Here is a 144,179-nt window from a genome sequence, read left to right on the forward strand (position 1 = left end):
TTACATAGGAGTATATCTAATTTTCCTATTCATTTTTCTTTAAATCCCCACCCCATTAGCTTGATCCCCTATCCCTCTTGAAATTCCCATGTCCTCCTATAAATTACTTGGCATCACAATATCTTCTATTTTAAAGTGAGATATTCATGTTAGAAATATCCCCCCCTCCAAAAAAAAACTCATACCCAAACTCCTTCCAAATCCAGCTGTTTCTCAACCTATTCTTACCTTGTCTTCTGTTCACTACTGTACCTCCAGATATCAAGACTTCATCATGTCTCCTACATCAAGTTTTCACATCTCCTCACAAATAGAAAGCAATAAACTAAGTATTAGGACAAATTTTCTGATAGCTTACATATTAACTGTGGTGTGCTTCATGGCCCCTTTTTGGGCTATTTTTTTTTTCTTGTTAGGGTAAACAAACTGAGCCTAAGATATCCAGATTTGTGGAAATATGTAAAATATCTGTCCTTGTGAGGGAAATGTTCTTAACTAAGTATCCTAAGCAAAGCAGGGGACATAGATAATAGCATTTGTGAGGAAGCTAATATGGTACAAATGTCGGTTAATGCAGACAATACTGTTAAGGTAAGCTTCTCCCTTCTAAATGACAGCATTAATATTAGTCTACCTATCTCAAAGGGTTGGTGGAATAAAGCTATTTAGCTTCGTTTCACTTCTGACCTTCAGTGTGGAAAACAAGTCAATACTAGTGTTAAATCAGAAATTTTGGGAATTCAAAATATGGAGTCCACACCTCATAAATATTCAGAATATTCTTGTCCACCCCTCTCTAAAGCATTGTTGTCCTGCATGGCACTTTAGTCTGACATCTTGGAAGGGTGACTTGTTAGAGAAGATTTAGCTTAGTCTTAGTGATTGCATCTAGGGAGCCCAAAGTTCCCTATATGGGGTTGCTTAGGTCTTTAAGGTCTTTAAGCTTAAAACCTTATTTGGCTACCATCTAAATCCCTGCAAAAAGTTTTGGTCATCTCTTCTCAATTCCCTATTCACTAAAAGGTCCTTTCCCCCTTTTATCATTCCCTCAGACCTAGATTCCCTTACCAAGAGTCAGCATCTGTTCCCAAACAACAGCCCAAACTGCAACATGTGAGTGTAATTGTGTCATTTAATTTTTTAAGTTGTGTTGTTGTGTAAATTTTTTAAGTTGTGTAAGTTTTAAGTTGTAATTTTTGTATTTTCCCCCTGAAGGGATACATTTTTTATGTTTTATTATCATTTTTTTTTTCCAGGATTGATTGTATTTATCTAGTTGTCACTTTAAAAAGAATTAATTTTTTACACTTCTAAAGTATGAAGGTGTCAAATATATTGGTTTTTGGTATTCTAAAAATGTTGAATTAAATTTTTTTATTGGATTTTCTTCATTTTATTTTAATGTTTTACTTTCAACAAACTACTTTGATAACGCACTACTTTTTATAAGCAATTAAGTCTAAAGGCATTAAATATTTTGGTGTTTGATAACCAAGTTCAAAACTGTCAATATTGTTAAAAAATATCCATCCAACGCTTCAGTATTGCTCAACAGAACTGAATGCTGGGAGTTTATATATTAGTTTTTGTGAGTAGGCTACTGATTTATGTATTTTTCTGTAATTAATTACTTTTTTTCTTTTTCATATACTTATACTTTAAATGACGTACTTTTTCCATTGCCTTTAGAAAAATCTTTGTCTCCAAGCTTCATTAAAAGAAGGAAAAAAACAAGTTTTTTCAACTGAAAGTAAGGAGCAACATTAAAACCTAAAACAAACAGAAATTATTACGTATATTAGGGGGGTTGCCCCCTTCCTCAACACCTCACTCTTCACGCTGCAGTTTTTCAGCCCTTTAAAAAAAGCTACCTATTGTTCTAATCAAACTACCCTTGTGTTTCAGTTGTTTTAAAGAATCAGGACAAAATTTAAGTGTAAAGAACGAGGTGCTGAGGAGGGGGCAACTCCCCTCATGTACATAATAATTTCTGTTTATTTAAGTTTTAATGTTGCTCCTTACTTCCAGTTGAAAAAAAAGTTTTTTTTATTTAATTTCTGATCGTTTGTTTAATAACGCCAGGATACTTGGCTTCTCCTCCAAAGAAAAATCCCCTTTCCCACAGAAATATCATCTGGGCAATTCAATTCTGGCGAAAATTCGCCCTGGACAATTACCCTTAACATCTCCATGGCTAAAATTGAATTGGTAAAGAAAAAGCAAGACATAAAGACATTTCGTATAGGAATTCTGGCAAATTCACCCGGTGCAAAATTTCCCCTGAAAATTTCACCCCCTGTGAATTTCCCACTCCATGGTAAATTCTCCCCGTGCTAAATCCTTCCAGCAGAAAATTTTTCCTCCCCTCCCCACTTGAAAATGTATGCATACTTCCCCATAACAAATAAAACAATAGGTACATTTTATAACTTAAAAACGTTTCCCCAGGGGCTGTAGGGGGTCATTTCATCTCTAAAGACTTAGCTATTAGGCCTTTCAACTATGCTGAAGAAAAAAGCTATCTCAAAATTTTCATCAGACAATTTCGGGGGGAAAAGTGGCGATGGAGGGGGCCTAGTTGCCCTCTAATTTTTCGGGTTACTTAAAAAGGCTACTTGAACTTTTCATTTCCGTCAGAACCAGCCTTCTCTCTACGTTTTAGGCCAACTGGATCAATATTATCACCCATGGAAAAACAAAAGAAACAAATAAACATGCATCTGTGATCTTTCTTCTGGCAAAAATTACAAAATTCCACATTTTTGCTGATATGCGCTTAAAACCTCTAAAGTAGGGTTCTTTGATATGCTGAATCTGTGTGATTTTCATAAAATTATATGACTTCGAGGGTTTTTCTCCCTTTTTCCAAAAATTAGACAAATTTTCTCAGGCTTGTAACTTTTGACCGGTAAAACTAAATTTAATGAAACTTATATATTTGGAATCACCATAATAAGCCAATTTTTTTATGTGTCTACTGATATCAAAATTCCGTTTTCCAGAGTTTTGATTACTATTGAGCCAGGTTGCTCCTTACATACAGTTCATTACATGAACTGTTTGATTACAGCTCAAAATCCAAACCGAGATCATTGAAATTTTGATCGTTTTTTTCTGTGTTACCAAAAGTATTGGATTCATTAAACTTTACAGGTTCATGAAATGTAATTAAACGAATAGAAAAGGTTTTTCAACTAAAGTAAGGTACTTTAAAGTACTTTGTATACATACAAAAAGAAAATAACACCATTTAAAATTGCTGAAAACTAAGTTCCAAGCAGTATTTGCTATCCCAAAGAAATTTCCTGGCGGGGCTTATGATGACCTTCCTTACATTTTCCAACTTTCTGCTGGTAGATATAGGAATGTAAAATTTGAGCTGAATATAGAAACAATTAAATTAATTCCTATTCCCCCTTACCTCTTTCAACATTTACCTGAAACTACATAGAGAGGACGCATTGTTTATTCTAAAATGTACTATTTCATTACTCAACTCTCCCCTCACAGAAAAAATGACTCACCCCCCCCTCATTATAGCTGATACGCAAATACAGAACACCAAACGTAGCCAATTTTCATTACAAAGAAAGCAAATCAACTTGGTTGAATCCAGTACTACCACCTTGTGGCAATACTTCTTTTGGAACTGGAAAGCCTAAAATATAGTTATTGATACTTTTAAATCAAACAAGACTTTCCCCTGGACCAATCTGTATGGTCACTTAAAAAAGAGCTTTAAATTCACATTTGAATGAGCTCCCTCCCAATTATCTTGGACCTTTAGTTTGATACAATCCCCCCCCCCCCCTGTGAAAAACAAAACAAATAAACATGCATCAATGATGTTTCTTCTGAAAAAAAAATGTAAAATTTGAGCTTGAAATCTCTATGGTAGGGTTCTCTAATATGATGTATCTAATAAAAAGATTTTCAATAAGATCGCTTGCTTTTTTTAGGGTGTTTCTCCTTTTTTCAAAAATCTGGCAAATTTTACCCAATATTTGGTTTTGGGTGGGTAACAATAAACTGAAAGAATTTTATATATTAGAAACATCATAAAAAGCCAATACTGCCAGCATAGCAATTGTCTTGAGAATTTCATTTCAGTTTTGATGAATATTGGTCCAAGTCACTTTTTACTTCCAGTTTTTTTATTACAAACTATTTGATAAGATTCTTTTTTGACCTTTTCATTTTATTTAGTTGAATAGGACAATAAAAAGAAAGAGGGTTAATTTGGCAGCTAGATAGTAAGTTTAAATTTAATTTTTCTTTTGCTATTATGTTTTTTTTTTAATGTTTGAATATATAAGGGATTTAAGTTCAAGAGAGGAAGAATTATCCTGTTATGAAAGAGTACATTTTACATGGCTGTTATAAAATCAAAACATGGTATCTATGCAGGCAGGATGATTTTTGAGCATATCTACTCCTTCTGTAAATTATTCCAAGGCATATGAAATAGCATAAAGACAAGTCTACATCTGTTATAATCTATGGAAGCAATAAATCTTTCTGTAATTTTGGTTTGAGTTTGATCAAACAGTTCATGGTAACAAAATATAGGTAAGAAACAACCCAACTCAATAATAACCAAAAATCTAAAAAACAGGATTTTGATACCAATAGATGCATCAAAAGAATCAGATTTTAATGCTAATTTCAAATAAGTTTCATCAAGTTTAGTCCTACCCATCAAAAGTTACGCACCTGAGAAAATTTGGCTGATTTTTGAAAAAAGGGAGAAAGACCCCTAAAATTTATAGAACCTTAATGAAAATCACACCATCAGATTCAGCGTAAATGAGAGCCATAATCACTTGGGTACAATCCCCTACCTGCAAAAATGTGGAATTTTGTATTTTTTGCAGGAAGAAAGATCACAGATGTGTGTTTATTTGTTTTTTTCCCTTGGGGTGATTGTATTGACTCAGTTGTCCTAGAATATCGTGGGAGGGCTTATTCGAATCGAAATTTAAAGTCCTAGTGCCCTTTTTAAGTGACCAAAAAAAATGGAGGGCAACTAGGCCCCCTCCCATGCTCATTTTTCTCCGTAAGTCACTTGATCAAAATTTTGAGATAGCCATTTTGTTCAGTATGGTCGAAAATATGATAACTATGTCTTTTAGGATGACTTAATCCCCCAAAGTTCCTGGGGGGGGGGGGAGGGCTGAAAGTTATGAACTTTACCTGATGTTAACATATAGTATTGGTTATTGGGAAGTATACAGACATTTCAGGGGGATTTTTTCTGGTAGTGTGGGGGGGATGGGTCAGGGGTTATGTGAGAGAATCTTTACATGGAGGAAATTGTCATGTGGGAAGGGACGTTGCTATGAAGGGGGCGCTGGATTTCCCAGCATTATTAAAAAAAAAGAGCAGAAATCAAATTGAAAAAAACAAGTTTTTCAACTGAAAGTAAGGAGCAACATCAAAACTTAAAACAAACAGAAAATATTACATATATAATTGAGTTCACCCACCAGTCAATACCTTGCTCTTTAAGCCAAAGATTTTTTAGTACTTACATAAGAGCTATTTATTCTAATTAATAGCCTTTGTGATTAAGGGGTCATTTTTAAAGAATTAGAACAATATTTTAACTTTATTGTAAAGAGCAAGGTATTGACTAGGGGGCAAACCCCCTAATATACATATTAAAAATATATGAATATAGAAATTCATTATGTAAGTTAATTTGTAAGTTACATATATTTATTACTAATAAAAACGTTTGTAAATAAAATTAAACAATGTTTGAGAAAGCTGTTTAACCAAATAAAAGTAAAATTAATATGCAAATTTGGTGTTGATTATTCATGTATGGTGAACCAAAATCAAAACCTGCATTTATTCAAAAATTAAATAAAAAAAATAAAAGTTTTTTTAACTGAAAGTAATGAGCAATGTTAAAACTTAAAATGAACAGAAATTATTCTATATATGAATAGGGCTGTCTGCTCCTCAATGCCTTGCTCTTTACACTAAAGTTTGACTTTCCCAAAACTCTATTTTTTAAAGAATAAAAAACTTTGGCATAAAGAGCAAGGCATTGAGGAGGGGACAGCCCCTTTCATATGTGGAATAATTTCTATTTGTTTTAAGTTTTCACATTGCTCCTTACCTTCAGTTATAAAACTTGTTTTTTTTAAATTTAATTTTCTTTTAAGATTAAATACATAACAATTAAATATATTATTGATTAAATAAATTGATCCCTTTGCCAAGATTCCTTGTTGTTTAAAATTCACTGTATTTTTGTTTCATTTTGCATGATTTTATTGCTCTTTTTATTTGAGTTTTTTTCCTAAAAGTATTTAAAAATAAACTTATTTCTACAAAAAAATTTCCTAAAATATATTCCGTCATCCAACCACCACTGATATTTTTGTATTTGCCCTCCTCCCTGAAAAATGTTCTGCCAGCACCCTTGTAAGCAAGAATAGCTTGGATTTAGGTAAGACAAGGAAATTTTTGGGAAAGTTTAGGCTGGCAGCTGGTCCCTACTTTTCCCCTATGTGGGAATGGGTGAATGAGAATTTATTTAAATTTTTGTATTGAAGTGTGAAGAGCTGTCTGAGTTGAGGAATGAATGTTTTTGGATGAGTTAATGGGAGTGAATGCTGATTAATTTAGCAGATAGCTGAGAGGAATGTATGTGCTATTAAACAGTCATGTAAGTTTTTTAATTTATGGATTAAGCATAGTCTAGGGAATCATGTTTGAAGGGATAGCTTGTTATGGTTTTTGGAATTGAATTTTATTATGGTTGGTATTTGTTGGTTAAAATGTTGGACCTTGGTGTGTTTCTTTACCAATACTATTTAAAGTTGTAATTTGTTCCTGAAATATGTCTATAGGCTTTATTTTGTGTTGCTGTGGCCTATAGGCTTTTTGCAATAAATCTTATATAATTTGGCCTTTATATTTGTAAATTAAAGGAGGGGTTGTGGGTAAAGTATAGTGGAAGTACTTTTGAAATGTGTTAACTGCTATTTTTCTGTGTATCATAAATTACAACTGATTTTCTTTACATGTCATTTCTTGATAGCCCCAATTCTAGGCTTATACTCTCTTTTCTGAAGCAGAGAAAATCAGTCATTGGTTAAATTCTACTTTAGCTACTTTTGGCCGTGGAAATTATTTCCCAGAAAACAAAACGCACAGAAAAAAGCCTCCGGAACATCTCCAAATAAAAAATTTGGCAAAGAGAATGTAAAACAATTAAACAGAATTTAATATAGTAATTCTGTCAATACCCCCCAGTGTAACATTTCCCCCAGGCTATTCACTCATTTGAAATTTCCCTCCCAAAGGAAGATTCTCCCCTTAGAAATCCACCCCAAGCACAACTCCCCCCCTGGCTAAGGTGCATCTTTGCACTTTTAAATGTTTTATGGAGAGTCCGTAACTACACAAAGTCCGTGCTTGTGTTTCAATAAACTCAACAGAAACTTTATGAGCGCATGGACCTATAAAAATAAAAACATCTTCTCATAACATAATTTGTCCTCTAAAAACAATTTTGATTTTTTTACTGGTCTATCTCTTGTCAAATCCTTTCCCTAATTAATAAAGTTTGAATGGCTTATCAACACAGAGCTGTCTTTACCCCATGGTACCTGCATGCTACCCTTAAAGGGGTTATGATAAGCAAAGTTGTGACATCATAAACAGGTTCCATAAGCAGGTCAGCTAGATAGTAAATAAGTTGAAAGGGATGAATGTTAAATGAAAGTAGGATTTTGGAATATATTTTAATGAACAAGGTTAAAAGCTGAAGTTGTGTAAGGTAAGCAATGATTTATAATTATGACAGTAATATAGGATGAAATGTGAGCTAAAACAACTAATAATATGCAGTAATTTACCATTATATAGAGGGGGGAGGAGTGAAGGTATGTACTTCAAAATACCTTCCCGGGACATACCTTAGCATGTAGATCCATCCCTGAAAGTTTCATTTTCCTAACCCAACCCATTTCCAAGATAGCCAAAAGTAACTAGGCCTAAAGTAGAATTTTACAGAATTTATCTTTAAAACCTTAGGCTATAGATTGGGATTGATCAGAGTTGTGAAGCTGAAAACAATTTTTTTGTGCTTTGTTTAAGCAGAAGATCTATTTTGCAAAGTTCCAATTTTATAACACACAGATTTTAAAAGGTCAGGATCCTCTAGAGGCAGAATGAGTGGAGGAAGGTAATTCAAAAAACCTTCCTGGGACATACTTTAGCCTGTAGACCCATCCCTGGAAGTTTCATTTTCCTGACCTAACATCTTTCGAAGACAGCCAAAGTTAGAAATCTACCCAACCTTTTCCTTTCAATGCTTTTTTACCAAGTACAGCAGTAAGCTAGTAAAATGAATTACCAGGACTCTCCATATCAAAATCCTTGATTTAACTAATTTGAAATTTCCGCTACACTTAGACAGTGTTGCCAGGTTTTTGGCATAACGTATAGCCCAAAGAGGAGCAATCATTAGCCCAAAGTAGCCCAAAAATAGCGAACGCTATTATAACCCTATTATAGCGCTGTTATGGGTAAAACGAGGAGAGATACAATTGGCATATCAGATAACCTAAACTTAAGGATAGGTCAAAAGCAAAAAAGAGCTCTGTGAGCGAACAAAAATAACAAATCTTCTACGTATGACGTCGTAAAATTGACAAGTGCTTCCCTGACAACAAAAAGGCAATGTATTCTTTAGACACTTGGTTTATTTTATACATACCATGATATCATTGAAAAACAATGTTATGTGAGCTTAAAAGAATACCTAGTAACAAACAGAAAATTCACATCTGTACTATTTTGTCCCAAGTTTTTAGCATATAACTGGCAAATTTACCGGATATATATGCTCAACACAAGTTTTGCAATGTCCATTTTGCTATTATGAATCTTAAAAAATTCTGTAGAAACTCAATACTGGTACATTAGTGTCTAGCTGAGCCTTTCCTCTGTTTACTGATTTACTCTGAATATTTTCTGGTTCCTTCTCTAAGCAAATGCTGAAAAACTAAGGTCAGGTAGCCTATATGGTTTTCAGTCGAACGATGCTCTGCTCACAGTCCAGATAAACATGTCCTTCTGTGTGTACAATATAGTATGGTATAGGAAGAAGAGAGATACCGTGAATCTTATCTGCTCCATATCTCCTTCATGCTTGACCAGAAATTAATAATTTTCACACAGCAGGTAAAGCAGACCAGATATTTTCAGCTGTGTAAAAATTTTACACTTCTGGTCCAGCCTTGGGAAGATATAGTGCAAATAAGATTCACGGTATCTGTCCTCGGTTAATTTGGAATATAGGACCATAATGAGATAGCTAAAAAATAAACATACCATTCGACTCAAAATTCAATGCTGTGTCCAAATATAGCAATCATTTCCGGCGGAAACTCATCCCTTAGATTCTACGAATCAAGCTTTTCGGGGATACGAAGGGATTCGGGGGCGGGCCATGGGGTTGTAGGTGGGGTGGCCTAGACCTCGAATACCGAGTGAGCCGAAAACTAAACCGAAACTAGGTTTTTCCAATCCCAGAATCTGGAAATTCCAGAATTTTCAAAATTTCTAGAATCAATTTCCGCCGGAATTTATTGTTATATTCGGATCGAGGATTGAATTCTGAATCGAATGGTATGTTTATTTCCTAGCTATCTCATTATGGTCCTATATTCCAAATTTACCCTGTCCTCTTCCTGTACCAACAAAATTTAGTGGCCCCGACTGGTGTCAGACGGGCTGGACAATGGCAGAGGTTACGTTTGAGTACTCTCTTTGGAGAATGGTTGGAATTAACTATGGTTATCTTATCTAAGCTAAGTTACTTCAGATTCTTCAGAATCTTGGCTCATAACAGACACAACAACTCGGACAGCAGGTCAGTACAATTTACCTATCAATAAAGGAAAAAAAAAGTTTTTCTACCTCTCCCCTTGTTCCAAGATTTATCACTTTCTTGGCTAGAGAATGAGTCACACACTACTCACTGGTCTTTTCTTTCCGTTCTTCTTTGAAAGTTGTTTGAGCGTTGGAGCTCGGCAGTTCCGCCACAGACAATCTACATGACAACTACAGACATGACATGATGACCGCTGGCTTTTGCATCGTGTCTCGGTCGATTTCGAAATTAAAAAACATGTTTTGTAAATATAGCCCAAAAATAGCAAAATGAAAGGTTTTTAGCCCAAAAACCCGCGTTGCGGGTTTTTGGGAATCTTACCCGCAAAAATGAAATTTTACTAGCCCAATTGGCGGAAACTAGCCCAATCTGGCAACACTGCACTTAGATACTAGTGTTGGGCGATATTCAATATCGATATTGATATATCAATATATCAGAGCAAATATCGATATTGAATATCGAAACGAAAATATCGATATCGAAAACGATATTTGAACATATTCACTATTTTCGGCCTTTTCTGCTACTGGTAAACGTCATGCAGAAAAGATCCAACATAGAAAATTGTTTGGGAAATGGGCGAGAAAGAAGAACAATGATGTATTTAATCCAATGACTCATACATGCTGATACACAGCATACTTACCTGTATCCATTAGTTGGCATAGCCTGTTCTCAAACTCAAAATACGTTTAGTCAGAAGGACTTCCAAATGTTGCTGAGAACCCCCAAAAGGCCTTGGCTGTATTAATGCCTTCTAAGCTGATAGACCTTGCTCACATAAAAGAGAGTTGGCTTTCTATGCTGAACCCAAATATATAGGATTCATTCAGTTTAGTGTTCCCATCAAAAGATACGAGCCTGAGAAAATTTGCGTGATTTTGTGAAAGGGGAGAAACCCCCCCAAAAAGTCAAAGGATCTTAAAGAAAAGCGTACCATCAGATTCAGCATATCATGGAACCCTACTTGTAAAGATTTTAACCTCCCGTCAGCGTAAATGTAGAATTTTGTACTTTTTGTCAGAATAAAAATCACGGAGGCATGTTTATTTATTCCTCTTTCTTTCGCCAGTGTGATCGCTTCAATTCAAAGGCCCAAGAATGTTGGGAAAGTGCTCGTTCGAAAGAAAATAACAGTTCTAGTTCCCTTTTAAAGTGACCCGAGATATTGGGGAGCCAATAGCCCCCCTCCCACGCCCTTTTTCCCTGAAAACACCCGATCCCAATTTTGAGATATTTATTTTGTTCACCATAGTTGAAAGATCGAAAAAGTGTTCCTCCGGAGATAACCTGACTCCCCGCAACCTGAGGAAAGGGCTTTAAGTTCTGAATTTGCCTATTGTTTACGTATAGTATTTTTCTTTGTAAGTAAACAGGCCTGTTTAGGGGAGGGGGAATTTTCTGTGGGGGGATTTACCACAGGTAGAATTTCCCATGTGCAGGGAAGTTTCCGGGGCTGAACTAACAAGGGGGAATTTTACACCGGAGAATTTGTCATAACTCCTATACGAAATTCGTCATAATGTTTCTCTGCCGATTCAATTTTTGATCTAGAGATGTTCCGAGGAAATTGCCATGATCCCCCCATGGTACCCGGGAGAAGGGCTATAAGTTATGAATTTTGTCTGTTGTTTACATATAGTTTCTGTTATTTGAAAGTAAACAGACGTTTTTAGGGAGGGAAATTTTGCGCAAGGGGATTTTCCACGGGGAGAATTTTCCATGGGCAGGGAAGTTTCCGAAGATGAACTTATAAGGAGAAATATTACACAGGAGAATTTGCCAGAACTCTTTCATCAAATTTATTTTACTTTCTCTTTGCCGATTCAATTTAACATCTGGAGATGTTTCGGGAATATTGTCTAGGGTAAATTTTGAGAGAGGTTAAAATTGCCTGGGAGATATTTTTGTGGGAGGGAGGGAGTTTCCAAGGGGGAAATTTTCCATGGGAAAATTTTCAGTGGGAGCAATTCTTCGTGGCGGAATTTTTCGCAGGAGATATTCTCCATGTGGAAATTTTTCGCGGGAGAAATTCTTCATCAGAGGATTTTCTGTGGAAGAAACTTTCCATTCGGAGGATGAGATTTCAATGAAAAATTTCCTGTTGAAGGAGTTTTCCGGCATGATTTGAAAAAGATCAAAAATTAAATGAAAGACAAGTCTTTTTTTTCAAATGAAAATAGGCGTAAGAGAAATTTCTAGGCAAAATTGTCCACAAGAAAATATCTGGGGGGAATTTTCAGAAGGGACGGATTTGTAGTGATGATTTCCTTGTATTAAATTAAAACAAACAAAAATTAAATAATTTTTTTTTTTTCAACTGAAACTAGGGAGACATATTGAAACTTGAAACAAAAGGAAATACTTCTGTATGTGAGGGGAGTGATCCAATAATTTGAAAAGTTAACATTGTTTCAAAACAAATTATGAAGCCCAAGGGATACTCAATTAGACTAGGGAGCTTTTTTTTAAAAATACTAGAAAAAACATGTATAAAGGGCACTATTCTCATATACGGAATAATTTCTGTTCGTTTTAAGTTTTAATGCTGAACCTTACTTTCAGTTGAAAAAACCTGTTTTCTTTTTTTTTTATTTAATCACTGAAAGGTAGAACAAATGCTCAGGGAAAAAACATTGACATGTCGCTGAGTTTGAATAGCCAAAGGTAGTCAGTAGGTCATATTTCTTTACCCTGAGCCCGAGTAATTTCACGTCTAGATTTCTATGATATTCACTCTTGTAATCGAAGTTTGTTTTTATTGCTTGATTTTCTATTATTCAAAGTTTATAAAAATTGTGCAAAATACACTTTTATTATAATTGTTGGTACTTTTCTATCAGCCAGTACACATTCGAGAATTTGGATCTACAGGTACGGGGTAGAAACAACCGCTATGCTTGGGAAATAGATAGGATATAATAATAATAATATAATAATATATATTGAATCTATAATATGCGTACCATTCAGAATGAGGGATAGCAGATGCGGATAAAGACTCATCGCTTTTAGAGGGCAGAAAACGCCAAAGGAGAGAAGGATTAATTTTGGCCCGTGTAGATTCGATATCAATCATTTTTTTTCATATGTAAATAAAATCTTCATACAAAATCATCAATCATATATATAATTTGTACTGTATATTTGCACACTAGGGGGATGGTGGGGTGGGGGGTTAAGTATAGCGGGGCTGCATGCAATAAGTAACCTAACCTAAATAAACCAAAATACCAACTAAATATTTATTAAAACATAGCTACAATGTAGTTTTCCACTGAATCGAAGGTAATTGTCTCCGTATACAAACAGCAATAAACCGGTTGTTGTATGATTTTATAAATTCAGATTCTCGAGTGTGTAGTGGCTAACAGATAAGTACCCAACTTTTTTTTAACTTTGCAAAGCCAAGAGTTAATCTGAATAAAAACTGATCAGAAATATCGAAATCGATATATCGATTATCGAATATCGAAAGTAAAAATATCGATATTTCGATATATCGTTTGATCAAATTATCGCCCAACACTATTAGATACTATTGCTGCCACTTGCCTCATAAAAAAGCAATACCGGTCGATGAAAAAAGCGGTGTTTTTGCGGTATCCTTTCTACCGAAACACGGTATTTTTATTTTTTTCCTTTTTTAATTTTAGACCCTTTGCGCTACAGAAGCAGTTTTTACACAACTTACTTCCTTAAATTATATTTCAAAAAATTAATGAAAAGAATAATACATTTTGTAGTGATGCCTTTCTACAACTTTTCGAGAGAGCATATTCTTTACTTGCTTAAAAAATCCCCGGCAAGGTTCGGTTTTTGATTTGTCTGCATGTTTTTATTCCTTCCCTCGCCCCAAAGCAAAGAGGGTAGTGACACCCTTATCTATATAAGTGCTCAAGACATAATAGTTTGAAACTTTATTTCTTCAACCCCCCTCCCCCTTTCTGTACCGAAGCTCGACTCCATAACCGGGACAAACCCAAGTTCAAATGACTGATCGAAACCAAATTATGAAGGTATTTGGAGACATGAGAACTAGGCTCGAAAATATTGCATCCAGCTTCATGTGCACTTACAGGGCTTGTGGTTTGTTTAAGGACATTTTTTATGCCAAAAGTAGCTCTTGCAGCTTTTATGGGAGAAATAATGTATAATGACCCTGAGATGTGGCATTGTCTAAAAAAAATAGATGGAAAAATAGAAAACGAAATGGCTAGTAAAAGAGCGTTACTTTGGTTAGGACTAGATTTTAATGACAATTATTTTATTAAAGATACTAAAACGTAAAAAGGAATCATTCATACAGGCAGAGATGGGTCACTTGGTATCAGATAGCGTGGTCATGCTCGTTAAGACCTACATTGGCCGCACTATACAAAACATTTTGATTCACAGCAGTGCTGTCACTTGAGGCTACTTTACCGTTCACTTCAAGTACACGCTTAACAAAAGTCAGTTCTAGCCCCCTCCCCTGTCATGGCTTGACCTACCTTTTTGCTGACGGTTCAGACTACACTCCGCTTTTAATTTCAACGAAAGAGTTAGCAAATTAATCTGCTGATGTTTTAATGAACTAAGATGATTTTGCTGACGAATTATTGAACTAAGATGATTCTGCATATCAGTTTTGACTTCCTCTAAAAAACAAAAAAAGGCGCTCAGCAATGACATTTGATATTGGCAATGAAAAAAGTATTGTATCAATTTAGAAACGTTTAGAAACATTACTTTTCCAGTTGCAGATTTTAGTGTAAGGATATGACACCAATACACTACTATGTCATAGTCGTCTAAATTTTTAAGAATCAAACCTTCAGATAAAGTTACACTCGATAGGAACTGCCATTCCTGGTCCATCTTTTCTTTATTCCAAATGCTAGAGGTATAGTACTAAAAGAAATACTGATGACTAGGAACTCTTACCTCGTAACTAGAGGGGTCAGAAAATAGAGGAAGTCATTTATCTTTTCAGAGAAGCGAAAACGATCTAGAAATGATTTGATGTTCACATGTGAGGGATCTTTAATAACAAGAGTCCTAACACAACGTGTGAGTATCCCACAACTCGAGAATACGACTTGTCGAGCTTTTAAATGAAAGCCAACAGGTGGAAGCCAAAACAAGGAATAATGTGTTGTTCCACCTGAGTGAAGACTCAGATATATTTATTCCTATATGCATCTTCTCATTTTGCACTGTGTTAAAAGTGATTGCAAAAATTTTTGCATAAATATTCCAGACTCTTAGATTTTTTATTTATAATTATGACTTGCAAACAGGGCATATTAATGATAGATAAATTTCACAACTGTAGCCCATGGTTATTTTTCTTCAACAAACCTCTTGACTAAGTGATTTATTTCCATTAGTGGTGCCATCTCCAATCTAGTTCTGTATGGGAACGCCCGTCTTCTTGACATAGCCCGTCCCTTCAACCAACTCCATTATGAAATTACAGAAACTGACACAAACAGAGTTGTTTGGCTACAGACTGATCTATTGTCTAGTCAATATCCACTAAGAAAAGGTTAGTTTTTAGGTTGACAAGAAGATTTTCATAAAATGAAATGCCAGAGCCTGTTAGCAATGTTGGTTGCTTTTATCCTAATCAAACTAGCATGGCTCAGCAAATTCGGCCAAGGCTTACCTTTCACGAACTTCAACAAGTTGACAGTTACCGAATAGGATATATGATGTTCAACAAGAAATGAGACAAGCCTTGTTTCAATAGTGGTCTCCTTTTCGTTTTTGGAAAAAGTGATGAACAAGTGGCAGAAAAAGTGGAAAAAGTGGCAGAGTCTAAGAAGACGAAGCAATCCTTGTTTTTTCATTAACCCCTGACAGTAAACGTTACAGATAGGCTGCCCAACGGAACCATGAAACAGCCTAGGCTACAAGAAGGAATAGGTGGCTTATAACTTGCTTCCTCTGAACAGCAACTTTGCATTTACATTTGATTTGAAGGAATGATATGCCATAAGAAACCAAGTAAAAATAAAAAAATAGATAAATTTCTAAATTTTTGGAATGAATGTTAGCCTATGTTTGAATACAGTATTAAGTTCTAAATGAAATAGTATTTTCATTTCTTAACCATTGTTCTGCACTCTGAATTTCACACATACTTACATGAACTTCTTTTACTGTATACTGTTTACTGTATACTGTTTACTATATGTATACTATTGGGCTGTAAAAGTGGAAAGGTAATGCCCAAAAGAAGAAAGATAGGACAGCCAGGGACTACTTATTTACTCAATTCTAGTATAGTATTCACTCTGCTTTGCAGTGTCTGTACACCTTTGCCATATTAATGGATGAAAATTACTTTCATTCAGGCACCTGACTGATATGTAAAATATTTGCTCTTGGAAGCACGTTAATTACTAGTTGGAATTTTCGCGAGTACCGCAATAATCTATCCAGCCATATGTCATTAGAAGTAGAGAGCAAAAATTTGTCATTTTTACCGTACGGTGACATTACTTGGCATAAATTCAGTGAGAAAAGTTATTTCTCGGTATAAATACACTGATCAAAGTCATTTCGCGGTATAATTCCGATAGGCAGTACAATCAGAAAAAAGTGGGGCATTTCTCTCCAAATTGCGGTATTATATCACAAAATGTTGTATAAGTGGCAACACAGGTTCATGCTGTATTTTGAAAACGAAAGCAGAAAACTCTTTAAAACAGCATCGATAGTCAGGAATGAATTGGAGTTTTGGTTCATTTGAAATTACGAGTATTTTTAAATTTGGCTAGCCAAAGGAAGAGAGTTTACCATCGTTACGTAGACAGTATTGGGGTTAAGGTTTCCAAAACCATGCTGGACATCAGCGGTGGTGCAAAAAAAATATCGGAAATTCACGACACAAAATGTTCAGACGTGCCGGTGTGTCACCACAAAGGTAGAATGTTATGACTTACTGAAATGATTACCGTAAATTGCACTCGCTAGCGATAGGACAAATCCTGTAATCTACCGGCTTCAGTGATAGTAGTGAGCCGACTCTGTGGCGTCTCAAATGGTGTGTCACGGTCTTTACTATACATGAAAAGATTTTTTATGTAGATCGATATTTTAGCTTCAATAGACATATGGTTATTGCATGAACTTTGCAATCGAAAAGAAAGAAAATAATTTCGATTTGATTAAAATTTTGCGTTATAATGCTGCCTAGGTTAAAAGCAATATTCCTGCAAATGACAATTCCCCCCCCCCCGACCATTTCATATGGAAGGTTTGTTCGTAAAAACCCTAGAGGTGGCTCATTTAATTCGAAATCGAAAATTCTAGTGCCCTTTTTAAGAGTCAAATGAGTTATATATTCCTCCCCCCGCTGTCGTTCCGTTTTTGGTTACTCAGCCCCTCCCTAGCCCCAAAAACGGCGGATCGCAATTATAAAATGGCCAATATGCTCAAAGTAGTTAAAACGTCTAATAGATACACCTCCAAACATAGATAGACCGCAACAACCTCGAGGCCAAGGACCGTAAATGACGCAAAGTGCTAATGGCTTAAACTTAGGTTTCATAATGGATAGAGGGGCTTGCTTACTCTGGAATGCTTGTTTGGTAGAAAATTTATAAGATTGGGCTCTAGGTCAAAAGGATGAAACAGTTTGTATCGGGAGGGGGGGAGGGGGGGCTAAAAGGCATGAATACAGGCAGAAAACCAGTATTAGTTACAATTTACAACTAGAATCAATTGGATCAAGAAGATCCTAATAAACAAAAATTATTCCAGGACACAGTTCTCACCAAATTAAACTAAAAAAGAGGTCAAAAACTTGTTTTCCTGATTTGCTCAAAACTTATATATTTCAGTCTTCGGGCTAAGAGACCTCCAATATAGACGAAAAAAAAAGAAAGAAGAAGAAGAAAAACAAAATTAGGTTTCCTAAAATGGGGCCAACAAATGGCGAAAATATTATCTATCCGCTTTGTACGGTAGGGATTTTGGTGAAACGGAAATTATAATAAATAAACAAGTTAAAATAGAAACAAAAAAAAATACAACAAACAAAAATTGGACTTCCGTCCTTTCAGAACCTTTAAAAGACAGTTCATTTGCGCTTCACTGAAAACAATATGGACCTTGAACAGTGTAGTTTTATACACCACACTTTCAGCAACAACAACAAAAAGATCACAATACAGTCTAGTCTACAAGAAATAACCAAATTAACTATTTCCAAAAGTAAACATCTTTGCGACTTTTGATTCAGTTTTATTATTCTCAAAGGATACTGCCATTTCGGTCTAAATTCAAAAAAACTGAAACCTGAATAAAACTTCTAAAACATTCGTAAATTCTTTTTGAGCGCTGGGGACGGCTTAAGGGAAGTCTTTGCCTGAATATTTGCTTTGTCTTTTCATTTTTTTTTCACTAGTTGAAAATCATCCTTATTTTAGTTTTTTATTTATTTATATACGTTTTATTTCGTACTCTTCGTTTCTGTCGAAGGATAGTGGTTTACCTTATTGGCAACAATGTAATTAGGTATAAAATATTCATGCTTCCAGATTTGAAGATAATTGATGAGGGAAGAAAAGATTAAACCGGTTGGATAAAAGATCTTTTTCTTCAAGTTACAATTTTCTTGTGAGTATTGGTGATTGTTTGGATTTTCTTAAAAAATTTTTGACTATTTAAAACAAAAACTGACATTTGTGATTTTAGCTGAATGTTTCAGCTACCTGACCAGGTTTTACCTGGTCCCACCCAAAATTTCCACCCCCCTTACACTTAACCTATAATTGGTATCCTCCCCAACGGACAAAGTGTAACAATTTTTACTCCAGCTGATATTCAAAGGAGCTCAACTCAAACATGTGTAACTACGAGTCATATCCCTAGCTCTGTCCCTCATAGTTATGTTTTACCTCCCACTTATCCTAACTACACCATCCCAACAACAAACAAATATTCTGTGCTCAATGAAGAGTGCTATCCAGCTTTACCCTCTTATGACAGTGATGAAGAGCACAGAATAGCTGGAAATCCATTGGAAATATAAGGAATTATTGTGCATGAAAATAGATTAGTTTTATCATGACTAGGGCAGAATCCTAACATTTGCACAAAAAGGAAAGACCTGTTCCACCGAAAGTGAAATCGGTCCAGCTGCAAAGTGTAAGCAAAGGAAATCTGCAACACCTGAAGCAAATTACATCAACAAAGATACACAGAGCATCATCCCAGAACAAGAACATTATAAAGTGTTATTAGAAATTATCATAGAGGAAAGTGGAAAAAACTTCCCTCCTGATTATGAAATTGCAAAATCAATCCAAACAATATTGAAGAATTCCAAATTTGAGCTTGAAGTTAAGAAAGAAAGAAGGAACATGCTTTTATATCTACAAAGTGAAGATGAGGCTGAAAAGATTTTATCTACCAGCACACTCTGCAACATCACCATAAAGACAAAAAGAATTCAACCTATAGTAAGAGGAATAATTAAAGGTATCGCTCTTAACTTATCCATAGAGGAAATCAAAGAGAGCTTACAAACCCCAACAACTGTGAAAGATGCTATAAGACAGAAAAGATACAATAAGGAATCTAAAAAACTTGAAAATAGCCTTGCAGTATTAATTATTTTTGAGGGTAGGACCCTACCACCAAATATCTGGTGCTTTGGAAGAAAAAAGGAGGTATACCAATACTATCGCGGAGTCCTCCAGTGTCGCAAGGGCCAGAAATATGGACACACTCATAAAGAATGTAGAACTAAAGAGTCAATATGTTTGAGGTGCTCAGAGAAACACCTGTCAAACCAGTGCCCACTTAAAACAATAGACCCTGAAATCAGACCAAAAGCATACATGTGTGCCAATTGTAATGGAAGTCACTCATCAAAATCCAATTGGTGCCCAGTAAGGCAGCAAAACCAAGGAATCCTCCATGTAGCTGAAAAATATCAAATTGGGTTCCATATGGCACAGGTAGCTTATAAAAGCTATGCTGATGTGCTAAACAAGAGGAGGCTACATCACAATTAGATCAATCAGACCCCAGAAAGCCAAATAACTGACAGATTTGTAAAATCATCCAAAACAGACGGAGCTGAAAAGTTAGTAATTAGCCTATTATGCAGCCCAGATCTTATGAATTTATCAAGCCTAAGCCTACCAGTTCGTATTGAAAAGCTCTGTAAGTTGGTAGAAGAATTAAATTTAGGCTCTCTTAATCAACAAAAGATTTCGAGTGTTTTTCTGCTTAATAATGCTACATTAGATATGCATCATGGTCCTTAAAATAATGTCTTGGAATGCTCAATCTATAAGAAAAGAAAAAAAGGATATTATTCTTGACCCCTGCTAGGAAAACACTATAGATATGATCTGTATCCAGGAAACTTGGCTGCAACCACATATAAGAATGAATTTTAGAAACTATAACGTTATCAGGAGAGATAGAACTAATGGAACCAAAGGAGGAGTTATAATTTGCTTACAAAATAACATTTACTTTACTAGTATTGAGGTTGATATAGAAGAAAACTGTCAATGGAGCATGGAACTTGTTGACTGTAAAATAACACTAGATGATGGCAGGTTTTTAAATTTATTCAATGTCTACAATTCCAATGGGAACTATCCCATTGTTGGTGATTTAATAAAAAATCTATACAATCTAGTACCAAGCAATGAGGATCTGATTATATTGGGTGACTTTAATGCCCGTAGTAAAGTATGGTGCAAGTGTGACTTAGTTAATCCATCTGGAAGAAGCTTGGAAAAGTTGCTGCTGGAAATAAACATCTGCCTCATAACACCCAAAGGGCTCCCCACCAGACGTGATCCTCTATCCCAAGTTGAAATTACAATTGACCTGATTATGGCCAGCCCAAGTATGGCAAGCATTATATCCATTTGTATCCCACCTCAAACATTACTGTTTAGCGACCATTCTCCTATCCATTTAGCAATAGTCAAATAGACAATCTGATTGCAGATCACCTTCAACAAATCATGGCAATGGATACAGGTTTCAGATAAAAAGGGCTAATTTGTCATTTTTTAAAGATAATCTGAATCAAGTTCATATTAAAAACATTTTGACCACAGTTACGTCTATTGATACTAGAATTCTCCTATGTCAGGATAAATTATTAGACGCTGCAAAGATGTCTATGTTTTTTATTGGAACGGTTGATAAGAAGGTAAAAAGCAGCATTTGGTGGAATAGAGAGTGTGAAGAGTAAAAAAAGAATTATAAGAAAAAAGCCAGAATATACAGTGCTGCAACTACCTTACCCAATCTTATTGAATTGAAAAAATCATACGCAAAATTTAAAAAATCAGTTTCAGCAGCAAAAAACAAAAATATCAGAGAATTTATGGAGCATCTTGATTTCAAGACTCCAGCAAACAAAGTTTATTCATTCCTTAGACACATGATGAACAAACAAACCCTATCCAAAAACCAATAACCCACCTATGATATACAATAGCAATCCTCTTCTCACTGAAGCAGAAAAGGCTAAGGCAAGTTTAGAGCTGCTCAGCAGAACAGTAGGTAAAACTGATAAAGATATAACTGCTGTCATTCGCCAAACCTCCAAGATCAACAGAATTTCCAAAAGAGAAATACATGAGCCATACAATAAGCCATTTACTTTAGCAGAAATACAAAATGTTACATCCAACCTTCCAAAAACTGCTCCTGGATCAGACGTGGTTTTCCCTCAATTTGTTTCCAATCTAAGTGACGTGTGGATATCATGCCTCCTTGACTTAATTAATCAGGCATGGGATACTGGTTATTTCCCAAAAATCTGGAAATCAGCAACATCAATAATGATTCCTAAAGCTAATAAAGACTGCTCAATGATTGAAAACCATCGCTTTATTACACTCTTGCCTGTTTTAGGCAAAGTGTATGAAAGGCTTGTAAAAAGGAGGTTGAACTGGGAAATTGAAAAAAGAAAATTCCTCAAAGATGTTCAGTTTGGTTTTAGGAAGAATAGAAGCACCATTGACAACCTGGTATGTTTTCAACGTGATGCCACATACGCGATTCAGAATCAGCTCATTATGATTGCCGTGTTCCTGGATGTTAGAGAGTGCCTTTGACTCCTTGACGCATAGACAAATTTTAATGGCATTATTGAAAGTAGTATACGTGGAAAACTATTAAAATTTGTGAAAAGTTACCTTGAAGACCATGAAATCTGTATTAAAGTAGGCAGCACCATCTCTACTGACACCTTGAAAGTAAATAGGGGTGTACCATAGGGATCTGCATTGGGAACTGATTTCTATAATATCGAAGTTTAGTATATACCACTTAATGATGGAACATCCAGAGCAAGCATATCTATAGATGATAAAGTTTTCTGGGTTACAGGAAGAAACATCAGTGAAGTCACAAAAAACATAAAGGCTGTATTGCAACAAGTAGAGAATTGGCCAGCCAGTGTTGACATCAACTTCCCCTTGCATAAAACCAATGGAATGCTTATAACCATAAAAACTTCCATCATTGCTCTAACATTAACTTTAGGTGGCAGAAAAATTGAATATGTTAATCAAATGAAGTTTCTAGGCTGTATTATTGATAGGAATCTAAATTGGAATCCCCACATAGATTACACTAAAGCAGCATGTATCAGAAGACTAAATGTCATGAAATCACTAACAAGGATCTCTTGGGGCAGCAGAGCCAAATTCCAGATAGAGTTTTTCAAAAAATACATTAGACCAAAGCTTGAATATGCTGCAACAATATACCAATCAGCTCCACAATCAACCCTTAAAAGACTCGATACCATACAGAATTCAGCTCTGAGGATTTCCTTTGGAGCAAGAAATACCACACCAATACCATTACTGTTATCAGAGAGTGGCCTCGAGGATTTGGCAACAAGAAGAAGTACTGCCGTATTGAAATATATCAAGAAACTGTGGACTGCTGAGAAAAGACACCCAGTAAAATCAAGAATAGTAAAACCAGGCGCCTTTGTCACAGCCAACAGTCAAAATAAACATAATCAAATAAATATCTTTGAACGAGCTATTCAACTGTGCTCTCAATTTGACCACAGTTTAAAAATAACTGATATGCTAAAGGTCCCAGATAACCCGCCATTACCGCCTTGGGAACAAAGCCATTTTGAGTGTGTAAATAATATTGGTGAAATGTTTCAGTATAATCTTGCAATCTGCTTTAAGTTACACATGGCAATTTTCTACCATGACTTCCTAAATATACATACAGATGGATCAAAAACTGGACAAGACACACCAGTTGGGGCTGCATTTGTAATCCCACAGCTGCAAATTACAAACCAATTCAAGTTACCAAGTGAAACATCAGTATTCCAAACAGAAATTATTGCTGTAAAGAAGGCTTTTGAATATATAGGAACCAATCTGCAGAGCTATCCTAATATTGTTATATGTTCAGATTCTAAAGCCTCCATAGATGCCATCAACAATGTAATTAGAGACAGGATGTCATTTAGGGAAGTAACTGCCTGTTATTCTGCGTTTACATCCGCATGTAAAAAACCATAAATTTATTCTACAATAGGTGCCAGCTCATGTTGGGATTGACGGTAATGAAACAGCAGACAGAGCTGCAAAGCAGACCACCAAAATGGCAGGCCCCTTTAGTAAGTGTGACTCCCCTAAGGAAGTTAAGAGGATTGAAAAAGTGATACGGAGCCTAGATAAGTTCTCTTTTGAAGAAAATAGGAACTTGTCAGGTAATTACTTTGTCACTTGCAAAACCACAAGAAGCCACGAACTAAAAATATATGAGAAACTAACAAGAAATGAAGGGGTTATCATCTTTCGCCTAAGATCTCAACATGCAGGGGTTCAATCCTATCGTGCAAGATTCTTAGGAGAAGACGAACCTTGCAAACATTGCAACAATGAAGAGACAATTATGCATGTTCTACTAGATTGTGATAATTACCAACATCAGAGACAATATTTAGCAAAGTTATTTGCAGAGAATTCTATGTGCCCCAATTTAGATCTACTTTTGGGAGGCATGGCTGATGACAAAATTAATATGCAAATTTGTCGACTTGTAGTGCAGTTTTTACAAGACATAGGAGCAGATAAGAAGATATAGTCCAGTTTGCTACTTAAATTTGGTGCATCTTGAATATAAGTGCAGTGTAAAATTATAGTGACAATTTACCCCTTACTTACTTTTTCAACTTTCTAATGTGATATTTTGAGAAACCATTGAATGGGGACCTAAGTGACATCTACTGTCAAGAAAGGTCCGAAATCCTGCTGCTGCTGCTGCTGCTGAAGATAATTGATCTTGGCTAAGTTTATACAAAGATAAACACTTTAAGTAAAACATTATTTAGTAATATAAATACAAAATAGGTATAAAATAGAGGAACAGTTATCCTTTTCTGTAAGTTTTTCCAAGCAGTGCGAGAAACGCAACTAACCTAAAGGCAGCAATTAGCACAAAAAGCATTCCAATGTCAAACCATAGATTTTCCTAGAAAAAAAAAAATGTAATTGTATAAAAACAATTAATAGTAGAAATAGATAGACGGTTTTAGGAAAATAAACATGGTAACCCTAAAATAATACTTATTATTATAAAAAAATTGAAGGTGTGATGGAGATTATTTATAGTACCATACTAGATACAACAAGGAATTGTTGAAAATTTATATTTATATGAGTGAATACCTTTATTTTATGTTTACAAATAGGTGCACTCGAAAATGTTCCAAAGACCCGACTAATTGAGTCAATAATTTATGCACAGCTCACCATCCCAAAAATTGCCAACACACAGCTCCCTGCTTAGAGCTCCCCACCCCTCAATTTTACAAGTTTTTTCCCCAAAGATCCTAATTAAAGAGGCAAGGCTAAGACTGCAACATAAGTGTTCTTAACCTTTTTACAAGTATGAAACTAAATAGCTCCTCACCCAAAGCTCCCCACTCGAAAACCCAACCCGTACAGTTTTCTGCTTGGCAAACTTCCTACGCCACTGCCTCTATTTCCCAGGGGATGATCGTCTGGTCTAAGCTTAAAATATTTATTAAAACCATTGATATTTAGAAGATCAATGTTTTGGCGGTGGACTTCTGTTACCATCAGTACAGTTGACTTAAGGATGCGTGCTAGGGTTTCTACTTCAACTACCTTATCGGGTTTGAGACTTTCAGGGTTAGCGTAGAAAAACTTTAGTAGTGAAAATCAGATGAAAGGTATTCTTTAATCTTTGTCCTTTTTGTGAGGCTGGTGTTATTAGGCTTCTGGCAGTTTGAGAAAATTTGAAGAGAAGAACAGTGAAGTGGGTTTCCCAGATCACAACCGCATGATCCATTATGCAAACAAAGCACATCGCCTGCTCTAAACAACAGTTCCTAGATAGTTACTGGGGGGAGGGGGTGAGCTCGGATCCGTTCATTCCAGATGGTGGGTAAAACAGGGCCTACGGGGGCGGAGTAAAGGGAGGAGAATGAACCAGCTGGGATTGGAAATAGAAGGGGGAGGCACCTGGAGCTAAAACAGTACCAGAACGGAGGGAGGAGGGAGTGGGGTTTGTGGGGTGTTTTCAGTGTCCTCCTAAAAATGTTGGATCGTAAGCCTATCCTCCACTGTAACCGATACATGAGCAAAATTACACGATAAAATATTATGCTTCTAGAGAGTTACCAGTAGATTGGAGATTAGTTGACCTAGTTGAATTACTGTTGCTGGATCAAGATAAGGCCTCCATCAAACTACTCCACTGGTGATTACACTCCAAACTATCTGATGGGGGTTTAATCCAGCTATGATAGACTGGCTAATTAACTTCCTCACTAAGCAGAAAGGCTGCTCTTTCGAGACGGGAAACCAGCCAATCTCTTCATATGAAGCAACATTATTAAGTGGGGTACTGAAGGGAGCAGTACTAAGTCCAACCCTTGTCCTGGTCTACATCAACAATATTTTCAAGTATACGGATAATAATATGCATTTTTTCACTTATGATGCTAAGGTTTTGGTATTGCGAACCCACAGAACATCCAACGTAACAACGACAGGCTACTGTTTTGTGCTCAAGACTGGCACCTGCAATTCATTAAATCAAATGCTTTACATTTTACCTTGGACCCAACAATCAATGACTACCCGTTTGTTTTACAATATCATCACTTAAACAAGGGGGAATTTAGTAAGCAGAGAAGAAGAAAGGGGCATTGAAAAAATCATCAATTACTTGAATTTCCACAGGCATGCTGATCAGGTAGTTTCTAGTGTAGATGTAAGCCAGGGTCTGATAAAATGGACCATCAATAGCCAAAAGGCAAAAATATTTATAAAATTAAAGAAAGCTCTTGTCGGACCCCATTTTGATTTTGGCATGTGCCTTACTGGCCCTTCTACCAGGAAAGACGTAAGATTCACCAAAACGTTCAGAGGCGAGAAACTAAGCATGTGAGAAGCCAAAAGACAAATTCACATGGAACCGCCCCAAACAATCAAAGCTACCTCATGGTCTACAGATGCATGCGAAGCAACATGGTGCTAGCTTACAAAATTTGAGAAGAAAACTGTGCCATCTTCAGTGACAGTCATAGCACAATCTATTATTAGACAAGAGGACATTCCAAGAAGATGCCGAAGCTTAACTCCCGAACAAAAACACATCAACTCTATTTCTCAAGAAGAGTCCCAAACCACTTGAGATGAAGAGCTTAACTCTCAGGGTCACGTCCATCCAGTTTATTTAATACAATCTCGACTAGGAGTAGGAGAAAAGGCAATGGAGGTCTACCTGGGAGTCAGCAAAACAAGAGCACTTTAGGTCTGGCGAACTCTAAAGCTCTAAAAGGAATTAAGTGTAAGGCAAGGTGATATGTCCCTTAGCATATCATACTTCACCCACACTTCAGAGCCATACTTGAATAATGTTATTACTATGGCTTTGAATATTCTAATCTTAATTTGGTGGCTTATCGACAAATACGGCTCGCACTACCCTGCCCCTGACAGTATGTTTCATTACGGGGGAGTGGAAATAACCTTTTATTGTATTGATTTACTTTTTCCAGGTAAACCAGAGAAAGATGGGCCAGCGTTGCCTGGAATTTCCAGCCTGTTCTCAAACTCAAAATACGTTTAGTCAGGAGGATTTCCAAATGTTGCTGAGAACCTCCAAAAGGCCTTGGCTGTATTAATGCCTTCTAAGCTGATAGGCCTTGCTCATATAAAAGAGAATTGGCTTTCTATGCTGAATCCAAATATATAGGATTCATTCAGTTTATTGTTCCCATCAAAAGATACGAGCCTGAGAAAATTTGTGTGATTTTGGGAAAGGGGAGAAACCCCCCAAAAAGTCAAAGAATCTTAAAGAAAAGCGTACCATCAGATTCAGCATATCATGGAACCCTACTTGTAAAGATTTTAACCTCCCGTCAGCGTAAATGTAGAATTTTGTACTTTTTGTCAGAATAAAAATCACGGATGCATGTTTATTTATTCCTCTTTCTTTTGCCAGCGTGATCGCATCAATTCAAAGGCCCAAGAATGTTGGTAAAGTGCTCGTTCGAAAGAAAATAACAGTTCTAGTTCCCTTTTTAAGTGACCCGAGATATTGGAGAACCAATAGCCCCCCTCCCTCGCCCTTTTCCCTTGAAAACACTCGATCCCAATTTTGAGATATTCATTTTGTTCACCATAGTTGAAAGATCGAAAAAGTGTTCCTCCGGAGATAACCTGACTCCCCGCAACCTGAGGAAAGGGCTTTAAGTTCTGAATTTGCCTATTGTTTACTTATAGTATTTTTATTTGTAAGTAAACAGGCCTTTTTAGGGGAGGGGGACTTTTCTGTGGGGGGATTTACCACAGGTAGAATTTCCCATGTGCAGGGAAGTTTCCGGGGCTGAACTAACAAGGGGGAATTTTACACCGGAGAATTTGTCATAACTCCTATACGAAATTCGTCATAATGTTTCTCTGCCGATTCAATTTTTGATCTAGAGATGTTCCGAGGAAATTGCCATGATCCCCCCATGGTCCCCGGGAGAAGGGCTATAAGTTATGAATTTTGTCTGTTGTTTACATATAGTTTCTGTTATTTGGAAGTAAACAGACGTTTTTAGGGAGGGAAATTTTGCGTAAGGGTATTTTCCACGGGGAGAATTTTCCATGGGCAGGGAAGTTTCCGAAGATGAACTTATAAGGAGAAATATTACACAGGAGGATTTGCCAGAACTCTTATATCAAATTTATTTTACTTTCTCTTTGCCGATTCAATTTAACATCTAGAGATGTTCCGGGGATATTATCCGGGGTAAATTTTCAGAGAGGTTAAAATTGCCTGGGAGATTTTTTTGTGGGAGGAACGGAGTTCCCACGGAGGAAATTTTCTGCGGGAAAATTTTCAGTGGGAGCAATTCTTCGTGGCGGAATTTTTCGCAGGAGATTTTCTCCATGTGGAAATTTTTCGCGGGAGAAATTCTTCATCAGAGGATTTTCTGTGGAAGAAACTTTACATTCGGAGGATGAGATTTCAATGAAAAATTTCCTGTTGAAGGAGTTTTCCGGCATGATTTGAAAAAGATCAAAAATTAAATGAAAGACAAGTCTTTTTTTTCAAATGAAAATAGGCGTAAGAGAAATTTCTAGGCGAAATTGAAAATATCTGGGTGGAATTTTCAGCAGGGACGGATTTGTAGTGATGATTTCCTGGTATTAAATGAAAACAACCAAAAATTAAATAAATTTTTTTTTTCAACGGAAACTAGGGAGACATATTGAAACTTGAAACAAAAAGAAATCATACCGTATGAGAGGGCAGTTACCCCCTCCTTTAAAGAGTTCCAATTATTTAAAAACAACTTCTGAAACACAAGGGCTATTTAATTAGAATAAGAAGCTTGTTTTTAAAATACTAGAAAAAACGTATATGAAGGGCATCCCTCTCATATACGGAATAATTTCTGTTCGTTTTAAGTTTCAATGCTGAACCTTACTTTCAGTTGAAAAAACCTGTTTTCTTTTTTTTTTATTTAATCACTGAAAGGTAGAACAAATGCTCAGGGAAATAACATGACATGTTGCTGAGTTTGAATAGTCAAAAGTAGTCAGTAGGTCATCTTTCTTTATCTTGAGCCCGAGTAATTTAAAGTCTAAGATTTCTATGATATTCACTCTTGTAATCAAAGTTTGTTCTTATTGCTTGATTTTCTATTATTCAAAGTTTAAAAAAAATGTGCAAAATATACTTTTATTATAATTGTTGGTACTTTTCTATCAGCCTGTACACATTCGAGAATTTGGATCTACAGGTACGGGGTAGAAACAACCGATATGCTTGGGAAATAGATAGGATAAAATAATAATAATATAATAATATATATTGAATCTATAATATGCGTACCATTCAGAATCAGGGATAGCAGATGCGGATAAAGACTCATCGCTTTTAGAGGACAGAAAACGCCAAAGGAGAGAAGGATTAATTTTGGCCCGTGTAGATTCGATATCAATCATCTTTTTTCATATGTAAAAAAAATCATCATATAAAATAATCAATCATATACATAATTTGGGCTGTATTTTGGCACCCTAGGGGGAGGGTGGGGGGGGGGTTAAGTATAGCGGGGCTGCATGCAATAAGTAACCTAACCTAAATAAACCAAAATACCAACTAAATATTTATTAAAACATAGCTACAATGTAGTTTTCCACTGAATCGAAGCTAATTGTCTCCGTATACAAACAGCAATAAACCGGTTGTTGTATGATTTTATAGATTCAGATTCTCAAGTGTGTAGTGGCTAACAGATAAGTACCCAATTTTTTTTTAACTTTGCAAAACCAAGAGTTAATCTGAATAAAAACTGATCAGAAATATCGAAATCGATATATCGATTATCGAATATCGAAAGTAAAAATATCGATATTTCGATATATCGTTTGATCAAATTATCGCCCAACACTATTAGATACTATTGCTGCCACTTGCCTCATAAAAAAGCAATACCGGTCGATGAAAAAAGCGGTGTTTTTGCGGTATCCTTTCTACCGAAACACGGTATACTTTTACGGTATACTTTGGCACCCGCAATGCAAATACGTCGTCACTAGTTTAAAAAAAAACTTATTTTTTAAAAGCAATTAATTCCTTGCTACTTTTCTAGCAAACAGATACTATTCTTTATTATATTTTTTTAAGTGGTAGATTTTGCTATGGAGTTTGAACAAGAAAGGTAGAATAAAGGTGAAAAGAGACATCCCCCAGATATCCACCCCATATAAAAAAGGTAAAAATAGTCTCCAATGATATATTCATATCTTTTTCCCACTTTCTGGCACTCTCATCCGTTCCTCGTCATTAATAGCTTGTTCGGACCATCCGTTCTCTAGAAAATTGGAAGCAGGATAATCTACTCTTTTCTTTTTTAAATTAGATTAAAAATTTATTAATCAATATTTGTTTCATTTTTGGCGCTTTTTTCAGGAATACTGTTTATACTTTCGTTTTTGTCCCTTTTTCTATTTTTGTATCCTCTGATATACCGGCCTTGAAAACGAAAAAAAAGAGACCAATTTGCCAGTCTACACTTCCAGTCTTCCGCCAAATTTTTTCTTTTAAGAAAGTAGACAGTTTGAGGCCCTCCAAAAGACAAGAATTCTAGACTGAAAAGATTTTACTGGCTCAGCAAATATGCAAAACGACATTCTCGAAAAAGATGCTTATTTTTTTCCTTTTTTAATTTTAGACCCTTTGCGCTACAGAAGCAGTTTTTACACAACTTACTTCCTTAAAATATATTTCAAAAAATTAATGAAAAGAATAATACATTTTGTAGTGATGCCTTTCTACAACTTTTCGAGAGAGCATATTCTTTACTTGCTTAAAAAATCCCCGGCAAGGTTCGGTTTTTGATTTGTCTGCATGTTTTTATTCCTTCCCTCGCCCCAAAGCAAAGAGGGTAGTGACACCCTTATCTATATAAGTGCTCAAGACATAATAGTTTGAAACTTTATTTCTTCAACCCCCCTCCCCCTGTCTTTACCGAAGCTCGACTCCATAACCGGGACAAACCCTAGTTCAAATGACTGATCGAAACCAAATTATGAAGGTATTTGGAGACATGAGAACTAGGCTCGAAAATATTGCATCCAGCTTCATGTGCACTTACAGGGCTTGTGGTTTGTTTAAGGACATTTTTTATGCCAAAAGTAGCTCTTGCAGCTTTTATGGGAGAAATAATGTATAATGACCCTGAGATGTGGCATTGTCTAAAAAAAATAGATGGAAAAATAGAAAACGAAATGGCTAGTAAAAGAGCGTTACTTTGGTTAGGACTAGATTTTAATGACAATTATTATATTAAAGATACTAAAACGTAAAAAGGAATCATTCATACAGGCAGAGATGGGTCACTTGGTATCAGATAGCGTGGTCATGCTCGTTAAGACCTACATTGGCCGCACTATACAAAACATTTTGATTCACAGCAGTGCTGTCACTTGAGGCTACTTTACCGTTCACTTCAAGTACACGCTTAACAAGAGTCAGTTCTAGCCCCCTCCCCTGTCATGGCTTGACCTACCTTTTTGCTGACGGTTCAGACTACACTCCGCTTTTAATTTCAACGAAAGAGTTAGCAAATGAATCTGCTGATGTTTTAATTAACTAAGATGATTTTGCTAACGAATTATTGAACTAAGATGATTCTGCATGTCAGTTTTGACTTCCTCTAAAAAACAAAAAAAGGCGCTCGGCAATGACATTTGATATTGGTAATGAAAAAAGTATCGTATCAATTTTGAAACGTTTAGAAACATTACTTTTCCAGTTGCAGATTTTAGTGTAAGGATATGACACCAATACACTACTATGTCATAGTCGTCTAAATTTTTAAGAATCAAACCTTCAGATAAAGTTACACTCGATAGGAACTGCCATTCCTGGTCCATCTTTTCTTTATTCCAAATGCTAGAGGTATAGTACTAAAAGAATTACTGATGACTAGGAACTCTTAGCTCGTAACTAGAGGGGTGAGTAAATAGAGGAAGTCCTTTATCTTTTCAGAGAAGCGAAAAGAATCTAGTATTGGTTTGATGATCTCATGTGGAAGATATTTAATAACAAGAGTCCCAATACACCGTGTGAGTATCACACAACTCAATAATAATACTTGTCGAGTTTTCAAATGAAATCCAACAGGTGGAAGCCAAAACAAGGAATAATGTGTTGTTCCACCTGAGTGAAGACTCAGATATATTTATTCCTATATGCATCTTCTCATTTTGCACTGTGTTAAAAGTGATTGCAAAAATTTTTGCATAAATATTCCAGACTCTTAGATTTTTTATTTATAATTATGACTTGCAAACAGGGCATATTAATGATAGATAAATTTCACAACTGTAGCCCATGGTCATTTTTCTTCAACAAACCTTTTGACCAAATGATTTATTTCCATTAGTGGTGCCATCTCCAATCTAGTTCTGTATGGGAACGCCCGTCTTCTTAATATAGTCCGTCCCTCCAACCAACTCCATTATGAAATTACAGAAACTGACACAAACAGAGTTGTTTGGTTATAGACTGATCGATTATCGCGTCAATATGCACTGAGAAAAGGTTAGTTTTTAGATTGACAAGAAGCTCTTCATGAAAGTGAAAAGCCAGAGCCTGTTGAGCAATGTTGGTTGGTTTTATTCTAATCAGACTAGCATGGCTCAGCAAATTCGGCCAAGGCTTACCTTTCACGAACTTCAACAAGTTGACAGTTACCGAATAGGATATATGATGTTCAACAAGAAATGAGACAAGCCTTGTTTCAATAGTGGTCTCCTTTTCGTTTTTGGAAAAAGTGATGAACAAGTGGCAGAAAAAGTGGAAAAAGTGGCAGAGTCTAAGAAGACGAAGCAATCCTTTTTTTTTCATTAACCCCTGACAGTAAACGTTACAGATAGGCTGCCCAACGGAACCATGAAACAGCCTAGGCTACAAGAAGGAATAGGTGGCTTATAACTTGCTTCCTCTGAACAGCAACTTTGCATTTACATTTGATTTGAAGGAATGATATGCCATAAGAAACCAAGTAAAAATAAAAAAATAGATAAATTTCTAAATTTTTGGAATGAATGTTAGCCTATGTTTGAATACAGTATTAAGTTCTAAATGAAATAGTATTTTCATTTCTTAACCATTGTTCTGCACTCTGAATTTCACACATACTTACATGAACTTCTTTTACTGTATACTGTTTACTGTATACTGTTTACTATATGTATACTATTGGGCTGTAAAAGTGGAAAGGTAATGCCCAAAAGAAGAAAGATAGGACAGCCCGAGACTACTTATTTACTCAATTCTAGTATAGTAGTCACTCTGTTTTGTAGTACCTGTACACCTTTACCATATACATGGTTGAAAATAACTTTCATTCAGGCACCTGACTGATCTGTAAAATATTTGCTCTTGGAAGCACGTTAATTACTAGTTGGAATTTTCGCGAGTACCGCAATAATCTATCCAGCCATATGTCATTAGAAGTAGAGAGCAAAAATTTGTCATTTTTACCGTACGGTGACATTACTTGGCATAAATTCAGTGAGAAAAGTTATTTCGCGGTATAAATACACTGATCAAAGTCATTTCGCGGTATAATTCCGATAGGCAGTACAATCAGAAAAAAGTGGGGCATTTCTCTCCAAATTGCGGTATTATATCACAAAATGTTGTATAAGTGGCAACACAGGTTCATGCTGTATTTTGAAAACGAAAGCAGAAAACTCTTTAAAACAGCATCGATAGTCAGGAATGAATTGGAGTTTTGGTTCATTTGAAATTACGAGTATTTTTAAATTTGGCTAGCCAAAGGAAGAGAGTTTACCATCGTTACGTAGACAGTATTGGGGTTAAGGTGTCCAAAACCATGCTGGACATCAGCGGTGGTGCAAAAAAAATATCGGAAATTCACGACACAAAATGTTCAGACGTGCCGGTGTGTCACCACAAAGGTAGAATGTTATGACTTACTGAAATGATTACCGTAAATTGCACTCGCTAGCGATAGGACAAATCCTGTAATCTACCGGCTTCAGTGATAGTAGTGAGCCGACTCTGTGGCGTCTCAAATGGTGTGTCACGGTCTTTACTATACATGAAAAGATTTTTTATGTAGATCGATATTTTAGCTTCAATAGACATATGGTTATTGCATGAACTTTGCAATCGAAAAGAAAGACAATAATTTCGAGTTGATTAAAATTTTGCGTTATAATGCTGCCTAGGTTAAAAGCAATATTCCTGCAACTGACAATTCCCCCCCCCCCGACCATTTCATATGGAAGGTTTGTTCGTAAAAACCCTAGAGGTGGCTCATTTAATTCGAAATCGAAAATTCTAGTGCCCTTTTTAAGAGTCAAATGAGTTATCTATTCCTCCCCCCGCTGTCGTTCCGTTTTTGGTTACTCAGCCCCTCCCTAGCCCCAAAAACGGCGGATCAAAATTATAAAATGGCCAATATGCTCAAAGTAGTTAAAACGTCTAATAGATACACCTCCAAACATAGATAGACCGCAACAACCTCGAGGCCAAGGACCGTAAATGACGCAAAGTGCTAATGGCTTAAACTTAGGTTTCATAATGGATAGAGGGGCTTGCTTACTCTGGAATGCTTGTTTGGTAGAAAATTTATAAGATTGGGCTCTAGGTCAAAAGGATGAAACAGTTTGTATCGGGAGGGGGGAGGGGGGCTAAAAGGCATGAATACAGGCAGAAAACCAGTATTAGTTACAATTTACAACTAGAATCAATTGGATCAAGAAGATCCTAATAAACAAAAATTATTCCAGGACACAGTTCTCACCAAATTAAACTAAAAAAGAGGTCAAAAACTTGTTTTCCTGATTTGCTCAAAACTTATATATTTCAGTCTTCGGGCTAAGAGACCTCCAATATAGACGAAAAAAAAAGAAAGAAGAAGGGAAAAAAAATCAGGTTTCCTAAAATGGGGCCAACAAATGGCGAAAATATTATCTATCCGCTTTGTACGGTAGGGATTTTGGTGAAACGGAAATTATAATAAATAAACGAGTTAAAATAGAAACAAAAAAAAATACAACAAACAAAAATTGGACTTCCGTCCTTTCAGAACCTTTAAAAGACAGTTCATTTGCGCTTCACTGAAAACAATATGGACCTTGAACAGTGTAGTTTTATACACCATACTTTCAGCAACAACAACAAAAAGATCACAATACAGTCTAGTCTACAAGAAATAACCAAATTAACTATTTCCAAAAGTAAACATCTTTGCGACTTTTGATTCAGTTTTATTATTCTCAAAGGATACTGCCATTTCGGTCTAAATTCAAAAAAACTGAAACCTGAATAAAACTTCTAAAACATTCGTAAAAGTCTTTTTGAGCGCTGGGGACGGCTTAAAGGAAGTCTTTGCCTGAATATTTGCTTTGTCTTTTCATTTTTTTTTTTCACTAGTTGAAAATCATCCTTATTTTAGTTTTTTATTTATTTATATACGTTTTATTTCGTACTCTTCGTTTCTGTCGAAGGATAGTGGTTTACCTTATTGGCAACAATGTAATTAGGTATAAAATATTCATGCTTCCAGATTTGAAGATAATTGATGAGGGAAGAAAAGATTAAACCGGTTGGATAAAAGATCTTTTTCTTCAAGTTACAATTTTCTTGTGAGTATTGGTGATTGTTTGGATTTTCTTAAAAAATTTTTGACTATTTAATAAATAAAAATTGACATTTGTGATTTTAGCTGAATGTTTCAGCTACCTGACCAGGTTTTACCTGGTCCCACCCAAAATTTCCACCCCCCTTACACTCAACCTCTAATTGGTATCCTCCCCAATGGACAAAGTGTAACAATTTTTACTCCAGCTGATATTCAAAGGAGCTCAACTCAAACATGTGTAACTACGAGTCATATCCCTAGCTCTGTCCCTCATAGTTATGTTTTACCTCCCACTTATCCTAACTACACCATCCCAACAACAACAACAAATCCCAAAAACAAGCTCAATGAAGAGTACTATCCAGCTTTACCCTCTTATGACAGTGATGAAGAGCACAGAACAGCTGGAAATCCATTGGAAATATAAGAAATTATTGTGCATGAAAATAGATTAGTTTTACCATGACTAGGGCAGAATCCTAACATTGGCACAAAAAGGAAAGACTTGTCCCCCGAAAGTGAAATCGGTCCAGCTGCAAAGTGTAAGCAAAGGAAATCTGCAACACCTGAAGCAAATTACATCAACAAAGGTACACAGAGCATCATCCCAGAACAAGAATATTATAAAGTGTTATTAGAAATTATCATAGAGGAAAATGGAAAATACTTCCCTCCTGATTATGAAATTGCAAAATCAATCCAAACAATATTGAAGAATTCCAAATTTGAGCTTGAAGTTAAGAAAGAAAGAAGGAACATGCTTTTATATCTATAAGGTGAAGATGAGGTTGAAAAGATTTTATCTACCAGCACACTCTGCAACATCACCATAAAGACAAAAAGAAATTCAACCTATAGTAAGAGGAATAATTAAATGTATCCCTCTTAACTTATCCATAGAGGAAATCAAGGAGAGCTTACAAACCCCAACAACTGTGAAAGATGCTATAAGACAGAAAAGATACAATAAGGAATCTAAAAAACTTGAAGATAGCCTTGCAGTATTAATTATTTTTGAGGGTAGGACCCTACCACCAAATATCTGGTGCTTTGGAAGAAAAAGGGAGGTATACCATTATTATTGAAGAGTCCTCCAGTGTCACAAGTGCCAGAAATATGGACACACTCATAAAGAATGTAGAGCTAAAGAGTCAATATGTTTGAGGTACTCAGAGAAACACCCGTCAAACCTGTGCCCACTTAAAACAATAGACCCTGAAATCAGACCAAAAGCATACATGTGTGCCAATTGTAATGGAAGTCACTCATCAACATCCAATTGGTGCCCAGTAAGGCAGCAAAACCAAGGAATCCTCCAAGTAGCTGAAAAATATCAAATTGGGTTCCGTATGGCACAGATAGCTTATAAAAGCTTTTCTGATGTGCATACCCCACAAAGCCAAATCACTGACAGACTTGTAAAATTATCCAAAACAGAAGGAGCTGAAAAGTTAGTAATAAGCCTATTATGCAGCCCAGATCTTATGAATTTATCAAGCCTAAGCCTACCAGTTCGTATTGAAAAGCTCTGTAAGTTGGTAGAAGAACTAAATTTAGGCTCCCTTAATCAACAAAAGATTTCGAGTGTTTGTCTGCTTAATAATGCTTCATTAGATATGCATCATGGTCCTTAAAATAATGTCTTGGAATGCTCAATCTATAAGAAAAGAAAAAAAGGATATTATTCTTGACCACTGCTAGGAAAACACTATAGATATAATCTGTATCCAGGAAACTTGGCTACAACCACATATAAGAATGAATTTTAGAAATATAACGTTATCAGGAGAGATAGAACTAATGGAACCAAAGGAGGAGTTATAATTTGCTTACAAAATAACATTTACTTTACTAATATTGAGGTTGATATGGAAGAAAACTGTCAATGGAGCATGGAACTTGTTGGCTGTAAAATAACACTAGATGATGGCAGGCTTTTAAATGTATTCAATGTCTACAACTCCAGTGGGAACAATCCCATTGTTGGTGATTTGATAAAAAAAGCTATACAATCTAGTACCAAGCAATGAGGATCTGATTATATTGGTGATTTTAATGCCCATAGTAAAGTATGGTGCAAGTGTGACTTACTTCTGGATAGTCACACTTGTCATCTGGAAGAAGCTTGGAAAAGTTGCTGCTGGAAATCAACATCTGCCTCATAACACCCAAAGGGCTCCCCACCAGATGTGATCCTCTATCCCAAGTTGAAATTACAATTGACCTGATTATGGCCAGCCCAAGTATGGCAAGCATTATATCCATTTGTATCCGACCTCAAACATTACTGTTTAGTGACCATTCTCCTATCCATTTAGCAATAGAGTCAAATAGACAATTTAATTGCAGATCACCTTCAACAAATCATGGCAATGGATATAGGTTTCATATAAAAAGAGATAACTTGTCATTTTTTAAAGATAATCAGAATCAAGTTCACATTAAAAACATTTTGACCACAGATACGTCTATTGATACTAGAATTCTCCTATTTCAGGATAAATTATTAGACGCTGCAAAGATGTCTATGCCTTTTACTGGAAAGGTTGATAAAAAGGTAAAAAGCAGCATTTGGTGGAATTGAGAGTGTGAAGAGTCAAAAAAATATTTTAAGAAAAAAGCCAGAATATACAGTGCTGCAACTACCTTACCCAATCTTATTGAATTGAAAAAATCGTATGCAAAATTTAAAAAATCAGTTTCAGCAGCAAAAAACAAAAGTATGAGAGAATTTCTGGAGCATCTTGATTTCAAGACTCCAGCAAACAAAGTTTATCCATTCCTTAGACACATGATGAACAAACCCTATCCAAAAACCAATAACCCACCTATGATATATAATAGCAATCCTCTTCTCACTGAAGCAGAAAAGGCTAAGGCAAGTTTAGAGCTGCTAAACAGAACAGTGGGTAAAATTGATAATGACATAACTGCTGTCATTGCTCCAACATTGACTTTAGGTGGCAGGAAAATCGAATATGTTAATCAAATGAAGTTTCTAGGCTGTATTATTGATAGGAATCTAAATTGGAATCCCCACATAGATTACACTAAAGCAGCATGTATCAGAAGACTAAATGTCATGAAATCATTCACAAGGATCTCTTGGGGCAGCAGAGCCAAATTCCAGATAGAGTTTTTTAAAAAATACATTACACCAAAGCTTGAATATGCTGCAACAATATACCAATCAGCTCCACAATCAACACTTAAAAGACTCAATACCATACAGAATTCAGCTCTGAGGATTTCCTTTGGAGCAAGAAATACCACACCAATACCATTCCTGTTATCAGAGAGTGGCCTCGAGGATTTGGAAACAAGAAGAAGTACTGCAGTATTGAAATATATTAAGAAACTGTGGACTGCTGAGAAAACACACCCAGTAAAATCAAGAATAGTAAAACCAGGCGCCTTTATCACAGCCAACAGTCAAAATAAACGTAATCAAATACATATCTTTGAACGAGCTATTCAACTGTGCTCTCAATTTGTCCACAGTTTAAAAATAACTGATATGTTAAAGGTCCCAGATAACCCGCCATTACCGCCTTGGGAACAAAGCCATCTTGAGTGTGTAAATAATATTGGTGAAATGTCTCAGTATAATCTTGCAATCTGCTTTAAGTTACACATGGCAATTTTCTACCATGACTTCTTACATATATATACAGATGGATCAAAAACTGGACAAGACACACTAGTTGGGGCTGCATTTGTATTCCCACAGCTGCAAATTACAAACCAATTCAAGTTACCAAATGAAACATCAGTATTCCAAGCAGAAATTATTGCTATAAAGAAGGCTTTTGAATATATAGGAACCAATCTGCAGAGCTATCCTAATATTGTTATATGTTCAGATTGTAAAGCCTCCATAGATGCCATCAACAGTGTAATTAGAGACAGGATGTCATTTAGGGAAGTAACTGCCTGCTATTCTGCGTTTACATCCGCATGTAAAAACCATAAAGTCATTCTACAATGGGTGCCAGCTCATGTTGGGATTGATGGTAATGAAAGAGCAGACAGAGCTGCAAAGCAGACCACCAAAATGGCAGGCCCCTTTAGTAAGTGTGACTCCCCTAAGGAAGTTAAGATGATTGAAAAAGTGATAAGGAGCCTAGATAAGTTCTCCTTTGAAGAAAATAGGAACTTGTCAGGTAATTACTTTGTCACTTGCAAAACCACAAGAAGCCACAAACTAAAAATATATGAGAAACTAACAAGAAATGAAGGGGTTATCATCTTTCGTCTAAGATCTCAACATGCAGGGGTTCAATCCTATCGTGCAAGATTCTTTGGAGAAGACGAACATTGCAAACATTGCAACAATGAAGAGATAATTATGCATGTTCTACTAGATTGTGATAATTATCAACATCAGAGACAATATTTAGCAAAGTTATTTGCACAGAATTCTATGTGCCCCAATTTAGATCTACTTTTGGGAGGCATGGCTGATGATAAAATTAATATGCAAATTTGTCGACTTGTAGTGCAGTTTTTACAAGACATAGGAGCAGATAAGAAGATATAGTCCAGTTTGCTACTTAAATTTGGTGCATCTTGAATATAAGTGCAGTGTAAAATTATAGTGACAATTTACCCCTTACTTACTTTTTCAACTTTCTAATGTGATATTTTGAGAAACCATTGAATGGGGACCTAAGTGACATCTACTGTCAAGAAAGGTCCGAAATCCTGCTGCTGCTGCTGCTGCTGAAGATAATTTATCTTGGCTAAGTTTATACAAAGATAAACACTTTAAGTAAAACATTATTTAGTAATATAAATACAAAATAGGTATAAAATAGAGGAACAGTTATCCTTTTCTGTAAGTTTTTCCAAGCAGTGCGAGAAACGCAACTAACCTAAAGGCAGCAATTAGCACAAAAAGCATTCCAATGTCAAACCATAGATTTTCCTAGAAAAAAAAATGTAATTGTATAAAAACAATTAATAGTAGAAATAGATAGACGGTTTTAGGAAAATAAACATGGTAACCCTAAAATAATACTTATTATTATAAAAAAATTGAAGGTGTGATGGAGATTATTTATAGTACCATACTAGATACAACAAGGAATTGTTGAAAATTTATATTTATATGAGTGAATACCTTTATTTTATGTTTACAAATAGGTGCACTCGAAAATGTTCCAAAGACCCGACTAATTGAGTCAATAATTTATACACAGCTCACCATCCCAAAAATTGCCAACACACAGCTCCCTGCTTAGAGCTCCCCACCCCTCAATTTTACAAGTTTTTTCCCCAAAGATCCTAATTAAAGAGGCAAGGCTAAGACTGCAACATAAGTGTTCTTAACCTTTTTACAAGTATGAAACTAAATAGCTCCTCACCCAAAGCTCCCCACTCGAAAACCCAACCCGTACAGTTTTCTGCTTGGCAAACTTCCTACGCCACTGCCTCTATTTCCCAGGGGATGATCGTCTGGTCTAAGCTTAAAATATTTATTAAAACCATTGATATTTAGAAGATCAATGTTTTGGCGGTGGACTTCTGTTACCATCAGTACAGTTGACTTAAGGATGCGTGCTAGGGTTTCTACTTCAACTACCTTATCGGGGTTGAGACTTTCAGGGTTAGCGTAGAAAAACTTTAGTAGTGAAAATCAGATGAAAGGTATTCTTTAATCTTTGTCCTTTTTGTGAGGCTGGTGTTATTAGGCTTCTGGCAAGTTGAGAAAATTTGAAGAGAAGAACAGTGAAGTGGGTTTCCCAGATCACAACCGCATGATCCATTATGCAAACAAAGCACATCGCCGGCTCTAAACAACCGGTCCTAGCTTGTTACGGGGGGGAGGGGGTGAGCTCGGATCCGTCCATTACAGATGGTGGGGAAAACAGGGCATCCGGGGGCGGAGTAAAGGGAGGAGAATGAACCAGCTGGGATTGGACATAGAAGGGGGAGGCACCTGGAGCTAAAACAGTACCAGAACGGAGGGAGGAGGGAGTGGGGTTTGTGGGGTGTTTTCAGTGTCGTCCTAAAAATGTTGGATCGTAAGCCTATCCTCCACTGTAACCGATACATGAGCAAAATTACACGATAAAATATTATGCTTCTAGAGAGTTACCAGTAGATTGGAGATTAGTTGACCTAGTTGAATTACTGTTGCTGGATCAAGATAAGGCCTCCATCAAACTACTCCACTGGTGATTACACTCCAAACTATCTGATGGGGGTTTAATCCAGCTATGATAGACTGGCTAATTAACTTCCTCACTAAGCAGAAAGGCTGCTCTTTCGAGACGGGAAACCAGCCAATCTCTTCATATGAAGCAACATTATTAAGTGGGGTACTGAAGGGAGCAGTACTAAGTCCAACCCTTGTCCTGGTCTACATCAACAATATTTTCAAGTATACGGATAATAATATGCATTTTTTCACTTATGATGCTAAGGTTTTGGTATTGCGAACCCACAGAACATCCAACGTAACAACGACAGGCTACAGTTTTGTGCTCAAGACTGGCACCTGCAATTCATTAAATCAAATGCTTTACATTTTACCTTGGACCCAACAATCAATGACTACCCGTTTGTTTTACAATATCATCACTTAAACAAGGGGGAATTTAGTAAGCAGAGAAGAAGAAAGGGGCATTGAAAAAATCATCAATTACTTGAATTTCCACAGGCATGCTGATCAGGTAGTTTCTAGTGTAGATGTAAGCCAGGGTCTGATAAAATGGACCATCAATAGCCAAAAGGTAAAAATATTTATAAAATTAAAGAAAGCTCTTGTCGGACCCCATTTTGATTTTGGCATGTGCCTTACTGGCCCTTCTACCAGGAAAGACGTAAGATTCACCAAAACGTTCAGAGGCGAGAAACTAAGCATGTGAGAAGCCAAAAGACAAATTCACATGGAACCGCCCCAAACAATCAAAGCTACCTCATGGTCTACAGATGCATGCGAAGCAACATGGTGCTAGCTTACAAAATTTGAGAAGAAAACTGTTCCATCTTCAGTGACAGTCATAGCACAATCTATTATTAGACAAGAGGACATTCCAAGAAGATGCCGAAGCTTAACTCCCGAACAAAAACACATCAACTCTATTTCTCAAGAAGAGTCCCAAACCACTTGAGATGAAGAGCTTAACTCTCAGGGTCACGTCCATCCAGTTTATTTAATACAATCTCGACTAGGAGTAGGAGAAAAGGCAATGGAGGTCTACCTGGGAGTCAGCAAAACAAGAGCACTTTAGGTCTGGCGAACTCTAAAGCTCTAAAAGGAATTAAGTGTAAGGCAAGGTGATATGTCCCTTAGCATATCATACTTCACCCACACTTCAGAGCCATACTTGAATAATGTTATTACTATGGCTTTGAATATTCTAATCTTAATTTGGTGGCTTATCTTCCTCTTCTTTCAAACTTTCTCAACTGCGATCCTGCAGCTTGGCTATTTTACACTATCTTCAATGGATCCACCATCTTTATTAATAATGCTACCCAAGTGAATAAAGTTTGACCGTTTTTTTTTCGTTACTCAACATCACCTCTTCACCTTCATTTAATCATACTCTACGAAACTTAGTCTTACTAACAAAAATTTTAAGCCTATTCTCATACTAGCTCTCAGAATCTCCTAAAATTCCTTTTTGCTTAGAACTTATTTTAGGATGCTCAAATCATCTGGCATAATCTAAGTCTAGAAAGGATTCACCTTTTCATTCGGTACCTTCTTCTCTTAAAGCATTTGCATTTTTCTTTAAGATAAAGCAAAATAATCCATATCTACGGGAATATGACAAAACCTTACTTAACCCCTGGTTCCATAACGAAACGTCTATGGCGTTGAGACATCATAAAAATCTAGGCAAAACATTCCGTCTTGGGACTGAAAAGCACAACTATGAAATTTACTCGTAAGACCGACCAAGCTTAGTTAAGGGCTGACACCCTTTCTGGTAGACGTGCTGATGATAAAATTTAATGAAAATTTAATTGAAAGTAAGGAGCGACATTAAAACTTAAAACGAACAGAAATTATTCTGTATATGTAAGGGGCTGTCCCCTCCTCAACGCCTCGCTCTTTACGCTAAAGTTTGATTCTGTCTCAAAACTTTATTTTTTAAAACAATAAAACACTTTAGCTTAAAGAGCAAGTCGTTAAGGAGGGGACAGCCCCTTTCATATACGGAATAATTTCTGTTCGTTTTAAGTTTTAATGCCGCTCCTCACTTTCAGTTAAAAAAAACTTATTTTTTTATTTAGTTTTTGAACGTTTTTGAAATAATGTAGATTTTGATTTTGGCTCTCCGTACATGAATAATTAAAACAAAATTTGCATATTAATTTTACTTTTTTGGCTAAATGGCTTTCTCGAAAGTTGTTTAATTTTGTTATGAAAGTTTTTATTAGTAATAAATATGCGTAACTTACGAATTAACTTACGTAACGAATTTCTATATTTTTATATTTTTATTATGAATATTAGGGGGTTCGCCCCCTAGTTAATATGTCACTCTTTACGCTAAAGTTTGAATTTTTTTCCAATTCTGTAAGAATGACCCCTTAATCACAAAGGCCGTTAATTAGAACGAATAGCTCTTATGAAAGTACTAAAAAACTTTGGCATAAAGAGCGAGGTATTGACTAGGGAGTTAACCCAATCATATACGTAATAGTTTCTATTCCTTTAAGTTTTGATGTTGAAAAGTTTTCAGTTGAAAACTTGTTTTTTTATTTTATTTCTAATCTTTTTTTAAAATAATGCTGGGAAATACGGCGCCCCCTTCATAGCAATGTCCCTTCCCCCATAAAAACTTCCTCCATGGAAAGATCCCCCCGCGAAACCCCCGACCCCCCCCCTCTCACTTCCAGAAAAAAATCCCCCTGAAACGTCTGTATACTTCCCAATAACCCATACTATTTGTAAACATTGGGCAAAGTTCATAACTTGCAGCCCTTCCCCTGGGGACTGTGGGGGATTAAATCATCCTGAACAGTAACCAATTATATTGCTTATTATGTAATATGATGACTTGTTTTAAAGAACGTGTGATTCTGCCTCATTATTTTTATTACAGGAAGTGGAATGACATATTGGAAATCGATCATTACAATGCATAGTCCACCTCAGATACAACCTAGTAGCATCTATTTTCATCATACCTCAACCAACGAAGAGTACTCACCATAGACTCCAGGCAATTTTCATCCTAGCTTCTTTTACAAAAATTACAGTTACCTTTTGATTGTTGTTTTGTCGACCGCAAACCATATTATGTAACAGGTAACACTATATTCGAATCTCAGTATCCAGTGCATTATCGAACTATATAAACACATAAATCCCGAAAACCCAATCTACCAGTACAGGATATAAGTACATAAATATCACCTTTGATAATTCTTATGGACCCATGTACCATACGACTGTGAAGTTATGATATATGATGATCCCAAAAATTATTTATGTGTCGCAGATTCACGCGTCGATTCCCTTTCGACCATTTCTCGGAATCCATCCTATCACCTCTATCAAATGCAAAAAGTTAATATCTCCGTTATTCCATAAATGCTGCGAGATAATTTCTGAAAAATGGACCTGGCAACCAACCATTGAATTACAGGAACCAAAATTAACCCCAGTGACTAACCCCTCAGTGACAATATACCCCTCCCACAAGTTAAAGACAATATGTTGAAGGAGTCACGAAAGTTTGATGTCGACCCATTCCAAATCCGAACATCAATTCCCCTGTGATTAACCGAGGAATCACCACAAAAGTTAATAGACGCAAGCCAGGCACGAACAATTTTACAAGAGAACTGTAATCTCTAAGTGCACAAACGAACAATTTTATACGAGAATTACATTCTCTATGTATTTTAAAATATCCCAAGAACGATATGCTGAGAAGAAAATCAACCCAATCCGGACTGTGTTGATAATAGATCAGGTCCCAAGTCTCAACAGTCCCAGTGTTCAACCCCTTAACGATAAGGTACCTTATGAACTATCCAAAAAACAGCAGGTGAGAATGAACTCTGATATCAAAAGTCCACACACCCATACCTGGGAGTATCATTTCCCGTTTGACAATTAAAGAAAGCGTTTCGTCCAAGATGAACAAAACCATACTCGAACTATTCTGTGAAGAAGCTATTGTAAGTGTTTTAAATTTTTTGTACAAGACGAAAAGAGTGAACGACCATAATTTATAACAGAAGGAGTGAGTACGGTCAAAGACATTTATTATGGTGAAATAGGTGTGCATTTACATATGGCATATTTTAGTAAATTCGATAACTTAAAAATTCCAATATCCTATTACTAATATTAGTGAGGAAACAGTCCCGGTGTAAGTGTTCTAAGGCTCACCAGTGAATGTGGTAGATATTATATTATGTTGTTTAAAATGCTCACATATGTAATATTCGATGTTCCTATAGAGTTATGTTTAGCGTTGTCGTGCTATTTATTTAATGTAGCGTCGATAGGAAGCACAGTTACCCTATAGTTAGCAAAGGATAAAAACTTGTGCAAGGGGAACTTTCAAAAAAAAACTTATAGAAAAAGTAGAATTACCCCAACCTTGTAGGTAATGTAAAAGTCATCAGTGTTAGATGTAGAAAAAAATCTTTAGTATAGTAGCTAGGCTAGAACCATAGATAATCTCAGTCCGGTGGATGAACTTTAGATAGGGATGTATAATAAAATAAGGAAAGTAAAAGAGAAAATTTTTAGCACCCCTGATTAAGCTTATATAAAAGTATAAAATAATACAATGTCAATTAAAATTACGTAGGATCAATAGTAAATAAATCACGAATATTTGAAAAACCCAAGGGCAAGCAATTCCGCACGACAGGACGTCTTTAAATGATGGGAAGTGTAATCTGCACCGTTACTAATTGATTATATACATAAAACACAAAAAAATAAAACTCTTTCTTCATTAGTATAGGCCTAATTCTATCATAAATTAAGCTTCAGTATATGAATTTTAAATCTTGATTCGAAAAGAAAAAATCTCAACAAACTAACAGAGGAACTACATTTTAGCCTCAATGACGCTTTTTGTTTTTCAATTTCGCAAATATATTTGGTAATAAGAAAATAAATAGATGCAAATCTCACTGGAAGTTTAAGTTATGAATGTTTAATCATCAAAAATATTTAAAACCAATTATTGGATGGACAGTTAGCATAATGAAGTGAGTTGGTAAACATAAGAACAAGGTAGCGGCCCCCTCCACAGGACTTGGGCCAATCGTGAAATAGCTCTCAGGGCGCAGAATCAGGAATAATTTGATATAGTGAAGAAAAGTGTTTTCTGAGGCATTCAGGCATTGCAATTCAGTCATTATTATTATTATTACTATAAAGGCATTATGATGAGAGCATTCGTGGATCAGAATTATTATTATTGACATTCGTATGGATTCGTTTGTCAGAACTATTATTGGACATTCATTTGTCAGAATCATCATTATGCAGTCATTGTAGAGATTTGGTCATTATTATCTCTGCCTCTGTTGTTGTCAGTTGAAGTGAAGCACTGTTGTACACCTAAATGTGAGTCTCAATAAAACTATTGCTTTTATATTTGTGTTTTTTTTATTTGTATGTCTGTATCTAATCGCACAGCAGGTAACTAGTTCGTAGGTCTCCATCGGTAACGTTCCCTAAGGAATCTGATTTCGAGATAACTCAAGGAAAAGAGGTTACATTCATATAGTTACGTATTTAATTTTTTCGCGTTCAGAGAGTGGGGCACCCATTTACTTCACTCCCCATTGCTCTGGCGCAATCCTTGATGGCACAATCTTTAGCGTTACAAGTGACGCTATTGGTAAACTTATAAGGTGTAAGTTCACAGCTTCAAACCCTAACGGCGTAGCCGGCATGATCGGTATACAGGGTAAATCCCCTTAACATTACATTTAGCGCAGTCGATCATTATTGCCACGGGTGCTTCAGTCTTTAACGCCACATTAAATCGTAACGCCACAGACATGGTTTTTATATTTTTCGACCATACTGAACAAAATGGCTATCTCAAAATTTTAAATGGGTGACTTCGGGTAAAAATGTGCGTCGGAGGGAGCCTAGTTGCCTTCCATTTTTATGGTCACTTAAAAAGGGCACTAGAACTTCTAATTACCGTTTGAATGAGTCCTCCTGCGATATTCTAGGATCACTGGGTCGGTACGATCACCCCTGGATAAACAACCTAAAAAACCCTCATCCATGATTTTCCTTCTTGCAAAAAATATAAAATCCTATTTTCTTGCAGATGGATGCTTAAAACTCCCTCCAATGGGATTTTCAGATACGCTGAATCTGCTAGTGTGATTTTTATTAATGTTATATCACTTTTATGGGATGTTTCCCCCTTTTTTCAAATAAGGCAAATTTTATGAGGCGCATAACTTTTCATGGGTAAAACTAAACTTGATGAAACTTATATAGTTGAAATCAGCATAACAATATGATACTTTTGATGTATCTATTGGTATCAAAATCCATTTTTTTAGAGTTTCGTTAACTATTGAGCCGGGCCGCTCCTTACTTACAGTTCGTTACCACGAATTGTTTGATGAACTTTCTGTTTTAATTCACTTCGTTAACCCACACCGATGTTTAAACATAACTTGTAATTGGCCTGGCCCAGGCTATTTATTCAAAATGTAAATTATTACAGTTGCATAGATTGTCTTACAAACAGATCCATAAGTTTCACGTCTCCGATCGGCTTGAAAATTACTTGCATAAGTCCCGGGGCACCTGATGCAGTAAACAAATTTCAAGCTAATTTTAGCTGTTTTACTGGTTCCCGGCATTTTTGTATTTCGTGACGGAATAGTATCCGGAAAAAAATGTTTGTTCTCCAATAGGCTTGAGAGCTACAGGTGATATAGGCAGAGGCAAGAAGACAAGTCAATTTATTTTGTTTTTTGTCTGCTATCGGCTTGAAATATACTGGGCATTTAGACTGAACAAAACGAGCCAAAGAGGAACAAATATTTGTGATAAAGAAGTTGCATCCGATTTGTGACACTCCAAAATGGACCAAAAATTTTTTTTCTCGATATAAAATGGGTTTTACTGATTCGTAACGTCCGATTTCTTTTATTTGTTCAACTACAATAAAACATGTTATTTTTAAATTAGATATTATTCGTTTTAAGTCCTGCTTGTTTTTGGTTTCATATATTTAATTATAGTAATTTCTCATCGTATGGATGAATTTATTTAATTTTCCTTTTTTTTCTGTAATTCTTTTTTTGAAAATATTTTTATTCATTTAACTGAACAACATGAGATATGTCTTGGTGGCTTTTTAACGCCAATTACAGCTGAAATTGTTTTCCATCTTAAGTTGTTTTCGGCTATAGAGTCGCTGTATTGACCTATATTAATAACCCATTCATTATCAAAGGGTTATTTTGGGTGTATCTGTTCTTTTTCTTTACTTTCAAAAGAGAGTTAAACTCAGTGCTTCTACTACCCCAAAATTTCCACAGTTTCCCCAAATTTTTTCGAAAGAAATACGGGTTCTGCGAAATCCCCTTAAAATTAACATTAAATGAAGATTAACGCAATGTGTTTTAATGTTCGTGTATTTACAGACGGTAGTTTTTAGGGAGATTTCGAAGGAAATCATTTGAGGTTTTGAAGAATTTGAGGATTTTGGATTTGAAAGGATTTGAAATCATTTGAGGATTTTGAAGGATTCATTTGAGGAAATTCGAGGAATCTTCATAAAGCTAGGAGAGAGTGGGAGTACTGGTTAAATTGAGGCAAATTGAAAACTTACGGGCTGAAAGCCTAATCTGTCAAATATATCATCAGGAGTCTGGCAGATTTCAGTATTGTTTTGAAGTTGTACACAGCCAATTCTGTCAAGACCTTGAAATTGGTTTATAATGAGAGCTTCGTTGGCGTACAAAAACCAAGACAGATACTTCAACCATATGAAATAAACAGGGACTGATCTGAAAACAAGGCAAAATAATGACAATTTTAAGTGTGAAATAAAATTGCAGCCGGCACTTGAGTACAAAATGTATTTTGGCGATCCCACACATCTAAGAGGATCTGATAAAGCGCAACAATGAGAATTATATGAAAAATGCAGGAAATTAAGGAAAATAATTATGAAAACTTCAACATCGTATTAGTTGTGGATAACTAATATTAATAAAATAAAATACAATAAACAAACGAATGTATTGAGAAAAGGATACCTGAAGTGAGCATTAGCATTTAGGAAACAATTAAATGAGCTCAGTTACATGAGATCACTTCCATAGTCGAAAATCAAAATAAACTAGGAATAAAAGAAATAAGTCTTGAGTCACAGCAGTTCGTATACTGAACACAAAACCATGAGAACGTAGGCAATGTAATGTTTGTATGCATAGGCTACATTGACAAATAGAAGATACATATGCACAGAACCCTTCAAATACTTAATACATCACATAGGAGCTAATTTTTCTTTTACCATTTGATCATATTAATATGGCATGGAACTATATTCTAAAATTTCTTCTTATGATATTTTTTTTCTCTAGCCTTAGAAAATTTAATAATAATCAAAAATCAATTTAAATTGCAATAGTCTATTGAAGCACTATTTCGACACAAAAAGTTAAGTTGCCACTAGTTACAGCAGGTGACAGAAAAAAAAATCGCGTCCCATTTACCGTGTCCTGGAAAATTTGTTCGCTGTTTATTAAAGAAGTTAAAAAAAAAAAAAATATTAGGCCTTATAAAAAACTAATATACATAATAATTAACATGATAAAACACGAATTCAAATTCACGGTAATTTATAAATAATAATGCAATTGTATATAATTATCAAAATTTTCTTTTCAAGAATATCACACAATAAAGTTCTGCAATAAGCTTTATTGCTAAAAACAACAACGAAGTTTTCGACTTATAAAAGGTTTAATGCTAGAATTTAGACTTTTTTCCCTTAATTTGATCCATGAAACATCACCCAGTATAAAAGAACAGTAAAGAACAAATGGGTACGAAGCAACAGTAAAACAAATCGCTTTACTTTATCCACAGTAGAAGTTTTCTAAGGAAAAGTAAAAAGCTATATCAAGCAAAAGACGAGCAGAAATGTAGTCTTATAACTATTTTAAAACGAATAGAAATTACTTTTAAAGAATATGTGAGATCTAAAATGAATGGAAATTGCCAGAAATAGTGGTAAGGCTAACCTCCCCTTTTTGTTTTGCCTACAACTGAATAAAAAAAACAAACTTTTTCAACTGAAAGTAAGGAGCAACATTAAAGCTTAAAACGAAGAGAAATTATTGCGTATATGAAGAGGATTGCCTCCTCCTCAATACCTCACTCTTTATGCTAAAGTTTTTTAGTAGTTTTAAAAAAGCTTCTTATTGTTCTAGTTAAACGACGTTTCTGTTTCAGGAGTCGTTCTTAACGAATTGGGACAGAATTCACCCTAGAGTGTAAAGAGCGAGGTAATGAGGAGAAGGCAATTCCCTTCATATACGTCATAATTTCTTTTCGTTTTAAGTCTTAATGTTGCTCCTTACTTTCAGTTGGAAAAAACTTGTTTTTTATATAATTTCTGAAAGTTTATAAATAATACTAGGAAATCTGGCCCCACCTCCACGAAAATATCCTCTAGACAATTTAATCCCAGTGAAAATTTACCCAGGACAATTCATTAACAACTCCACGCGTAAAACTGAGACGGAAAAGAGAAAGTAAGATAAATAAAAAGAATTATGCATAGGAATTCTTGCGAATTCCCCCAGTGTATGATTTCTCCGACAAGTTCACCCCATGGAAACTTTCCTCCCCATTTAAAATTCCTCCGTGGAAAAAAACTCCAGCAGAAAGTTCGTCCCCTCCCCACCTTAAAATATATGCATGTTTCCCAATAACAGACACTATGCGTAAACAATGGGCAAATTTTATAACTTAAGACCTTTCCCCTGGGGCTGTGGGGAGCATGTTATACCCAAAGGCGTAGTTATTGGGCCTTTCAACTATGATGAGCAAAATGGCTATCTCAAAATTTTGATCGGACGATTTTGGGGAAAAAGTGGTGGGGGAGGGGGCCTAGTTGCTCTCCAATCTTATTGGTCAGTAAAAAAGGGCACTAGAACTTTTAAATTACGTTCGAGTGAGCCCTCTCACGATATTCTAGGACCACTGGATCGATACGATCACCCGGAAAAACAATAAAACAAACACGTATCAGTGATCTTTCTTCTGGCAAAAAATACAAAATTCCGCACTTTTGCAGATAGGAGCTTGACACCTCTACAATAGAATTTTCTAATACGCTGAATCTGATGATGTGACTTACATTAAAATTTTATGACTTTTAGGGGGCGATTCCCCTTTTTTCAAAAATCAGTCATATTTTATCAGGCTCATAGCCGTTAATGTGTAAGACTAAACTTAATGAAACATATATATTTCAAATCAGCATAATAAGCTGATTCTTTTGGAATATCCATTGGTATCAAAATTCCGTTTTTTAGAGTTTCGGTTACTATTGAGCCGGGTCGCTCCTTACTTACAGTTCGTTACCACGAACTGTTTCTGAGTGTCCTAGAAAAAAACATCATTTTATATCAAATCATAAGTCTAACTTTGATTTCCGTAGTTCTTTTCTGTAATCTTGTTTGTTTTAGTGACAAACAAAAACCCTACTGTTCAAAATATATGCCATTTTCAATAAAATGCCAATGAAATTCAAGCCGTTTAGAGGTACTGAGATGGAGGGAAGAGCAGGTAGCACCATTCTTGTTTGCAAACATTTTTATTTTAGACCTTCTTATCTAACAGCCCCTTTTGGAAGATATCTGGAGGACTATAATTTAAGAACCCATTCCTCTAGAGAGGATTCATCTCGGATCCTTAATATGCAGAAACAGCATAATAGCTGTCACCTTTAACCAGATTTGGCTGAGAATCAGCCAACTCTTTTAGCAGATTTCACAATGAAAAGGATTTTAATCAAGCTAGTTTTCAGCCCCAGGAGGACAGAATATGGAAATTAGCTCTCACTTACTGTTAGGACAGACAGACTTTATTTGTATAGATAGATAGATAGATAGATCGTGTATTTCAAAAGCCCAAGAGCCATATACACACAAAAATATATGAAAAATAAAGAAATCACAACAGAACAAATTACGAAACACACATTAACATAATACATAGCGAAAAATACCTTTTGGTAAATTATCGAGAAAATAAGTTTAATTCCATATAATTAATAATAATTAATTGTAAAAACTTTTCCTTCTTTCTAATCCCTTCTCTATGTACGCACCAATACGAAATATTGTGGTTGGATTACTACTTTGTAAAATTCTAGGAAGCAGCAAAACAATCCCATGTAAATAATTTTCCCTTAAATCAGAGAGCACCAGGCACTTTCGGAGAAAATGGTTCAAATCTTCGTCCTCATCCCTACAAAGAGGACACACATACCGACATTCAGGACGTACTATCCCCCTGTCGAACACCATTTGCCTTCTTTGGATTGGAAAGCAATTCGCCCTAAACTGAATCCATCGGCATAAAATCATAGCCGGTAAATTAAATTTAAAATAAATTTCCTCTCCGAAACTAGGTTTAACCTGATTATAGTGCCTCAATGTAGCAGAGTTTAATACCAGCCCTTGCCAATACTGAATTTTTTTACCCTCTAAGATAATTCGTACCTGGCTTACTAATTTTGTCGGTAGATCACGGGAGCCAAGACCGTCAGTTCATAAGTAAGGCATTCCCACTCTTTCTAGTAATGACCTAATTTGGGATGGCCCTAAAAGTGACCCTGCGTACAACAGCGCCTCTAGACGCAAAATGTTGTACTACTTAATCGCTCCGATCCAAAGTACTTTGCTCCCAGCCAATAAATTATCCCAGCCAATCGCCCCAGCCAATAGAGCGTGATTCAGGCGACGATTTACCCGGAAATTTGTATTGAATTGTGTAACTAAAATAACCTAAGGGTCTGTGTAAATTGTGTAACAAAGGGTCACTTTTTTTGTGTGGAGAGGATAGATTTTGTCAGTACTTGTTCAGTAGATGATTATACTTTGATCTTCATTACACCTAATGAGCTTCAACCAAAATCTAAGCATCAAAATAGACCTACGTAGTTTTAACGAAAATAGGCCCATATCACCTTTCAGAATCTGTGAATGAGTTGTCTGATGTAATCCAAACAGTCTTTTATAATACTGGAGCTGAAGGGACTCTGAGTCTTGTGCTGCGTCTCCGCCCAGATCTCAGCTCCACATCTTATTAAAGGTAACATTTCTGTATTAAATATTCTTTTATGCATTTTCAGGTTTTTAATTCCCATTATCATCAGATTCCTAAAAATCGTAGACATGATAACTTTACCTCTATTAATTATTAAATAAAAAAAACAAGTTTTTTTAACTGAAAGTATTGAACGACGTTAAAACTTAAAACGAACAGAAATTATTCCGTATATGAAAGGGGCTGTCCCCTCCTCAACGCCTCGCTCTTTACGCTAAAGTTTTTTATTATTAAAAATAAATAGAGTTGGGAGAAAGTCAAACATTGGCGTAAAGAGCGAGGCGTTGAGGAGGGGACAGCCCCTTTCATATACGGAATAATTTCTGTTCGTTTTAAGTTCTAACGTCGTTCCTTACTTTCAGTTAAAAAAAACTTGTTTTTTTTATTTAATTTTTGAACGTTTTTGAATTAATGCAGGTTTTGATATTGGCTCACCGTATATGAATAATTAAAACAAAATTTGCATATTAATTTTACTTTTATTTGGTTAAATGGCTTTCTCGAAACTTGTTTAATTTTATTTACGAACTTTTTTATCAGTAATAAATATACGTAACTTACGAATTAACTTACGTAACGAACTTCTATATTCATAGATTTTTAAATCGTATATTAGGGGGTTCACCCCCTAGTCAATACATTGCTCTTTAAGCTAAAGTTCGAATTTTGTTCCAATTCTTTAAAAATAACCCCTTAATCACAAAGGCCGTTACTGAGAGTAAATAGCTCTTATGAAAGTACTAAAAAATCTTTGGCTTAAAGAGCGAGGTATTGACTAGGGGGTGAACCAAATCATATAAGTAATATTATCTGTTCGTTTTAAGTTTTGATCTTACTCCTTACTTTCAGTTGAAAAACTTTTTTTAAAATTTAATTTCTGATCTTTTTCTTTAATAATGATGGGAAATCCGGCGCCCCCTTCAGAGCAATGTCCCTTCCCCCATGAAAACTTCCTTCATGGAAAGATCCTTCCATGTAACCCCAGACCCCCACCCCACATACCCGAAAAAATCCCCCCTGAAAACGTCTGTATACTTCCCAATATACCAATACTATATGTAACATTGGGTAAAGTTCTTAACTTTCAGCCCTCCCCCCGGGGACTTCGGGGGATCAAGTCATCCTGAAAGACATAGTTATCATATTTTCGACCATGCTGAACAAAATGGCTATCTCAAAATTTTTATCGGGTGACTTTGGGAAAAAAATGACCGTGGAAGGGGGCCTAGTTGCCCTCTATTTTTTTTTTGGTCACTTAAAAAGGGCGCTAGAACTTTTAATTTCCGTTCTAATGAACCCTCCCGCGATATTCTAGGACCACTTGGTCGATACGATCACCCCTGGGAAAAAAAACAAAAAAACAAATAAACACGCATCCGTGATCTTTCTTCTGGCAAAAAATGCAAAATTCCACATTTTTGTAGATAGGTGCTTGAAACCTCTACAGTAGGGTTCTGTTATACTCTGAATGTGATGGTGTGATTTACATTAAGGTTCTATAGGTTTTAGGGGGTCTTTCCTCCTTTTCTTGAAAATCAGCCAAATTTTCTCAGGCACGTAACTTTTGATGGGTAAGACTAAACTTGATGAAACTTATATATTTGAAATCAGCATTAACATGTGATTCTTTTGATGTATCTACTGGGATCAAAACTCCGTTTTTTAGAGTTTCGATGACCATTGAGCCGGGTCGCTCCTTACTTACAGTTCGTTACCACTAACTGTTTGATTTCATCAACATGACTCTTTAAACTTCCATTTTGGGACATTAAATCTCGTGCAGGCTTTTACCAAGGACATTAAATCTCGTCCAGGCTTTTACCAAAAACATTAAATCACGTCCAGACTTTTACCAAGGACATTAAATCTCGTCCTTCTTTCTAAACTAACTACAATAGCAGCATTTTACCCTATATTATTAGTATTTTCAAGGGTTTTTTTAGCCTTGATGAAGCATTTTCCTTCTAAACTAGCTACAATAACAACATTTTAACTTATATGATTAGTATTTTCAAGGGTTTTGGTAATCTTTTTTCACTCCCAACATTACTTTACGACTTTTTGCATACCCCAACACCAAGCAATACTTTTCAAAAGGCTTTATTAGGTTATTTCAGAACAATAATAACAATTTCAGAACGTTCTCTTCAAGCAATACTTTTCAAAAGACTTTATTATATTATTTCAGAACAAGTTTATTTTCGTAATATTCCTCCTAAACCTGTTTTACAAGTTGAAGCACTCATCTTTTTTCACTCCCAACATTACTTTACGACTTTTTGCATACCCCAACACTAAGCAATACTTTTCAAAAGGCTTTATTATATTATTTCAGATAAAGTTCTTTTCTTAATATTCCTCCTAAACCTGTTTTAAAGTTGAAGTACTCATATTTTTTCACTCCCAACATTACTTTACGACTTTTTTTTTGTAACAAAGTTGGGTTTTAGTTTTCAGAAATGAGAACAACCATGTTTAAAATACATCAGATTTTATTAATAATAATGATTCTTTTTAATAAAGTTGTATTTTAATATCCATAAATACGAACATCCCCGTTTAAAATACTTCTGATTTTATTAATAATATTTGATTTTTTTTTTAATAAAGTTGGGTTTTAGTTTTCAGAAATATGAGCAACCACGTTTAAAATACATATGGTTTTATTAATCTCTTCTGAATTTTCTCAATGAAGAGAAATAAGTTACAGATCAATTCTTAATTTTCTCAAAGACATAAAAAATTTAAAGTTCTGTTCTTAATTTTTCCATAGACGATAGGAAAAATTTATACTTTGATTGTGAATATTCTCCATGAAGAAAAAAAGTTCCACTTTAATTCTAAGTTTTCTCAACGAAGTGAAGAAAAGTTCACCTTTTCTTCTAAATTTTCTCAATGGAAAGAAATAAGTTACAGATCAATTCTATTTTCTTCCAGAGAAAATAAAAAGATTCAACTTCCGTTTTGATTTTCCTCAGAGGTGAAAAAAAGTATTTAAAGTTCCACTCTCAATTTCTTATTAAAGATAGAAAAAAGTTATACTATGATTGTGGATATCCGCAATGAACATAAATAGTTCCACTTTAATTCTGAATTTTCTCAAATAAGTGAAGAAAAGTTCAAGTTATCTTCCGAAGATAAAAAGTTCTACTTTAATTCAGTTTTCTCAATAAAGTGAAGAAAAGTTCAAGTTCTCTTCTGAAAATATATAAAACATATAAAGTGGTTCAGAAAACTCGATAAAAAAAGAAGTAACAAGTAACAAAAAAAAACATATAAAGTGGAGTTCAATATTTCAAGTTAATTTTCCTGAATAATTTCCTTGAAATCTAGAAGAGATACCAAAACTAGAACTTGGGTTTCCAAGAGGTATTTCGTCCCATGAGGCTGAAATCACATAGATCCAGTAGAGCTTGGTTTTGGAGCTAAGACTGTTTGCTACTAGTTTAATAAAACAAATATTTATATCTATTACTATCACAAATTTTATATATTAAAAAAACTTTCAGATTTTGATACCTCGGTATTACCTAGCTGCATGGCCCTGATCAGAAAAAAAAAACATGGACAGAACAATGTTTTTCCCCAAGACATAGCCCGCAAACTATGAAAACTTTAATATTGAAAATAGCTGGTTTTTGAACTGGCATGTAGTTTACAAATCTCAAAAACAAAACCAAAACGCTCAAAGTACAAAAAAGGCTTACAATGAATTGAGAAAGAATCCACCGAACAGAAGAAAGGGAATGATAAAAGGAGCAGCTAATGCCAGTGCCATTTGAGTTGAACTGGCAATACAAGACATCATATACCCTAAAACAAAATAAGATTTCAATCTTCAAAACAAAACCGAACAATACAAAATTAATTAAGATAAATAATCGAGTAAGCTTAGTGATGCTGGACGAAAAAAAATAGTTATTATTTTAACCCTATCTGGTCATTTATTTCATGGGTCAGCATTGGGCTGAGATTTCTTCCTCTCAGCTGGCATTAAAAGAAAATAAGTGTCGAAAATCCATCTTGAGCTCCACCACGATTAAACTGCCAGAATAAACGCAATTCTTACTCAGGCATCACTTTAAGCCCTTCACCATGTGTATTTGAGCCATTCATATCACCAGTATCTGGAGCCAAAATTTTTCAATTCACGTTTCTAGTTCAAAAGTTTTAAGTCTCAATTCAGGAGAAAATGACACTAGGATTGGAAATCCAGTCATGCCAATATTTATTGCTAGTTGCTTACTCTACTTAAATATCAAATTTATATTTTCCCTCATTATCAAAGAAATAACAACTCAGTGTAGCACAAAACCATCCGAGGCAAACAATACAGAACAAACCTATGTTAGTTTCTTGGCTATGTATTATCAAAGAAATAACAAGTCAGTGTAGCACAAAACCATCCGAGGCAAACAATACAGAGTAAACCTATGTTAGTTTCTTGGCTATGCATTAACCTGACTGCCACTTTTTGAGGGTAAAGCGATGAATAAGTTTAAACCAGAGATTCTATAAGTTCCGGGTGTGGTATTATCCACTACATACTAACAAAGATTGGTATATAGTCAATTTGTTCCTGCAAATTTGAAGGAAATTATGATCTTATATTATTATGTATCTTATTGCTGTAATAGTACGAAAGGGCAAGAAAGAAGTGGTGGTGATACAAACCCAAAGACAGTAACAAATTAAATAAGGGAGTAATGTCTGTATACTCGCGCAGAAAGACGCGGTCTGTAGCTTTATTTTTGTTAAGATACGATACGTAAGGATACATGAAGATAAGGATACTCGTAGTTCGTTGTCTCCATAATATACGATAAATAGTTGACTTGTAAGTCTTTCAACCCCGAATATAGTGCAGAAATATTTTTATCCATACCAAACGGTCGTGAACAAAATCCACTGTTCATCATGAGATTCATGAGTCACTGTTACATCAGAGTAACAGTGATAAAAACAATTTTGAAGACTAAATGCACTTGGAAGCTTGGACCGGACTTCAAAGATCCCAAAAGATGAATGTTATTGATTGAGTTGAGCCTTTGGCCCAAATTATCAGATAAATGTCTTGCTTCTCCTATATAAATAACTTTATCAGGACACATGCAAAAAAAATTATATAATTGTTTTTTACAATCAATTTTTGACAGCCTCTTTGACAGTCAAGTTTGTAAGCAAATACACCTGGCGTATGATTCTTGTCCTCCCCCATGTTTGGCTTCCCGCACCACACGTAGTAAAGGTTTCGTCACTAGATAGAGGATATTTTGAGACACTTGCTTTCCTGCAGTTTACAGTAAAATATATGGATTTCTTGCTCCCCTCCCTCAAATAAGTAAAATGAAATGAGAATTACAGGAGTTTTTCAGTGAGACTTTAGCGTTAGGTAATTTTGGCCACTCTTTCAGATGGAAATGAAGACATTAATCATATTTTCACTTTCTTCGTTTTTCTGATTGAAAATCTCGAAACGTTTAGCTGGTGTAAATTCATAAAATGTGTAAGAGGTAAATTACTGGTTCGAAAAAAAAGAAGGAAACGAAAGAAGAAGAAAAGAACTGTTTTCGTACTTTAGCAACTGAAATAAACAAGCACTTGAACAATGTCTTGACCTTACTCACCTATCCAATTACCTAGGACAAAACTGTATAACCAAACAATCAAAACAAGTCGAAATGTCTAAATCTATGCAAAATTATCATTAATTGTAAAAGCCATTGTAAAATCACTAGCAAAAGCACCTTAAATTTAATTAAATAATCCCAAGCGATTATCTAACATTAGGGCTCCTCGGAAGAAATAGGTTTCGGTGCATTAAATTCTTTACCCGGCAAGGGGGAGCGTCTATCATAAGGCTCTTTTATGGTATCTCTATGCTATGTAAAACTCGTGTTCTATTAGTAAAGTTATTCAAAAATTACATACAAAATAAGATTAGCTCTATCTTTTTTATAATCCCGCAAGTCAATGAAATCTAAATATAGATCTAAAACACTTCTAAAATGTTCAGACCGGAGTGTAAATTCGTAAGTTATTAAAATTTCTTCGCGATTAATCATGCATTGCTCGTTCACAGATTCACTGTACTAAGCTATTTAATAGAAATGCCTTGTTCATTTATTGTTCTAAGAAACAAATCTGCCCTCTTGCTTTTTCAAGATCATGGAAGAAACAGCAGAATAAGATAAGACATGCTTATTCATTTTGACCCAAGAAAGTACGCAGAACAAATATGCCCCGAAGACAGCTTTTATCAGAACTAACAGAAAATACGAATATGGCAATGGAAAACATGTCCATGTCATCATGCTTGTTACTTAAGATTGTTCGTGTCAGTTTTATTAACGTACAGACATATAAATGTAACCCAGCGAAAGAACTTCTCAGCTTTGTCATTTATAGGAAAATATAATTTACCATACCATTCAACAATGAAGCCCTAAAATAAACAGAAACATTTGAAACCCCAGAAGAAGGTTCAAGATAAGTGTAAAAAAATTTCACATCTGTGGACACAAAGATGTTCTAGCGTCATTACATAAATGGTCTATCGTTTTCTTAAGTCAAATTTATCACTATATTTCTCTGCTATAGTTTAGAATAAGAAAAAACTCGCAGAACTATGAAAATTTATAGATTTTAAGGAGATCGATTAAACCTCGGCAGAACTTACAGATGGAGTTTCGTTGTAGAGCAGTAATTTATATACTTACCATAAGAAACAGCTACATTTGCTACAAGAACAACAATGAAACAAGCCATAAAAAATCTGTCAACGGCAGGGTTTAAGCCAATTGCATAGTAGGGGATAGCAGTGAATACAAAAGGCAGTGCTATATAGAGCAATGCTTCAGAAAGCATTTTACTAAGAAAGTACACATCTGTTCTGTACATGCCATTAAAATGCTCACGCATAAAAATAGGAACTTCTCGGGTAAACACCTGAAAAAAATAAATAGACTCAACTTATATCACTCTGCAAAACAAATTATATCCATGACTAATTTTGCTTTTTGTGGAAGCATCCAAAAAATTATAGTAACAGTAATCACTCCAGAGATACGTCCAAAGAAAAATAAGAAACTTTTTTCGTGGTCGAAACTAAAAACATATGACATATTTTCATCATTTTCCAGGACGCTGAAAATCCGATCTTTCAAGTATCGAGGGAAAACATAATTTGGATAATGCTTGTCAGTGACGACAATTTTGTTTCGATAAATAAAATTTGGCAAAATCCGTGAAAATTTTACCATATAGATTACGAATGTAGCTTCATTTACTCTACTGCGCTTTAAATTATATCACGTACTCTTTAGGATTTGAGACTTCTTTAACGTTTTAGTGACGATACCTGCATCTTTCTGCTACCTCCTGTGAGGCGGATTAGGCTATGGATATGTAACTAGTGGGTAAAGGGTTGATTGGATATTGATAGGAGGAAAACAGCTCAGTTTTAGAAAAAGAAAGTTATATATATCTTCTGATTTAGCACAGGAGTTATAAATAAAAAGAGATAAGTACCCTATGAAAACAGAGCCACGCCTGCAAGAGTTTATTTTATATGACAAAAGCAGGGGATGGGAGCATATTTAGCGAACAGAAAATTGGAATTGTATAAATAATATATAGAATTGCAGAAAATTTTGAAGTTTCAGGTGGTGACAGGATAGCCCATCCCCCTCGTCATTGACAGGGGGAGGGCGGGTTCAAGAGAAAAACCATTAATCCCACCCTATAAAAGTTGCTTTTGTTAATCTTAATTAAAATTAAGTGACGCTTTATCATGAAAGAATAAAGATCCTCCAGAACCATTCATTAATAGGGGATGAGTAACTGTCTACTTTTCAGCTGTTTGACATTTTATTGTGCTATGTAACTTTCAAGTAAAGTTGAAACATGAAAAAAGGGATAAAAACCTTTGATTGTAACCGAGATATCAAATAAAAAGCATCCTAATGGATGTTTGAAAGTTGTCCAACCTGACACTTGCATTTTTTTAAAATAACAAAAATATGAATTTAAAGGGATGAGTCGTCTCCCATATTGATACTTGTATCCATATTGGTACCTTTATATTTTAGTCTTTAACGATAAAAAGCGTAATTTCGATAAAAACTATAAATTCCAATTTGCAAGGATTAATTCCCAATTGCTTGTTTGTGATCCATTGCTTGTTTTCTCTTTAATCTGATAGAGCCTAAATACTTTTTCGCTTTAACAAGATAACCAAGCGCAGACTAGCCTTAACTTTCTAGACTAGTTGTTCTATAAAAATTAATACAGTTCTATTTTGTATTTAAGAGGGAAGACACTGAGAAGTAAAGAAATTATAATATTTATTTGGAGAAGGTTTACCCAGAAAGGAAACTCACTCTGAAACAATTTATTCAGTAGATAAGCGTAACCCTTCACAATCATCAATATAAATTTGATTACAGAATTTATGCGCTTAACTATTGAAAGCGTTACAATCAAAGAAAATTACTAGGGCAGTGCACTTCCAAAAACAACATAACTGCTAGAAATGAATCAAGCAGTCCAAGATCGAAGGTTTAAGTCATTGAAATATCTAGCTGACAAAACACAGATCTCGAACATACCTAGCGATCATACTTTTTATGAAGAAATTGAGAAAAAATGTCTTACACAACATGACTTTTTTGTATTTTAGACCTCGTTTTACAATAAGATTTGGATTAATAGCTATACACCAGAAGAAAAAGCACAGGTAAAGTGAAATGAAGGCTGAATGGACTATGCCAAAGAAGGTAACGTGATTTCTATCGGTACAATTGGTTATGATAACAGTTCTAGTGACCACAAATTGATTCTTCTGGGCAATTATGCAGTGGCGTGAATTCACAAAAATCTATGGGGAAATCTGTCTTTTAAGGTCTAAGAGGGTTGGGAATTTGTGGTTTTTAAAAATTGCTCAATGAACTTTTTAATGAGTATGCCTCACAAAAAGGTAATAGAATGGATAGATTTAAATTTTCCCGATGTGATGGTTTATCATTTTTCTTTTCTTATTTTCACATCGTGATATTCATTTCCTGAGATTGTAGTTCATAATTGTGTGTGAATTGAAAAAGGCTAATTACCTGTTTTGGCGGAGAGCCGAGATATAAGCTAGTTTCATTTTAAATGAATTTTCGTTCGTATCAAATTGTCGGACCTTTCCTGAACTTTGTAGAATAGACCTTTGTTCGAAAATTCACTTTGTGAATTTAGACAGAGATAAGGGTTTCTGATTGAGACCAATTTTAGGACTCGGGTTCTAATTATTGGTTGCTGTGGCAAAACCTCTGTTTGAAAATATTTGCACTTTGTGAATTAAGATAGCAATAAGGGTTTCTGATTGAGGCGAATTTTAGGACTTGGGTTCTAATTATTGGTTGCTGTAGTAAAAGTTGCAACATTTTCCATCGCAAATCTTTTCCTATTTTTTTTTACCAGCTTAACGACAGGGCTGTTATTATTACAAATCTTCATAATGTCAACTTGCCTCCTGGTGGCAGGAATATGGCTAACTGCAACCTATATTTTCCGTATCTGTAGGATACTATTTGAATAATATGTTGCACCAAATATTGTCTAAATTTATTTTGATAGGCCATTCCCATGTACATCTTCGTAATTAAAAAGGTTTTGATCGTCGTAATCATAGGTCTTGTGAAAACAAATAAAGTACACGACTTACGTCAACAACTCCAAAAACATTTTGAAATGTCATGTTCGTCAAAAAAATAAACAGTACTCCGCTTATATTCTGGACACCAGCTGGAGTTGTGACATCTTGTCCCCAATAGATGGCAGCAACAAGCAGAGCGATAAACTACAATATAAGAATGATGTAGAAAATCGTTAAAAAGCCATGATAGCATGAAAGCCACACCGTGTTTTCTACTCCTCATTTTAACATTGAAATATTTTCAGATGGGTGTGTCAATGTCGAATTATTTATCCAACTTCGGTGCCTATTAATATTCCTATTACCATTCAATCATCTAGTCGCACACAGTCTCAGATTCTAATACTTTTTTTTATGTTTTTTTCGAAGTCTGTACAAACAGATGATAGCACACAAATAACTAAATTTCCAAAAATTAAATAATAACTCAGAAATAATATAGCCAGTTCTAATTTATAAATAAACATTTTCAACTAATTAATTAAAAAAAATGCTTTCCAAAAAAGAAGTTCTTCAAAGAAAAGTAAAAGCCATATTAAACTTAAGATCAGAAGAACTAAAAAACTGCAATAACTGAAACTCAAAACGACCAGAAATTACTATTAAAGAATAAATGAAATCCAAAAAAGAATCGAAATCAAATATTCAATCATAGCAAAAAAATATACAACAGGTACTAAAATAAATGAATGAATAAATCTTAAAAAAGTAAAGCTTAAATTGAATATGCAAATCAAGCTTAAAACGAGGATTTCTAGGAGGGTTTTGCCTCCTTCCCTCACTGTAAAAATTTAAACCTATTGTCATTGGCGCTTTACTGGAAACTATATGTATCTTGAACAGTCTCTGAAAGCACAAATAAAATCAAACAGAATATTTGATATATAATGATATTAATTGTTCAAAGATCATCAATTCAAGATTTTATTTCAGTGTAATTTTAATTTTCCTTTCCAATGCTGTAATATCTAGAAAAATATCCTTAATATAATTCTTTTTCAGTGAAGCTCAAATGACACAGAAGGCTTTGTACTTTTCAGTTAGGTAAGGATATTAAAACAGTTGTTTGCAGTGAAACTAAATTTGTCTTGACTAGTCTCGAAAAAAATAATAAAATTAAAATGAATATTGGATATATAGTGATATTAATTGCCGAAAACTCATCAGTTCAAAATTTAATTTACTGTAATATTTACGCTTATTTTCAATGTTGTAATAATTACAAAAGAAAATATTTGTAATATAATTCTTTTTCAGTAAAGTGCCAGTGACGCAATAGGTTTTAGACTTTTACTGTGAGAGAAGGAGGCAAAACTCTTGCTTGTTGTGATTTTTGTTCTCTTCGCGCTTGATTTGCATATTCAACTTAAATTTAACTTGTTTTAAGATTTATTTACTCATTTATATTAGTACCTATTGTATGTTTGTTTGCATGATTGTTCGTTTTGTGTTTCATTTATACTTCAATAGCAAAATATTTTGCTCGTTTTCAGCTTGATGTGCATATCGAATTTAAGCTTTAATCATTTTAAGATTCATTTATTCATTTATATTAGTACCTGTTGTATATTTTTTGCTATTATTGTTTATTTAATTTTTGTTCTTTTGGGTTTCATTTGTTCTTTAATAAAAAGCTCTAGTCATTTTGAGTTCGAGTTATTGTGGGTTTCTATTTCATCTGATCTTAAGTCTTGAAAAGATTCTTTTTCGGAAAGTTTTTTTTTTAATTAATTTATTTTGTTTTTGATTGCCAAAGTTTCAGGTTTTTCAAAATTCTCTATGTTAGAATAATTTTTTATTCCAAAATGAATTATCAGTCTTGGGAACAACAAATAAGATTAAACTGAATATTTGATATATAATGATAATAATTGCTGAATTACCATCAGAACGTGGTTTCATGGGCCACTGAAAGTGAACCTCCAGAGATTAGACGACCTTCTTCAGTTTTATTTGATTGGCTTAAATGTTCTGTCAGTTTCTTCAAAACAGCCACTTCATAAGCATGACTATATGAAGCAGTAAAATCTATTTTCAGTCTAAGAGCACGCAAGACAGCCAATGATTACATTTTATAAATTAACTCTCGGAAACTTGTTCTTATAAGTAAAAATAGTGGCACCAAGGGCAGGGGGTAACTAGATCTTTTTGCCTGCCCCTAGATTTAAAAATTATTTCTTTTTGGTATTTTTGTTGAAATAAATGATAAAAACATAAATGACCTCTCTATATTTGAAAATACACCCCCCTCCCAAAAAATATTTTCGTAAATTGGTGTCATTGCTTCATAACCATTAATTTATGTAATGTCACTGCTCAGATAACTTTCACCAGCTTTTCAAAACAATCTCAGTTTAGAATTGGCCGTTAAATGCTTTAAAAACAGTGTTTTGGCGTGTTAAACAGTTATGAATCTTATTTAACAAGCATAGAAGATAATAGCCAAGACATCAGAAAACAGGAACATCTAACAGTATAATTGCATTTACATTTGAAGAGTAATCAAGACTATCGTTGACTCCAGTTTATTCCTGATTTTGCATTATTATTTTAGGTTTTTATCCTCCTTTTCCGTCGGTAATAAGTATTGATATTGATAAATTTGAAATAAATAAGTTAAGAAGAAATAAAATGGAAGACTTACAATTGTCTGAAAAAGTTTCACAGTTAAAATATTAGGTTCTTTAAACACGGACATAACGGAGCGCTGTAGAACAGCACCTAGCTGTTGAAACCAATTTGCTTTATATGGAGAGCGCTTTTTCCGAACAGTGACGTCTCCTGAGGTTTCTGACTCTGCAGCTACTTTTGATTCCTTTAACATTAATTTTCCCTCCGGGGATTCCTGAAAAGCATCGCACACTCTTTTAACCTCTTGACGTGATTCGATTTCTCGTCCTGGTACCACTGCTAGCTTTTGGACGAAAAAATCAGCTGGATTGAAGTTCGTAGGGCATCGAAGGTTAATGCTAAAAAAATAAGCAAATTAAAAGTGCATGGAGGTTTTCATACGATATTTTTTAGAAAAAAAGTTTAAAAGCTAATAAAATTCTAACTTTTTTGGTGCACCAGCTCTACAGTCTACCTTGTAAATTATACCGGAATCTTTTCAGCTTTTAAAACTTACCAGAATACTGTGTGATCACAAAACTATTTCCATGAGTAAGTACACCCAAAAATAAACCTACACGTGGAATATCAAAATATGTGGCTTTTGGATAATAACTGCATACACAGCAACTGATCACGAAAAATTACAACTCGGAGTCTCACTTCGCTATTCAGAACTTGAATATCTAAGTTCAATCGTAGTAAGAGCGGTCTTTTTTCTCCTTTTTTTTGCTCGAGTTTAGTGAATAAAGGAAATTGGCTGAAAAATTACTGCTGGAATAAAACCTTAGAGAAGGAAGAAAAAAAAAAATATATAACAAAAATAAAGTCAAGTGAAGACATGTCTTCACTGTCCTTACCTTGTGTAGCTGCGCTTCGTACAGGCCAGACTCTATTTTACGCAATACAAGCATTGAAAACAAAGAGGAACACTAAGAAATTCACTTGAATTCGCTTTACAAAGAAATGGTGGTTCAACAAATATTGAAAACATTGGAGAATAAGAAGGTGCTGGTAATTGCAGGATTTCAGATGCTTTAAAACTCCGAATCTTTCAAAAAAATACGACAGTGCAAATAAAATAAAACAAAAACCTCTTCCATGCAGTTTTCCTAACTAGAATGCGGCATAAACTCATACTATATGCACTCGCATATTTTACTCCTTCAAAAAGTAAGCAGAATCAATTAATTTTGGAATTTACAAGAAGTTGTCAGACGTGTTTTCCATTTCGGCTCCGCTGACATATGACTGACATAACTGAGAGATGGAGAGCAGTCGAAAATCTTCAGCAGGACCTACAATAGCCTACATCTATGGGTATTTATTGGTATCCAAGACCGGCCATGATGTGTACTGTAACCCCACTGAGAAAGTTTTATTGATATTCATGCTGAATAGCTAGACTTGGGTTCGATAGATTTGTGTATGACATGCTTTCCAGACGAATTATTTCAACCTAGACTAATGTTGCTAATTATATTTGCAACAACAGAGAAATACAAAAATTAGACTATACCAGCTCTGCCATTTATCACCAAAAATGAAGTGTTAAACCTCATTTTGGGTAAGCTAATAATAGCATGCAGATTTTGCTTCGATATTGGTTTTATAACTTTCATTGTAACAAACTTATTCGTAAAACTCGATATCAACAAATCGGTTATATTGCCTTAACTTTCAGTAGCAATTTTGGTCAATTTCTAAGATTAATATGGGATCGATCAATAGACCATACCGACTTGAAGTTAAACTTGACCATGGAACTCCTCAAGTTAGAAAGTACCAAGATTGCATGTTCTAGAATTGGCTTCGATACAAGTTGCAACGAGACTCAGTAGGCTGGTTACTATAAAGGGCTTGATTAATAGCTCTTTGTGGCTGTTAAAGCCCAGCCTCAAGCTCGTCTACAACCTTACTAATATTCATTGAGTAATCACTCACAAGCAACCCCCTCTCCAGGCTCACACTTGAGAAAATCCCAAGAAGCTTGTAAATACTATTTTGTCTAGTTACGGGCCATTTAGCAAACTAACCTTGAGACTTCGTTTTTGTCTATCTGTAAGATAAAGTTGGATGTATATTTAGCAAAAATGCCCAATTGTCTTGAAAATCTAGAATAAAAAGTAAACCCTCACCTTTCTGCCCCCACCCATTGGTCAATCTCGATAGTGGAAACAGAAGAAAATTTTGATTGCTTGGATACAATGGACTATAGTGAAGGTAAAAAGAAACATACACTTCACATTTAAAAATCATAAAATATAGTTTTAACTGTGGCAACTAATTAGAATAATCTGATTATTTAAACTAAAATGCGTTCCCATGGAGTTATTACGTAATGGAGATTTTACATGGAGATTTTACATAAAACTAATAAATGCAACGATTTGCCGAACTTGAGCACTCCTAGCCTTCCGATAAGATAAGAACGCCAAACTGACAAAAAATTATCAATAAGGATGAGACATTTTATTACGAAGCCAATTTAGCGACAATAAGAAAAATATCTTATTAGTTCCATAACATGCACTAAAAATTTGACAGCTGATAAGGTTTAGCTTTCAACTAGGATTTAAGTTACAAGTTAAACAAACTGACGATTAATTTGTTCAATTTTATTGTTCTATTTTTATGAATATTTGAGTATATATAATTTTTCAATATCGGAACTTTATCGATGCTTTAATACTTGAAAGAGCTTTGAAAAAAGTACAAATGTACTACAGTACTATGAGTTCTAGCTTTATTATCACACTTTGTTTTTGGCCACATTGTCAAAACAACAAGAAAATAAATAAAAATTAAAAAAAATATTAGAATGCCAGATCATTTCGTTTATTTTGGTCATGATCTTTCAATTTTAGAAGAATGTATGGATTACCCAAGTGCATGGAGATTTAATCCAGGGGCAAGGAATGAACTTCCATGGGACCGAATTCGGAAAAGAGCCGTTAAAACAATCAAATCATTGGAGAAATATAGATACTCGTGCAAAATTTAAATTCAGAGGGGAGGCTGAAGACCATCTGTATACTTTTCTGATATGGCTAGTGATTCAACCATATGCATAACTTTACAGTGACAGCATCTTGAGCCAAGGGTATGAAAAACTTGCTCGTTGACGTGTGGCTTTGCATAGCAATATAGATTAACCGTCAAAAGTAGTGACGAAAGTTAGTTAGCAAAGTAGTAACAGCCAAAGGCCGGTAGTCTTTGATGAGCTGGTGAAAAGCTTGTCAGTTTTTATTTGATTTTCTTTTTAAAAATATCAATTGTGGAATATACAGTATCAAAATTTTCCGGAGTTAACAACTTCATTGTTAATGCACACAATATGGAACGTGTGAGACTCTAAAGAGCTATTTAGCTGTAAGACGGAGGTACTGCCTCCCATTGAGGGGCGTTCAAGCTTCACTGGTTGCTTTAGCTTACATGTTGTTGGCTTGTAACTAGGATTTCGGACTAACAAAATTCGTCTCCATCTATATTACGAGGAGGGACTTGTACTCGGAAATTGTAGAACATGTTCATCTTCAGGGACAAGAGATCAAAGGCAGAGCAATAGCACAGCCTTTGTAAAGAACAGCGTGGCCTCAATGTATTATTTATTTGTTTATTTTTATTGGAAAAGGCCTCCTAGTATAGAAGGGATGATCGCAAAAACTTTTGAGGGGCCCATTCGATTGAAAATCGAAAGTTATAGTGATATTTGTTAGAGTCAAAACTGTTTGGAAGGCAACCAGTGCTTTCTTAAAGCTTTTTAACAAACCATTTTTTTACCCATTCGCCCATTGTTTCCTTGTAGGTTTCAACATAAAAGGGAGGCATATTTGATCCAAGGGTGCCCAGAAAGGTTAAGGACAGATGAAACTTAGGAATACTTAAGGGGATGTTAAACTATCGTTTTGAGATGGATTTTGAACTAAATCAAAAGATGCTCTATGCATTCAGGTTTTCAAGCGGGTCTATTTGCAATATTTTTAGAACGAACAAGGTATTAAGTTGAAACTTTCAGGGCAGTTTGAAATAAGCCATTGTAGACTGTAGCGTCTTTTTTTCGAAACATAACACACATTTGATACCACACGCACTGACCTTGGGAATATACGTCAGAACCTTATTTTAGTTGCAAGTGGTCGGACCAAAAAAAAAGGTTTTTCCATAGGCTTTTCGTGATGTGTACATCGGAGTCCTGCGTGCGCAAAGGCAGAGTATGAATCTTGTGTGGTTTTAAATCTGTGTCATTTATTTTTAATGAAGAGTATAGCCTTCGTCGATACTGTATAGTCCTTCTACTGTGAACTAAACCTAGAGATACAACGCGTATTCAGGTTGTAGAAAGGATTTATGTGCAATGTCTCAGGAACGATTAAGGTTATGTAGTTGAAACTGTTAATTAGTGCTGAGAGAGATGCTCAATTAAGTAAAAAGACACTCTGTGTATCCAGGTAGTCACAGATCTACAATCAGATATATAATATCTCAGATATGGCTAAGGGTCGAAATTAACCACCCAAGGACCCAGCTGAAACTTTCAGAGAAAATTGGACCTCATAATCAAGTAGATTTTAAATTTTGACATAGGGATGACCAAGGGATCGTCCTTGGGAGCACACGAAGGACAATAAATTTTGAAAAAAATGCTGATTCCCGAAAATTCCATTTATGAAACAGTAATAAAAACTAAGTCAATTAAAAACGAACAGAAATCAATTTAAACAAAATTTTTCCAAATGAGAAGTTTTCAAAAAAAGTAGGGCAGAAATAAAGTAAGTAGTAATTCAAGCTTAAAATGAACAAAATCACTATCAATAAATAAATGAGACCCAAAGTGGGTAGAAATCAAAGTAAGTTGTAATTCAAGCTTAAAATGAACAAAATCACTATCAATGAACAAATGAGACCCAAAGTGAGAAGAAATTAAAGAAAGTAGTAATTCAAGCTTAAAATGAACAAAATCACTATCAATAAATAAATGAGACCCAAAGTGCGCAGAAATTAAAGTAAGTACTAATTCAAGCTTAAAATGAACAAAATCACTATCAATAAGTAAATGAGACCCAAACTGAGCTGAAATTAAAGTAAGTAGTAATTTAAGCTTAAAATGAACAAAATCACTATCAATAAATAAATGAGACTTAAAGTGAGCAGCAATTGAAGTAAGTAATCAAAATATTCGTAGTAACAAACTTTAAATAAGGGGGACAAATAAGGAGCGTAGAGGTTTTAAGCTCCAATCTGCAAAACTGTGGAATTGTGTATTTCTTTGTTTTGCCAAAAGAAAAGAAGACAAGGATGCATGTTAATTTTTTGTTCCCAGGGGTACAAGCCAAAAGTCCTAGAAGATCGGAATAGGGCTCAATTGAAAGGAATTCAAAAGTTCTAGTATCCTTTTTAAGTGACTAAAAAGAATGGAGGGCAACTAGCCGCCCTCCTATCCCCTTTTTTGCCCATTATTTACATATAGCACTTACTATAGGGATGAATACAAATATTCTCTTGGGGCGGGGATTTTCTGCGAGTTTTTTTCACGGAGTTCTTTTCGTGGGAGGGAGGTTTCTGGGAGCGAACTTTTCAGGGGAAACATAATACGGGGGGGGGATTTGCTAGAACTCCTATATGAAATTTTCTTTATTGGTCTTACTTACTCAAGGGTGACCAATTTTACAAATGGATATATTCCGTAGAATTTTCAGGGGGGAATTTTCAGCGGGATCGAAATCGTCTGGAGGATTTTTCCGATTTGGGGAGGGAGATTGTCAGAGGAAGAAATTCTCCATGGAGTAGTTAGGAGTTACCTCTAACATGAAGTTACCTCCGGAGAAACTTTCCATTGAGTGGGGGGGGGGAGTTTTCGGGATGTATTTTTTTCATGGAGAGGGGATTTCCCGTAGGATTTGAAAAACAATCAGAAATTAAATAAAAAGCAAGTATTTTTTCGTATGAAAGTAGGATAGGGAGAATTTTCCAGGCGGAATTGTCTTCAGGAAATTTTTCGGAGGGGGGATTTTCTAAGAGGATGGAATTGACCGAGGGGAATTTTCCGGGAAAAGAGGGTATTTTACGCGCGTGGAGCTTTCTAAGGAGGAATTTTTCGTGGAGTAAATTTTTATGCAGAGGGGGAGGTGGATTTCCCGGCATCGTTTGAAAATAAAATCAAAAATTAAATATAACAAAAAAACTAGATTTTTTAACTGAAACTAAGGAGCAACATTATAACTTAAAACAAACAGAAATTATTCCGTATATGAGGGGCGCTGCCCTTTCCTCAACACCATGCTCTTTACGCTAAATTCGGACATTTGTCCCAATATTGTAAGAGTGACTCCTGAAACACAAGGACCGTTTAATCAGAAAAAGAAGATATTTTAAAGTACTAAAAAACATTAGAGCGAAGAGCAAAGATTTGAGGAAAGGACAGCCCCTCATCTACGGAATAGTTCCTATTCCTTTTAAATTTTGATGTTCCTCCTTATTTTCAGTTAAAAAAATACTACTTTTTTTATTTAAACCAAACCATAAGCGAACAGAAATTAGCACAAACAGGAGTAGGGCTTAGGGCTAAAGCCACCTAAGCCTTCTAAAAGCCAAAAAGTCACTTCCGTTTTACTGAAGTATTTATATATTTTAAATAGTTTCTCGTTAAAAATTTTGACGTTAGTACACACCAACGTCTAGTGCCAGATCAAAGCAAGTCTTAGAAAAGTAATTATCGCTTCTGAAACCATACCCCCATCATAATATAGAATTACCAAGCTTTGGCGATCCAGCTCAACTTTTTCATATAGTGGAGGAAAGATACGGAAAAATGGTCAAACCTCGGGGAAATTGCAACAGAATTTTTTTTACACCAAAATGTTCAGAAAAATCAGCTTAATCACACAAAAAAAAATCCCCCCAAATCCCCCTGCACAAGTATCCCCAATTCGCCCTGGAAGGGGGAAAATGAGGCGGAAAATTAATTTTTGGGGTTATAAATATTTTTGGAGTTTGAATAGTTGTTTCCTATCAAATCAAGCATGCTGAATCCAAATCTGAATTCAGATTTTAGTTTTTTAGTACCCTACTTCCCATTTCCACCCATAAAGGGCGGAGGGTGGCGGGGTAAAACTTTAATTTAAGAGGCTGCTGTATTATTTGGTTGTTTCCTATGAAACAAATGGCGGCGAATTCGAAAATGAAGTTAAAAACTTGATTTTACGTGGTCAAGTACCTCATCTTACCTAAAACGGCTGTGAAAGTTGACCAACATGAACTAGTTATTTTAATCACTTATCAGCTGATTCACCATTTTCAATCAAGCTAGGAATGGCACCTTAGAATACGAGTCTCGAACAGTTTAATTTCAAACCAGTATTCCAGAATCCCCTTCCACTTCCCCTCAGTTTGCAGTTTCCATTCCTTAGTGTCACTCTTTATAGTCAGTGGAGACATCTACCATAGTACTTGATAGAAGACTGGCGTGTTCGAGGCTATATACAATGTTTGTGCCGTTTTTTTTACTTCCGCAAAAAAAAGACAAAAGAATAAACTGGGATCTGCGATTTTTAATTGACACACTGCACAATCTCGGCTTCTGCTCTTCGTACTCAGAGGTAAAAAGATTTGAGAGACGTGGAGCAGTATATCAAACGTCGTTGGAAGAGTCCAAAGAGAAAGCAAATTTTTTTCAGTATGTAGGAGACAACGTCAATTATGATATTGCTACTATCGACGGCCTGAATACTTTTCATGGAATGGGTCTTATTGAAATGTCTACACTTGAGTTTCCGGCAACGGAGCTTTCAGTACCAAGAAAAGAAGTAAGTGGAGATGACATGAAGTCAATCGGCACCATGGCATTCTACACTTACAAAAAACCCGCCAAGTCTCAACCAAGGACTTTTGTTTGCTTGACAAAAAATGGTGACACTTATGACAAAGAATGGAGGTTGAAACGCTCTGGCTTATCTCTGGCTTTTTCAAAAGCTCATACATGAGCTGGTCGGCCTTTATATGGTCAATACACCAAAAGCAACCTCATCCGGGAAAATCGAATATTCGTTTTTCGCCAATGATTAACCACAACCCAAGCAATATCTCCTGTGTTTATTCTACACTTATGCATGCTAACGAGTGCGCTAATCGAGCTGGAAAAAACTCTAGTCATTATCTTTGACCAACCGCTTTACTGGAAGGCGAAGTGTATCGTCGATGCTGAGCCTGCCACAAGTGCTTTAAGAAGCGCTACTGTTGTCCTGGGTGGATTTCACACACGCATGAGTTTCCTAGGAGCCATTGGCTTCCTTATGGCTGACTCGGGACTTTTGGAAATCCTAAGTCAAGTATATGCGCCTAACAGTTGGCGTAGTACGTTACAAGGCAAAGCTGACTCTCGTGCAGTGGGAGGCCATGGTCTGTTGGAGGTAGCCCTTTATGCGAACCTTTTATCATCAGAACTGGGTAACAGAGCGTTTGACGGCAATGACATGCTACCGGAGCAAAATAACGTACGAGTATCTCCTTGAAGGAGATGACATCGACAAAGTGCAGGTGTCGGAAGCAGCAGAGCTTATCTATGAAATAGTTCAAAGTGCAAAAGAACGATTATCCGAGTCCAGAACTGCCCGTCTTTGGTTTCAGTATAGGGACCTGCTTGGAATCCTGAGAAAGAACCTGAGAGGTGAAAGAAGTGGCAACTTTGAGCTTTATTTACAGTCGCTGTTGGAATTGCTCCCATATATTTCTGCTTCCGGCCACAAAATTTACACGACGTCTAATTGGCTGTTCGTGCAGTCAATGCTTCAGTTGAGGAAAAAAAATTCAGGACAGTACAGAACGTTCAGGAATACCTGTTCATCCGAAGAAATGACAACTACTGGGCAGCACTTTCTCCTGATTTGGTGATCGAACAGACGTTAATGAGAAGTATGAAAACGAGTGGAGGTCTGACGAGAGATAGAGGCATGACTGAATTACAGCAGACATTTTGGACATCTGCTATGCCTACTTTGGTTCTAGTTAACGAACGCATGCAGAAACTGACTGGCCTCGCGGAGTTGACTATTGAAAATCACGCAGAAGTGATATCTTCGAGGAGAGCTAGAGACATGGCGGACATTGAAAAGATAGTTCGACACATTGAGCCCCTAGAACCCTTCAGGCAGGAATCACAGAACGTGGTTACTGGTGTCCGCGCTTCATCATCTGTAAACGCAGACGATGCCAAATCTGGGAGAAACGATTCTGTAGGATATGGAAGCAAAAGACATTGGCAAATATGTTTTCAGGAGAAAGGAGAAAGCTGTAAATATGGCTGAGGAGTCATCTGTGGTGATAAATAGCGAGAGGGTAATAGTCGACCCTGCTTTAATCTTTCAACGCCTAGCTGCAGTGGCTAGGAATAGTGGTTCTGACTTGAATGACGTTCTGTCGTTCGAGCTATGTACTTTTCCACCATCGCTATTTAGTTCGTTCAAGGTGATGAGGACAGCCGACAAAGCCTCTCTAACAAATGTACTGATGAAAACTGAGGGACTTAAGGGTCGAATGACATTGCCATCCTCCCAGAGAGTTTTGGACAGTGGCTGGCTAGTCCATAAAATCCCGTGGACTACCGTAACCACATATTCTAAGGTGGTAGGATCTTACGTAGGTTATGTCACAAGACATTTCGGCCAGGCAGCGGTAGTTTTTGACTCTTACACTGATACACCGACGACAAAAAATTGCACACAGCTGAAGAGAACCAAAGGTTTGTCGTGTGCAACGATTGAATTCTCTCCTAACATGAAGATCGTCAAAAGTAAGGAGGAATTTCTGAGAAATCCCAAAAATAAACAACGCTTCATCGACCTACTTACTGAGAGGCTGGCGAACTCAGGATGTAAAGTTCTGTATACTCAGGATGATGCTGATGTCTAAGTTTTACAAACTTCAGTCAGTTGCGCTGATACGTCATCGACCACTTTTATTGGGAATGATACCAACCTATTTGTTCTTCTGCTGTACCATGCCAAGCTTGATGCATGTGCTATCCTTATGCAGACAGACACGCATGAAAGTAATGGATGAGTGTACGACATAAAAAGGATTAAGAACAAATTAGGAACCGAAGCAGCAGAAAATCTACTCCTTTGCCACGCAATGTCTGGCTGCGATTCAACATTTAGACTTCACGGCGTAGGGAAACCAGCAGTGGTTTCCTCGTCACTTAAAGATGGGATTTTTAAGGATGCTTGCAATATCTTCATGACACCAGGATCCAACCACCAGAAGATTGTCGAAGCTGGAGAGAAAGCTTTGCTCCGCATATGCAAAGGGAAAAGCAATGAGAAGACCCTGAAGAATGTCCGGGTGCGAGCATTCACAATGCGGGTTGCAAGTGCAAATGCTTTTGTTCAGGCAGAGCGGCTTCCACCGACTTTGGCTGTCGCAAAGTATCCCTTTTTCAGGTGCTATTTTCAAATAATGAAGTGGCGAGAAACGTCAAATTCGCTAAAGCCCGAATAGTGGGGTTGGCACCTCTTTCGTCACGGAATATGTATCTTCCCATTATGACAGATGCTTCACGAGCACCGGAGAGCCTACTGAAGATGGTGTGGTGCCAGTGCACCAGCGGGTGCGAGTCGCTCAGATGCAGCTGCCGTCGGAAAGGTTTGCCATGCAGCTTTGCCTGAGGGGAATGTAAAGGGGCGTTATGCACTAACGCTGCAGCAAAACAGGATGAGGACGATAACGAAGACGAGCAGGAAGATGAATTAGCTTTAGGTTGTGCTTTAAAATCAAAAAGTTCTTGTGATTAATTTACCTGAGTTCTAAACGTTTTTCTTTTATAACTGATTGATCTGAAGTTTTGATCTCGATTAAAGAAGTGTTTTTTCAAGATATTATACTTAGCAACCCCTCATATTACAGGCCCCTTAAAGGTGGAAATGAGGTAAATAGTAAAAAAAAACTACTTTTTGACCTCATTTTTGGCAGTACGGTACTTTATTTAATATAAGATGATCCTTTAGCCGCAGGAATCCGGCAAATATTGATCTGCGTACTTTACCCCCCCCCCCGTTTCGTGAATGAAAAAATTGATACTGGGGTACGGTAAACGTGATTTCTGACGTCGGATTCGGATTCTTCATGCTTGATTTGATAGAAAACGACCACTTAAACCCAAAAACACGTCCAAATAGAAATTCTGATTTCCCCCCTTCAAAGGGGATTTCAGGAAATTGTGCAAGGGGGATTCGGGGGGATTTTTTTTGTGATTAAGCTGATTTTTCTTAACATTTTGGTGTTAAAAAAATTCTGTTGCAATTTCCCCGAGGTCAAACCGTATTTTTCCTCCACTAATATGATTTGGCGATAGTTGAATGAAAAGGAATATATTAATTGTCTCTTATGTCATGTGATAAACATGATCTTTTTTTTTAAAGAAGACAATAAATACCTTTCAAAAAACGCCAAAGCACCTGCAGCTGATCCCATATATGCAACTCGGCCCTCGGCCATTAAGAGGATTCGATCAAACATAGCATAAACTTCTGAAGATGGTTGATGAATAGTACAGATGATAGTTTTGCGCTTTGCTGCCATCTGCTTCATAGCTGTTACAACGTTTTGAGCCATATAAGAGTCAAGACCAGATGTTGGTTCATCACAGAACAGAAGGGGCGGATTAGTTATTAGCTGAAAACAGATAATGTTTAAGTGTCAACTTCACAGTAGAAAATCAGCTTGGGAAAAATTAATTACTAGAATACAGTTTTTTTCTCATTTGTCAAAATAAATTTAGCTTGTTTTTGCATGATCTTTAGTCAATAAATGGATAAATGCTCTAGCAAAAGTAGTAAAGAAAATTCTCCCGGAGGGGGGTAGGGTTTGCGTATTTTTCTTACATTAGTTAGACCGCTGGTAGAATATGCTTGTCCCGTTGGGCATTACGACCTGACTTAGGACCAGAAGGACCGCCTGGAAAGGATCCAGTACCGAGCACTACTGGCAGTGTCAAAATCTCTCAATGTCCCTTATTGCCCCCTTTTAAGACAATTTTCACTTAAAACTCTTTCAACACGCCGTGACGAATCCTGTGTCCATCTTGGTCACAATATGGTTTTTCATACATGCTTTTCTATCAACAAGAGCCGAAATCCTGCAGACACAATATCAAGTATATTAACTCACAATTATTAAATATTTATGCCTACAAACATTGTCCTGCTATAGGAAGACAGCCCATAATAGATAACTTGGCTAGGAAGACGTTTGTCAGTCCAAAAAAGACCACCAACGCAAAAATAACCCAGAAAAATATCTATCATTCAGAATCTAGTGCAAATAGTGTGTCGTTTACTAGGCAATAGTTTCCTCAAGGAGCGTCACTCCCCAAGGTCGCCCTGCAGTGCCATTTGCAGTCACGGTCCTGATTAGGTAAACTTCTGTAAAGTCCACCCTGACGCCAATATGAGGCAATGCAAGCTGGATTTTCCTTTGGATGATAGGGAGCGAGGAAGGAGATTATGGCGGAACACAGACCCCAACCATCTCGCAACACTGGAACCGCTCCAGCCTTTTATACCCAGGCCATTTTCGTCAGGGCAATCATAAACACATTTATATATGAAAAGCAGGTTCTATCCTACTCAGACTTTTGGAATGCCCAAAAACTTGCAGTACATCATCGTATTTCATCATCATAGTTTCTAATTCTAATTCATCATCATTGTGTTCTAAGCTGTTACCCCCCCCCCCCAAAAAAAAATTGTGAAATAAGTTACGAAAATCGGGTCACAAATTCTTCTTCTGATACACCTAAATTTAATATTCCTAACACTGTATAGGCCTACTAATTTAAGTAGTGTTAATTAAAATAAATAAAGAAATTTTTTGGCGAGGAACTGGTTACTTACCTCAGAGGCAAAGGCGAGCCTTTTCATTTCCCCACCGGAAATGCCTTTTAGCCTTCCCGGTATGCCAATCAGCGTATCCGCACATTTTGATAAGCCCAACTGTAAGCAAACAGAGATTAAACATTAAAAATATTGTATTCAGTTTGTTTGATAAACTATTGACAACGAGAAAACGCTATTGAACTTTTATACCTTTGAACTTGGGACTTCTCACCCTTTAAAATGGTTTTTTTTTATTTAACGAGCAGGTATGCGAAGCAGTCAAAGTGACTGTGTTCAATAAGCATATATTATAAAATGAAAAATAAAACATTCTATGGAACACTTTTTGTTCTATTTTTTTTCAAACTATTTAAGACAATATCGACTTTCTAAAATTATTGGAGAATGTCTCAAATTCAAGAGAAAATTTCGGCTTTATTTGAAAACGATCTAGAGAAAATGTTGTCTTCCTAGAGAATGTGTTGGCTTTATTTATTTTTTCCCCTGCAAAATGTCCATCAGTTTTTCTTTTATAAAACAAGATAAAGTCGAAATCGCTACAATATCTATTCGTATTAAAAATGCTTAACATGAGACAGGTAGAAAATTTGCTTTGATAACTGCAGCACCTTAAGCACTGACATACTGAATTTTACCATTACCAATTTGCTCCAAAGTAGAAAAACAACAGAATATAAGGCTACAAAGATTAATAGTCATAATATTGAACAGCCTAGTGGACTGAATGTGCTAAGTGATTGAATAGCACGCATCGTTGTGACGACCCTCGAGATCAATAAAGTTAACTAACACGGCTTAATGCTGCTGTGTTGGACTCCGGCGGATTTGTCGACCGATCAATTTTTTTTGCGGTTCTCTCTAACAAATATTGAAGTCTCTATTCAAAAAGCACAATTAATTTTGGCCCATTTTCTTATGTTTACAATAATGAGTATAAAACAAACAAACAAAATACAGGAATGTTAAGGAAGTCAATATATAGATTAATAATGGAAACTTTGAAGGAATCCCGATATCTGAAACACATAGCACGGATAGCTCCTTGATTACACTAAACTGAAAAAACGAAGTTTTTCTTATAGAAGTAAACAGCGATGTAAAACAGAGTAAAATTATTGCTAGCTGGAGACTGAAAACACAAAACCCACCAATTCGAAACAAAAATGAATAACTCTGATACCGTAAAAAAAAAAAAAAATCCTAGAGCAGTTTTTGCAGCGATAATATTTCTTATAATTTTTAACTTTGTTCTTTACTTCCATCACAAAAAATGAGTGTTCAAAATTGATGTTTTCCAGTTTTTGGTTTTTTAAATGAATAGCAAACTCAAAACAACACGAAACTTCTTACTATACTAAAGGCTGGGGTTATTAGACCCGTTTCATTGTTACAGTGTGTCTGAAGTGCGCATAGGAGGATGAATTATAAGCTTTCCAATGTAGTCTTCTAAAGGTCCTCTAAAGGTAAAGCATAAGGTCAGTTTATTCCTCGAATTTGCTACGACTAAAATCTTTTAAAAAAGTAGAAGGGCAATAGACTGAAAAGCGTACTTCCTGAATGACCTCTTCTACTCGGTTCATCCTTTCTTTAAATGGTATCCCTTTATCCATTCTCAGTTTTGCTTGAAATCGGAGATGTTCTCGAACAGTCAAAGTGCCAATAAATAAGTCAACCTGTTGAACATAGGCAGATACTCGTGTAACCGTGTCTGAATCGGCTTTTTTTCCATTTAGCAATATATCACCCCTGACTTTCAGTTTACGACTGGTCCTAAACGTGAGGGCGTTCAATAAAGTCGTTTTCCCTGCTCCACTGGCTCCCATGATGGCAACAAATTCACCAGGATGAACAACTCCACTCACTAAAAGAAACAATAAAAGACTATACATTTTGTTGCAATTAAAATTGTGCATAAAGCCTAAAGACAAATGCAGTGTTAGCAGTTTACAGCATTTTCTGTGTCAGTCATCCAACTGAAAGACAACATTTTATAGACAGTTTGCTTTAGTTTTTTAATAATCATTCCAAATTGAGCACCTATTTACATAATCTAGCAAACCTCAAAGGACATTAACCTGATTTATAGATGTGTAACTGCATCTTTGATTATTGCAACTGCAACTGCATATAGATGTGTAACACAGACAAAAGACAGAAGAAAGGAATGTAAGGGAGGGGAATACAGAGATAAGTAGAGAGAGAGAGTAAATATGACAATGAGAGTCAAGGGCACCCGCAGGGAGGGGGGCCTGAACGGGAATTTAGTCAAGACACATTTGTGAATTAAAATTATTGATCTTTTAATCAATCAACAAAAAATTAATAATTAATCAACAAATAATTCTAAATAAATTACAAATAAATGGCTTAAATTGGATAGTGAAATTTATAGTAATTAGTAAAATGGGAAAAATTGTCACAGTCCAGTGTACAATTTAAAATCCTTCTCAAGATTGCAACCGGCTCAATACGACACATTCTCCAACTTATGCGAAAGCTTTTGCCCAGATCCATAGCTGCTTAATCGACAGTATTTAATGCAATGAACATGTCGAACAGGGTATTATCGACAGTTGTCTTTTTTCAATGGTTCTATAGTGACAATACCTTCTCAACGAGTTTGACATAGTAGCTAACTGGTTAAAACTCAAAATGATACTTGACTGATCAACGATGCACTTCTTCGTATTTTTTTTTTACCACAAAATTTATTTCTCCTCCAATCTCCGCTCTTCTGGTATCTACCCCCCCCCCCCCAGAAAATGTTCTGCGGGCGCCCTTGCAGAGAGGGGGAGAGCGAGGAAGGTAAAAAGAGTGGGGGAGAGAGAAAGAGAAAAGAGAGAGAGCGAGAGGAGAGAGAGGGTGAATATGATAATGAGAGAGAGAGGAAGACGGAGAGAGACGAGAGAGCGAAGTTATTATCTATGAAGCAAAATTATCTCAGTAGAATTTTATCCTTCTTCATTGAGATCTATACATCTGACGATTATTCAATTTCCATGACTAGTGGCAACCAATATTTTACTTTTTTCTTCTTTTTTTTAAAGTAAAGGCAAAAAATACCATTGTCGACAATAATCTTCGTTGTTACTTCATGTTTCTTTAATCTCCTAAAAATGGGGCCACTCTCCGTTTTCTTTCCAACTACTTCGACTTCATTCCAAGAATAAGTTACTTGAGAGAGGTCATCAGGCATCGATATACTATGGACTTCATTCTTGGATCCATAGCTGGATATTGATTCTCCCTAAAAAATTGGATGAAGTTACAGAGTCGTGCAGTATTCTATTTAAGTTGCATTAAAGTTGGGCACTTGACTCGGAGCATTGACGTTTATTACTATATTATCCATGATACATTCTTATATTGAAATTAAGTTAAAGGATATTTAGTTAAGGAACTTAGAATCAAGGATTTTTTGAGCAGTGGATCATGAACAACATAATTCAAAATAATAATTTAAAATGCGTTAATTATACTACCCTCTTTTGTAGTACATTAAAAGAACTCTTTAGTGCTAGGGTTAAAATACTCTGAAACTGGAAATATTTCCAAGGTGTTGAGTTAAACTACTAAAACAGACCGAAACAAGCTGTGTTACCTGACTAAATAGCAACGGCTTGCACATATTAACTATTATCAAAAATAAGCAAATTATTTGAATAAGTATAAGAAATTAATGATAAAGCCTCCAAATTTTGGGGGAAGCACTGCGTGTCTGAAAGCCTTTCTTCTTGCGTATATGCCAGACAAACAACCCCCACAGATATTGGAAATCAAAAGTAAAAACAAGGTCATATTAACCCCACTGCTAGAAGTGTTAATCTTCAACCAGATCATGTATGTTGCTATTAACGACGTCTCAATTATAGTAACAAGTGAGTCAGTACTTTTTTTTCTAAAGTTTTATGATTAAGTTTTGGAACCTTATAGAAGTTTAGAAGTTTCAAATAGAAGTTTTGGAACGATGGAGTTCAGCTCAAAAAACTGATTCTCTGTATTTGTCGACCCATAATTACTCGCCCCACAAGTTTCAAGCAGATTTGCTTCTCACTCAGACTATCTGTCTTGGCTTTGTCTCCAATTGGCGAATAGCTTGATGGCAACTTGATTTTAATTCAAAAATCATGAGTCAAACCAAAAATCTCGATCATCCCTTAGTTCTATGATATCTACCTTAGTTCGGCCATAGGATGGATGGATGGGTGATAGACTATCTAACAACATGTGAATATTACATCATTTTTATACAATCCTGGAAAAGGCATATGCCAGCTTTGCCTTTCACTCAGACTATCTGTCTTGACTTTGTCTCCGCTTGGCCAATGGTTTGATGGCGACTTGGTTTTAATTGAAAAATTCAAAAAATTAAGGGAAATGAACTTCTGAAAATCAAGGCACATCCCACAATTTCCAAGCTCGTCAGCAAAACAGCACGTCTACCTTTCTTCTGGAAAAGCAGTGGTGGGATGGCTTTCAAAGAAAGGGGTTTGAACGAAAAGTAGAGTGTTGGAGGGGTGACAGGTGCACTTTACGTCTTATAGGCTATAGATCTAAAGCTAAACTGGCCTATCATGGCAAAACCCATAGAAGTAAATCATGAAAACAACTTGTCTATAGCCAGTAGGTAGAAAGAAGAAAAACAATTACCAGATGACTCACAACCTCTTTCGCAACAAGGTGTCCTCAATGTTGAAAAGGGGGAGAGTTTAAACCATAACATTTTAAACAAGGAAAAAAAAAAATCAAACTCAAGAGATAGAAGAAAAGTTGCCTCTGATGTGTGATAGGAGTAGTTCATCGATTGTGTTCTACTTCATTGGTTGTAGCTTCATGCATGCTGAATTTATTATTTTTTTTTATTCTCTTTTGATTTTTCCAAAAAAATCCAAGAAAAGAAAAAGAAAATATTCTCTTTTGGTTTGTTTAAAATTGTAAGGGTTTCAATATTTCCCTTTTTGAGCGTTGAGGACGCCATGTTTTATTGTGATGTAGGCAACAAAATTCTTTGATTTATTCTTTTTCTTCCTTCTTTTTCTAGTCCCATTTTTTCAAGATTTTGATTTTATTGATTTTGTACCTCAAATCATGCATTGAAAATTGCATTTTATTTGAAAAAAGGTGCAATATGTACACTTTTCATAAAAAAGTCGGTGGTGGGAGGAACAAAGGGCATTAGAGGGGCAATTTTTTACACCTATCACAGGGATTTAAAAATTCTTGAGTGTTTCCGGTTCAAATAAGGTGCCACATACTCACCATTCTGTTGAAACTGCTTTGCAATGGGTAGGGTGGGGGAGGCTTAGACAGCCAATGAGCAAACTTCGTGGCTCCCTTTAAGGATGTTGAAAATCTTGACGTGATTCCGATTTCGACAAAGTTCTACATGCTTACTTATGATCTAAAAAGTTGGCAGTTTTCTCTTTTTGTCATGCTTAGCAGTGTGGTATTTGTAAGTCGAGAAAACCTCGAAACTATCAAAAAGGTATAGAATGGTACGCCATCCACCCCTTTAACACCTGTGTTAATTATTCAACGACCTTAAAAGATACCTTTCCTATTTCAAAATTTTATTTATTATAGTTGACCAGCGTTCTATGATTACTACTAAGAAATGAAAAAGGCTAAGCTCCCATTTTCTGCAATGAGAGAACCATAAAAGTCTAGAAGGCAAATTTGATGCTAATCCTTTGCCTCAATCCCGAAAAAAGAAGAAAATATTAAACTTAACCAAAACCACCAACAGAAATAGCTTGTAAAAATAGATGATAGCACTTTCGGCTCCTGTAAAAATGCTCTTTTTTTGATCTTTGAACATTTGTGTTTATTGCTCCGAGAAAATATTCTGACAATACGGCTATGAGAAACTGTCACATATCTAAAACCCTTTCATATTATAACTTGAAACTGTATCTGGCTTCAACTTGAAACTGCTGCCTGCTTTACTTTCATGCATGAACGGCACTTTCGATTCAAAAGAAGAAACATGGCTGGAAGAAACGAAAGCCTGTTAAAGCAACTTCAGATAGTCCTCGCTGATAGAGAATATAAAACTTCATTTCCAGTCATATATTGCAAACTCTGGGTCAAAAATAAGCGAAAACGATACATTTTGCCCAACGGCAAGATTCTTACACTGATTAATACAATTTAGTGGTTTTAAGTAAAATAAACTTTCAGTCGGACTCATATTGCTACAATTAAAAAAAAAACCAGGAATTTCAGAAGAAAGAACAACAAAATTTACCACGTTATCAATATGATAACTGAGATTTGTAATTCCGTTTTCGCTAGACGACTTCATTGCCATGATTATATCTAAACTAAACTAAATAGGGCGTTTTTCTTTCAAGCTATCTATTTATCTATTAAAATGCGCCCTGCTCTTATCTTTCAGAACAAAGACTGATAATAAAAATAGATTATATAATAGAACCAGTCAGCATGACACGTCTTTTATATAACTGAGGTCAAATTTTAATTGTACTCAATTTTGAAGCACAATCGTACCCACAGCCAATCCACTTCTTTTCTTTTTTTTTCAAACACGTGCCTAATCCTTGTTTTATAGTATAATATTTCCCATGGAAATTGTGACACGGTAATTTCTTTAAAAAAAATGGGCAAATAATGTACATTCTCGAGTTTTCTTTGGCTTGGGGACCAAAAAAATTAAATCCTTTTCCATTATCCTCAGGGTCAAGCTCAAAACGTTAGATCTGCAAAAAAAACTTGCACACTTAGAAGTTTTCTGGAAGAAATAAGGACTCTTTTTTAAGTAGCTTTTTGTGCAAACGCCCCAATAAATTTTTTATAAATTTCAATTCCTTGAATGAATATATGAATATATGAATAATGAATGGGGAACGAGACCAAAGGGTCATAACTTCAGGATTCAAAATGTTACACCCTATTATAATTATCGAAATTTTGAATTACCAAGGCAAATGAATTTTAATGAGAAAATGATTTTTTTGGATGCTGCTTGAGCTTTAGAAAAGCTTTCTATTTCCAATGAATCGCTTTACTTTCCAACTACTAAAAATTTTTAATTTAAAGCCCAAGACAGAAAACAGTGAAATAGAAAACAACCTTTTCTTAAAAATAAACCCGTGGTTGGGAGGATACAAACCGGGGGAAAGTTTGACATTAAGAACTATCGAAAACTTAACGCGACAGTTCATTATCCAGTTTTGCTTTGTCAAAGTATAGTTTTGCCACCACAGGAGAAAAATCCCTTTCCTCTTTACGCTTCATCCAGAACGAAATTCAACTTCTTTTTGTCCCAAAACCTTTTTCTCCCAAAAAATCTTTCTTTTTGTCCCAAACCTACTTAGAGTCTGGATACACGTTCACGGAAGGACTCAGAGGAGAAGGTTCGGGCCCGGTTTTTCGCTCAGTTACATTTTTAAACTGTCGCATGGTTTTCATACAACTAAACTGTCTTCTGGCTGTTTCAAAACCTCCCACCTTCCCTCCACAGAAAAGCATTACTATGTACTTGGCATGCAGTTGACGGTTCATCCCATTACTTTCATTTCCCTGTTGAAGGTTCCTCTTGTCTTCTACTTTCTGCCCAATTTGTGTTACCGGAAAGTAGAAAAAAGATTAAATTAAAGAAATAAAAATCTTAAAAGATAAACAGTATTTGTATTAGGTCCATGTGCAAGTTACTGTAATTCATTTGGGTCAGCATGAATTGATCTTTGTAAGATTCTAGCCAAATGTTAATTGTACTGACTTACATGGTAATTACGTTGTAAAACAGGATTTTAAACAATTCTAAGAACTATTATCAGAGATTACAATTTTAAGTATTTTACTTACTGTAAATGCCTTTTTAATTCTTTCCCTCGTTTAGCAGGGGCTATATTCTCATTGACATTCTTTTTCTACTTAAATAAATGACGAGATAAAAACTATTTAGAAAAATACGAACCCTTCAAAGGATAAAAAATAGACTTTATAAATGATATTTCATTTAGGGCTTACTAGAGTACAAAATGTAAAGCCAATTGGTAAATACGAATGTTTTATTAATTTCAAAATGTTTGCATAATTTTCATCATTTGAACTCAAACATTGGAAATATGAGCTGTTTACACACACAAAAAAAGAAAACAAGAGATAAGAGAAAAAAAGCATGACAATTCTTCTCAGAGAAGATACAATAATATGTGCTTTGCACAAATTATGGTTGCCTTAAGGTTGGTTTTTAGATACGCTCAATTTGATGCTGGGACCAACCTCATTTTTGAAAGACTTCCTCCCTTTTTCTAAAATTATGAAAATTTCCTTGTGCAAATGACTTTTGATTGACAACTTCAAAATTGAAGAATTTTGCCAATCCGTTTAACGTATTATCAAAATTATGAATTACGTTTGTAGAGTTTCTGTTACTATTGAAAAGGGTGGCTACTGACCATTCACTATCGTGAACGGTTTGGCTCGCTTCGAGTTTTAATATCGCTTTTACTTTTCTTAAAACAATTAAGCAATTTGTGGTTTAATGCATACAATACCAATCACCCCATGAATATTCTAAATTCAACCCCTAAAACGAAGGAGGCTACATACCTACTTCCCTTGCTTTTAGCAAATCATTCAATATATTCCTACAGATGGGGATTTAAAGCTGAAAACTACCTAGTTACAAAAGAGCCAGGTAATTTGAGGCTAATAACGCCATATTTTTAAAGTCAGAAATCCTCCTTCTTTCTCCTTCCCAAAACAACGAAACACCTCTCCTTGTATGCTTGGCAAACTTATGCAGTTTCATAAACAGGGCTATAGCTACTAAGATGAAGGACTGTTAAACTCTAATTGTCTATCGAATGACCATATTCCCAATTTTCCACGACCAATGTGATCTTCCCTGGGAGAAATCAAATAAAAAAACAAGTTTTTTTCGACTGAAAGCAAAAAGCAATGTTAAAACTAAAAACGAGCAGAAATTATTATACTTATGAGGTTGCTGTACCCCTCCTCGATACCTTGCTCTTTACCCTAAAAATTGACTTTTTGTTCCAATTATTTAATAATGACTCCTGAAACACAAGGGCCGTTTAATTAGAACAATAAACTTTTTTTAAAGTTATAAGAAAATTCTAGCGTAAAGAGCGAGAGTAATGATAGTGTACGATAGATGGTATAAAGCGACCAAAACCTCCCATATTATGGACCTATAAAGCGATCAAACATGATTTGAAACTGTGGTTGAGATTGTATAATGCAATCAGACTGGTTTACATGATATGTGCTTTAGCAACTTCCTTCATCCGTCATCATAGCATGTTTTTTTTTCTTTCCTGGTTCAATAACCAAAATTCCTTATATTGCGTATTCAAAGGATGGTCTCATTCTAGAAATACTGGTTTACACCTGGAGGGCTTATACTCGTGTTTTCCCGTTATAAATTAAGATGCAATTGGTCATTCTGTATCAGTTTATTAATAGAACTTATATTAAACCTATTAGAATCAAACTTATTCGTTATAATGGACAACAAAAGAATAGCGACGGTAAGTAGATATACATTATTCTTGATTTATCATAAGAACATAACCCCCCCCCCCCTTTTTTTTATTCCTATAGCTAGCAATTAACTATCTATCATCTGGGTTTCGCACAGAAAGCGAACTCCTGTAACTACATGACGCAAACCCTCGAAGTAAACAATCATAATTACATATCTACGATAAAATTTGCATGCGCTATAACAGCTGTTTAGATATTTTGGCTAAAAGGGTACTTTTCTCGCTTCTCGTGAAAATTCCAATCCATATTTCCCTGCAGTCTTAATTAGGGAAACTCGATGAAAGGAACATTGCCTACTCAGCTAATAATCAGGGTAAATTATTCTAGAGAAAAAAAGAGGAGTTGGGGAAGGGGTGCAATCCCCACCATTAATATTCTGAATAAATTTCAAGCGTAACTAATACTTGAAATTGTATTTTTTTTTTCATGTATCGTACTTAAAAATGTGTTTTATAGCATTCCATACAGGTATAGGCTATTTGGCTTTAAATAATTCTTATGTATCTTACAGAAATATCACGTTTTTAAGAGCATAATTGAACAATACGTCTCCTTTAGATACAAACAATATCGTTAATGTATTTGGAGTGGGCTTTGGAGTGGTGGGAGGGGTGCAATCCCCACCGTTAATATTCTGAATAAATTTCAATCGTAACTAATACTTGAAATTGTATTTTTTTTTCATGTATCGTATTTAAAAATGTGTTTTATGGCATTCCATAGAGGTATAGGCTATTTGGCTTTAAATGTTTCTTATGTACCTTACAGAAATATCATTTTTCATGTATCGTATTTAAAAATGTGTTTTATGGCATTCCATACAGGTATAGACTATTTGGCTTTAAATGTTACTTATGTACCTTACAGAAATATCATTTTTCATGTATCGTATTTAAAAATGTGTTTTATGGCATTCCCAGCTACAGGTATAGACTATTTGGCTTTAAATGTTTCTTATGTACCTTACAGAAATATCATTTTTCATGTATCGTATTTAAAAATGTGTTTTATGGCATTCCATACAGGTATAGACTATTTGGCTTTAAATGTTACTTATGTACCTTACAGAAATATCATTTTTCATGTATCGTATTTAAAAATGTGTTTTATGGCATTCCATACAGGTATAGACTATTTGGCTTTAAATGTTACTTATGTACCTTACAGAAATATCATTTTTCATGTATCGTATTTAAAAATGTGTTTTATGGCATTCCATAGAGGTATAGACTATTTGGCTTTAAATGTTACTTATGTACCTTACAGAAATATCATTTTTCATGTATCGTATTTAAAAATGTGCTTTATGGCATTCCATACAGGTATAGACTATTTGGCTTTAAATGTTACTTATGTACCTTACAGATATATCATTTTTCATGTATCGTATTTAAAAATGTGTTTTATGGCATTCCATACAGGTATAGACTATTTGGCTTTAAATGTTACTTATGTACCTTACAGAAATATCATTTTTCATGTATCGTATTTAAAAATGTGTTTTATGGCATTCCATACAGGTATAGACTATTTGGCTTTAAATGTTACTTATGTACCTTACAGAAATATCATTTTTCATGTATCGTATTTAAAAATGTGTTTTATGGCATTCCATACAGGTATAGACTATTTGGCTTTAAATGTTACTTATGTACCTTACAGAAATATCATTTTTCATGTATCGTATTTAAAAATGTGTTTTATGGTATTCCATACAGGTATAGACTATTTGGCTTTAAATGTTACTTATGTACCTTACAGAAATATCATTTTTCATGTATCGTATTTAAAAATGTGTTTTATGGCATTCCATAGAGGTATAGACTATTTGGCTTTAAATGTTACTTATGTACCTTACAGAAATATCATTTTTCATGTATCGTATTTAAAAATGTGTTTTATGGCATTCCATACAGGTATAGACTATTTAGCTTTAAATGTTACTTATTTACCTTACAGAAATATCATTTTTCATGTATCGTATTTAAAAATGTGTTTTATGGCATTCCATACAGGTATAGACTATTTGGCTTTAAATGTTACTTTATGTACCTTACATAAATATCATTTTTCATGTATCGTATTTAAAAATGTGTTTTATGGCATTCCATAGAGGTATAGGCTATTTGGCTTTAAATGTTACTTATGTACCTTACAGAAATATCATTTTTCATGTATCGTATTTAAAAATGTGTTTTATGGCATTCAATAGAGGTATAGACTATTTGGCTTTAAATGTTACTTATGTACCTTACAGAAATATCATTTTTCATGTATCGTATTTAAAAATGTGTTTTATGGCATTCCATACAGGTATAGACTATTTGGCTTTAAATGTTACTTATGTACCTTACAGAAATATCATTTTTCATGTATCGTATTTAAAAATGTGTTTTATGGCATTCCATACAGGTATAGACTATTTGGCTTTAAATGTTACTTATGTACCTTACAGAAATATCATTTTTCATGTATAGTATTTAAAAATGTGTTTTATGGCATTCCATACAGGTATAGACTATTTGGCTTTAAATGTTACTTATGTACCTTACAGAAATATCATTTTTCATGTATCGTATTTAAAAATGTGTTTTATGGCATTCCATACAGGTATAGACTATTTGGCTTTAAATGTTACTTTATGTACCTTACAGAAATATCATTTTTCATGTATCGTATTTAAAAATGTGTTTTATGGCATTCCATACAGGTATAGACTATTTGGCTTTAAATGTTACTTATGTACCTTACAGAAATATCATTTTTCATGTATCGTATTTAAAAATGTGTTTTATGGCATTCCATACGAGGTATAGACTATTTGGCTTTAAATGTTACTTATGTACCTTACAGAAATATCATTTTTCATGTATCGTATTTAAAAATGTGTTTTATGGCATTCCATACAGGTATAGACTATTTGGCTTTAAATGTTACTTATGTACCTTACAGAAATATCATTTTTCATGTATCGTATTTAAAAATGTGTTTTATGGCATTCCATACAGGTATAGACTATTTGGCTTTAAATGTTACTTATGTACCTTACAGAAATATCACTTTTTAAGGCATAATTGAATATCGTCACCTTTAGATACAAACAATATCGTAATGTATTTGAGTGGCTTTGAGTGGTGAGGCAATCCCACCATTAATATTCTGAATAAATTTCATCGAATATCTTAATTGTATTTTTTTCAGTATCGTATTTAAAAATGTGTTTTAGCATTCATAGAGGTATAGCTATTGGCTTTAAATGTTTCTTATGTACCTTACAGAAATATCATTTTTCATGTATCGTATTTAAAAATGTGTTTTATGGCATTCCATACAGGTATAGACTATTTGGCTTTAAATGTTACTTATGTACCTTACAGAAATATCATTTTTCATGTATCGTATTTAAAAATGTGTTTTATGGCATTCCATACAGGTATAGACTATTTGGCTTTAAATGTTACTTATGTACCTTACAGAAATATCATTTTTCATGTATCGTATTTAAAAATGTGTTTTATGGCATTCCATACAGGTATAGACTATTTGGCTTTAAATGTTTCTTATGTACCTTACAGAAATATCATTTTTCATGTATCGTATTTAAAAATGTGTTTTATGGCATTCCATACAGGTATAGACTATTTGGCTTTAAATGTTACTTATGTACCTTACAGAAATATCATTTTTCATGTATCGTATTTAAAAATGTGTTTTATGGCATTCCATACAGGTATAGACTATTTGGCTTTAAATGTTACTTATGTACCTTACAGAAATATCATTTTTCATGTATCGTATTTAAAAATGTGTTTTATGGCATTCCATACAGGTATAGACTATTTGGCTTTAAATGTTACTTATGTACCTTACAGAAATATCATTTTTCATGTATCGTGTTTAAAAATGAGTTTTATGGCATTCCATAGAGGTATAGGCTATTTGGCTTTAAATGTTACTTATGTACCTTACAGAAATATCATTTTTCATGTATCGTATTTAAAAATGTGTTTTATGGCATTCCATACAGGTATAGACTATTTGGCTTTAAATGTTACTTATGTACCTTACAGAAATATCATTTTTCATGTATCGTATTTAAAAATGTGTTTTATGGCATTCCATACAGGTATAGACTATTTGGCTTTAAATGTTACTTATGTACCTTACAGAAATATCATTTTTCATGTATCGTATTTAAAAATGTGTTTTATGGCATTCCATACAGGTATAGACTATTTGGCTTTAAATGTTACTTATGTACCTTACAGAAATATCATTTTTCATGTATCGTATTTAAAAATGTGTTTTATGGCATTCCATACAGGTATAGACTATTTGGCTTTAAATGTTACTTATGTACCTTACAGAAATATCATTTTTCATGTATCGTATTTAAAAATGTGTTTTGTGGCATTCCATACAGGTATAGACTATTTGGCTTTAAATGTTACTTATGTACCTTACAGAAATATCATTTTTCATGTATCGTATATAAAAATGTGTTTTATGGCATTCCATACAGGTATAGACTATTTGGCTTTAAATGTTACTTATGTACCTTACAGAAATATTACTTTTTTAAGAGCATAATTGAACAATACGTCTCCTTTAGATACAAACAATATCGTTAATGTATTTGGAGTGGGCTTTGGAGTGGTGGGAGGGGTGCAATCCCCACCATTAATATTCTGAATAAATTTCAATCGTAACTAATACTTGAAATTGTATTTTTTTTCATGTATCGTATTTAAAAATGTGTTTTATGGCATTCCATAGAGGTATAGACTATTTGGCTTTAAATGTTTCTTATGTACCTTACAGAAATATCATTTTTCATGTATCGTATTTAAAAATGTGTTTTATGGCATTCCATACAGGTATAGACTATTTGGCTTTAAATGTTACTTATGTATCTTACAGAAATATCACTTTTTTAAGAGCATAATTGAACAATACGTCTCCTTTAGATACAAACAATATCGTTAATGTATTTGGAGTGGGCTTTGAGTGGTGGGGGTGCAACCCCACCATTAATATTCTGAATAAATTTCAATCGTAACTAATACTTGAAATTGTATTTTTTCATGTATCGTATTTAAATGTGTTTTATGGCATTCCATAGAGGTATAGGCTATTTGGCTTTAAATGTTTCTTATGTACCTTACAGAAATATCATTTTTCATGTATCGTATTTAAAAATGTGTATTTATGTAGCATTCCATACAGGTATAGACTATTTGGCTTTAAATGTTACTTATGTACCTTACAGAAATATCATTTTTCATGTATCGTATTTAAAAATGTGTTTTATGGCATTCCATACAGGTATAGACTATTTGGCTTTAAATGTTACTTATGTACCTTACAGAAATATCATTTTTCACGTATCGTATTTAAAAATGTGTTTTATGGCATTCCATAGAGGTATAGTCTATTTGGCTTTAAATGTTACTTATGTACCTTACAGAAATATCATTTTTCATGTATCGTATTTAAAAATGTGTTTTATGGCATTCTATACAGGTATAGACTATTTGGCTTTAAATGTTACTTATGTACCTTACAGAAATATCATTTTTCATGTATCGTATTTAAAAATGTGTTTTATGGCATTCCATACAGTTATAGACTATTTGGCTTTAAATGTTACTTATGTACCTTACAGAAATATCATTTTTCATGTATCGTATTTAAAAATGTGTTTTATGGCATTCCATACAGGTATAGACTATTTGGCTTTAAATGTTACTTATGTACCTTACAGAAATATCATTTTTCATGTATCGTATTTAAAAATGTGTTTTATGGCATTCCATACAGGTATAGACTATTTGGCTTTAAATGTTACTTATGTACCTTACAGAAATATCATTTTTCATGTATCGTATTTAAAAATGAGTTTTATGGCATTCCATAGAGGTATAGGCTATTTGGCTTTAAATGTTACTTATGTACCTTACAGAAATATCATTTTTCATGTATCGTATTTAAAAATGTGTTTTATGGCATTCCATACAGGTATAGACTATTTGGCTTTAAATGTTACTTATGTACCTTACAGAAATATCATTTTTCATGTATCGTATTTAAAAATGTGTTTTATGGCATTCCATAGAGGTATAGACTATTTGGCTTTAAATGTTACTTATGTACCTTACAGAAATATCATTTTTCATGTATCGTATTTAAAAATGTGTTTTATGGCATTCCATACAGGTATAGACTATTTGGCTTTAAATGTTACTTATGTACCTTACAGAAATATCATTTTTCATGTATCGTATTTAAAAATGTGTTTTATGGCATTCCATACAGGTATAGACTATTTGGCTTTAAATGTTACTTATGTACCTTACAGAAATATCATTTTTCATGTATCGTATTTAAAAATGTGTTTTATGGCATTCCATACAGGTATAGACTATTTGGCTTTAAATGTTACTTATGTACCTTACAGAAATATCATTTTTCATGTATCGTATTTAAAAATGTGTTTTATGGCATTCCATAGAGGTATAGACTATTTAGCTTTAAAAGTTTCTTATGTACCTTACAGAAATATAATTTTTCATGTATCGTATTTAAAAATGTGTTTTATGGCATTCCATACAGGTATAGACTATTTGGCTTTAAATGTTACTTATGTACCTTACAGAAATATCATTTTTCATGTATCGTATTTAAAAATGTGTTTTATGGCAGTCCATACAGTTATAGACTATTTTTATTTAAATTTTACTTTATGTACCATACAGAAATATCATTTTTCATGTATCGTGTTTAAAAATGTGTTTTATGTAATTCCATAGAGGTATAGACTATTTGGATTTATATGTTACTCATGTACCTTACAGAAATATAATTTTTCATGTATCGTATTTAAAAATGTGTTTTATGTCATTCCATAGAGGTATAGACTATTTGGCTTTAAATGTTTCTTGTGTACCTTACAGAAATATCATTTTTCATGTATCGTATTTAAAAATGTGTTTTATGGCATTCCATACAGGTATAGACTATTTGGCTTTAAATGTTACTTATGTACCTTACAGAAATATCATTTTTCATGTATCATATTTAAAAATGTCTTTTATGGCATTCCATAGAGGTATAGGCTATTTGGCTTTAAATGTTACTTATGTACCTTACAGAAATATAATTTTTCATGTATCGTATTTAAAAATGTGTTTTATGGCATTCCATACGGGTATAGACTATTTGGCTTTAAATGTTACTTATGTACCTCACAGAAATATCATTTTTCATGTATCGTATTTAAAAATGTGTTTTATGGCATTCCATACAGGTATAGACTATTTGGCTTTAAATGTTACTTATGTACCTTACAGAAATATCATTTTTCATGTATCATATTTAAAAATGTCTTTTATGGCATTCCATAGAGGTATAGGCTATTTGGCTTTAAATGTTACTTATGTACCTTACAGAAATATCATTTTTCATGTATCGTATTTAAAAATGTGTTTTATGGCATTCCATACAGGTATAGACTATTTGGCTTTAAATGTTACTTATGTACCTTACAGAAATATCATTTTTCATGTATCGTATTTAAAAATGTGTTTTATGGCATTCCATACAGGTATAGACTATTTAGCTTTAAAAGTTTCTTATGTACCTTACAGAAATATCATTTTTCTTGTATCGTATTTAAAAATGTGTTTTATGGCATTCCATACAGGTATAGACTATTTGGCTTTAAATGTTACTTATGTACCTTACAGAAATATAATTTTTCATGTATCGTATTTAAAAATGTGTTTTATGGCATTCCATACAGGTATAGACTATTTGGCTTTAAATGTTACTTATGTACCTTACAGAAATATCATTTTTAATTTATCATATTTAAAAATGTGTTTTATGGCATTCCATACAGGTATAGACTATTTGGCTTTAAATGTTACTTATGTACCTTACAGAAATATCATTTTTCATGTATCGTATTTAAAAATGTGTTTTATGGAATTCCATACAGGTATAGACTATTTGGCTTTAAATGTTACTTATGTACCTTACAGAAATATCATTTTTCATGTATCGTATTTAAAAATGTGTTTTATGGCATTCCATACAGGTATAGACTATTTGGCTTTAAATGTTACTTATGTACCTTACAGAAATATTACTTTTTTAAGAGCATAATTGAACAATACGTCTCCTTTAGATACAAACAATATCGTTAATGTATTTGGAGTGGGCTTTGGAGTGGTGGGAGGGGTGCAATCCCCACCATTAATATTCTGAATAAATTTCAATCGTAACTAATACTTGAAATTGTATTTTTTTTTCATGTATCGTATTTAAAAATGTGTTTTATGGCATTCCATAGAGGTATAGGCTATTTGGCTTTAAATGTTTCTTATGTACCTTACAGAAATATCATTTTTCATGTATTGTATTTAAAAATGTGTTTTATGGCATTCCATACAGGTATAGACTATTTGGCTTTAAATGTTACTTATGTACCTTACAGAAATATCATTTTTCATGTATCGTGTTTAAAAATGTGTTTTATGGCATTCCATAGAGGTATAGACTATTTGGCTTTAAATGTTTCTTATGTACCTTACAGAAATATAATTTTTCATGTATCGTATTTAAAAATTTGTTTTATGGCATTCCATAGAGGTATAGACTATTTGGCTTTAAATGTTACTTATGTACCTTACAGAAATATCATTTTTCATGTATCGTATTTAAAAATGTGTTTTATGGCATTCCATACAGGTATAGACTATTTGGCTTTAAGTGTTACTTATGTACCTTACAGAAATATCATTTTTCATGTATCGTATTTAAAAATGTGTTTTATGGCATTCCATACAGGTTTAGACTATTTGGCTTTAAATGTTACTTATGTACCTTACAGAAATATCATTTTTCATGTATCGTATTTAAAAATGTGTTTTATGGCATTCCATACAGGTATAGACTATTTGGCTTTAAATGTTACTTATGTAACTTACAGAAATATCACTTTTTTAAGAGCATAATTGAACAATACGTCTCCTTTAGATACAAACAATATCGTTAATGTATTTGGAGTGGGCTTTGGAGTGGTGGGAGGGGTGCAATCCCCACCATTAATATTCTGAATAAATTTCAATCGTAACTAATACTTGAAATTGTATTTTTTTTTCATGTATCGTATTTAAAAATGTGTTTTATGGCATTCCATAGAGGTATAGGCTATTTGGCTTTAAATGTTTCTTATGTACCTTACAGAAATATCATTTTTCATGTATCGTATTTAAAAATGTGTTTTATGGCATTCCATACAGGTATAGACTATTTGGCTTTAAATGTTACTTATGTACCTTACAGAAATAGCATTTTTCATGTATCGTATTTAAAAATGTGTTTTATGGCATTCCATACAGGTATAGACTATTTGGCTTTAAATGTTACTTATGTACCTTACAGAAATATAATTTTTCATGTATCGTATTTAAAAATGTGTTTTATGGCATTCCATACAGGTATAGACTATTTGGCTTTAAATGTTACTTATGTACCTTACAGAAATATCATTTTTCATGTATCGTATTTAAAAATGTGTTTTATGGCATTCTATACAGGTATAGACTATTTGGCTTTAAATGTTACTTATGTACCTTACAGAAATATCATTTTTCATGTATTGTATTTAAAAATGTGTTTTATGGCATTCCATACAGGTATAGACTATTTGGCTTTAAATGTTAATTATGTACCTTACAGAAATATCATTTTTCATGTATCGTATTTAAAAATGTGTTTTATGGCATTCCATAGAGGTATAGTCTATTTGGCTTTAAATGTTACTTATGTACCTTACAGAAATATCATTTTTCATGTATCGTATTTAAAAATGTGTTTTATGGCATTCCATACAGGTATAGACTATTTGGCTTTAAATGTTACTTATGTACCTTACAGAAATATCATTTTTCATGTATCGTATTTAAAAATGTGTTTTATGGCATTCCATAGAGGTATAGACTATTTGGCTTTAAATGTTACTTATGTACCTTACAGAAATATCATTTTTCATGTATCGTATTTAAAAATGTATTTTATGGCATTCCATACAGGTATAGACTATTTGGCTTTAAATGTTACTTATGTACCTTACAGAAATATCATTTTTCATGTATCGTATTTAAAAATGTGTTTTATTGCATTCCATAGAGGTATAGACTATTTGGCTTTAAATGTTACTTATGTACCTTACAGAAATATCATTTTTCATGTATCGTATTTAAAAATGTGTTTTATGGCATTCCATACAGGTATAGACTATTTGGCTTTAAATGTTACTTATGTACCTTACAGAAATATCATTTTTCATGTATCGTATTTAAAAATGTGTTTTATGGCATTCCATACAGGTATAGACTATTTGGCTTTAAATGTTACTTATGTACCTTACAGAAATATCACTTTTTTAAGAGCATAATTGAACAATACGTCTCCTTTAGATACAAACAATATCGTTAATGTATTTGGAGTGGGCTTTGGAGTGGTGGGAGGGGTGCAATCCCCACCATTAATATTCTGAATAAATTTCAATCGTAACTAATACTTGAAATTGTATTTTTTTTTCATGTATCGTATTTAAAAATGTGTTTTATGGCATTCCATAGAGGTATAGGCTATTTGGCTTTAAATGTTTCTTATGTACCTTACAGAAATATCATTTTTCATGTATCGTATTTAAAAATGTGTTTTATGGCATTCCATTCAGGTATAGACTATTTGGCTTTAAATGTTACTTATGTACCTTACAGAAATATTATTTTTTTAAGAGCATAATTGAACAATACGTCTCCTTTAGATACAAACAATATCGTTAATGTATTTGGAGTGGGCTTTGGAGTGGTGGGAGGGGTGCAATCCCCACCATTAATATTTTGAATAAATTTCAATCGTAACTAATACTTAAAATTGTATTTTTTTTTTCATGTATCGTATTTAAAAATGTGTTTTATGGCATTCCATAGAGGTATAGGCTATTTGGCTTTAAATGTTTCTTATGTACCTTACAGAAATATCATTTTTCATGTATCGTATTTAAAAATGTGATTTATGGCATTCCATACAGGTATAGACTATTTGGCTTTAAATGTTACTTATGTACCTTACAGAAATATCATTTTTCATGTATCGTATTTAAAAATGTGTTTTATGGCATTCCATACAGGTATAGACTATTTGGCTTTAAATGTTTCTTATGTACCTTACAGAAATATCATTTTTCATGTATCGTATTTAAAAATGTGTTTTATGGCATTCCATACAGGTATAGACTATTTGGCTTTAAATGTTACTTGTGTACCTTACAGAAATATCATTTTTCATGTATCGTATTTAAAAATGTGTTTTATGGCATTCCATACAGGTATAGACTATTTAGCTTTAAATGTTACTTATGTACCTTACAGAAATATCATTTTTCATGTATAATATTTAAAAATGTGTTTTATGGCATTCCATAGAGGTATAGACTATTTGGCTTTAAATGTTACTACAGAAATGTACCTTACAGAAATATCATTTTTCATGTATCGTATTTAAAAATGTGTTTTATGGCATTCCATACAGGTATAGACTATTTGGCTTTAAATATTACTTATGTACCTTACAGAAATATCATTTTTCATGTATCGTATTTAAAAATGTGTTTTATGTCATTCCATAGAGGTATAGACTATTTGGCTTTAAATGTTACTTATGTACCTTACAGAAATATAATTTTTCATGTATCGTATTTAAAAATGTGTTTTATGGCATTCCATAGGGGTATAGACTATTTGGCTTTAAATGTTACTTATGTACCTTACAGAAATATCATTTTTCATGTATCGTATTTAAAAATGTGTTTTATGTCATTACATAAAGGTATAGTCTATTTGGCTTTAAATGTTACTTATGTACCTTACAGAAATATCATTTTTCATGTATCGTATTTAAAAATGTGTTTTATGTCATTCTATACAGGTATAGACTATTTGGCTTTAAATGTTACTTATGTACCTTACAGAAATATCATTTTTCATGTATTGTATTTAAAAATGTGTTTTATGGCATTCCATACAGGTATAGACTATTTAGCTTTAAAAGTTACTTATGTACCTTACAGAAATATAATTTTTCATGTATCGTATTTAAAAATGTGTTTTATGGCATTCCATACAGGTATAGACTATTTGGCTTTAAATGTTACTTATGTACCTTACAGAAATATCATTTTTCATGTATCGTATTTAAAAATGTGTTTTATGGCATTCCATACAGGTATAGACTATTTGGCTTTAAATGTTACTTATGTACCTTACAGAAATATCATTTTTCATGTATCGTATCTAAAAATGTGTTTTATGGCATTCCATACAGGTATAGACTATTTGGCTTTAAATGTTACTTATGTACCTTACAGAAATATCATTTTTCATGTATCGTATTTAAAAATGTGTTTTATGGCATTCTATACAGGTATTGACTATTTGGCTTTAAATGTTACTTATGTACCTTACAGAAATATCATTTTTCATGTATCGTATTTAAAAATGTGTTTTATGGCATTCCATACAGGTATAGACTATTTGGCTTTAAATGTTACTTATGTACCTTACAGAAATATCATTTTTCATGTATCGTATTTAAAAATGTGTTTTATGGCATTCCATACAGGTATAGACTATTTGGCTTTAAATGTTACTTATGTACCTTACAGAAATATCATTTTTCATGTATCGTATTTAAAAATGTGTTTTATGGCATTCCATACAGGTATAGACTATTTGGCTTTAAATGTTTCTTATGTACCTTACAGAAATATCATTTTTCATGTATCGTATTTAAAAATGTGTTTTATGGCATTCCATACAGGTATAGACTATTTGGCTTTAAATGTTACTTATGTACCATACAGAAATATCATTTTTCATGTATCGTATTTAAAAATGTGTTTTATGGCATTCCATAGAGGTATAGTCTATTTGGCTTTAAATGTTACTCATGTACCTTACAGAAATATCATTTTTCATGTATCGTATTTAAAAATGTGTTTTATGGCATTCCATAGGGGTATAGACTATTTGGCTTTAAATGTTACTTATGTACCTTACAGAAATATAATTTTTCATGTATCGTATTTAAAAATGTGTTTTATGGCATTCCATAGAGGTATAGTCTATTTGGCTTTAAATGTTACTTATGTACCTTACAGAAATATCATTTTTCATGTATCGTATTTAAAAATGTGTTTTATGGCATTCCATAGAGGTATAGACTATTTGGCTTTAAATGTTACTTATGTACCTTACAGAAATATCATTTTTCATGTATCGTATTTAAAAATGTGTTTTATGGCATTCCATACAGGTATAGACTATTTGGCTTTAAATGTTACTTTATGTACCTTACAGAAATATCATTTTTCATGTATCGTATTTAAAAATGTGTTTTATGGCATTCCATAGAGGTATAGACTATTTGGCTTTAAATGTTACTTATGTACCTTACAGAAATATCATTTTTCATGTATCGTATTTAAAAATGTGTTTTATGGCATTCCATAGAGGTATAGACTATTTGGCTTTAAATGTTACTTATGTACCTTACAGAAATATCATTTTTCATGTATCGTATTTAAAAATGTGTTTTATGGCATTCCATACAGGTATAGACTATTTGGCTTTAAATGTTACTTATGTACCTTACAGAAATATCATTTTTCATGTATCGTATTTAAAAATGTGTTTTATGGCATTCCATACGGGTATAGACTATTTGGCTTTAAATGTTACTTATGTACCTTATAGAAATATCATTTTTCATGTATCGTATTTAAAAATGTGTTTTATGGCATTCCATACAGGTATAGACTATTTGGCTTTAAATGTTACTTATGTACCATACAGAAATATCATTTTTCATGTATCGTGTTTAAAAATGTTTTTTATGGCATTCCATAGAGGTATAGTCTATTTGGCTTTAAATGTTACTCATGTAACTTACAGAAATATCATTTTTCATGTATCGTATTTAAAAATGTGTTTTATGGCATTCCATACAGGTATAGACTATTTGGCTTTAAATGTTACTTATGTACCTTACAGAAATATCATTTTTCATGTATTGTATTTAAAAATGTGTTTTATGGCATTCCATACAGGTATAGACTATTTGGCTTTAAATGTTACTTATGTACCTTACAGAAATATCATTTTTCATGTATCGTGTTTAAAAATGTGTTTTATGGCATTCCATAGAGGTATAGGCTATTTGGCTTTAAATGTTACTTATGTACCTTACAGAAATATCATTTTTCATGTATCGTATTTAAAAATGTGTTTTATGGCATTCCATACAGGTATAGACTATTTGGCTTTAAATGTTACTTATGTACCTTACAGAAATATCATTTTTCATGTATCGTATATAAAAATGTGTTTTATGGCATTCCATACAGGTATAGACTATTTGGCTTTAAATGTTACTTATGTACCTTACAGAAATATCATTTTTCATGTATCGTATTTAAAAATGTGTTTTATGGCATTCCATAGAGGTATAGACTATTTGGCTTTAAATGTTACTTATGTACCTTACAGAAATATCATTTTTCATGTATCGTATTTAAAAATGTGTTTTATGGCATTCCATAGAGGTATAGACTATTTAGCTTTAAAAGTTACTGATGTACCTTACAGAAATATAATTTTTAATGTATAGTATTTAAAAATGTGTTTTATGGCATTCCATAGAGGTATAGGCTATTTGGCTTTAAATGTTACTTATGTACCTTACAGAAATATCATTTTTCATGTATCGTATTTAAAAATGTGTTTTATGGCATTCCATACGGGTATAGACTATTTGTCTTTAAATGTTACTTATGTACCTTACAGAAATATCATTTTTCATGTATCGTATTTAAAAATGTGTTTTATGGCATTCAATACAGGTATAGACTATTTGGCTTTAAATGTTACTTATGTATCTTACAGAAATATCACTTTTTTAAGAGCATAATTGAACAATACGTCTCCTTTAGATACAAACAATATCGTTAATGTATTTGGAGTGGGCTTTGGAGTGGTGGGAGGGGTGCAATCCCCACCATTAATATTTTGAATAAATTTCAATCGTAACTAATACTTAAAATTGTATTTTTTTTTTCATGTATCGTATTTAAAAATGTGTTTTATGGCATTCCATAGAGGTATAGACTATTTGGCTTTAAATGTTTCTTATGTACCTTACAGAAATATCATTTTTCATGTATCGTATTTAAAAATGTGATTTATGGCATTCCATTCAGGTATAGACTATTTGGCTTTAAATGTTACTTATGTACCTTACAGAAATATCATTTTTCGTGTATCGTATTTAAAAATGTGTTTTATGGCATTCCATACAGGTATAGACTATTTGGCTTTAAATGTTTCTTATGTACCTTACAGAAATATAATTTTTCATGTATCGTATTTAAAAATGTGTTTTATGGCATTCCATACAGGTATAGACTATTTGGCTTTAAATGTTACTTATGTACCTTACAGAAATATCATTTTTCATGTATCGTATTTAAAAATGTGTTTTATGGCATTCCATACAGGTATAGACTATTTGGCTTTAAATGTTACTTATGTACCTTACAGAAATATTACTTTTTTAAGAGCATAATTGAACAATACGTCTCCTTTAGATACAAACAATATCGTTAATGTATTTGGAGTGGGCTTTGGAGTGGTGGGAGGGGTGCAATCCCCGCCATTAATATTCTGAATAAATTTCAAGCGCAGCTAATAGTTGATGAGGGTAAAGTATTTAGTTAAATAATGCTAGGAGGGGGGAATTAAGTTTTGAGGGAGGTGTAAAATGATACTTATTTAATACTCTGGTAAACAGGTGACTAGAAAAGACTGAGATTGATTTTTATTTCCAAGACTCTGATATTCAAACATCAAGTCAAAAGCGACCAAAGCTGGATGGCAAGACTAGCACTACTGAAATGGACACAATCAGAAGCATGAACATGGCGAGGAGAAGTATGATCCATTTTGCACCTCGAATAGTTTATACCGAGCTACCTATAACTTCCATGGTAAGCACCATTTATCAGATAGCTTTCAACTTTATAGCACACTCTCAATTTCGATTTGTAAATTCCGTTTTTAAACAAGTTGTTTATCGCTTAACTTTTACATTCGGCTCAGAGATGGCGTTCATGTAACTAAGTTAAAATTGATCAAGCTCTATTTTGGGTACTTTATATTGGGTAAGGGGTGGGGGGGCGAGTATTTACTCAATATAATGCTAGGAGGGGGAATTAAGTTTTGATGGTGGGGTGAAAAATTGGTAGTCTTTTAACTTTATAAAGGGGTGTTGTAGAAAAGGGGGGAGGGGTGGGGAAGAAAACCATAACTTTGCTAAAATGACTTTTGGTACTTATTTAGTAGCAGGTAAACACACGAGTGATGCTATAACGAAATGGTTCATTGGAAAAATAGGTTGCCACTTCTTACTGAGCTAATGCTAACCCCTCGAAAGATATTTTTTTATTGTATTTTATTGCTATTAACCAAACGTTGTGTTGTGTTGTGTGTGTGTCATAGCAACTAGTGAATATGTGTCGGGCTTTTTTCTGCTCAAATATTTTCAGTTAAAATAATATCTTATAAAATGGTCAAAGTTAAAATTGATCAAGCTCTATTTTGGGTACTTTATATTGGGTGAGGGGTGGGGGGCGAGTATTTACTCAATATAATGCTAGGAGGGGGAATTAAGTTGTGATGGTGGGGTTAAAAATTGGAAGTCTTTTAACTTTATAAAGGGGTGTTGTAGAAAAGGGGGGTTGGGAAAAAAATCATAACTTTGCTACATGACTTTTGGTATTTATTTAGTAGCAGGTAAACACACGAGTGATACTATAACGAAATGGTTCATTGGAAAAATAGGTTGCCACTTCTTACTGAGCTAATCCTAACCCCTCGACAGATATTTTTTTTATTGCATTGCTATTAGCCAAACGTGTTGTGTTGTGTTGTGTGTGTGTCATAGCAACTAGTGAGTATGTATCGGACTTTTTTCTGCTCAAATATTTTCAGTTAAAATGATATCATAAAAAATGGTAAAATAAAAAATTGATCAAGCTCTATTGGGTGAGGGGTGGGGCAAGTATTTGTGAGGGGTGTGGGGTGGTATTTAGGTGTGGGGTGGGGCAAGTATTTAGCCAATATAATGCTAGGAGGGGGGATTAAGTTTTGAGGGTCGGGTGAAAAATTGACATAGTCTTTTAACTTTATAAAATAATGGTTATTTCACATGGAAAATAAGCCATTTTTCTATAGACTAATGAATAAGCACCACCATCACCATCAAGTCATGAAGAACCTATTTTTAGTGGACCTGAACCAATCATTGTACCACCACCAATGGAGTTTAGGGATGAGGTTACACTAGTTATTGATAATATGGAATGGCATAGGGGTTTTCTAAATAATTGTTTTGGGGACATGGCCAGCCTAGATGATCAAACTTGTGAAATAGACATGGTGGAGGACCCGGAATGTACTGATAGATTTATGCGTGAGCATTTAGGTTATGTTATTAGTATTAGTAATACTATTGCATCTAAACCGGGTCCTGATAAAGAAATTCTCTCACAAAACAATACAGGCTGGCTTGATCAGCTATCCCCAAACACCTTGGAAGATATATTAAGTAACCTGGACGATTTCACGCCAAGTTCAACTAATGCAATTGAACAGATTGGGGGTGGTGCTATTGACGATTCTATGCCACCCCCCATCATTCTGGTTAATGATACCAGAAGTAGTACTAGTAATGATACAACATCACCACAAGTATCCCCACTTCCAGATTTTTTTCTTTCCAACTCTGCCTTGCACCATATAAAAGTCTACAGCGCCAAACTCGATGACCCATTTAACTCCTTAGTGTCAGGGGATGTAATGCCACATCCCGTGGACATTACCAGTTTATATGTTAACAAGATTCGAGTCCTTCTTGAACAAAAGAGGGGAGTGTGGGGTCGTGGGGTCAGTTTAAAAGCATCAATAACACTAAAAATATTTTTTTTAATGAAAATGCGAGCGAGCTGTATTCAAAATACTTGCACACAGAGATGTTAGCAATTCGCCCACATTTATCAAATTAGGAGTTTTTTTTTTTAGATTGGGTTAATAGTATTCAAATTAAAGTGGATAATTATAACGAGGGGGGGGGGTAGGGGGTCGGTGGTTTTATTTATTGAGAATTTAAATGTTAATATTTGTAGATTTAAAAAGGATTTTATTTTAAGAGGGGGAGCGGGGCCAAGTTCTATAGTTTTAAAATATCATTCAGATTTGGAGGGATGTAGGGGGATACAACAAATATGTTTCAATGCGAGCCTACAGTGTTTCAAGTATGCATTTTTGATTAACGCCTATAGACCCCTGTGCGATAATGCATCTAAGAAAAAGTTGGACGAATTAGCAGTTAATGGTAGCGAGGGGTCAAAGTTTCCAATAGTAGATTTTAATTGTTTAAATGGTCAATTTCCTGTGACATTAAAGGGAATAGATATTTTCGAGTGGGCTAATGTACATTTAAAGATTGGTGTCACGGTTTTGCAGTATAAAACAGAATTTGAGGAGGGCCAGCGTTCCGATAAGAAGGGTGTATTATTTCAAGTGAGAGCTCCGTCAATTGAATCAGTGGAACATTGGGTGTGGCTTCTATACAAGCCACCCACAGAGCCTGATTCAATTGGAAATTTTAATCCAACTACAGATATTTGTAGGGTTTTATGTGAGGGTAAAAATGGGAATGGGGGTGTATGTTATTACTGTCCGACATGCCTCTCAAGATTTCGCTCTGATTTAAAGTTAAAGCATCACATGAAACACTGTAAACGTCATGGATACCAGGCTGTGGAAACGGTAAGCGGAGATAGAGTGATCTTGCGTTTTAACATTCTCCAGAACACGCTCCTACAGAGCAATAAGATCACTTTGAACTGCGAGGCGAAACTCAGAGACATGTAGGATTCGTCAAATTCAAATCGTGTTAAAATATACGAAGTCATAGGGGTCTCTTGCGCTCATGCGCAGCGAGATTCCAGTGATACCATGCAAGTGTTAGATGTAGTTGAGTCGTTGGGCGGCGAAGACTGCATGCGCTCGCTATTGGTCAGTCTAATCAAAACAGCGAACGGTGCAATTTCGCGCCTTCGTTACACAAACTATCCTATGCTCCTATTACCAGATGACAGATGGGCCATTAAAAATAGTAAAATAGGTTGGGTTTGCAAGGGAGAATTTGATAATGGTGTAGGGAATGGGGAGAGGAGCAAGGTGATTGACCACCATCATTTTTGGCTAGAAATGACATCGGGGGGGGGAGGAACTTTAGCAGGGTAGCAGATCAGGTGTAAAATTTAAAAATAAGACAGGAATATTTCATATCTGTCTTAATACACAATTCCAATTATGACTTAAACTTTTTTTTACCGGCGTTGGCCCGCATTCCCAAGTATGGAGTTGTAGATAACGCATGGATAGATGGTTCTTTTTCTTATAATATCATACCCAAATCATCGGAGAAGCTACTGCTGCTAGAATTAATTTGCAAAACAGTTGATAAGGTTAACACGTGCCTGAATAAAATCTGTTTCTTAGACTCTTTCAGCTTCTTCCCCAAATCCTTAAGTCAATTGATTCAGCTACAGAAAAGTGACAATTTCGACAGCTTTCCACTCCTTAAACAGCGCTTCCCCGATGAGGAAATATATGATTTAATACAGTGTATGGCCATATATCTATATGATTACTTCAAGTCTTCCTCGAGGCTGAAAGAGCTGTCACTACCGTCCATTGAAGCCATATACAAGTCTCTTACTGAGTAGGTACACAACTGGTGACTATGAATTTGCTAAGAGGGTTTGTGCAAAGGGCGGATTTAAAAATGATTGGAATTACTTCAAAATATACTTGGCCAGTAACATACTCACTCTTCTTGATATTGTGTGAAAAGACACAAATAAAATCTATGAGGAATTATGGTTGGATTTAGGTTATTATTTTTCCGCTCCTCAATTGGTGATGGACTTGATTCTTAAAATCAGAAAAGAAGAAACAGGTCTGATCACCGATGTGGATCAGCATCTCTTTGTAGAGATCAATGAGGGGTGGGTATGTTTTTCAAAGGGACCGTATCATGAAAACTGATCCGACCGGATAGCACACCGATAAAAAGTCGGATGCAGTTTTTTTGGATATGAAGTCCCTTTAGCCATCGGCAATTTCTCGCTACTATTTGCCGTGTGGCAATTATAAATGGCTTGACAATCCATGTACTTCAAATTTCCCCAACATTGCCAGCGTTGAGGAGAATGGGACACAGGGATGTTTTTTTTTAAATTGACGGTGAAATACCCATGGAAATTCATGACTCGGTAAAAGACTTTTTTTTCCGTGCATAAATAGACCGGTGAGTAGGGACTCTCTGAGCCCCTACAATTTAGCTTTAGCAGAGGATGGGAGTATGCACTGGGTACCTTCAAAACAAAACTAATTGCCGACCTCAGCCCAAAACAGAATATCGTTGTTCATCACGTGCTATTGAAATGGATGGTGTCCAATGGTTTCAAAGTCACAAATATTCATAGAGCCCTCCAATTTGATCAAAAGCCTTACATAAAAACGCTTATTGACGCCTTTGTCAGTGAGCGTTCACAAGCGAAAACGAAGGTTGAAAAAGAAGTCTATAAACCCATTTTGAACTCGGCCTTTGGTAAAATGTGCGGAAGCGTATGAAACAGGAGTCGATGCGAAATTGTATCCAATCCCAAAGATTGTGCTCGAATCATTGCGGATCCAAACTTCACATCGTTTACAATCATAGACTCTGATATGGTGCTCCTAAATCGTAAGAAAAGAATCGTTGTTTTAAATAAAAATTTTACAGGCGGTAGCGCAATAGCTGAAATATCTAAAAAAACCCAAGTTGTCATTTTATTATAATATACGCAAGGTACAATGGCCGATTGAAGGACAGGTTAAAGTGAATTACAGGGACACTAATTCACTCCTGTTAAAAGTTAAAACTGAAAATTTATTGAATGATTTGGAAAATGGCGAGTATACTAGCTCACGAATGGACTACACCAACTGGGATGAATCCCTCTACCCAAAGCTAGTGAAACGCCAGGCCCCAAATCAATTTTTAATGTTAAAATCCGAAACGGGTAGTGATCTGATATCCAGTGGTGTGTTTCCTGGGCCGAAGGTATACTGTATGGAAACGCACAATAAGGATATCAAACAAGTTTGCAAGGGGGTACCTACACACTTTGTAAAAAAAATTTCGACATGAGTGTGTATAGAAACTGTGTGGAACGTAGTTTAGTCCCAAGAGCGAAAGTCATGGCGATTCGCTCTTTACAATTTAAAAACTACACAGTTAGAGTTGAGAAAAACGCCATGTCAGCCATATCGTATAAAGTCTATGTACTTGAGGATGGTGTGAAGGTACTACCACACGGTAATTATTTAATCTCAGACCGAGTTGAATGTGTAGAGTATAGAAAACAACTCGGTCTACAAAAGTTAACTTAAATTCTTTAATAGTACAAGGTGGGTGGATGGGTGGGTGGTTTGTTTTAAATTCTTTTTTCTCTTTTTATCACAAACAATTTCCAATGTGTGCAAGGCAGAGCAATTTCTTTTACATAAATTCCACTATTTAATGCCCCCCGGCCCTTCACAGCGGGCCCCACGGTGCTTCCCAGCCGCAGTGGCCACCCTCGGCCATCGGCCGCCGCAGCGGCCACCCCAAGGGGGGGGGGGCATTTCAAATTTAAAAATGTTGTAAATAAATTTAAGTGTGATATTATTTCAAGTGTGTGTGCATATTTTAATAAATGTTGTATTTTTTATAAATAAATTTAAAAAAGTGTATTTATTAAAGTGTTTTTTCTAGTGCTTATGTAAAATAAATGTTGTATTTTTTATTATAAATAAATTTAAAAAAAGTGTATTTTTTCATGTTTTTTCATGTTCAATGTATTATTTATAAAGTGCTATTACTTTTATATATAATAAAAGAAAATATGATTCTTTATTGATTTTGTTCTTCTTCTTCTCATTAATCCTGAATGGAGTAGAAGTAGTAGTAATAGGGATATGATTTAGTAAAGTGACATCTATGGTCCACAGTTAGTTGTAGGTGAACTGTTGATGGGAACTTGGGTTAGTTTGAACCACTTGTCAGATCGCATCTTTAAGGGCCATTAATATCAAGAAAAATAAAACACTTAACTCAAACAATAAAAAATTGTGATAAAATGTTTGTAGAAAAGCCGAAACAAATCTACTATTGTTACAGTATTTGGCAGGAGTTATACAATAAAATAAAAGCAATTGGCATATCGGGGTTGGTGCAGATACAATTCACACAGAGACTTGATGTTTTCAACATTTTTGAACAAAACTGTTGGCTGATTATTTAGGATTTAGATGTATCCATTGAACAATGGCCCCTGGAAATACTACAATTGTTTACCGTTCGCTCTTATCGTGAGCTTATATCCATCAATACGGTTCTAAATAACCTCCTTCACCAGAGATAATGTATACGAAGGCTTGCTTTGAACTGCACCTACTATATCATCTACAGAGTTGTTCGTCATTCTAGCTCGCTAATAACTCTCAATAAACAAATATACCCCGGCGCCACTAAATTTCTGCTCTCAGCATACAATCAGGCAACTAATAAACCCTAGGCTATATCCTATTGGATCTTAATTAAAATACACCTGAGGATCTGCGTGTAGTCACAGATATTTTTGACAATGAAATGACAGTATATCTACCCGTGAATAGTAAAAAAGGCTATTAGTTGCCATCATGACACTGAAGAAGCTACATGGAAATGGACATTTATTTTCAGTTCTCAGCACTTCAAAACCCCCACTTAGGAAAGACATACTCAAACATGGTATTGAAAATGATTTCATTAATCTAATATCTGAACTTTGGTTAAATTTAACCGAGGGCAACATTCAACTACCAGAAGTAGTTAAGCAACAGGCAAAGCAACATCGTTCCATTGTACGTACATTGGCCTGTAAAAAGAAAGGAAAGAATTTTAAAAGGAAACGTCTTCTTCAGGCGGGCGGTAGCTTCTTCACACTTTTACTGCCAATAATTGCAGGACATGTAAACAGTTTTCTCTAGAAACATTGATTTGACAATGAGGAGGAGGAGGAGCAAACTATTGATAGCTAGATAAAAGCGAAAACGCATCAAGTCAATGTCACAATAACCTCCATCAGGCATTAGTGTAAAACAGATTTGTAAACCTATCACAGCGCGTCTACGATAAAAGTGGCTGATATTTTGACAGAAGCTTATTAATATATTGGGAAAATTGGAGCTTTAGGATACTTCACAACTTATTGAAAAGCAATTATTGTTCAGATTTAAAGTGAACAAGACTATACGAGATGAATCAAATTACACTCTGCCTAGAAAGCATAGGCGTCGTGGTAATCATTATCGAAAAACTAAATCCTTTTTCCCACTGAATGTAATGCAAGCAGATATCCTAACTCTAGATGAGATTCAAAGACGTCACAATATACCGTACAAGTACATTCTACTTGCAATCAGTGTTTATAGTCGTTATCATATGCAATTTCATTGCGGTCAAAGAGAGGCGTTGAAGTTGCTCAGGCTATTCAAAGTATTCTTGAACAGGATTCGTATAAAAAAATTCCAACGGATCACGGTAGTGAATTTTTTAATCCCCGTGTTGCAAAAGTACTAACGAAATATAATACACCGCTCTATCATGGTCATAGTCCTATAAAAGCTGTATTGGCCGAAAGATTGATAAGAACTATTCGACTTTTAATTTCAAGATATTGTACATTGAAAAATACATCGGCTTTTATTCATGATTTAGATAAAATCATTTTGATTTATAATCAACGACCTCATCGATCATTGTCCAACTCAACCCCAACGGAAGTTCATCATTGTGACCATGATACAATTGACACCCTTCTTAAACAATATTCCAATGAAACGATTGCCAAGAAAAATTCAGTGTTGGTGATACTGTTCGAATTAGTAGAACAACTAATGTTTTTGAAAAGGGTAATTACTTTTGGTCCACAGAACTTTTTAAAGTGGCAAAAATCCTACACACTAAACCCATAACTTATCGTTTGCGTGATACCAAAGATGAAGAGATTCTCGGCGGATTTAATGACTATGAACTACAAAAAGTTAAAAATAATAGTGAAATCTATCAAATTGAAAAGATATTAAATACTCGTACTCGCAGGGGTAAGAAAAAGTTACTTGTTCGGTGGCTACGATACAACTCTGATTTTGATTCTTGGATCGGTGTTGAAGATATTGACAAAGCCCGATGATTTCTATGTATAATTTATGTCCAACGTTTCCGATCCTCTCTACAATGACTTGAACAAAACAAGTGCTTTTAGGACGAAACTCTCCCCCGCCATTAAATTCGATGATGGAAAGTATGAAGTGGCTCTTGTCGACTGTATTCTCAAAAATACCTATGAATGATATCCTGAGAAAGGATCGTGTGTATGATATAAAAGTTATACCATTCGATTGGTCACTCTTTGTCGAGTATGAATGGGTTGAAGCACTTATATCTAGTGAATATCTATATGTTAAATTGAAATATATTGAATGTGATAGTATGACTGATTTGTTTCGTACAATCAATAGAATAATGTCATCGTGGGAGTGTTACATTTCATTTTAAATATTCAGAAGAAAACGATAGGATTTATATTAGCCCACCTATTGAAACTGAAATAATGCATCTCAATGATAATCTGCGAGATGTTCTCGGCTTTAAAGAGAATATGGTCAATGGGGAGAACGCTGGCAATGTGAACGGGGTGGGTCATGTTATTTTTGCTAATTATCCGCCTGGCTTCACCTTGGAGTCTTGTATATTTCTTTATGCATTCTTTGTGGAAACAACGAGATTTGTTAATTCAAATGCCCCCCTTCTAAGTGTTTTTGAACGAAAAACATCTCACGAACTTGTTCATCACTATAATATAAACCATCTTCAGTCTGTTCCTGTAAATACTTCATATTTGGAACTCTGTCAGTTAACACTAAGAAGTGAATTGGGCGATCCTCTAGCAATAACAAAAGGTCTAGCAGTGATTACATGTCATTTTCGACCCATCGTCGACGTCACCACCATCACCTAAAATAAACAATAGAATAATTCCATTTGTCTGTTCTGATATCAATTGCTATGTTGGTGCTCTAAGTCCACGTCATATAGGTCATGGATTGGACTACTACAAGGGGCGCACTACAATGTTTGGCTATGGTCTTGGTAGCTGGTTTGCTAGGTTATTTCGTTCTTCACTACCCCTTGCCAGAAAATATCTTGTACCTAATGCATCAAATTTTGATGCCTAAACATTACAGGACTGGGATTCGGGCAAAAATTTCAACGAGAGTGTTAAGGAAAAATTTAGACCTTTAGCAAGAGCCGCTGGTGAGCAATTAAAATCTCAGCAAAATGGGAAGGAATTGAAAAGGACGCGTGCGCGTCATTCACCCATCATTCTCTTCAGGTGGGAAGCGAAGGATATTAACAACGACTTTGAAGAATAAAACAAAAAAGATCAATATGAAGAAAAAGAAAAAGATTGTTAAATAAAAGGAGGATTTTTTCTCTTAAGCTGACTTATCTTCACCACAAGGAATAAAATCTATCAATCATCTCTTCATTGAATTAATTCAATGCTGAAAATGTTGAAGTCAGTGTAAAGTATGGCTACTATGAACAATTTCACCCCCCGCAACCCCTCTCGGAAAATATACACTTTCAAATATTTTCCAATGAAGAGTATTTTATTGATTTGTCATCAACATTTATTGATTTAAATGTTGCGGTAAAGAAAAGTCAGATAATACAATTCCAACTGCTGCCAATGGTCTATCCTATGAAAACTGTATTCTACACAACCTTTTCAAACAAATTAATGTATTTATTAATGGAACATTGGTAAGCACTAGTAATACTTTATCCAACTATGCAAGCTACATACAATTTATGATGATGACACCAAAGTCATATAAGGATTCGAGAGGACAGTCATTGGGCTATGAATATCAATCAGGTGTTGATACTAACGGTGAGTTGACTACTGCAGTGACCCAGGAATATCATTTAGTTGGAAAATTAAATCATGAGATATTCAATATATCCCAATGGTTACCCCTCAATGTCAAGATTGACATAAAGTTGCAACTGGCCCCATTGAATTTTATTTTGAGAAAAATACTTCCTGCAGCACCCGATGCAAATGTCGTTATCACATCGGCAATTCTTCATGTCCGAAAACAACAGGTTATGAGCTCTATTGCATTGGCAGTGGAAAGGCTAAGAGCCAAGGGTAACAATATTAAACTTCTTGTCCCCCATATGATCATCAATCAACGTCACATTGCTACTGGGTCTCGTAGTTATACCGATTCATCATTTATCAATGGAGGAATCTCATCAAAACTCGCTTTGGCCTTTGTGAAGAGTGGCAGTGCCATTGGGTCCTGAACTGCACCCCCCATGATTTTAATTTTTTTGGTCTATCTAGCCTTGTGTGGAAAGTGAATGGTATTCCACTGTACACTCTATCACTTGATAAAAAAAATCCTACAGAATTCTGTACGAGTTGACCATGCAATCCCTAGATCATGACTCCCAACTATTTGAAAATGGAATAACCGATTCAATGTTTTCAAAAAATCATGGTGTAATTGTTTTGGACCAATCGGGGACCCAGGATGTGAGTATAGTACGAACAGGGAATATACCTTTAGACTGCACATTTGCCGATGCTTTGACTGAGGGTATCACGCTAATATCATTGAGTCAATTTGAAACCTATTGGGAAATCACACCCGACGGCAGTGTTCTACTAGACCTAGCACCATGAACACAAACCAAATAATCAGTGTGTTTAATATGGATCCATACATGTCCCAGTACAAGTCCTATTGCATACCATCGGACTTCATTGAAAAAATTTTAAGTGTTAGCAATACCCTAATCATTGTTAATAGCAGTCCATCGACTTTGAAGACAGGTCAATGGTTGTGCATCTTTCAATCAGCGAAGAATATTGAATTTTTTTATCCTCTTGGCCTATCGTATACATTCTACACTCCACAAATCAGCAACTTTATTGAGAGCAATGGGAAAAATATTATTCAAAATCAATGGAGAGTACAGGGTTTAACGTCTAAGACATGCGGCTTTCATGCACTACTCTTTTTCATGTTCAGATGTCGTGGTTATACCTACAAGCAGTTTCTCGACGTCTACGTTGACTTTCCTTGATTGAACAACTTTCTAGTGCAAAATATACTTACAAGCGTGTTTAATTTTGATTTTAGTGCCCTACGAATAAAATGTTCTAAAAATGTATGTGAAATTGTTTATTAATAAAAATAATGTATATACATGATAAAAACGGCGTATTAATTATTGAGATTTCATCTTTTTCTACGTATAGACACTTGTCGTGTACATATAATGCTGGTATATTAACTGAATTCACGCTATTCTGATCCTGATGTTCTGTAATTTCGGGGTCTCATTTTCTACAGTAGAGTATAACTTCACTCTTGTCATATCTGTTTGTATAGTCAATGATACTATTCTCATTCATTTTGTAGAATTCGCATGTTTTAATTTGCTTATTTGAAGCAATGTCACAAACAGTGTTCTCAAGTGGCGAATCAAATTCCGTCACAGCCAAATAAAAATCAGTGGGCTTATAATCATAGTAGCCATTGTCTTCAAAACGATGACGTAGAAACCAAATTCTTTTGTTGCTCCAACAGTCGAATCGCTTACCTGGCTCCTCCTCCCAGAACAATCTAAAGCCACGACGATACCAATCTCTTAGCAATAAACAAAAATCACGCTTAGGATTCTTTCCAATCATACCCGGATATATATTCTTTCAATGGTTGTATTTACCGCACTGGTAATTCGAGCATAGATGTCCTCTAAGATCCGAGTCTCGCGCCCCTTCAAGACAGAAATTACAGCCTTTAATTTGTACAGCATATCCTCTATGCAATTTACCCGGGTTGCATAATCTGCACTTTTCATCATACTCATGAATTATTGTACAGTTCTCACATGATGATCAGCTGCCCAGTGTGTACATGCATAGTGGACATGTATGGAACATTTTTTCATGTTTTGACACTCTCACCGCCAAAATGAAACTGAGCTACCAACAACAACAAATTGAGTGGGATAGAGAGAGAGAGAGAGAGGAGTAAATCATCATTGAACACCATCTTTCTCATAAAAAAGTCCTTAAATTTCTAAGCTAGTGTTTAAAAGCATATCCACAATATCATTTTACTGTGTCGTGATTAATATGTCAATAAATTGTGTAAATACCTTTGGACCACAACGTAAAAGCTTCATGCAATAGTCTAATGATGGAGAATCAGTTTTCATTATATCGACAAGCATTCTCTGAGAAAATATCTTCCTTTGAATAGATAACTCCAGAAAGTCATCACCAGAATAAAAGTTTTTCCATAAACACAAGATTCACCATGATTCGCTCTTTCTCAAATCTATCCATTTTTTAGAGTCCTAACACTCTCACAACCAACTTTAGAAAAACCATGATTTTTTTTTCTACTCTAAAAAATATACGCTAGCCTACTATAGAAAGAAAAATATCTTCGATTTAGAAACAGTTTCATTGAGCATAATTACAAGAATAATAATCACTGATTCAATTTGTTTTCATCAATATATTTCACTAGTGCATCTAATGCTGCCTGAAGCCTATTTATATGAACAATGTTCAGTTTCGCAGCAAAACATAATTGCTCCTCCATTTTAAATTTGCTCAATGATATCACGTATCTACTATACATATCGTCCGATTCAATGCTTAGTCTATATCCTCGTGTTATATCCAAAGCTACGTTTGGTACTCTTGTATCATTGTGGCTGCTACCTGCTCCACCATCAAGCTTCAATAGTGTAAATCTTCCACTCATTTTCTCTACTAATATCGTCTCAAATAAACTATTCTCTCCGAATTCAATTCTCCTGCTAATATGAACTACAATGAAAATCACTCCTTTTATTTGAATCCAATTACTAATCAAAATATCGTATATCGAGTAGCCTCCGCTCTCTCTGATTGGCCCAAAAAATGGGTGTTGCCTCAAAAACCAGTCTGATTGCATTATACAATCTCAACCATAGTTCCAAAACATGTTTGATCACTTTATAGGTCCATAATATGGGAGGTTTTGGTCGCTTTATACCATCTATCATGATATTGCGTACACTATCACTACTAGCGAGGTATTGAGGAGGCACACACCCTCATATATGTAATACTTTCTGTTCGTTTTAAGTTGTAATGTTTTTCCTTACTTTCTTTTACAAAAATATGTTTTTTATTTAAATAAAGAAAAAGAAGAACTTTTTTTATTTTTTATGTGATTTTTGAATTTTTTATTTATATTTTATTTTTTATTTTTCAATCGTTCCGGGAAATAGAGCTCACCCTCCATGAAAAATTCCCTCGCCCCAAGAAAGTTTCCTCCATGCAAAGATCTTCCAACGAAACCCCCCCCCCTGAGAAAATCTGTATAATTCCCAATAGCCAATATTATATGCAAACAATGGGCAAAGTTCATAGCTTGCAGCCCTTCCCCCGAGGGCTGTGGGTGATCAATTCATCCTTAAGGACATAGTATAGTTTGACTCGATCTTTCGACTATACTGAACAAAATGGCTATCTCAAAATTTTGGTCAGACAGCTTTGGGAAAAAAGCAACATGGGAGGAGGGCTAGCTGCCCTCCAATATTTTTGGTCACTTAAAAAGGGCACTAGAACTACAGATTTCCGATCAAACGAGCCCTCTCCCTATCTTCTATGATCACTGGTTCGATACGACCACCCCTGGAAAAAAAAACTAATAAACATGGGCATACGGAAGGGGGCAGAGGGGGGCAGCTGCCCCCCTCCTCTAGCAATTAAAATTTACACTAGATATCGCTGAAAAAGCAGATGGTTGAAGAAGCAGTTGAAAAAAGGTAGAGGGCTAAAAAAGCAGTTGATAAAAGATACATGGTTGAAAAAACTGGAAATAAACAGCTGTAATGACGGAATAAAAGTCAAACAAGAAGCAATTATCCATTAATGTCTTGGAAAGATTTAGCTCTAATCCAAGAAGATTGATTAATGATGAAGCTTATTGATGATTTATGATTAGTGTTGGGCGATATTTTGATTAATTGATACATCGATATTTTTAATTTCGATATTCCAATTATCGATATCGATATTTTGGATAAGTTTTTTACAATCTCTTGGATTTACCGAAGTTCAGTAACGCAAATGGTAAATAAAGGGTATTTTGCATAGTTTTTATTTCAAAATTCAAATAATATAAAATCAAACAATAAAAAATAAAATTCGATTACACAACTGAATATAATAAAAACCCAGATTTTGAATTATTCGGCACAGGAAAAGAGAAAAATAAACTATTGGCTATTCAAAACAGCAGCATGTCAATGTTTTTCCCTGAGAGTCGGTTCCGCCGTTCATAATTATCTGACCAGTCATGGAAAACACTATTTCAGAAGGGACACTGGTAGCGGGCACAGACATGAATTTTATTGCAACTATTGGCTCCCTATTGAAATTGGCTCCCTATATCTCTTGAGACTATTGGCTCCCTATTGAAAGTTTGCAGAGCCATGATATATTCGGTTGCTGTCGAAGCATGTCCTGCATTGACTATAAGGACTTCATCGTGTGAACCCCACAGACTTGCTTGTTTCTGATATGACTGCAACGCAGGGACTGGGATGGTACTTGAATTTCTGATCGAGATTCAGCAGCCAGCAAGGCCAAATCAATCTCGTTTGCAATTTTGCTTTCAACTTGTAGAAGATCGTCAGGTGAAATATACATTTTCTTGAAACGCGGGTTAAGATATGTGGTAATAGCGACGGGTGTGACTTAACCAAGGCTTATAAACCTACAAAGCATTTTATTCAGCACAGGCTTTCGAAGCTCATCAGCCACATCTGAGAATCCACCAAAATCTACCTGAACTAGGTGGCGTCTCAGAATCTTAGACAAAGGCAGTACTTTCGAGATGGGGGATAGCTTTTAGAAGAGAGCTCAATAGTCGCCTCTTCAAAAGGTGTAAGCACCGCAATCACTTTTGAAATAACACCCCACTCACTATCAGTGAGCACGAGGTCCACTTTACCGAGAAGCGCAAGCGAGCTTGTTACAGACTCATTTCAAATCTTGTAGACTACGCAACATAGTGAGAAGCGAATTCCATCAAGTGAGGGGGGGGGGTGATACACCCCCCCACCCTGCCTCTTGCTAAGTTTCATCAGTCGTTTATTTTGGCCTCATCCAGGTCCCAGGCGCTCATCTCAGTCAGTGACAGTCCGAGTCGTTTTTCTTCCTCTTGGAAAGACTTTCACTCAAAGACAAGGTCGTTTAAATTAAACCAGGTTTCATAACCCCGTTAGGTCTCTGGTGAAATGATTCCCAAAGGGACTGGACTGGCAGCAACTCGCTTTGTTACAAAACCTGTTCTTACTCGCATATAATTTGTGTCTGTCTCAGATAAATCGTTCAGATTTAGCCTGTCAACATTACTGTAGGCTAGTTGTTAAAGTGAAGTCTGACTGGATAACATTAATAAACCGAAAGTGAGAGACAAGGTTACGTGCATGGACTGTGGGTCAAACTTTGACTACGAGTGGAAAAGAAGGACTGAAATTTCTAAACACAATCGAAAAGCAATAAGAGTTCAAATGACAGGAGCCCGCGAAACCCCTTAGAATCCAATGTATCTAGGACAGTGAAAAAAGCTCGATTACAAAATGAATCTGAGATTGAGCTGAATACAGCACTTGAAAAGGACAAGGAAGATTTAGCCATATACCCAGAATTTGTTTCCCAGGGTAGGGATAGTTCTGAAGACGCTGGGATAGCTCATTCCGGTCTAGAAGTAAGTTTTTGGCTACGACTCTAGTGAAACATAGTTACAAACTCGGCTTGTCTGCGAAACTTTCCATGGAGATGTCCCCATAACATAATTTCCTCTTGGGAAACGTCCCCATGGCAAAACGTCCCCAAACATAAATTTAGTACTTTGCCTTGGTATTAAGGGGCATTGTCGTTAAATAGCAGCCGAATTTGGTTTTAAATTGAAAAGAAATAATGTAAATTTAAGAAGTGGTATCATTACAGCGTTCTTCGATGTTTTTTTTTTGTTTTTGCGTATGTATTATGGTGGTTTGTTGTTTTAAATAAAGTTATAATTATATAAATCTTTCTTTAGTTTTTGTTATTGTTATTATATTTAATATTTTGTTTTAGTTCCTTTTTTTGGGGGGGGGCATGACGGGTCACTATTTGGAAAATTTTATGAGTTGGTAAGAGATAGCCACCGTAAAAAGAGTTTCCTGTGGGGGAACGACGGCCTTTTCTACGGTTAAGGCAAATTTTTTATAATGGAAAAGTTTTAGGTAGTGTATGGTGCCTTATTGTGTGTCCAGTTCAGCTGCTAATTGATATTTAAAAAAGTGTAGGTGGCGCATAAAAGTTAAGAATTAGATTTGTTGCTTAAAGTAAATTTGTTGTCACTGAGAGGAGAGGAGGTGGGATTTAAAAAAAAAGAAAAAAAAGGCGTATTGTCGAAGTAAAAACAAGACCAAAGATTTCGATGGGATCCCAAAATGGAATATTTATTGGACTTCTTGGTCCAGACAATCGGGTTTGTAGATTTCCAGTCTTCGCCAGATGCGTAAGCATGTTAGCATTTATCCCTAATCAACCGCTTGAAAATGTATAAAAAGAATGATACCAAAGTGGGGTTTTCGACGGATTACGACCAAACGGCTATTCCGCTGAGAAGACCAAGTTCAGATATTGATTCAGCAGCTATGTTTACGCCTAAATATCATCTCCAGTCGACAATCGAATTTAGAAAAATCTTTTACTTTTACTGAATTCCCGATTTTAGCAATTCCGTGCGAACTGCTTGTCCGGCAGGAAAATAAAGTTCAAAACCAGATTCAGCGTGTTTCATTACCCCTATATTGAAACTCTAATTAAGATCAGAAAAATATTTTTACCAATTTTGGCCAGATTCCGGGCAAACTTTATTGTCCGGCAAAAATATAAAGTGACGGATGAGAAAGTATGGATTCAGTATGCAATTTTACTCTATTTCGAATTTACAATCGACTTCATAACAAACTTTTATTTCTAGAACGCTAAATTTCAGGCCAAAAACGAATGCAGTATGTCTCCTTACCCCTTATACTTCGGATTTTGTTTTCGTTTTACCAAATTTCCGGTTTTGGCAGGATTCTGAGCGAACTACTTGTCCGGCCCAAAAAAACTTCAGATACAGATTTAGCATGTATCTTTACCCCTGTACTGAATCTGTAATCGACTTGCCGACACATTTTTATTTCTTCCAGATTTCCAGTTTCTAACGCATTCCGGACTAAACACTAGTCCGGGAAGAGAATAACGGTCAAAAACGAATTCAGTATGTGTCCTTACCCCTACATCGAACCTCTAATCAACTGCAGATACAACTTTTACTGTTAATCATTTTTCCCGTTTTGGCTGGATTCCGGGCGAACTATTTGTCCAGCGAGAAAATTAGTTTCAGATATGGATTCAGCATGTCTCCTTACACCTCTACATCGACTATGTTATTTACTTTTAAAATATCTTTAACTAACCCCCACCCCTAGATATAGAGCTACATAGCCCATCTACGAAATTGACCTGTACTTTGACCCAAAGAATCCTCACACCAAGTTTGACCAAAACATCTATAGGCCTACCCATTCGAGAGTTATCATGCTTACAGACGGACAAATTGTACAAAGTCATAGATATCCCGTCACTTACGTTTGGGATCCCAAAATTTTAAGATTTTGCATCGAATATTTAGGAACATGTCTTATAGGCACGAAAAAGCGGATGTGGAACCAGTTGCGTGGGATATTCACCGTTTCCCTCAAAATATACAGTCTTGTCCTGGGCTGGCCTCATACATTAGAGATCCTAGGTCGTTTGAAGCAAAGGTTGCAGTAGTAGCAGTGCTTTCTGTATTTACTGCGGAAAACTTGAAAACCCGGTATTTCTGATTAACTGTCTCCTCGTAGTCAAGCAGACCAAATGTTTCGATGGGATCCCAAAAAGTGGAATATTCACTAGACTTCTTTGTCCAGACAATCGGGTCTTGTAGATTTCCAATCATCGCCAGACTCCGTAAACATGTTAACATTTATCCCAAATAACCGCCTGAAAATTTACTTCTGCATCGCAATCCAAGTCAAAGCTCTATACGACTTCAGAATTAAATTTAGCTTTTTATCAAATTTCCAGATTGCAGGATTCCATACGAATGCCTTGTCCAGTGAAAAAAAAAAAAGTTTAGCTAATGCAGATTCAGTATTTATTTTTACTCCGAACTCGAATCTCTAATCGACTTCAAAAGAAACTTTTACCTATAGCCAATTTCCGGTTTTGGCCGGATTCCGGGTGAACTGCTTATCCGTCAAAGAAATACAGATCAAAAATGAATTCAGCATTTCTCCTTATCTCTATATCGAATCTCTAATCGACTTTAGAAATAAACTTTAATTCTACGAAATTCCCGGTTTTGGCATTTACGAACTTAACCTGTACTTTGACCCAAAGTATTCTCACAACAATTTTGAACAAAATATCTCAATCCCTTGCTAGGTATCCGTCACTAACATTTTAGGATCAGAAAAAGCGGAAGCCTAACCTGGCTCGAAAAGAGTCAAACAAGGAGAATGCAAAAATCAGTGTAGTTCCGTTAGGGTGGATAAGAATGGCCTAAGAAGTTCGAGATCTCGGAATCTGACGTAGCTTTGATAAAACCAATCAGACAGATAAAAAAAATCAATGAACTAAATATCGCAGAAAATCCTGATCAAGGAGTTATGTCACAAACATGAAAACAAACGAGAGATCAACTGATATAGCCCACAAATAAGCCAATAAAATATAGCACAAAAAGAAAAAAGGACACACTACAAAATTTCGTGGTCTTAAATTAATCCGCTTTGAAAGAATATTATTATATTTTAGCCGTGGACGTTTTTTTGGGACCCCAAAACGTAAGGGACGGATACCAATTTGTCCGTCTGTTCGTCTGTTAAAACTATAACTCTCAAAGGGGTTGAGATATTTTGTTCAAACTTGGTGCCTTTTGGTCAAAGTAAAGGTCAAGTTCGTAGATGGGCTCCCTTGCTCTGTATTTAGGTGTGAGGGAGGGGGTTTCAGGTTAAGGGGCAAACAAATATTTTTTAAATGCCAATGAGATAGTCACGTTAGGGGTATGTAGAAATGCTGAATAAAAAGCTGAAATTTATTTTGACGCCGGATAATTGGTTCGCCCAGAATCCGGCCAAAACCGGAAATTTCGAGGATGTTCCTGAAGCTGATTAGAGGGTCGACATAGGGGTAAGGAGACATTCTGAATCCGTTTTTTGGCTTCATTTTCTTACCGGACAAGCAGTTCGCCCGGAATCTAGTTTCGAAGAAGGTAAAAGTTGTTCCTGAAGCTGATTATACGGACAATATAGGGGTAAGGAGACATTCTGAATCCGTTTTTCAGCTTCATTTTCTTACCGGACAAGCAGTTTACCCGGAAAGCCAAAACCGGTAATTTGGCGGAAGGTAAAAGTTGTTCCTGAAGCTTATTAGAGGGTCGACATAGGGGTAAGTAGACATGCTGAATCCAAACCTGAAATTTATTTTGACGCCGGAACATTGAGTTCGCCTGGAATCCGGTTTGAAAGAAGGTAAAAGTTGTTCCAGAAGCTGATTAGAGGGTTGATATAGGGGTAAGGAGACATTCTGTATCCGTTGTTCCGCTTCATTTCTTGCAGGACAAGTAGTTCCCCCAGAATCCAGCCAAAACCGGTTTTGCGGCGGTTGCTGGCGACATTGTGTTTACTGACAATTTTGTTTCAGGAAATGCATGTTACAATTACCAAGGAAACACTTGGCGTTAGAACACCGACCTTGATAGAACACCTAGCGACAGAAACGAGAGATAAATTCGAAACCGGAGAAAACTTCATGTCATCGGTAAACACAAATGATGATAAGGAGTCAGATATATGGCAACAGGTCTCCAATCAAAGACACAACATGAAACTCTTTTCATGTGACGCTAAGCTGGAGCATATTATATCAGTAGTTGCTAGTTCCAGTGACATAGTTAAGAACGTCTGGGAAAATTCTGTTTTGAATACAGGAAATATCCTAGTGGAAATACAATCTACATCATCTTCTGTGTTTGAGCTGTACAAGGAACTAACAGTCGATTGCACTGAAGAACTTCTTAGCATTTCGGCAACAAGTGGAGTTGTTGTCGAAAATCACAGTGACGACTCCGAAAGTGTAGTTCACAAGGATCCTGGAATAAGGAAGCCAATCTCTAGCGAAAACCAAAGGAAATACCTGATTTCATGTGGTCCTAATCAACCAAAGCTGAGTATGTTCCCAGCTGATCTGTCAATATCAAAAAAGAAACAGTGTCGTGTTCACCCCAGCTAGTATGAAGATTACTAGTTCTTAGATTACAGTATCGAAAAAGATGCTGGCTTCTGCTTCATTTGCTCGATTTTACGTAGTGGTACGGGGCGAGATCAGTTCGAAAACGCTGAAGTGGAAGACGGTGTGCGGCAATGGCACAAAATGAAGAGCCAAGGAAAAACAAAGAAAGGAAAACTGGCTAGTCACTTCTCTTCCGGGTCAAACAAAGCAGCTTTGTCGGATTATTGTCACTTCGTCAGCAGTAATGGTCATGTTGATTTCCTACTTGATAAAAGAACTCGAGCTAAGCTTTTGCAGCATGCAAAAGATGAAGAGACACACAGAAAAATTGTGACAATTCGTTTGGACGTTGCAAGAACCATAATGAGACAAGGCATTTCATTTACATGAACGAAAAAACGAGACGGCAACTTTGTTCAATTTGTTCAACTTCTAGCGAGATATGTACTTGCTCCTGAAGCTTGATTAAATGATTCACGGTATAGACCATAAAAATTTACCTATCTACACAAAATAACCCAGAACGAGTTCATTGACTTTCTTTCAGCAGAAGTCAGGCAGAAGATCCTTGACGAAGTCATGGATTCAGAATTTTTTTCTGTGATGGTGGATACGATACCGAATTCTTCACATTCTGATGAGCTTGCAGTCGTAATCCGCACCATCAGCTCGGAAGGGATGCCTAGAGAGTGACTATTAGATGTTAGCGAGGCAAATGACAAAACTGGTCAGGGTATGGCAGAAAGTATAATAGGAACACTGACGAGGAGAGAAATTCCGCTGGATAAACTAGCTTTTCGGTCGTATGACTATGCAAGTGCAATGTCTGGTCAGTTTAATGGAGCCAAGCAGAAAGTATCGGAATTTCTCAGTCGGCGTGTGCCTTATATACCCTGCCAGGCCCACAGACTAAACACCGTGATAGAGCATAGTTGCAATTCATCTCTCTTGATAGCCGAGCTTTTCAGTATCCTCGAAGAAATGTATGTGTTCTTCTCATCATATAAAAAGCGTTTTGCCACCCTTAAAGAAAAACTCTCCTCGATTGAAAACAGCCTTAATCTCCGAAACTTATCACGGACCCGGTGGACTGCAAGGGCTGAAACCATACAAGCAGTGATTACTTCGTTTGAATCAATAGTCTCAGCCCTTGACGACATAAAAGGGACGAAGAACGCCGATATGAAAACAAAAGCACAAGCCAGCAGCCTCCTGAAAAGGATTCTCAACTTCGATTTTATTGCCTTCCTCATGTTCATGAAACATATCATGTACAATGCAATGATTTGAAAAGAAACGCTTGAAGAAGAGGAGATGAATATCATCGCCGGAATTGAGATGCTAGACGCTAAGAAGAAACTTTTGAAAGAATATCTTGTGAGGGAATGAACAGTTTAATTGACAGTGCAGCACAATTTGCCAAAAGGATGGAAGTGGACCCAGAAACCGATTTCATCAGACACAATTGTCGGAGACTTGGACCATCTCGTTATGACAGCCGAGCTCAAAGTCAAGCCGATATCTCAGTGCATCAGTTCTATAGACAACATTTCAGAATCTTGCTTGACAAGTTGACTACAGTGATGGGAGATAATCTCAGAGCTTGTCTTGCCGATTTTCTGCCATTTTGCACCTTAATCCAGACTCCATTGAACAAAAGTATCTCAGTTGTAGATATTGAGCAAGCAACAAAGTTTTTCCCAAACCAGGAAAGAGCTCCAGACGCTACTGCTCTTCAAGTAGAGCTTGAAGTTTTGTTCCAGTTTTGCCAAGGCACTGCTTGCTTCAGAGAAGTCCTTGGTGAAGGACATCGCCGAAACCGTCAGCTTAAGCAAGACAGTTGTCTCTGCAAATTGGCAGCAACTGCCCCTGTTGCAGTTGCAGCCGCCGAAAGAACATTCAGCAAACTCAAGTTTGTGAAGAATTGGCTGAGAACTGCCATGCTTGATTCTCGACTAGATTCCCTCATGTTGTTGGCGAGTGAGAAAGACCTCACCGATGGTGTAGACTTAAACAAGATTGTTCCGCGTTGGTCCATTTTGAAGAAGAGGCGAATCCAGATTCAAGCTTTTCTTAGTTGTGTATTTGCGCATGTAGTATTCCGTTTTTGTCCTTCTTTGTTCCGGTAGATAAGTATAAATGATAAAACACTATTGTCTATGAAATTTGTAGGTAATGACGAGTCGTAGAATATGATCTACAAGTCGTTTAAATGAGGGTTCTCACCCCCCCTGGCCTGAGTGCTTCGAGCCACCCTTATATCATGTATATATATATATATATATATATATATATATATATATATATATATATATATATATATATATATATATATATATATATATATATATGTATATATTATACATATATAGTTACAATTGAGCTAGATTACCTTATCTTAATTTATCTATGACAGATAGCTCCTTTTCCTTGACAGAATTTTTCAAACTGAGAAAATTCACTGTGTGATTGGCTTTATTGAGTTTGATTGGCTTAATTGAGCTTAATTGAGTCTGATTGGCTTAATTGAGTTTAGCTTTGATAACATTCAGAATCCAAACTTTTCATTATAACATCATTTGTTGTGAACTTTTAATTCTCAGTTGGTAATAATTCACACGTATCTGACTTGGGAACCGGAAGTGGATTCTTGCAAAAAAGATGCCAGGGTAAGATGTAAGATAAGGATAAATAAAATCAATTATTGATGAAAGAATTCAAACCTGCGAGGAATCTCGAAGATGTATACTGAAAATTTGCAGAATTTTCATGTGGTGACTTTTCCGCGGGGAACATAGGGGGTTAGAGACCCCTAAAAAATATCGGTTTCGATAATACGTTTCGATATTCGATATCAATATTTGGTCCGATATATCGATATCGATATCAAATATCACCCAACACTATTTATGTTTTTTGGTGATAACGTATTAATAAAGATTTCATAGGTATAACAGAACTTGCTGGCAATGTAAGGTTTTGTGAACAGCCAATATAACTTCAGCCCCCTCTCTTCATCACAGAATCGGCTGCCCCCCCTAGAGAAGAAGCTACGTACGCCCATGCTAGTAAACGCATTCATGATCTTGCTTCTAGCAGATAATGCAAAAATTCCACATTTGTTTATATAGGAGCTTGAAACCTTAGGGCTCTCTGATATGCTGAATCTAATGCTGTGATTTTTATTTAGATCACTTGATGTTTTAGGATTTTTCCCCACTTTTCCAAAAATGAGCTATTTTGTCAGGCTCGTAACTTTTCATGGGTAAAATTAAACTTGATGAAATCTATATATTTTGAATAAGCATTAAAATTCGATTCTCTTGGTGTATCTATTGTTATCAAGACTCTATTTCTTAGAATTTCGGTTACTATTGAGCAGTATAGCTCCTTACAGTTCGTTACCACGAACTGTTTGACAAAATCGCATCCGTGAAAATCCTTCTGAAGAAAAATTAGGAATTTCTCATCTCCTTTGACAGATAGTCGAGAGGTCTTCACTTAATCTAAATTTGATAAAATAACGTGATTATGGTTCGACATTTTCTCTCCTTTTTCGTAAATATACAAAATCTGGTATGCTGAGAGCCTTTGACACAGGCACGAACGGCTTTTTTCCGGGGGCCCAACAATTGTTTTTTTTAAGAGGCAATAATAAAAAATATTTTTTTTTGTAGTTTGAATAAGAAAAGTAAAAAAATACAAGAAATTTTGTATTTCGCGAGGGAGCCACATCATAGCCATCGTTCTATAATAGATCGATCAATTTTTTTCTGTCACATTTAATATTTTTTTAAATACAAATATAAGAGCGAAAGAAGAAAAACTGCCCTGAACAGAAGATGGCTGTCTCCCACCGGCCCCCCTGTTTTCCAATCATATAGTTCAAATCACTTCATTGAAAACAACCCATTTTACTATTTTCGTTGAGAGTATGAAATTAATTCTGTTATTTTTTGTTTAATTGATACGACACTTGTAGTTACCGTTGGGCATCTGTAGCATTGTAAGTTTTCGGAATAGTACAAGCAACCGCTGTTACGAGCAACCACGTTGCAGGTATGCAAAGGTAAGATTTCAATAAACCAATAGTAAGATTCCATTTTCCTTGGTTTTCATAATAGGAGATTGTAAACCCCCAGTTAATAGTTGTTGTCAGCGATGAAGGTTTCATTGGTGAATTTTTATCACATTATTTACAAATATCTTTGGACTTTCTTATCAAAATAAAAAGTACTATCAAGTCAAATCTGAATAACAGTCACCTCCTTCGAATTAGTGTCAACTGAAAATTCCTTTAAACAATGTGCGGAGCAAAATATAATCACCTACGGAATGTTCCGTAGGTGATTATACTTTGGTGCCGAGGCTCGCCTTTTCCTTGGTTGCAAGTTGCAACTACCGTTGTAACCATGATAGTGAAAATACCTTCGTATCGTAAAAACAGTCAAAAACCTTTTATGAAAATATCTGATCAAATAGTTATTATTTGTTTAGAAAACTTTGAGACTCACGGTTTCAATAGAGCTATAATATTTCCTCCGTTTAGCGGTTATTTTACTTTCGTTGAGAAGTGTCTGTTTCTCACTCATAGTAACACGTTTGAAAGGGAAAGAATAAAACTCAGTCTCAAATTCTATCGAAAATTGAGTTATATGGTTTCTCTTTGAGTTAAGCCTCGATATATGCTCTACTTTTGTATGAATGTATGGTTTCAATCGATATTTGGTAGCAGCTGGCATTTGACTGTTCCATTTTAAAATGTTCTGAGTATATTTTAAAGGAATTTCAATTTTGGGAATTATGTTTCTGTCAAGCTGATTGGTCATATGACACGCTGTTAAAACTAGATACACGAGACCAAAAACGAGAGACAATTAACAACACCACAAAGTTTTTCTGGTGTAAATAAAGAACAACGTTGAAACTCAAGACGAACGAGAAATTATCGTTTCTCGGCCTGTGCAACACATAGCTATAAAACTACTACCACTACTACTAACAACTTACCGCAGCACCAAGCCGCCTGAGGCCAACACAGCTACGCACGTTCCTCCTCCACCCCAATCTATTAGGTAAAATAAAATGACATATTGTATTTCCCTTTGTTTTTAGAATCATGCAAAATTAGCTCTTTCTGAAGATAAAACCGACGTATATAGTTGGGTGTTCTTTTAGAAGCAGAAAACCCAGCAAAAAAAAGACTAATTTTTATGGCTCTTGATAGTTTTTTCGGCAATGATATTGGTAATTTTTCGTGTCAAATTTAAATTCTCCCAAAAACTCATGCAAGAAAAGTACATTTTATTTTAATAGCCAAAAAGTCATTTAGCAGAATACAAAATGACAGATTGATTTGTAAGGTAACTTATTGGTCTCAGCAGTCGTATTATCAATAGCAAGTAACATAGAATTTTATGTTGTGGAAACGCAGTTTAGTGCTTTTGAAATCAAGAACTAATAAACCATAATATAAACTCCAGACATAGGCTACTTCTTTTTATGGTAAAGAGAATTTCTACATGTTTTGCAAATTTCTGAATACATTCAAGTCTTACCCGAGGGGTCACACTCTCTCGGAAGTCATGTAAACCAGGCAGCGCGTTCCAGACATGACAGAACTGTGTTAAGAGTTTTGTGGAGTGTTCCAAGCGTTTTGGGGACTGTGCTAAGTGTGGCAGAACTGTGTCAAACGTGGCGGAACAGCGCAGCACACGAGGCGTTCCGAGATGTAGACCAGATGGCGGCCAGTCAGCACCCCACTCGGTCGTAACACTACCTAAAAACGTCAATTCTGATTTGTCTTCAAAGTAATCTGGATCTGGAAATATCTATTTTAAAACCTAAAGGGCTAGGCCCACGTAGCTGATTTCGGGAACCGATTTCAGCAAAGATGTATTCCACGTCGAGTGATTATAATTAATGACGCTTAGAGGCGGGGCTTAGTGACGTTTTTCGGTGATTAATCATCATTAATTACGTTTTAAACAAGGAATGTACTAGAGGTTTAGAGCTTTGGGCATGTAATTAATCGTATTTAATGATTATCGTAAATTAATCGTAATATATGATGATTAATCACCGAAAAACGTCACTAAGCCCCGCCTCTTAGCATCATTAATTATAATCACTCGACGTGGAATACACCCTTGCTGAAATCGGTTCCCGAAATCAGCTACGTGTGCCTAGCCCTTAAGAGACCTTTTCATTGGATTGAGCTCGTTTCGCATAGTAGTGTCAAATTAAAAAAATCAAATACGAACAGCCTAAAATGGTTTATTCTATGCTGCCAAAACGAAATCCTAAAGCACGTTATTTTTCTACTATAGCAGCATTCTATACTGTTTTGTGTTTATCGTATAGCGCTAGTTTTGGATAATTCTACAAGTATACAGTAAGTATATAAGTAAGTTTATTTTCGTTCTATATATGATGAATGGCTGAGAAGCAAAACATTTTTTCCTTTTAAGTTTCAATTTCGCTCATAACTGCAATAAGAAATAACGTTTTTTTGTTGATGTTTTGCTGTTTTTTCCTATACAATTGACCTGAAAAAAGGGGTTTACAGAGGAAAAGTTGCAAAAGAAACGTCAAGATTGTGTTAAAATGTAGCATTAAAGATAAGTTTTGCTTCTAGCTTCGTTCAAATATTCGGAGGATTATTCCGTTCACTATACCCTCTTCACCTCAGAGGCTGACTTTTTGCCTCAAATCATACACACAGGAGATCACTACAAGTTTCAATTTAAACAAGGTCTTCCTACTTCATTTTGGCGGATTGGTTCAAAGTGAATTCAGAAGGAGATTTTTTGCTAGTTTTTAACCCGTGTCTCTTTTTTAAATTCTGCGCCTACTGCAGCCAAAGCTGAATAACTGCATATAAAGGTATTTTTCATTAAAAATTGAGTTTGCATTTGTACCGATTAGACAGTGTGCTTGTGTCTGAATGGAGTTGATGAAGAATATTTGCAGCTGTGTGGACCAAAGATGGTTTGATACTGAGATTTTGGCTAATAAGGCTAAATTTAGGCTCTATATAACACGATGATTCGTGTCGTGTAGAGTCGGGATGTTTTTTTCAAGTATTTTTCGCAGAGCTCAATGGCTATTTCGTTTGAATGAAGATGGTAGTAGGACCTTAGATCGCCCTGTGCCTCCAAAGGCGCTTAGGGCATCCAAGAAGAGTCGCCAGCCATCTATAATTGCTGCGGCCGTCCAGATATCTTCCCATTCAGGTTGGATTGAGGCATTAAGGTTTGCGAGGTCAGTCCGGTAGCTGCGTCGTAGGATATGTTTGGTGCGTCCTCTTCTTCTGGTACCACGTGGCTGCCACTGAAGAACGACCTGCGGTAGTCGAGTCTTGGACATGCGGATCACATGACCGAGGTATCTCCACTTCTTATATTTGATCACTTTGGTTACCAGCGGCTGAGATGTCTTCTGTCGCATAGTAGCGTTTGTTACTTTTTGGGACCAATCGATATTTAGAATGCGCCTTAAGCACATGTTTTCTAACGCGAGAAGTTTCTTTTCAAGTATTTGATCTATGTGCCAAGTTTCAGAACCACAGCAAAGCGTTGAGAGTACGTTGTTGTTTAACAGCCTCAGCTTGAGTCGGAGAGAATACTTCTGGCTGCACCAAATTTGAGACAATTTCCTGAAAGATGCATTAGCCTCGCCAATTCTTAACTAAAATTCTCGCTGACACGATCCTGAATTGTGGATGGTACTTCCTAAGTGCTTGAACTCTACGACTTGCTCTATCGTCTGGTCATTGCATCGTAAGTCGAGTGGAGATCCAGTGTTCGCCATCCTTTTTTTTGTTGGTATTTATCTTAATTCCAAAAGGTTTGGCAGCGTCCCTGACTTGGTTAAGGTAATGCTGAAGCTTTTGTTTGCAGGACTCTAGGAGGCTGATATCGTCAGCGAAATCAACATCTCCGAGTCTTTTATTATCCAACTGGATCCCATGTCAATCACAGGTCCGGAGAATATAATCAATGATAAGAATAAATAGCAGTGGTGATAGCACACAGCATTGTTTCACTCCTGTCATGATACGGGTACTCCGTTACTTTCGTATCATGATGAAAATCTATATCCATAGCACTAACACCCCTGAAAAGAAAAAAATGTTCTAATAAAACTTAAATCTTTGATAGTGGAATATTAATTTTACAAAGATGGTGGAGAAAGAATAAGCAACTTATAGAAGATTTTTCATCTTGTGTCAAGAGTTCTGTGGCTGTTTGATGAAAACACACAATGCAAAATATGGCTGGAACAAGTCTATAAATTTGCACACCATGGAAGACATGCCATTATAATAAGCTAAGATCCTCTAGTGGATCCAGGGAGCCCCTCCCAAGACTTTTTATGGGACCCTCTTTCCCTGTTTTTTTCTTTTCTTACTTTTTTAGAATAAATTTGTCAATTTGGTCAATTACTGGCATCTTTGTCACATTGTGCCACCCAATATTTTGCTCATTGGCGCCCTTGTAACTAGACTCAGGCGCCACGCCGATAAGGGAAGACCGGTGGCGGCGGTGCCAAAAATAGGAGCGGCGGCGCGCCTTGCGGCGCGCCACCGATGATTTTTTCGCTACACCGTTGGTGAGATGTCAGCGACGCGCCGCCGGCGCGATCAATGTTGACCGCAAACAATAATGTTTTCATCAGTCTTTCTCAAATTCCAGCTTGAATTTACAAAATATTTAGGCCTATTCATGAGTTTAAAACTTCGCAAGTCGCTGGCTGGACGCTGGTCTTCTTTGTTATTCATCAAGAGAAGTAGAAATCTGGTAGAAGCGAAATGGCTGTGGCGTTTCAGATCCCTTGCATAATAGATAATAGATTCGCTGTGGCATTCAATAAGATCCAAGGAATCTAATTAAAAGGGAGCACATACAAATCGGATCGGATTTTCATGCTGATTTCAAATATATAAATATCATCAAGTTTAGTGTTACCCAGCAAAAGTTACAAGCCTGAGAATACTTGCTTTATTTTCGAAAAAGGCAAAAACACCCCCTAGAGTCATAGAATCTTAATAAAAATCACATCATCAGATTCAGCGTATCAGATATAAATATATAATTGTAGAGATTTAAAGCTCCTATATGAAAAAAATGTGGAATTTTGTTTTTTTTTCTGCCTGAAGATAGATCACGGATGCGTTTTTATTTGTTTTTTTTCTTCTTCTCAGGGGTGATCATATTGACCTACTAGTCCTAAAATATCGCGAGAGGGTTCATTCGAACGGAAATCAAAGTTCTAGTGCCCTTTTTAAGTGACCAAAAAAATTGGAGGGCAACTAGGACCCCTTCCCCGCTCATTTTTTCCCAAAGTCACCGGATCCAAATTTTGAGATGGGCATTTTGTTCAGAATAGACGAAAAATCTAAAAGCTATGTCTTTAGGTGTAAAATGACCCACCACAGTCCCCAGGAGAAGGGCTGCAAGTTGTGAAAATTGCCCATTGTTTACATATAGTGTTTGTTATTGGGAAGTATACAGCGATTTTTTTTGGGGGGGAGGGTGCTTAAAGTGGATTTCTAAGGAGAGAATCTTCCTTTGGGAGGGAAATTTTTAATGAGTGAATATTCTAGGGGAAATGTTACGCTGGGGTTTTTGAGAGAATTACTATAAGAAATTCTTTTTTATTGTCTTACATTCTCTTTGCCAAATTTTTATGTGGAGATGTTCCGGGGAATTATCCAGGGGTGTTTTTCCGCGCTTTTTTTTTCTGGGAAATAATTTCCACGGAAGGGGGCATTTAAATAGTGATCTATATAAAGGTTTCACGCCTACAAGCCAAGGGGCATGAATATGTGTGCAGTTTCAACGGTACATGACTTACCACGGACATGTATCTAGTACTACAGAAGGGACATGACTTACCAGCAGAAGCGCATCCAGGATTTTGTTCGGGGGGAGGGGGTACTAATTTTTTTTTCAGGGGGGGGTATATAAAAACTCAAAAAACGTATACAAAATTCGTTTATGTCCATTTTTGTTACGTTTTTACGAGTCAAACAAAAATTTCGGGGGGGGGGGTTAAACTGGGTAACCCCCCCCCCTGGATACGATCTTGCTTACCAGACAGGTTTCTGAGGCAACACCCATTTTCTGGACCAATCAGAGACAATGAATACGGACGGTACTCAATATACGGTAACTTGATTCGCATAGCTATAGCAATCAGAATTAATATAAGGAGTGATTTTCTTTATAATTTATATTAGTAAGAGAATTGAATTCAGAGAGAGAACAGTTTATTTTTTTTACTCTATTATTTGACACGATATTAGCATAGAAAATGAGTGGTATGTTTACACTATTGGAGCTTGATGGGCGAGCAGGTAGCAGCAATGATACAAAGGCGAGAGTTCCATACGTGGCAACGGAAATTACATGAGGATGTAAACTAAGCTTTGAATGGCATGATATGTATGCAAGATATGTGATATCATTGAGCAAACTTAAATTGGAGGAGCTATTATGCTTTGCAGCGAAACTAAATATGGTGCATACAAATAGACTTAAAGCTGCTTTAGATACACTAGTGAAATATATCGAGGAAAATAAATTGCATCAGTGATTATTATTATTGTAATTATATTTAATAAAATTGTTTCCAAACCGAAGATATTTGTTCTATAGAAGGTTAGCGTATATTTTTAAAGTAGAAAAAGAATCAAGGTTAGTCTGAAGTTGGTTGTGAGAGTGCTAAGTAAGGAATCTAAAATATGTATAGATTTGAAAATTAAACGAAAACTTGTGTTTATGGAAAAACGTTTGATTCTAGATGATGATTATCTGGAGTTATTTGTTCAAAGGAAGATATTTTCTCAGGGGATGCTTGTCGATATAATGAAAACTGATTCTCCATCATTGGACTATTGCATGAAGCTTTTACGTCGCGGTCTAAAGGCATTTACACAATTTATTGACATACTAATCACGACAAGACAAAACCATACTGTGGATTTTCTTTTGAACACAAAAGCTTACAAATTTAAGACTGATTTTTTCACGAGAAAGATGTTGTTCAAAGAGGGTTTACTCCTCTCTCTCTCTCTCTCCCACTTAATTTGTTGATCGTAGCTCAGTTTCATTTTGGCGGCGAGACTGTCAACACATGAAAAAATATTCCATACATGTCCGCTATGGATGTATAGAATGGGAAGCTGATCATCATGTGAGAATTGGACAATAATTGATGAGTATGATGAAAAGTGTAGATTTTGCAACCCGTGTAAATTGCATAAAGAATATGCCATACAAATTAAAGGTTGTAATTCCTGTCTTGAAGAGATGTGTGACCCTCACCCTAGTGGACACCTATACTCTAATTGCCACTATAATAAATGTAATCAGTGGGAGAATACATATCCGGGTATGATTGGAAAGAATCCTACACGTGATTTTAAGTTATTGCTGAGAGACTGGCATTGTCATGGGTCTAAATTGTTTTGGGAGGAGGAACCAGGTCTACAATTAAACTGTTGGAATAACAAGAGAATCTTATTTTTACATCGTCGTTGTGAAGACAAGGGTTACTATGATTATAAGCCTACTTACTTTTATTTGGTAGTCAGAGAAATGGATTCACCACTTAAGGACACTGCATGTGACCTTGCCTCAAATAAGCAAATTGAAACCTGCGAATTTTACAAAATGAATGAAAATAGTATCATTGACTATACAAAGAGATATGATAAGAGTGAACTTACATTATACTGTAGATAATGTGACCCTGACATTACAGAACGTCAGGACCAGTATACAGTGAATTCAAATGATCTACCCGCAGTAGTTGTTCTCGACAGATACCTATACGTAGTAGAAGAAGAAATATAAAGAGTAGAAAAGTCATTTTTTAGAAAAGTAGAAAAGTGGTGCGCCGCTCTAAGTGAACCTAAATGGAAAAAGTTAGGTTAATTTAGGTTCACTTAGAGTGGTGCAACACCCTAAGTGAACCTAAATTAACCCAACTTTTTGCATGTCTCTCTCACTATGACTGTGTGGCTGAGCGGGTGTGCTGCCATCTATAACCAGTCTAACCTAAATTCAACGTAACGATACATAAAGTCAAATTTAATAAAACTTATATTTTATAAATGATACCCGACGTTTCCGACAAAGAAGTTGATATAAATTTTATTCGCCCTGATACTTAGAGTTTGTCAATTTTACCTGGTTCATCAGACATAAGATATTGATAAAAAAATTTATTCATTCTGACGCTTAGATTTTGCTAGTTTTATCATATTTATCCGAAAAACGGATGTTGATATAGAATTTAATCACTCTGATACTTAGATTTTGATATTGTTATCCGACGCATCCAGAAAAGGATGTTGATAAAGACTTTATTCGCTCTGACGCTTAAATTTTGTCAATGTTATCCTATGTATCCGACAAAAGATGTTGATAAAGAATTTATTAAATCTGATAGTTCGATTTTGTCAATCTTATCCGATGTAATTGACAGAGATATTGATAGAAAACATTTATTCCCTCTAATACTTAGATTTTATCTATATTATCCTAAGTATCCAAGAATAGATGTAGATATAGAATTTAAACACTCTGATACTTAGATTTTGAGAATGTTAACTGACGTATCCAGTAAATGATGCTGATAAAGAATTTATTCACTATGATACTTAGAATTTCTCAATTTTATCCGACGTATCCGACAAACGATGATGATAAAGAATTTATTCATTCTAATACATAGATTTTTTCTGACTCCAGAGGCATATAAGGAGTTGAGAGGACAGACACTGGGCTATGAATATAGATCAGGTGTTGATACTGACGGCGAGTTCACTGTTGCAGTGACCCAGGAGTATCATCTAGTTGGAAAATTAAATCATGAGATACTTAATATATCCCAATGGTTGCTTCCCAATGTCAAGATTGACATAAAGTTAAAACTAGCTCCATCAAATTTCATTTTGAGAAAAACACTTGGTGCAGCACCTGATGCAAATGTCATTATCACTTCAGCAATTCTTCATGTTCGAAAACGCCAGGTTATGAGCTCTGCTGCATTGGCAGTGGAAAAGCTAAGAGGCAATGGTAACAATATTAAACTTCTTGTCCCCCATACGATCACCAATCAACGTCACATTGTCCCTGGCTCTCGCAGTTATACCGATTCATCATTTATCAATGGAGAAATCCCATCGAAACTCGCTTTGGCCTTTGTGAAGAGTGCCAGTGCCGTTCGATCCTGGACTGCATCCCCCCATGATTTTAATTTTTTTGGTCTATCTAGCCCAAAAAAGTGAATGGAATTCCACTGTACACTATATCATTTGATAAAAAATCCTATAGAACTCTGTATGAGTTGACCATGCAATCCCGAGATCATGACTCACAAAAATTTGAAAATGGAATAACCGATTCAATGTTTTCAAAAAAATCATGGTGTAATTGTTTTGGACTTGTCTGGCACTCATGATATGAGCATAGTACAAACGGAGAATATACGTTTAGAGTGCGCATTAGCCGATGTTTTGACTGAAAGTATCACATTATTATCACTGAGTCAATTTGAAACCTATTGGGAAATCACACCCGACGGCAGTGTTCTACTAGACCTTGCACCATGAATAAAATCAGTAAATGAAACCAAATAATCAGTGTATTTAATATGGATTTATACATGCCCCAATATAAGTCCTATTGTATACCATCGGATTTCATTGAAAAAATTCCAAGTGTTAACAATACCCTAATCATTGTTAATAGCAGTCTACCGACTTTGAAGACAGGTCAGACAGTTTGAAGACTATGCATCTTTCAAACAGCGAAGAATATCGAATTTTTTGATCCTCTTGTCCTATCATATCAATTCTACACTCCCCAAATCAACAACTTTATTGAGAGCATTGGGAAAACTATTATTCGAAATCAGAGGAGAGTACAGGATGTAACGACTAAGACATGTGGCTTTCATGCACTACTCTTTTTCATGTTCAGATTTTTTGGCTATACCTACAAGCAATTTCTCAACATTTACGTTGCCTTTCCTCGTTTGAATGACTTTCTAGTGGAAAATATACTTTCAAACGTGTTTAATTTTGATTTTAGTGCCCTACGAATAAAATGTTCTAAAAATGTATAAAAAATAACGTATATACACGATAAAAAACGACGTTTCTACTCATCAGATTTCTTCTTCTACTACGTATAGATATTTGTCGAGAACAACTAATGTGGGTAGATCATTTGAATTCACTGTATACTGATCCTTATGTGCTGCAATGTCAGGGTCACATTTTCTACAGTATTATGTAAGTTCACTCTTATCATATCTCTTTGTATAGTCAATGATACTATTTTCATTCATTTTGTAAAATTCGTGTGTTTCAATTAGCTTATTTGAAGCAATGTCACATACAGTGTCCTCAAGTGGTGAATCACATTCTATAACAGCCAAATAAAAATCACTAGGCTTATAATCATAGTAGTTATTGTCTTCACAACGATGATATAGAAATCATATTCTCTTGTTATTCCAACAGTTTATTTGTATATCTGGCTCCTTCTCCTAAAACAATTTAGAGCCCTGACGATGCCAATGTTTCAGTAGTAGCCTAGAATCACGTTTGGGATTCTTTCCAATCATAAAAGTATATGTATTCTCCCACTGATTACATTTATCATAGTGGCAAATAGAGCATAGGTGTCCACTAGGGTGAGAGTCTTCAACACAGGAATTACAAACTTTTGTATGGCATATCCTCTATGCAATTTACACGGGTTGCATAATCTACACTTTTCATCAGACTCATCAATCATTATACAATTCTCACATGATGATCAGATGCCCAGTGTATACATGCATAGTGGACATGTATGGAACATTTTTTCATGTTTTGACACACTCACTACGAAAATGAAACTGAGCTATGATTAGCAAATTGAGAGGTAGAGAGAGAGAGAGAAGAGTAAATCCTCCCTGAATAATATCTTTTTGATAAAAAAATCATAGTCTTAAATGTCTATGCTAGTGTGTTCAAAAGCAAATAGACAATATCATTTTGTCTTGTCGTGATTAATATGTCAATAAATTGTGTAAATGAATTTGGACCACGACGTAAAAGCGTCATGCAATAGTCCCATGATGGAAAATCAATTATCCTTATATCGACAAGCATCCCCTGAGAAAATATCTTCCTTTGATAACTGCAAAGAAAGATAACTGCAGAAAATCATCATCTAGAATCGAACGTTTTTCCATAGACACTAGATTCCCATTGATTTTCTCTTTCTCAAATCTATCCATTTTTTTAGAGTCCTAACACTCTCATAACCAACTTTACACTAGCCAGGATTCTTTTTCTACTTTAAAAATATACGCTAACCTACTATAGAAAAATATCTTCGATTTAAAAACAATTTTATTAAATATACTAACAATAATAATAATAATCACTGATACAATTTATTTTCCTCAATATATTTCACTAGTGTATCTAAAGCAGCTTGAAGTCTATTTATATGCACTATATTTTGTTTCGCTGCAAAGCATAATTACTCCTCCAATTTAAATTTGCTCAATAGTATCACATATCTTGCATACATATCGTCCCATTCAAGTCTTAGTCTACATACTCATGTAATTTTCACTGTCACGTTTGGTACTATCGCCTTTGTATCATTGTTGCTACCTACTCCACCATCAAGCTCCAACAGTGTAAACATGCCACTTATTTTCTTTCCTAATATCATCTCGAATGATAGAGTACAAACAATAAACTGTTCTCTCTCTGAATTCAATTCTTTTACTAATATGAACTATTATGAAAATCACTCCTTATATTAAATCTGATTACTATAGCTATAAGAATCAACTTACCGTATATGGAGTACCGTCCGTATTCTTTCTCTCTGATTGGTCCAGAAAATGGGTGTTGCCTCAGAAACCTGTCTGGTAAGGCATGTCCCGTCTGTATTACTAGATACATGTCCGTGGTAAGTCACGTACCATTGAAACTGCACACATATTCCTGCCCCTGGGCTTGTAGGCGTGAATTCTTTATATAGATCACTACTCATTTATAGAGTGACCGAGAAACCGATTATAAATTAAAGTCTTATTCTAATGAAAAAATGTTAAGGAGAATTTTTCAGGGCGAATCCTTCACAAGCAATTTTACAGAGGGGGGGGGGGATCCTAACCGAGGAAGGAGCTGTCTGGAGGGAATTTGACGGGGGGGGGGTTGCACTTTCTGTTGGATGAAATTCCCACGGTGGAGTTCCTAGAGGGGGAGGGGTATATTTCATAGAGGGTGAGCCAGATTTAGCGGCAATATTTGAAAAACGAACAGAAATTATGCCATATATGAAGGGATGCCCCCTCCTCAATACCTTATTCTTTACGTTAAAGTTTGACTGTTTACTAAAATTGAAATACAGGGGCTGTTTAATTAGCATAAGAAGCTTTTTTAAAAGTATTAACAGTCTTAGCGTAGAGAGCAAGGTATTGAAAAGGGGGCGACCCTTCATATTCGGAATAAATCGGCCAAAATTAGTATGCAAATTGTGTTTCAATTTTCATGCACGGTGAGCCAAAATTGAACCTGCATTAGTTCAGAAATTCAATAAAAAACAAGTTTTTTTACTGAAAGTAAGGAGCGACATTAAAACTTAAAACTAACAGCAATTATTAGTAGAGAAGGAAGTACCATTTCTACGACGCCCCCGTACCAAACAGGGTTTTTTCTGATAGATATTCTATTCTACTGGTCATTACATCTTTCTTTGCCAAGAGATTTACGCAATTTCAAAGTTCAATGTCTTTTTTTAGTGATAAACCAAAACCAGCATGTCTTGTTTCGCTGTTATGCAATTATTTTTTTGTATATATTCAGGTTTCAAATTAGATTCTTCAACATTTTTGAATAGTTTATTCAACTTAACAGTACTGAAATTTTTTGTAAACATTTACATAGAAAATGGATAGTTCTAAGCAATTTCTGATGAGTAAAAATTTTCTCATTATTATAATAAAAAGAAATTGTCTTGTCATTAAGTTAAGGAAGAAATTCTTTCCTTACACTGTGTGGTTACCTCTTTTAAAAAGTTTTGACTACTTAAGACAGACACTAGAACTAAGGGTACTTATGCACTTAGAAGCCTATTGTTTAGGAGCTGAAACCTCTACATAGTTCTCTTATAGGCTGAAATTTACGGTGCGATTTTTATCAAGATCAGTGGGGCTTTTTAGAGTTTCAGTTACTATTAACCTGATTTGTTCCTTACTTATAGTTCGTTACCATGTACTGCTGGAAAATGTATTTCAGTGATATTTTAGATCATAGTAGCCTAATAGTGCTTTTAGTCTTTAGAAGAAGAACCAAAACAATTTAGAATCTATGCTGCTTACCTTAGTTTAAGAGCTGAAAATCATTCTAAAAAATCTAAATTTGTAACAATGAGTATTTTATTTTGATAATAAAGGAAAATATAAATATTTATTTAATTGAAAAAAAAAAAAATTCCAGCTCCCCCTATTTTAACACCAGTTTTTTAATGCAAAAATAGGCACATATTGCACCCTGTTTAAATCCGAATAATCCGTGGATTCTTAATCTTTATGACCAAAGGACCAAAATGGTCCCATTCCCCCTGCCAGCATTTTAGCAGAAAAATAAGCATCTTGCAACTTTTTTGAAGCAGACGGCTTAGATTTCGATCGGTAATTTGGGGATAGAATAAAATGTTGATTCTTTTAATGTATTAATTGTTACAAAAGCTTCCTTTTTAGAGTTTCGGTTACTATTAACCTGATTTGTTCCTTACTTATAGTTCGTTACCATGTACTGCTGGAAAATGTATTTCAGTGATATTTTAGATCATAGTAGCCTAATGGTGCTTTTAGTTATTAGAAGAAGAACCAAAACAATTTAGAATCTATGCTGCTGCTTACCTTAGTTTAAGAGCTGAAAATAGTACTAAAAAATCTAAATTTTTAAAAATGGTTATCTAATTTTTATAATAAAGGAAAATATCAATATTTATTTAATTGAAAAAAAAAAAAAAATTCAATCTACCCCTAGTTAAAAACAAGTTTTTTAATGCAAAAAATAGGAACATATTGCACCCCTGTTTAAATAAGAATAATAAATAGATTCTTAATATTTATTACACAAGAACCAAAATGGCCCCATTCCCCCTGCCAGCTTTTTAGCAAAAAGATAAGCATCTTGCAACTTTTTCGAAGCAGAAAAAAAAAAGACTCAAGTAAGGTTTTGTAAAATTTCGTGGCAAACCCAGTTTTTGTCGAATTAAGATTCAGTTGCTCAAAAAAGTAATTGAAAACCCCTGATTTTGAAATCAAGATTTGTTTTACACCAATTTAGATGAATAAAATCAACTGAATTTTGTTAAAAAACAAAAATTCATTTTTGCTGATCTAATAATTTTGCCCTTTTTTTCAATTACTAGTATACAGACAATTCAACATCTCCTTACAAGAAATCAAGATATGGAACGTTTAAATTATTGAAATCTGCAAAGCCATCAATTATGAAATACATCGGTAGAATTACAAACGATCTGGACCGTTCAACGAGCAACCAATTTATAGCGACAGAGCCCTCTAACCCCAGTGTTAGCTCCACGCAAGCTTGAAGGAAGTTGAAGAGAGAATGGACTGCTTTTTATAATGCCTCAGCTCAGCCTACTGAAGATCGTGAGCTTGACCCCCTTCATGTTTTGCCAAGGAGTTCAGATGTAGAAGCCCAGTCAGAATTTGTAAGTATATA

At 35.1% G+C, this 144,179-nt stretch overlaps 6 protein-coding genes across 7 annotated transcripts in view; 3 read left to right on the forward strand and 3 right to left on the reverse strand.

Annotated features, from left to right (window-relative positions):
- LOC148956381 (HMG box-containing protein 4) overlaps positions 1–8,421 on the reverse strand; it is a 113,977-nt gene extending 105,556 nt beyond the window's left edge. For both annotated transcript variants that reach the window (XM_089095101.1, XM_089095099.1), the window contains exon 1: positions 8,375–8,421. In XM_089095101.1, the coding sequence (XP_088951227.1) occupies positions 8,375–8,387 (13 nt within the window). In that variant the 5' untranslated portion in view covers positions 8,388–8,421. The remainder of the gene's footprint in view (positions 1–8,374) is intronic.
- A 13,968-nt stretch (positions 8,422–22,389) lies between these two features.
- LOC148956382 (uncharacterized) lies at positions 22,390–23,451 on the forward strand. Its single transcript, XM_089090593.1, has one exon. The coding sequence runs from the start codon at positions 22,390–22,392 to the stop codon at positions 23,449–23,451; it is 1,062 nt and encodes a 353-aa protein (XP_088946719.1).
- A 14,862-nt stretch (positions 23,452–38,313) lies between these two features.
- Positions 38,314–40,131, forward strand: LOC148956383 (uncharacterized). Its single transcript, XM_089090606.1, has one exon. It carries the CDS (start codon positions 38,314–38,316, stop codon positions 40,129–40,131), a length of 1,818 nt encoding a protein of 605 aa, XP_088946732.1.
- Positions 40,132–40,357: 226 nt separating this feature from the next.
- On the reverse strand, positions 40,358–85,495 carry w (eye pigment precursor family transporter white). Its single transcript, XM_089107900.1, has 11 exons — positions 85,364–85,495; positions 82,180–82,363; positions 80,667–80,977; positions 79,114–79,212; positions 77,655–77,893; positions 66,261–66,585; positions 63,626–63,760; positions 60,636–60,864; positions 57,624–57,729; positions 49,397–49,574; positions 40,358–40,518 (listed from the first exon to the last, which is right to left on the reverse strand). The coding sequence occupies exons 1-11, from the start codon at positions 85,424–85,426 to the stop codon at positions 40,417–40,419; spliced, it is 1,971 nt and encodes a 656-aa protein (XP_088964026.1). The 5' UTR covers positions 85,427–85,495; the 3' UTR covers positions 40,358–40,416.
- A 40,632-nt stretch (positions 85,496–126,127) lies between these two features.
- Positions 126,128–126,682, forward strand: LOC148956385 (uncharacterized). Its single transcript, XM_089090620.1, has one exon. It carries the CDS (start codon positions 126,128–126,130, stop codon positions 126,680–126,682), a length of 555 nt encoding a protein of 184 aa, XP_088946746.1.
- A 5,808-nt stretch (positions 126,683–132,490) lies between these two features.
- Positions 132,491–132,898, reverse strand: LOC148956386 (uncharacterized). The gene has a single exon (XM_089090635.1). The coding sequence runs from the start codon at positions 132,896–132,898 to the stop codon at positions 132,491–132,493; it is 408 nt and encodes a 135-aa protein (XP_088946761.1).
- Between the last annotated feature and the right edge of the window lie 11,281 nt (positions 132,899–144,179).

The sequence above is a fragment of the Artemia sp. Qi Xiang Cuo genome, chromosome 1 (assembly GCF_049724085.1).
Source record: "Artemia sp. Qi Xiang Cuo chromosome 1, ASM4972408v1, whole genome shotgun sequence".
NCBI classification, from domain to species: domain Eukaryota; kingdom Metazoa; phylum Arthropoda; class Branchiopoda; order Anostraca; family Artemiidae; genus Artemia; species Artemia sp. Qi Xiang Cuo.

Coding starts and splice junctions, on each gene's coding strand:
- LOC148956382 (XM_089090593.1), top strand. CDS start 22,390: ATGCTTATAACCATAAAAACTTCCATCATTGCTCTAACATTAACTTTA.
- LOC148956383 (XM_089090606.1), top strand. CDS start 38,314: ATGAGAGAATTTCTGGAGCATCTTGATTTCAAGACTCCAGCAAACAAA.
- w (XM_089107900.1), bottom strand. CDS start 85,426: ATGGCAATGAAGTCGTCTAGCGAAAACGGAATTACAAATCTCAGTTAT. Junction 79,213..80,666: donor TAGAAGAGGTCATTCAGGAA/GTACGCTTTTCA, acceptor GTTTGCTTACAG/TTGGGCTTATCAAAATGTGC. Junction 63,761..66,260: donor TGAAACTTTTTCAGACAATT/GTAAGTCTTCCA, acceptor CTTATATTGTAG/TTTATCGCTCTGCTTGTTGC.
- LOC148956385 (XM_089090620.1), top strand. CDS start 126,128: ATGGCAGAAAGTATAATAGGAACACTGACGAGGAGAGAAATTCCGCTG.
- LOC148956386 (XM_089090635.1), bottom strand. CDS start 132,898: ATGTGCTTAAGGCGCATTCTAAATATCGATTGGTCCCAAAAAGTAACA.